Raw genomic sequence first — 144,179 nt, forward strand, 5'->3', positions numbered from 1 at the left:
CTTCAATCTTCAATCTGATATTTGGGATGTGAAAGCTTCAATCTTTGGGCGATTTATGTGGAGAACTCTCATTTGGGTCCAGATCTACTATTTTTAACAATATCCACACATAGAACAATGGGTTTTCTTAATCGCAGGAGCTCAACAAAGCCAGGTTTGACTTTTACCTCTCTTGTCTTTATCCTCAGACAATTCATCCGCTCTAGGAATTTCTTCTTCCTGATGAGATGGTTCCTCGTCTTGTTTAATATCAAATTCTTCTTTTGCATGACCAGGATGCTCCTCTTCTTGTTTAAGATTGGGTGGTTCATCAATGTATTACCTAAAATTGAAAACAACAACAGATTTTCCTCCAAAGAATAAACTTTTTGAGTCTTTAACATTAAGAATGGTGGAAAGTGCATTGATACAGGCAAGCTAATATCATGTTGATTCTAAGTGATCTGTCCATTAATATTTGGAAAATAAAAAGGCAAATGAAAGTGAAAACCTACAATAACTTGCACTAAAAAATTAGTTTGATATATTAGATTCTCATGATAAAAATTAAAGAAACAAAAAGAGAAGAAAGAGTCAAACCTCTTTGTTGTGACTATCCATATTTTGTGAGTTATCTTGAGTGATAGTGTTGTACGGACAGTATAGATGATGAAGCGGACCTATTGTGAAGACAAAATTCTTATATAGATGTTACTGAGGTGGTGCACTGAAAGCTAAGTAGAGTGATAGTGTTGTACGGACAGTATAGATGATGAAGCGGACCTATTGTGAAGACAAAATTCTTATATAGATGTTACTGAGGTGGTGCACTGAAAGCTGAGTGGAGTGATTGTGAGGTACTTTTGTGGGAATGGACAATGAACATTTGGTAGCTACAATTGCTTACTAATCCAACTGTGGATCCCTCTGATTTTACGAAGGTCCAAGAATTTGTATTTTACTGAGTTTGCATTTTACTAAAGCTTCCCTAAATAAATGTGTCGGGTTCTCCAGTTTCTAGAATCTTCCTTCCTTTTCTGAGAGAGAGCATATTAAACTAAATTCTCCTTGATTGATCCATGGATGATCTTCAATGATGGGAGAGAAACTGCTTAATGAGATCAAATATAAGAGTTAGAATTTCACAAATGGTGAACATGTTAGAGAGGGTCACTTCCTCAAGATTTTGAAAGATTCCCAAACCTTGGGTTGGTCTCTGTGCATATATGACTACAAATTGAAAGTTTCTCCACTTGCATGCAATTACTCTATCAATATTTCTTATGTCATCATGAAATCTACCCTTTCCTATTAGAGTATCAGATCTACTAAACTAGTTATCTATCTAAGAAACCAACAATGTATCAACATATAAATAAGAACATAAAGAGAACAAGGAAAAATAATACAACAGATATACGTGGTTCACCAAATTGGGCTATTTCCACGGGAAGGTTGTCTTCTATTATCTCCATAAATCTCCTACAATCTTACAAAGAGAGCACTACAAATAAGGTTGTCTTCTATTATCTCCATAAATCTCCTACAATCTTACAAAGAGAGCACTACAAATAACCGGATACAAATAGCAGTATGATGCGAGCACAGGATAAGATGTGATGGTATCACAAAATGGTATATGTCTAAAGAGGCTCCCTTGACCCTATTATATACCCAAAGATGTGGAGGAATTACTCTCACATATTAAATGTGGGATAATATAATTCTCCAAAATAACACCTCTTTATATAATAAATGGACACAAGAGTATACTATGCCATAATAAATATCAGATATAATGTATTACTCTTTTACATAAGATTATGGACAACTTCCGACATAATACAAAGACATTATTACCTTCCAAGTAATATAATATATTCCAACACTCCCCCTTAATAATGGTTGAGAGAAGGGCCCATCCTAACACTAAAGAAGGAAGGATTCATTACTGCTCCCCCTTGATGACAATTTCCCTCATTTTCTTAGATAGATAGCTAGTTTAGTAGATCTAATATTCTAACATTTCCATCTCTTTTCAAGGATCACGTGCTTTCTTTTGTAGCTCAAGTCCCTTATATTCCATCATATTACTTACACTGGGAACTTGGTTGGGTGGAGGAATGAACTTGGTTGGCTAGAGGAATATACTTTTAAGATTAGCTTGATTCACTTTGAATTGACCAGCGTTTCCTCTAACTCTTCGAGTTTTTATTGGATTTCCCTCCCTTTATTCTTTTCCTCTTTGTACACATTTTTGTACACCGTGGGAAAAACCTGAAATTTGGTTCTCTCATTTCATATAAAAACCTGAAAACCCTATGAATATGTTCGTTATTTCACCAAAAAAAATGTTGAAATAAACCAAAAATAAATAAATATGCACTGCAACGACAACACTTTTAAATTCAAGACAAGAAGGAGATGCCTAGGCACAAAATCCTGCCAATATACGATTTTTACAACCTAAAAATAGAAATTTGAAATTTAGCACATGAAAGGGGATCAGGGACAAAATCTTGCTTGTCAGATGTCTCCTACCACAACTAAACCAAGCACCTAAGCCTTTGCTTTCAGCTCTGGATTCTTTGTTTCGCATTGTTCCGGCTGACATACACCAATGTTCCGATTGAAACTCATGGGCATATCCAGGCGCTGAGCTACACCCTCTTAAACTTAATTAAGAGACATACACCAAGGTTCTGATTGAAACTCATGGGCATATCCAGGCGCTGAGCTACACCCTCTTAAAATTAATTAAAAGAGTAACCTCTCCACTGGATCTTGATATATTTCATTTCTGTAAAACGTACTAGGACAAGACTCCTATTTTTGAATTACCTATGTGTTTGAGACTTCAACGCATAAACCTCCATTTCCATGACCGCTACCAATTATGGCTCTCACTTTTCCAAATGCTAGCAATGCCAATAAGGTAGTTGCCATAAACCGAACGACCTATTTTGTACACAGCGAAGTGATAATTTTTTTTTTTAATTTGTCTCACAGAGCATTGCAAGTTGCGATGCTACGTTGTTAAGCTTGTGAGAGCTATCTCCCCGAGGACAATGCGAGATGGCACGTAGCCTCATGCAGGGCTGCACGTTACTTGAATTGAGATGTGGGTTATCCATATATTAAATTTATATTTATAATTGTTTATAATTGTCACGTACAGACGGTAAGATGCACGATATGTTATGTTTTTTAAATGAGAATGGGGAGGTTAGAATTATTAAAAGAAGAATTGAGGAGGACCATAAGGTAGTTTACACTAATTTATTCAATGCTTAATCAAAAAATAGTTGTGAAAGCAAGAAAAAATCAGAATAAAAAAACAAATATTCAAGTAATACGTTAATTGGAGCATAATGGCACCAAAATTAGCATCAACTGATATTTTTTTTCATATTTTCCCGTGCAACGAACTACCCTCACATTTGAATACAGAGTACGCATTTTCTGCTGGCAAGGCATGAAATGACCTCCATTGAGATTTAGGTTCATGCACATTACACTTCACTATTTTTGATTTTTGCTCATCCAGCCCAACATCCATGGGACATCCAAAATATAGATAATTATAGTATGTAGAGATGAATTTATGGAAAACAAAAATTCAAATGAATACCCAAAAGTGGTGTTGACAGTGACAAACAAGGGGAACCATGCTAGGTACTCTGCTTCCGAACTCCGATAATTGACTAAATCTAGAAAAATACACATGTTCTAGGCCTTTTTTATTGAAATTATTCAACAATTAAGCAAATAATGAACATTCCGGCCTTTTAGTAGTAAGGCAGAGAGATGGAGAAAGTGCTAGCATTAAATAGAGATGAAAATGATGATAAATATGTTCAGTGTTGTGCTGGTTTCAATGAACACTGATACGTATATCCATCGAAATTGATAGTCATGTCCAGCGAAATCAAAAGTCGTTCGATAAAGTATTTGACTAGGTGTTATTAATGATTTATAGCCAGGAAAAAACCATCAATATATTCTGGAATTTTATTTTTTTGAAAATCAAACGTTTTCTCACACCCTACATCTTCTGGAGGGCCATCACTAAAAGTGTTTGTTTATTGATTTTCACATCAGCAATTTTAATGCTTTTGAAATAATGCTTTTCTTGTTGTTAATTTAAGGCTGATAAATTTATCAAGTTGTCCAGGCGCTCTCATGTCTGATTCCAAAAAGTTATAGTTGCATGAGTAAACAATATCTTCTTATTATGTTCTATTTATATTGGCAGATTCTTGGTTCATTTCTTTATGGACGTTAGAACAGTTTTCTTAATGTTGGTGAGTGATCCAAATTTGGTCAAAGGCACTGTTAGGTCTGTAATCACTGTTTCCAGCCTTAGGAAAAAACCCACACAGATTATCGGCGGTTCTTTGCACCTCTTGGTACAAATGCTAGTTTTAAGATTTATTAGGTTTTGGTTTTAGTTATTACTCTGTATATGACTATATCGGCACGTCTCCTTGGTCACCAAGAAGCTTGGGAACATATTTAAGATGTTGTCGGGATCTGGTCACTGTGCCTACCTCCAATGTGTTTACTTATCATCTCTCTCCCGCTTATAAGATATTAATTTTATTTTATTTTTAATTTAAATATTAGTAATATTAAAAAATTATATTTAATTTGAATATTTCTATTTATTTTGAACATATTCTTAAATTTTAAAGTTCAGAAAATAATTTTAAAAGTTTTTGTTTTTTTTTCTATATTGAAAGTACACATGGCTATAAATGGAACAAATTGTGACATCATTTAAGGTAATTTTGTAAGTCTCATTTAAGATAATTTGTAAGTTTAGAGCTGAGAAGATGTGAGAGATGTGTTGATCTAGGCCCATTGTACTACCATTTTTGGCTCACTTAGCTGAAGCAACCAAGATATATGAATCAACGAGAGATTAAGTTGGTAGTTTTAAGTAAATAAAATTTATTTATTTGACTTGAGGGTTGAACCAAATGTAAAATATTTTCAATTCTAAAAATAATTTATTTATTTGACAAGGATTACCCAAAATCTCTTTCTTGAAATTGAGGAGATCATAAATTCAACTTTCTTATCTCTTTAGAGTTCTGAGATTGGAATTAGGTTTTTTAATTGTATATATTTTAGGTTTAGTTTAAGAAAAAAAATATTGTAACAAAATATTGAGAATTGATATGTAATGTAGGTGTATAAAAGACATTTTAATACAATTGTTTTTCATCTTTAACCTTCTTAACGTCATAAAGATGAGATTATTTGGATATTCTAAGTTTAAGGAATTGTTCAATGCCTTATTTCACTCTGGAACTCATTAGAGGTTATTCTCATTTTAACAATATTGATTTTTTGGATAGAAGAAGAACTATCAACCCACAATGTCAAAGTATTTAAAAAACAAATAGAACTACATGCACAAAATTCATTTATACAAAAAAAAAGCAATGACATGCCACCACGTGGCTCTTGTTTAATGTAATTTTCTTTCTTTTTGCTCTATCGTACTTATTTGTGTTATATATTTGTAATATATAGAGTTATGGTTCGATGGATTTGATTGAATATGATTCATTCATTTAATGCTAGAATTTAATAATTTATGTACAAGTGCTATGAACACTAGGACTTTTAGGACTTCTATGTTATGAGCGGATTGAAAAAATGGTGAACGTTTTAATTTATGGAATGGATTTAAAAAATAGTTAATGCTTATAAAGACAAAATCAACCCTCTAAGAGGGCAAAGGTTAGCCACATATAGTCTAATCTGGTGTCCATACACTGCACTTCGTTAAATTATATTTCCTCTCTTCCAATTCAATAGGATTTAACGGTGCTTGTCGATGATTAGCGTTACATTGTGAAAATTGATCAACAATTCGACAACATTAACAAAAAGTGATATTTCCTCTCTTCCAATTCAATAGGATTTAACGGTGCTTGTCGATGATTAGCGTTACATTGTGAAAATTGATCAACAATTCGACAACATTAACAAAAAGTGGTTCAAGCAATGCTCTTTAACCAATAGATGTAATGACTTGGAGCCTAATAGGGTTATATATGTTGAATGGAAGTGATAACTTTGCAAGATTGTAATTATAGTTACACATGTTTAAGGCATTTGTCATGATGTATTGTCAAAGATATTTACAATGCACATTGAGCAAGGCATTGGTTATCGAGTGAGCCCCACGTTATCTATTTTTATCATATTTGTTGTGAATAATGAACTAAATCTGAAATTTAAATTTTTTTGTATACTCTCATTTTTCATATGTTTAGTTGAATAATCATTGTGTTTCTTTACCATGTTTTTGAAAAATAACATAAATCTGATCATGCCAATTCTGTGTTGATATGGTTGATTGTAAAGTAGTTGAAGTGGATGTGTTGATATGGTTGATTGTAAAGTAATTGAAGTGGATGATTTTAAATTAGGGATTTTTTTATTTTTTTTACTATGGTGAATCAGTAATTTGTTAGAGTAATTTGGGCAAGGATCGGGATCAAGCATATCACAAATAACCCACAAGCCAGATATAGTAGAAACTCATAACTCAGCTAGGACAAAGGCGTCTGAAGACCATCGAAAATGCTTGTCCTTCTAGATTTACTATGATGGGTCATAGTGCCTCATAAAGGAATTTGACCAAGTGGTGGGGATAACATTCCAATGAGACAACAACCCCATCATCCCATGAAGAAACTTAAATTGAGGATTTGTTAAGTAGTGTTGACTGAGAAACGGAAAGGACAAAGGCAATTTGAAAGTCCACATATATCTTGTTCTCCACAATGATAACAATTATCGGCAATGATAATAGAGGTGTTTGGAGGATGAATAAGGGTAAGGGAACACATTTTAAGTTTGCATTAGATTGCATTATCGACGGATTCACAAGCTACGATATTGTTTAATTTAAATCAGATTTATTATAATAGGGTATATTTTTTAATTTTAATTTTAATCATTGATGTATTTTTATATGTTATTAGGGTAAATTAAATGCTTTTGAATTTTATATTAATAAGGAAAATGATTATTAAATTTGTTGGTTTGAAAAGTTGAAATTTAATTATATAAAGTAATTTTGTTATGGAAATTTGAAAATCTTATTAACACATAATGGTTTAAGAGAAGAACCACAAAGTAAAGGTATCTAATGAATCAACAACAACAAATCTAAAAGCAATATTCAAAACGATAAGCATAACCTTTTATAAAATGAAATTCATGGAGTTGAAACTACCTAGGTTTATTGAAGTTGAGGAAATAACATCAAAGCATAAAAATAGCCCTAAAGATGAATGGCTCTAGATGGAAACTCAATGTATATGCTTGAAAACCATTTTTCCAATCAAACTAACATGTCTTCCAACCTTGTAAATAAAACTAAAGAAGAGAGAAAATTAGTGACAATTATCAAAGCATGCCACATCACCTTACTTTTAAATGCACTAAAGGGCTTTCAACATTTTTTTAAAATATAGATGGAGATTGATATTGATTTTTATATAAGAGTTTTTATATTTAGTGACTTAGTTTTTCAAGATGATCTTCCTAAATCTTCTATTCCTTCTATTCCTTTGATGTACCTTTGCACCTTTAGGGGCAATTGCTAGTTATATTTATATGAAAATATATAAATGATTGGTTATATATATATATATATATATATATATATATATATATAGATATATCTTAATTTTATGGAAAGGAAGCAAAATTGTAATTTGATTTGAAGTATGTCTTAAAACTGCATTTGTTTATAAGGGTGACATGAGAGGGAGGACCCCTCGAGATCCCGATGAGCAACATGCAGTTAAGTTCGCCTAGGGACTTGGTAAAGGAACCAACAACATGGATGAGATGTATGGGCTCTTGTTAGGTCTTCAATTAGATAAGGAAAGAGTCATTCCCGGGATCATCATCATAAGGGACTCTTTCAAAACGATTCAATTTTTGCTCAATGGATCTAATCAAAAGGCCAACTATTTAAACCTCCTCCTTCTCAAAATCAAGAGTATATTGGATACCTTCTTGAGAAAAAGTTTCTTCCACACCCTAAGGACATAAAATTATGATGCATATAAGTAGGCCAATCATGCCTATCGATTAGAGAAGGGGAAAATGAAATTAATGGAAAACTTGGATGGATATCTATCCATTGACATCAGTTATGAGAAAGACATGCTCTCCCCATATACTAAAGTCTGAGACAACCATAGAGCCAAGTTGGAAAGAATTGAAATAAATACTCATTCCTACGGATTAATTGTATCCCATATCCATGTGAAAGCTCTCAAATCAAATTGGAGGTACGACAGTGGATTCACCACCAAGGTGGCAGGCGACAAGCATGCAAGCCACAAGCCCCCTCGTCCCCTGCCTCAAGTGAATTTGATTGGACATATTTGGATTAATTTTCCCTATTTCGAGCAAGTTCAAACCATGGATCTCGGATTGAGTAATTTAATGTGCATTTTTAAAGAAATGACATATGTATTGTGGGAGGTACCAAGCATAAACTCCTCATTCATGGAGTTTGGTAACATTTTAACTATGGAAACCCTTTTATACTGGGAGCACGGAGGCATTTGGGACAATGTGAACTTTGGTTATTACATTCCCATGGTCCTTTGATTTGCAACAAGCTTGAATACAGGGCTTGTAGTTGTGCTTATTGAAGTTAGGGTTTGAAATTGGCTTCTCATCTTACAAATGACACTTCCTTCTGAAGATTTTAAATCTCGTGTCTCTCTTACCACTTGTAATTGGGAGAGTCACAATATAGGTTGTAGGCTTCAATAACAGACTCTGAACCAAACAGTTCTAGGAATTCACAAACTCTACAAGTACAACTTTGAAACCACTCTCTTCAAATCCTTCTATCTACAAATCATCGAGTTCCCCTCTGTTTCAATTCCACTTGTCTTGCAAGTCATTCTTTGGATTTGGAGTTAGGCTCCATTAGTTCTAGGGGTCTGTATTATCTACTCATAGGACACCAATATCAAATGGATAAGCACAACCCCAACCATAAGGAAGCAAAGGCACCCCAAAAGGATTGGATTCGTGCTCTTTTTTCCCTCATCGCCCTGTCAACACACACCCCATGGACCAATCTCTTCCATAGCATATTCTCCAACTCTCACAAATGTATATAGATTTGTTTGAAGGAATGAAAAGGCTGCAAGATCAAATTAATAGGAAGAATGATGAAATCGACTCTCTCTGCAGTAAATTGAGTGATCTTTCCTCCTTTCGTCATGCAATAAGTCAACAGAGCTCTGGAAGAAACTCAGGTGAAAATTAGTCTAAAGCGGTGTCGATAGACTCCCCTTATTAAATTTCAATGTTTCATAGAATTGTCGTGCTGTGTGGCCAATTTTGTCAGTTATATAGCTGCAAATCTGTTAGTAGCATGTATGTGTTTGGTATCATGCATGTATGAACTAGCTCCTAGAACTCATTGTAAATCTCTTGGGATTTTGGTTGCGTTCCAGGCACAAAATTTATAAAACACTACTCATCATTGATCACAAATATTGATTTTGTTTAGCTAATAACTCGTCTTCTTTGACTGTACGGAAACAAGTCAATGATTTAAGAACCATAGGCATCTCGCAAGAGTGGAAGACTGCCCCCTTACGAACACCTAACGAGTAATTCTAGGTAGCATGGCTTTCCCCTTTATAACATTATGTATCAATTAGTATTATAACGTTCAGAAATGATACATCCTAATTGACCATTATGTTATGTGAGTTTTCCCACTTTGTTTTAAAAAAAATAGGAAGCAAAATTATAATTGATGGTATTTTGTTATGTGTGGGTGTGTGAAGCTAAATGTTAATAAAAACATTTGACTTCATTGGAGTTAGTTTTAGTGATGAGTACAAAGGTCATTAGTTTTTTTAATGTTATTTATGTTAAAATTTCCTTTTGATTTTGGAGTAAGATTTAAAACTATTTTTGATTGGTCAAAAGCTCGTCTTTATTGATTGTAAGGAAATAGGTTAATGGTCCAAAAAAGAATGAAATTCTTCCCCTTTATAAACCACCAGTAAGTCATTTAAAGCAGTGTAGTTTTCCTTAAACAATGGTGATGAGTAAGCTCACACTCACAAATAATATAAATGATGACTATCCTTAATACTACTTTACTAGTTGATAACTGAATTATGGTAAAATTTGTAGCTTTAAGAAAAAACTCTTTCTCTATTAATGAAATCACTTTTAATTTTGTTTATTCTCATCCTAAGATAAATGGAGATATCTCTTATCTCAAAGTTCACAGTTACTTCAAATCACTTGATTAGAAGGAATTGTAAATCAAGAATAGTCATTATCAAGCCTTATATAAATAAGTGTCATTGTGGTGGTAGTGCCCCTACTGAGAAGGTCTTACAATCACTTAATAGAAGTTATTTGCAACGTACAAATACAGAGTTTGGAGGATATTTGATACCTATCTTGAATAGACATCAAGATAGGGTCTCTATAAGTAATATTAAAGTTGATGTGCAATTTCCCTTGCCAAGCATATATGTGCAAGATATGTTGAATATGTTTACCTAGAAAATATAAATATTGAAGATATAGTTGCTCTACTTGGTGAGTTATGGGTCGCTTGAGTTGTTTGTGTCTATTATTGCAAATTTCCACTAAATTATTATTGATGTTAAAATAATTTATGTAAAAATTTTAATAATAATAATAACAACAACAGCATTCTAATTTTAAGGTCATGGCCAAGTTAGACACCAAATTGGTGTATTAGACCCTCTTGTTTGTCAGACAAGGGACCTCCACTCAGTTTCAAATTCCACGGGGGCACATCTTTGGCCCATTGTGATAAGGCTCAAGTAGTAGGCTCCCCCAACATTACAGAGTATCGACTCTTACTAAGTCATGAATTCCTTATATACATAGCTTATAGGTTGTGGATATATTCTTGGTGTTATAGTAGAAAGTGTTAGTTTTGATCTTGTACCTCGCCCAAATTACTGCAACAAATTACTAATTCATCATGGTAAAAAAAAAAAATCTATGGAGATGTACATATTGTACCCCGCTTTGGATTTGAACATGTGACCTCTTGAGAAGAAACACACATTTTTAATCATTATGCCCATAATATACTTGAATCCATATGTTAATATTCATCCAACATTTATGTCTCAAAACCAAATATTTTCATAATCACTAATAAATCACATAGTCTAGTCTCCTTGTGGGATGACTGAGTGGTTTTCAAAATGGGTTTGTATTCCCTCCACCTAATTTAAAATCCCACAAGGGACATCTTTAGCCTATTGTGATAAGGCTCAAGGAGAAGGCTACCCCACCCTTGTGGAGTCTCGACTCTTGCTAAGTCATAAATTCCTATTATGTTGGCTTGTGTTATATTCTTTCCACGACTAACCTATGTAGTTAACTGGGGGGTTAGAGGGGGGGTGAAAGCCCCCCCTATCTAGGAGGTTTGAGGGGGGCATGTAGCCCCCCTCTACAAGGTTCGGGGCAGCGTCCTGGGAAATTTTTTTTTTGGACACTGTATTAGGTTGGGCGGACCTACCTATGGTTTTCGCACATGGTTTTGGATGCGATGGTTTTTGGTCCATGGTTTTGGACGTGATGGTTTTTGGTCCATGGTATTGGATGCTTCAGCATGTATAAATATGTATTGTAACATTTAAAGGAACATAATGAAAAATCAATCTGGTAGTCCCGGTTTCGGGATCCAGGGGAAAATCTCTGTGTATATGTGTTATTCTCTCGCATTTGTTTATTTTCTGTTCTTAGAATTCGTATGCAAGTAATTTTTGTACGGGGTTAAAACCTACATATTATATCTAACTTACGGATTGTTGGATATACTCTTAGTGTTATAGCGACATCCACTAGGTTTCATCTTCGACCTATCCAAGATTACTACAACGAGATACCGCGTCACTATGATAAAAATAAATAAATCGCATAGTCTAACTAATAGATGAAATGACTCTTTTCAAGAGCTTTTATGGTTCATTTTCCCCAAAATCCTGTAGATAGTTTTAAGAATCATAAGTGTAAGTTGTTTATTCTGCAAAGTTCGAGTGCATCAAGGGTTTTTCAAGGTGGCGAGTCCATTTATGCATTCAAAACTGAATTTTAAACAATAAGAAATTACAATTGATCCGAATTTAAACAGGAATGCAAAAAATTATAGATATAACCATAAATACAAAGATGCAGTAGAAATAACACTTCATTTCATTAATATCAAATACTGAAATATGGTTAGTAACATAATGGAAATAAGACTAGCTTGGGCGATGGTATCTTATATCTGAGAAGATATGTGGCGGCTACATCCTCTGAATTGTGTTACAATGAGGCTAAAAAGCCTATTTATTATTGAGAAACAATGTAAAATCCTAAACATCCAAAAACCTAACCCTAGGAGATGAAGCACCAAACTATGGGCTTCATTTAGGTAAATTGGTTCAACTTCCCGAGATTGTAACTTTGGCTTACGATCTCTTTTTGACGTGCACAATACCTCGTTAGAAAGATCTATATGAGGACTACAACTGTCAAGTGGCCAACATACATTTCGCATTGATTTTGGCCCCAAAGTTTCCAAAAAAAAAAAAAAACGTCGTTTAGGGCCTCAAAATGGCTCTGGAAGTTCAGGACCCAAAAAAACTACCAAAAGTAGTAAATTGTGCTACAAATAAGCAAAATGAATAACTGAAAGAGACAGTGGTGGGGGTCCAAGTGGAATAAGCAAGTGGCCACCAACATCCACCTGGATCAGTCCTCCCCCCTTAGGAACCAATGGTCCCCATTGCGTTGAACGCCTCCATGAGATGGGGAAACTTCTACTGAACTTGGTCCCTACTAAGCCACTTGCCTTGGTGCAAGAGTTTGCTAGCTTTGACAACGCGATATAGTTGGATCTTCTACTAGAAATTATTATTGACCTGTGTGTCCATAATTTGATAAGTTGTGGCATGTTCCATGCAGTCTGGGTTTAACTCTATTGGTGTGAGTTGTTCTGCAATGTCTGATGTGTCCAGTAATGGTGGGAATTATGGTCAAAGGCGTTCCACATTGAACATTGGTTGCAGGGAATGGGGGAATGTTGAGCTCAAAAGAATTGTCTCCGACAACCTTGGTAATGTTGGAAAGACCATATTGGAGAAGTGTGAGCTTTTGATCGGGTCCGGTAAGGCATTCTTTCTGCTAATGCAACCAAACTTTGTCACCCACCTGAAACTTGTGTGGCACCCGATGTTGATCATGTCGATTCTTGTACTTGGAATTTGACTTCTCCAGGATGTCATGAACCTATTGGCAGATATGTTGGATGCGTTCAATAAATATGGTCTCTTTATCAACCTCGGACAATACATTTGTGGATTTTGTCTGTGTATTCGCGTGTGGCATGGCAACATCAATCAGGCACAATGGTTGAAAGCCTAGACCCACTTGAAAGGGACTGCGACTAGACAAGCTATGGAGAGCTCTATTATAAGTGTGTTGCACATATGGAAGACTCTCATCCCAGGTTCGATGATGTTTGGAGTTGTGCATGTGGAGTATGTGCACTATCATCATATTTACGACCGCCATCTAGCCATCATTCTAGGGATGGAAGGTAGTCGACTTGGTGAGCTTGGTGTCCAATAGTGTCCAGAGGCTTGACCAGAATGTGCTCAAGAACCTTCTATCCCAATCTGATTTAATGGTCTGTGACATCCCAAAATTTACCCATACTGGTTCAAAGAAGAGTTTGGCAGTGTCCTCTATGGTTATACTCTTCTTGTAGGCTGCCAATATAGCCATCTTAGAAATTGTCCACGACCAAAAATACATAGTCATTACCATGTTTAGTAGAAGGGAGGCTAGACATATAGTCCATGGAGATGGATTCCCATGGTTGGTTAGGAGTAGGAAAAGGAGTGTACAGGCCTTGCTTCTTGATGGATGGCTTGGCGATGGCACAGACAGTGCAGGATCTGATATATTTCCCAACATCTAGTCATAGTTTGGGCCAATAGAATTACTTTTGCAGTACAACCACAGTTTTCTCCACCCCAAAGTGCCATGCGATCCGATTATAGTGCGCCTCCTAAATCAGTTTGACACGCTCACTTGAGGGAACACAAATGTTTCCCATGTATCATAATAATGCATCCTAGAGATGGAAATCAAGAACATGCTTCCCATCTACTAGCATCTAGTATGTGGAGGCGAACTCTTGATCATTTTGTATAGTTGTGGCCATCAATAAGTCTTGTGAACACAAGAGTTGAGAATAGTAGTCAATGCTGCAATTGGGGGTCGGCTAAGGAAATATGCAACATGATTGGTGTTTCCCTTTTAGTATTTAATGTTCAAGTGGAATTGTTGCAGACATGTATACCACTTTTGATGGCGATAATTCTGCAACTTCCTCTACGTCTTTATAAACTAAAGACGTCGGTGATCGGCGTGGATGACTGTCTCCTTCCCTAGAATGTAGTGCGTACACTATCGATAAGCCTGCATGATGGAATACATTTCTTTATCATAGGTGGGGTACTTCTGTATTGTATTGGAAATCGTCTCACTATGATAGGCCACTGGATGCCCGTGTTGGGTGAGGACTGCACCAATATCATAGTATGAGGCATTTGTCTCGATTTAAAATGGTTGTTGTAGGTCTGGCAGTGTGAGTATTGGTGCATAGTAGAGGCGACGCTTCAACTCAACGAACTCCTTCTATTGGGACGCAGACCAAGAAACTTTGCTTTCGCCCCACCCTTAGTAATCTAACTCAAAGGCCAAGTGATATGGGAGAATCCCAACACAAACCTCCGATAAAAATTCGCAAGGCCCAAAAAGCTTCCAAGCTCCATTACAATGGTTAGGGATGGCCAATCCTGAATGACTTGGATCTTGGTCAGGTCCATATGCATGCCACGCTCATCTATGATGTACCCCAAGTATTGGACCTGGCCCATGCCAAAGGTTCATTTCTCTAAGTTGGCACAAAGTTTGTGTTGTCTAAGGGTTTGAAGGACTTGTCGAATGTGTTGCAAGTGTTCTTCCCAATTCTTGCTGAAGATGAGGATGTTGGTGAAGGGCTGCAAGATTTCATCCATTATACTCATAAAAGTAGCAGGGGAGCTTTTCAACCCGAAGGGCATAACCAACAATTCAAAAAGGCCTTCCTTGGATTTAAAGGTAGTCTTCCATACATCTATGGGATCTATTGGAACCTTGTGATAACCAAACTTTAGATCGGTCTTGCTTAAATACTTGCCCCCCTTGAGTTGGTCCAGCAAGTCATCAATCTGTTTGATTGGATACCCTTTCCTAACAGTGATTTTCTTTAATGCCCGACAATCAATGCAGATCCTATAGGTTCCGTCCTTATTCTGCACCAGTACAATCAGGCTCCCACAAGGTGAGGAACTTGGACGGATGTGTTAGAAAATTATATATTACGGAGCAATGGAACACATAAAATATTACAGAAAACACATAAAACAAGAGAGACACAGATATACGTGGTTCACCCAATTTGGGCTACGTCCACCCCGAACAGCCAGTCCTTCCTTTCTATTATCCAGCAAAATGAGGAGACACGACCTACAACAGATCCGCTGTAATATCCTCTATTTTCTTCTCACAGTCTCACCTCTCTACTTCTCGCTCGGAGAATACACATATATTACACAGAATCAATACAATGCCCTCATACAAAGAGAGGGGTTACCTTCTAGGGCAAAAAACCCTAAACTAAACATAAGTTCTACTGTCAGATCATCCGCCTAATGAACGGCCCAGATTGACTAGAAATTACTATACTTTTACAAGGCAATTTTACATTTGTTTTTAGCTTCGAGAGCGCTACCCCTGAAACACCCCCGCTAGGGGGGGCTCCCCATAGGTCGCAGCTGCCCCCCCTGGACCCCCCCTGCAGCGAATATTTTACGGGCGGCGTTGCTACCCCATTTCGAACTAGGGTCTAATGTGGCGATACCTTTGAATACAAAAGATAATCAGGCTCCACACCCAACAATATCCCACTTGGAGACTGATTATAGCAACTCCATTGTTGCTTCATTGGAAAATGACTCCTCTTTGGACCTTGTTGTTTCTCATATTCATCGCCATCCTTGAAGACCAATTGAAACTGATCATATTCTCAGTTTCTCCCTGGTTACAACTTTTGTTAGCATATCTGCAGGATTCTGGCTAGTGTGTGTCTTTTCCAACTTCAACTCTCCATCTTCCAACACTGATCGTATGAAATGGTACTTGAGTTGTATGTGTTTAGTCTTGGAATGAAATGCTAAGTTCTTTGCAAGATGAATGGCACTTTGGCTATCACTATATAACATGCCCATATCATGCTCCTTACCCAATTCACCCATAAACCTTTGTAACCAAATCATTTCTTTACTAGCCTCTGTAGCAGCAACATACTCTGCTTCTGTTGTTCAAAGTGCAACAACACTTTGGATTTTTGAAACCCAACTAACAGTTGTTCCACCAACAGTAAATACATATCTTGCAGTGCTCCTCCTATTATCTTTGTCACCTGCCATATCTGCATCAACATATCCCTGTAGAGAAATGTTTGAACCACCAAAGAATAATGCTTGATTTGTGGTACCTTTCAAATATCTGAGAATCCATTTCACTGCCATCCAATGTTCCTTTCTTGGATTGTTCATGTACCTGCTTACAACTCCCATTGCATGTGCAATATCAGGCCTTGTGCAAACCATTGCATACAGTAAGCTTCCAACTGCTGATGCATATGGAACTTTAAACATATAATCCATGTCTTCTTAGGTCTTTGGGCACATTTCCTTACTAAGTTTGAAATGGCTAGTAAAAGGTGTACTAATTGGTTTTGCATTGTGCATATTAAATCTTTTCAACACCTTTTGTATGTACTCATTCTGAGACAATGTTAATTTACGATTTTTCCTATCTCTAGTTATTCTCATACCAAGGATTTGTTTTGCAGCTCCCAAATCCTCATTGCAAATGAATTTGCCAATTTTCTTTTGAGTACATTTATTTCCTGCATGTTAGACCCTGCAACAAGCATGTCATCTACATACAATAACAATATAATATAGCTACCATCATTTTGCTTTTTTAGATAAACACAATGATCAGAGTGACATCTAGTATAACCTTGTTCAGACATAAACTTGTCAAAATTTAGATACCACTGCCTTGGAGCCTGTTTTAAGACATACAAGCTCTTCTTCAACCTGCACACTAGTTTCTCCTTCCCTTTCACTTCATATCCTTGTGGCTGCTGCATATATATCTCTTCCTCCAAATCCCCATGGAGAAAGGTTGTCTTTACATCTAACTGCTCAATATGAAAATCTTCAACTGCTACTAGACTTAAAATAGTTTTGATTGAAGTCATTTTAACAATAGGAGAAAATATTTCATCAAAATCAATACCTTTCTTCTGTGCAAACCCCTTCACCAAAAGTCTAGCTTTGTACCTCTGTTTTCCTCCATCTTCTTCCTTCAACCTGTAAACCCATTTATTCTTCAATGTAGTTTTTCCTCCAGGCAACCTGACTAAGTCCCAAGTCTAGTTATGCATTAAGGAGTCCATCTCTTCTTCCATGGCTACCTCCCACTTCTTCCAGCTTTCAACCTGCATAGCTTCTTCATAACATTTGGGTTCTCCAGAATCAGTCAACAATAAATAATATAATGAAGGAGAGTATTGTTCAAGGGGTCTACTTATCCTGGTAGATCTTCTAGCACCACTTTCAGGTGTTTGGGGTGCCTGGCTCTGTTGTGGTGGTTGTTGTTGTTGTGGTTGTTGATTATTATTATTTGCAGGCACCTTTACTTTTTTAATGATTTCATCAAGAACTGCATATTTCTTGTTTTCTTTTTTCGTGTTTCTTTTCTTGCAACTGATTCTTATACAAGACATTTTCATTGAATATTACATCTCTTCTCCTAATGATTTTCTGATTTTCGTAATCATATAAGTGATAACCAAAATCATTAACACCATATCCAATAAAGGTACATTTCTTTGACTTTGCCTCAAGCTTTCTTCTGTTTTCTTTATCAATATGGACAAAGGCCTCACAACCAAAAGGCTTTAAAAAAGAGTAGTTTACCTTTTTACCTGCCCATGCTTCCTCTGGAACACCACCATCCAAGGAACTTGAAGGCCCTCTGTTTATTAGATAAACAACAGTATCTACAACATCTGCCCAAAATTGTAAAGGCAATCCTGCATGCAATCTCATGCACCTTGCACGCTCCATGATTGTTCCACTCATCCTTTCTGACACACCATTTTCTTGTGGTGTTCTTGGAACTGTCTTCTCTCTGCGAATTCCATGCTCTGAATAGTACCTATCAAACTCTTTGCTGCAATATTCACCTCCATTGTCTGATCTGAGACACTTTAATTTCTTTCCTGTCTCAATCTCAACCAAAGCTTTCCATTTCTTGAAAGTATCAAATACATCAAATTTATTCTTAATACAATAAATCCAAGTTTTTCTAGTTGCATCATCAATAAAGGTAACATAATAACGAAAGCCACCGAGAGATGATACCTGAGCAGGTCCCCATACATCTGTATGCACAAGCTCTAATTTTTCGCTCTTCTTTTCTTTCCCAACTCTAAGAAATCTGACTTTCTTCTGTTTTTCATAAATGCAATTCTCACAAAAGTCCAAATCAACATTCTTCAAACCCGGCAACAAATTCCTTGAGTGAAGAATCTTCATCCCCTTTTCACTCATGTGTCTGAGCCTATGATGCCATAATGTTGCATCTACTCCTTTGGAAGTTAAAGCATTAACAGAGTTATAAATACCATTACATAAATACAATGTACCAACCTTTTCGCCTTTTGCTATTACCAGGGCTCATTTGGTAACCTTCCAAGCTTTATCTGTGAAAGTTGTCACACAACCTTCACCGCATAACTGCCCTGTTGAAATCCAATTTTTCTTTAGATCTGGAACATGCCTTACCTCCTTTAGTAGCCATTGGTTTCCATTCTACTATTTTACAAGAACCTTACCCATTCCAACATTTTTACAAGGTTTATCATCACCCAAATGAACTTGTCCAAAATCTCCTTGAACATAGTCATGAAAGTATTTCTTATCAGGTGTGGCATGGAATAACTCCCCTGAATCTACCACCGAGGAATCAGTAATACTTTCGAAAGAAATAATCAAAGAATCTTGTAACACCTCACCTGTTACATTTGCTTCATGATTGTTTTCTTGTTGTGCATCTCCTTCTTTTCCCTTCCGAGATCTACAGTCTTTCTTTAGGTGTCCTTTCTTTCCTCATTTCCAGCACACTATCCCCGATCTAGAATTGGATTTGCCTTTCCTTGATTTACTGCGATATCCTGAGCTCTTTCCTCTTTCCATTTTTCTTCCCCTAGACTCTGCACTCAAAGCATTACCCGATGTCTCACCGGAGCTTTTCCGTTGCATTTCCTCGCTAAGGATAGCACCGACAACATCATCAAACTTTAAAGTACTAGATCCAGAAACAGAGTTACTAATGGCAACTACTAAACCATTCCAACTTTCTGGTAATGAGCATAAGAATAACAGAGCTCTAACTTCATCATCAAAGTTTACCCCTACAGAACATAACTGACTTGTAACAGTATTAAAATCATTTAAATGGTCTGCAACAGATCCACCTTCCAACATCTTCATATTAAATAATCGTTTCATAAGAAATACCTTGTTTGAGGCCGAGGGTTTTTCATATAGTTTCTCCAATGCCTTAATCAAACCCTCAGTCATTGTTTCCTTCGAAATGTTGAAGGCAACCGACGTTGCGAGGCACAACCATATTGTTCCGAGTGCCTTTCTATTGAGAAGGTTCCATTCTTCATTTGTCATTCCCGTCGGCATCTTTGTTTTTCTACCCAATGGTAGGTACAGATCTTTCTGATACAGATAATCTTCCATCTGCATCTTCCACAGCGAGAAGTTTTGGCCGTTAAATTTCTTGGCCATAAAATTTCCATCTTTCGCCATTGTTCCCACTCGAACGAGGAACCATTCTTTCCTACGAGTTTATCAACCAAATAGACCTTCGGCTCTGATACCAGTTGTTAGAAAATTATATATTACAGAGCAATGGAACACATAAAATATTATAGAAAACACATAAAACAAGAGAGACATAGATATACGTGGTTCACCCAGTTTGGGCTACGTCCACCCCGAACAGCCAGCCCTTCCTTTCTATTATCCAGCAAAATGAGGAGACACAACCTATAGTAGATCTGATGTAATATCCTCTGTTTTCTTCTCACAATCTCACCTCTCTACTTCTCGCTCGGAGAATACACATATATTACACAGACTCAATACAATGCCCTCATACAAAGAGAGGGGTTGCCTTCTAGGGCAAAAAACCCTCAACTAAACATAAGTTCTACGGTCAGATCATCTGCCTAATGAACGGCCTAGATTGACTAGAAATTACTATACTTTTACAAGGAAATTTTACATATGTTTTTAGCTTCGGGGGTGCTGCCCCCGAAACCCCCCGCAAGCGGGGCTCCCCAAAGGTCACAGCCGCCCCCCGTACCCCCCTCCATTTCGAGCTGGGGTCCAATGTGGCGATACCTTTGAATACAGAAGATAATCAGGCTCCACACCCAATAGGATGTGCCCTTTTTGCAGTAACTCCTGGATTTGCCGCTTGATATCCTCATTCTCCATAATGGAGTGGCGCTATATCAGCCCGTTGGGTAAAGGTGCTCCGAGAGTCAGATAGATTGAATGTTTAACCTGACAATGCAGTGGTACCCCTATGTGGGAGGAGAAGATGTCCCTATATTCTTCCACGACCACATCCACCTACTTCTGCTGCTTGGAGGAACCCTTCCCAAGGGCCATGGACGTGGCTACGACCTTCCCCTTACTTTGAGAGTGAATTAGAAATAAAGCAAACTTCCCAATCTGGGAGATGACCTTACTACATTTCTTAGCAGACATCAAAGAGATGGTGGTAGGTGGGGGCACCTAAGGTATCCTATATAACTTAGCACCCAAAGAAATAATAATAGAGTGAGGTTTAGACTCATATACAACATGTCGCCTCCATAAGTATGGTTTTCCTAAAAATACATCCCAAACTTCAAGAGGAGCATCATCACACAGTACCTCATCTATGAAGGCTTGATGTTGTAGGGAAGGCGACACTACTGGCTAACACGGAGACCTCGTCCTTGGTGAAGCCACCCGATGGTGTACAGTTGTGGACGTGTTGTAGTTAGTAGGCCTAGCTGCTTCACGAACTATGCTGAAATTAGGTTCTTTTGGCTCCCATTGCCAACAATGAACCACAGCGGAGAACCCTTCACCCACATCTGTCAGTGGAATAAGTGCTCCCCCTCTTCTGGATCTTCAGGCTCAATCTTCTGGATGTTAGTGGTGGCCACTGTGGCATTGGGCTCTGTGTCAATGATCTACTTCCATTTTTCATTCCCCTTATTGGGTTCTAACTAAAATTTGGAACATGCATCGGATTCAAAAGCCTTCAACTCGGCCACCAGTGACTGCTTAGCCCAACACTTACTTGTGTTATGAGTGGAGCTCTTATGGAACTCACACCACTTTCCCATGCCCTTCTTTGTCTTCGTGGTTTTGTCCTTTTCTTATGGCTTCGGTGGGTTATCCTAGGTCGCCCTGCCTTGGCTTTTCCCTTTGCTTTGCGGCTTGGGGCGCCTTTTCCTTGCTTCAGATTCGCAGATCTAAAGTCTCACTTTTTTGTTTAATATTATGCTCAATCTTAACAGTGTATCGGTACATCATGCCAATTGAGGAGATGTCCAGGAAATCCATCTCATCCTAGATGTACCTGTGTAGGCAGTCACGGTACTTGAGTAGAAAATGTTTCTCAAAATCCTTGATACATAACTTCGTGTGAAGGATATGAAAAACATTGGTAAAAGCTGGCATGTCTTGGTCCCTTACCTGTTGTAGTGTGGTCCACTTTATGTATTTATCCTCGTAGCTCCCGACATGGTAGTACTTCTCCTTGATAGAATCCAGGAACTAATTCCAAGTGGGTGAGACCAAAAATAGTGAGGACGTACTTTCATCCTTCTGCTCGCAGTAGGTTTCCCATCAGTCCTTGACATGGGGGGCGGCTTTGAGAAGAGCAAAAGTAATCTTTTCCTAACTAGAAAAATCATGAACATAAAAATATCCCTCTAGCAAATTTAACTATTTATCTACGGTGTCTGCATCTATCTGACCTTCAAATATGGGAATGTCAAAGTTAACTTGTACCTTAAAGGGTGTGGCACTTCCAGAGTAGCTGTTGGAAGTAGATGTGTCTCCCCTCGGTAGCCGCTGAACGATCTACGAAAATTTTTCCATCATCGTGTTCCTTTGTCGCTCGAGGGCTTCTTCGAGCAAGATTTTGATAGGATCTCCTGCCCCCTCATCTTTATTTTCTTACATCATGGGAGGTCTTTGGGATTTGTGAGGCTGGTCTTGCAAAGGTTCGACCAGTTCAAGCCCTAACTCCTTATATCCCGACCTCGTTGGGGACATGCAAAGAAAGACAGGGAAAGAGCATACCTCTCTAACACCACTTATCCAAATTTAAACAAGAACACAATAATTTACAGATATAGCCATAAATACAAAGATGCAGCAGAAATAACACTTCATTTCATTATCAAATACTGAAATATGCTTGCAAACATAATGGAAATAAGACTAACTCGGGCAATGGTAGTGTTTCTCTGAGAATAGATGGGGCGTCTACATCCTCTTAATTATGTTACAATAAGGCTCAAAGGCATATTTATTATTAAGAAACAATGTAAAACCCTAAACATCCAAAAATCTAACCTTAGGAGATGAAGCGCAAAACTATGGGCCCCGTTTGGGTAAATTGGTACGTCAACTTCCTGGGGTTGTAACTTTGGCATACGATCTCCATTCAACACGCACAATATCTTGCTAGAAAGATCTACCTGAGGAATACAAATATCGAGCAATAAAAATAATCCATTAGTTGATGTTGGCCTCGGTTTCCAAAAAAACGTCGTTTAGGGCCTCAAAACTGCTTCGGAAGTTCAGGACCTAAAAAACTGTCAAAAATAGTAAATTGTGCTACAAATAAGGAAACTGAAAAACTGAAAGAGACAGTGGTGGGGTTCCAAGTGGAATAGGTAGGTGGCCACCAAAATCCACTTGGATCAGTCCTCCCCCTTTAGGAAGCAATGGTCCCCATAGCATTGAGTGCCTCCATGAGATGGGGAAACTTCTATTGAAATTGTTCCCTGGTGAGCCACTTGCCTTGGTGCAGGACTTGGAAAGCTTTGAAAACCCAATATATTTGGATCATATTCTGGTGAGTTTTCTTGACCTGTGTGTCGATAATCCGATCATTTGTGGCATGTTCCATGCAATCTGGGTTTAACTCTGTTGGTGTGAGTTGTTCTACAATGTCTGATGTGTCCAGTAATGGTGGGAAGTATGGTCGAAGGCAGTCCACATTGAACATTTTGTGCAGGCCAAGGAATGGGGGAATGATGAGCTCAAAATCATTGTCTCACATAGCCTTGGTAATGGTGTAAGGACCATATTGGAGTGGTCTGAGCTTCTGATGGGGTCTGGTAAGGCATTCTTTCTGCAAATGCAACCAAACTTTGTCACCCACCTGAAACTTGTGTGGCACCCGATGTTGATCATGTTGTTGCTTGTACTTGGAATTTGACTTCTCCAAGATGTCGTGAACCTATTGGTGGATGTGTTGGATGCATTCAATAAATCTGGTCACTTTATCAGCCTCGGACAACACATGTGTGGATTTTGTCTGTGTAGTCACATGCAGCATGACAACATCAATAAGACACAATGGTTGAAATCCTAGATCGACTTGAAAGGGATTGTGAGCAGTCGAGCTATGGAGAGTTGTATTATAATTGTACTGCACATATAGAAGACTCTCATCCGAGATTCGAGGATGCTTGGAGTTGTACATGCGGAGTATGTTCATTATCATCCTATTTACGACCTTCGTCTCACCATCAATCTGGGATGGAAGGTAGTTGACTTGGTGAGCTTGGTGTCCAATAGTGTCCAAAGGCTTGACCACAATGTGCTCAAGAACCTACTATCCCAATATGATATAATGGCCTGTGGGATCCCAAAACGTACCCATACTCGTTCAAAGAAGAGTTTGGCAGTGTCCTCTGTGATGATACTCTTCTTGCAGATTGCCAATATAACCATCTTAGAAAATATGTCCATGACCACAAATACATATTCATTACCATGTTTGGTAGAAGGGAGGCTAGACATATATTCCATGGAGATGGATTTTGACAGCTAGATGGGAGTAGGCAGAGGAGTGTACAGGCCTTGGTTCTTGATGGATGGCTTAGCGATGGTGTAGGCAGTGCAGGATCTAATATATTTCCCAACATCCATCGGGAGTCTGGGCCAATAAAATTACTTTTGTAGTACAACCACAGTTTTCTCCACCCCAAAGTGTCCTGCGATCCGACTGTAGTGCGCCTCCCAAATCAGTTTGGCACGCTTGCTTGAAGGAACACAAATATGGCCTAGGTAGCATAATAATGCGTCCTGGAGGTGGAAATCGGGAACTTGTTTCCCATCTACTAGCATCTTGTATGTGGAGGTGAACTCTGGATAATTTTTGTATAGTTGCAGCCATCCAAAGGTCTGGTGACCACAAGATTTGAGGCCAGTAGTTAGTGTTGCAACTAGGGGCCGACTGAGGTAATCTACAACATGATTGGTGTTGCCCTTTTTGTATTTAATGTTCAAGTGGAATTGTTGCAGATATGTAGACCACTTCTGATGGCGATCATTTTGCAACTTCGCATGTGTTTGTATAAACTGAAGAGGTTGGTGATCAGTGTGGATGACCATCTCCTTCCCCGTAATGTAGTGCTTCCACTGTCTTCAAGCCTACACGATGGAATACATTTCTTTATCATAGGTGGGGTACTTTCGAATTGTATTAGAAAGTGTCTCACTATGATATGCCATTGGATGGTCGCGATGGGTGAGGACTGCACCAATAGCATAGTCTGAGGCGTTTGTCTCAATTTCAAATGGTTGTTGCAGGTCTGGCAGTGTGAGTACCAGTGCAGAGTAGAGGTAGTGCTTCAACTCAACGAACGCCTTCTGTTGGGACTCAGACTAGGAAAACTTTGATTTCACCCTGCCCTTAGTAATATAACTCAAAGGCCAAGTGATATGGGAGAATCCCAACATGAACCTCCGATAAAAATTTGCAAGGCCCAAAAAGTTGCAAAGCTCCATTAGAGTAGTTGGGGCTGGCTAACCCCGTATGACTTGGATCTTGGTTGAGTCCACATGCACGCCACATTCATCTATGACGTACCCGAGTATTGGACCCAACTCTTGCCAAAGGTGCATTTCTCCAAGTTGGCACACATTTTGTGCTACCGAAGTGTTTGAAGGACCTGACGAATGTGTTGTAAGTGTTCTTCCCAACTCTTAATGAAGATGAGGATGTCGTCCAGATATACCACCATGAACGAGTTGTTGAAGGGCCACAAGATGTCATCCATTAGCCTAATAAAAGTATGGGGGAATTTGTCAACCCAAAGGGCATAACCAACAATTCAAAGCGGCCTTCCTTGGATTTAAAGGCAATCTTCCATACATTTGTGGGCTCTATTAGAACTTGGTGATAACCAAACTTTAGATCGATCTTGCTGAAATACTTGGACCCTTTGAGTTAGTCTAGAAAGTCATCAATCTGTGGGATTGGATACCTGTTCCTAACAGTGATTTTGTTTAATGCCCGATAATCAATGCAGAGCCTCCAGGTTCCATCTTTCTTCTGTACCAGTACAATCGGGCTCCCACAAGGCGAGGAACTTGGTTGGATGTGCCCTTTCCGCAACAAATCTTGGATTTTCCGCTTGATCTCTTCATTCTCCATAATGGAGCGACGATATATCAGCCTATTGGGCAGAGGTGCTTCGGGAGTCAGATTGATTGTATGCTTGACCTGACAATACAAGGGTACCCCTATGGGTGAGGAGAAGATGTCCCTGTATTTTTCCAAGATCACATCCACTTGCTTCTGCTACTTGGAGGAACCCTTCCCAGGGGAAATAAATGTGGTTATGACCTTCCCCTTAATTTGAGAGTGAATAAAAAAGAAAACAAATTTCCCAGTTTGGGAGATGACCTTACTGCATTGCTTAGCAGAGATCAAAGAGATGGTGGTAGATGGGGCCACCTCCGGTATCCTGTATAAATTTTCACCCAAATAATAACAGAGCAAGGTCTAGACTCATATTCATCATGTCGCTTCCATAAGTATGGTTTTTCTAATAATACATCACAAAATTCAAGAGGAGCAACATCACACAATTCCTCATTCGTGAAGGGCTTGATGTTGTAGGGAAGGAGGAACTACTAGCTGGCGAAGATCTCATCCTTGGTGAAGCCACCTGTTGGTGTACGAATGCGGATGTGATATAGTCGGCAGGACCAGCCGCTTCACAACCTCTTCTGAAATGAGGTTCCTTTTGGCTCCCGTTGTTGATAATGAACTAGAGTGGAGAACCCTTCACCCACATTTGTGAGTGGAATAGACCCCCCCTCTTCTGGATCTTCAGGATGAATCTTTTGGATCTTGGTTGTGTCCACCATGGCACTGGGCTCCACGTCAATCATCTACTTCCCTTTGTCATCCCCCCTGTTGGGTTTTGACTCAGAGTGAGAACATGTGTCGAACTTAGAAGCCTTCAACTCGGCCACTAGTGACTGCTTGGCTTGACACTCACTTGTGTTGTGAGTGGAGCTCTTATGGAACTCACACCATTTTCCCGTGTCCTTCTTCGTATTCGTGGTGTTTTTCTTTTCTTGTGGCTTCGACGAGTTATCCTGACTCACCTCGCCTTGGCTTTGCCCTTTGCTCTGCGGTTTAGGGGTGCCTTTCCCTTTCTTCGGATTCGCGTATCCAAAGTCTCACCATTTTTTTTTAAGCTTCTGCTCAATCTTGACAGTGTAACGGTACACAATTCTGAGTGAGGAAATGTTTAGGAACTCCATCTCATCTTGGATGTACCTATGTAGATAGCTACGATCTTGAGTACCAAACATTTCTCAGAATCTATGATACCCAAATTCGTGCAAAGGGTATGAAAAAAATTGCTAAAATTTGTCACATCTTGGTCCCTTCCCTGTCGCAGTGTGGTCCACTTTATGTATTTATCCTCATAGCTCCTGACAAGATAGTACTGCTCCTTGATGGCATATTGGAACGAATCCCGGCTAGGTGCGGCCTAAAATAATGTGGGCATACTTTCATCCTTCTTCTCGCAATAGGTTTCCCACCAGTCCTTGTCGTGGGGGCAGTTGTGAGAAGAGAAAAAGTAATCTTTTCCCGGCTAGAAAAATCATGAACAAAAAAAATATCCTTCTAGCATATTTAACCATTTATATATGACGTCTGCATCTATCTGACCCTCAAATATGGGAATTTCAAAATTAACTTGTACCTTAAAGGGTGTGGTGATTCTAGAGTAGCTGCTGGAAGTACATGCGTTGTCCCTGGGTAGTCGTTGAAGGATTTGGGAAAATTTGTCCATCACTGCATTCCTTTGTTGCTCAAGGGCTTCTTCGAGCAAGATTTTGATAGGATCTCCTTCCCCCTCGTCTTTCTTTTCTTCCGCCATGAGAGGCCATCGAGATTTGCGAGGCTGGCCTTGCAAAGGTTCGACCAGTTCAAGCCCTAACTCCTTATATCTCGACCTCGTTGGGGACATGCAAATAAAAACATAGAAAGAGCAGGCCGCTCTGATACCACTAACTTGAATTTAAAAAGGAATGCAAAAAATTATAGATATAACCATAAATACAAATATGCAATAGAAATAACACTTCATTTCATTAATATCAAATACTGAAATATGCTTACAAACTAAATGGAAATAAGACTAGCTTGGGCAATAGTAGTTTATCTCTGAGAAAAGATGTGGCGCCCACATCCTTTGAAATATGTTACAATGAGGCTCAAAGGCATATTTATTATTGAGAAATAATATAAAACCATAAACATCCAAAAATGTAACCCTAGGAGATGAAGCACCAAACTATGGGCCCCGTTTGGGTAAATTGGTACATCAACTTCCCAGGGTTGTAACTTTGGCATACAATCTTCGTTTGATGCCTACAATACCTCGTTAGAAAGATTTATGCAAGGAATACAAATTTAGAGTGGTCAATATAGATTACAAATTTATGTTTGCCCCATTTTCCCCAAAAAAAAATGTCGTTTAGGGCCTCAAAACGGCTCTGGAAGTTCACGAACCGAAAAAACTGCCTAAAATAGTAAATTGTGATACGTATAAGGAAACTGAAAATTTGAAAGAGACCGTGGTGGGGTTCCAATTGGAATAAGCAGGTGGACACTAACATCCACCTGGATCAGTCCTCCCCCCTTAGGAAGGAATGTTCCCCATTGTGTTGAGCACCTCCATGAGATGGGGAAACTTCTGTTGAACTTGGTCCCTGGTGAGCCACTTGCCTTGGTGCAGGAGTTGGCTAGCTTTGACAACCCAATATAGTTGGATCTTCTGTTGGTGAGTGTTCTTGACTTGTGTGTCCATAATCTGATCAGTTGTGGCATGTTCCATGCAATCTGGGTTTAACTTTGTTGGTGTGAGTTGTTCTGCAATGTCTAATGTGTCCAGTAATGGTGGGAAGTATGGTAAAAGGCGGTCCACATTAAACATTGGGTGCAGGCCAAGGAATGGGGGAATGTTAAGCTCAAAATAATTGTCTCCCATAGCCTTGGTAATGGTGTAAGGATCATATTAGAGTAGTCTGATATTTCGATGGGGTCCGGTAAGTTGTTCTTTTTGCAAATGCAACCAAACTTTGTCACCCACCTTAAACTTGTGTGGCACCCAATGTTGATCATGTCACTTCTTTTACTTGGCATTTGACTTCTCTAGGATTTCGTGAACCTGCTGGTAGATGTGTTGGATGCATTCAATAAATATGGTCACTTCATCAGCCTCAGACAATACATGTGTGGATCCTGCCTATGTAGTCACGTGTGGCAAGGCAACATCAATTAGACATAATGGTTGAAATCCTGGACTGTTACAGGTCTATTTCGGCACATCACTCTCGACATTCAAATCAGTACAATTAGGGCCCATCAAACCCTAATTCAATTGTTACATGCCCTAGACAAGTCATCATATTGAATGCTTCCTTCTATGAAAGTTTCCTGGCCTGAAGCCTTGCCAAAATGCCTCCTTGGGACACCAGCACAACCTTGGTCAGGGGTAAATGCGCTGCAAAGTAGTCAGGCCCACTATGGCCTGCACTACAATGCACTTAGGCCCTCTTTGACCTGCGTTGGGCGAGATTGAGCGAAATTTGCATAAGGTTCTGGGAATATTCCTTCATTCGAGATGATTCTAGAAGGATCCCATCTCTTATCTCCTATTATGAGCTTGAAATTGGATAGGCTAAGCATCCATTAACCTACTATCCTCTCATCCCTTTCTCCATGGAAACTAACTCCAAGTTTGGAAGGCCATTCAATACCCTCATTTATGACAAAACCACCTCTATTTCCTATAAATTGAGCACTCATCATAGTGATCAGGGGGCTAGAACCTGAAGTTTGTAAGGAAATTATGTTGGTTTGAGAATTGAGTTTATGTCAAGCAATGTTATGCTGCTGGATTGGTGTGCTTTTGATGTGGTGAGGGTTGGACTAAAGCTGGAGGAGTGGCACAAGATCGAACTCTATTTGGTGAAACTCTTCCTTCTACATTAATAAAGAGTTTATTCCTTTTCTCATATTCTTTTTCATATCTATGATGATTATGTGTTTCAATGTCTTCGATTCCATTGGTTTATAGTAGATAGATCATGTATGCTTGATCGTTTGTTGTTTCTGTTTCTGTTGACACAGGTACCTATTGAGTGATTTTAGTTCAAGAGGGAGCGACGAGAGCAATTCAGAAGGGATCAAGGAAGCGAAAGACTTCAAGTAAGTTCCTTCATCTCATCTATCTACTATAGGAAAAGGTTAAACTACTTTCTTTATGTTGTGTTAGGTGTAGCTACCCACCTAGGAAAAATGTGTTTATCCGTAGATGAAAATTCAATATAACAAATTGGCGACCATATTGGGGAACGAATGTCATTCTTGGTGGCTTACCCTTATCATATTACACCCGAGTAGACTTTGCTTGACTTTATTGATCTTATTTCAGTTTTTTTTAAGTGTTTTTAGTCAAAAATTGTGCTTGAATGTCTCTTGATTTGACTCTCTGGCACCAGCGCAATGTTGGTCTTGACACAATGTGTTGCAAAGCAGCCCCTCCCTTAGAGACAATGCATTACAGTGCACTGTCTCCCACTCTGGCTTGTGCTGATTCCTCTTAGGCTAAAAAACCCACCTTTGGTTTGATTTTTCCAAAGTTGCTTCTCATGTGTTTGTTGAAAGATCGATGATTCTTGTGGTTCTAAAATCAAGTTATATTTCTCCTCCTAGCCCTACTTTGGCCTTGAGTGTTTAGTGTTTCTTACATGATTTCTTTATCATTATCAATTCATTGTCAAAGTTAGCTTATATTCAATTAATATTTTATAAAAAGGAAGTGTCGTAAAGTTCTCATTTCTTTCAAAAAGGAGTTGTCGTAAAGTCTTCATTTCTTGTGAAAAGTATTGATTCATTGTATGTGCATTTAGTTTCCTTTTGTCCATCTAAACATTAAGGGAATTGAAAAGAAAAAATTGCATCGTGCATATTGTAATTTGTGAATGCTTGTAGGATTAATAAGGGAAATTGCATTAGGTGTGCTCTTTGCTCTTTGTCAAAGATCTGATTGCTCTATCCCTTACTAGCTATGGTTTTCATTGTTAATTGAATGAAAGAATGTTTCTCATGTTAGTTTCATTCTAGGAATTTCAAACATACATCACGTGGTGAACCTTGAAAGGAAAATTCTTAAGAAGATCAACTTAAAATTTATTTGAATTAACCTAATGGAGCATTGTAACTTAACGAATAACATTTAGAGGTTATAGGCTAAAGATGTGTTCCAACATCATAAAACATAGCAACTGTCGTTAATTGTCTATGATACATTCCGAGTGTGATACCTCATTCCACGTACGTAATTATATCGTAGCTCGTCCACATACCTTTAGGTATATAAGGCGGTGTTATAGTACGAAAAGTATAAAGGAATGCTCTCACTGTGCGATTTCGCATTAGACAGCGCTAACATGGATTGGGCCTCCACATACTTTCGGGTATATATGGGAGGACTACATTAGGCTGCTATCCATCCTTAGGTAACCGAGTCGGTCGCCTTGTATTATGTGATACACTGAAAACAACATTCGGAGAGATTGCCTGCACGTATGTTAAGTCCTTGGTTTATTGAGGCAGTATATTGCAGTTCACAGTTACTTGGTAATCCTTTTGCCTAGATTATCCCTCTTTTGTTTTATTATGTTATTTTGATTAAATAAAATTAATTTACCACATATAACATCCTCCACGTCACTCCTTAGTTGATCTAAGGTTGAGACATATGTCAACAACTCCGGAGTCCACTTATCAAGGAATTCCTTTTGATGGGAATCCTAGTCCTTTTCCTCCTTTCGGAAATATTGGTGCTCCATATATGGCTACATTATCCCTTCTAGGATTTACCATTGGCTTGCCAGTATGGTTTTTTTCAACCTCCTTGGTTCAAAATGTTGTGATTTCTCTGCAATCGAGTATTCCTACAACTGGACAAAATCAACCTCCATTTGATCCTAAAGTTGATCCTTTACCTTCTTCGTTGGTTGTTCCTTCCTCCCCTTCTTCCTCTTCGCCTGGTGAAAGTATTGACACTAGTAACCAGGTGGATAAGAAGAAATATAAAGGGAAGAAGAAGAAGAAGAATAAAATTCAGCAGGGGGCCAACCAAGCAACCATTGCTTCGAATGCAAACTACTAATGAGAATTGTCCCATAAGCCTCACAAACTTTGATATCCCTGCAAACTTTGTACGGGAGACCATCTTCTTCGAAATTGTTCAGGTATTCCTCAGATCTTAGAAGAATGGTCTTCTCATTCACATCATCCTGTGTCACCAACATCTGGAGATCATGCTGGTGACACACCATCAACTAGTGGTAGTAAATTTCATGGAAAGAAGGGTAAAGTTAAGTTTCCCTGTAGGTTATGCGAAGGGAATCACCCCGTTCACCTTTGTCCCTATCTGGCTGAAGCCCAAAAAGTGTTGGATAACCGTCCTGCTTCTCCAAAGCGACTTCCATATGGTTATAGGAGACTCTCCCTTAATCCTTCACTAGTTGATGAAGTGACTAACCCAAATCAACCGTCAGTCAAACCCACTCTCTCTGAATGTGAATCCCATGAATCTATACCTAACCAATCACAGGTCGAGGAAACAGTTGACCCAATTTCACCTTCATTTAATCATACCTTTCCCATAGAGAGTGAGTATGATACCACTTAGGTTCTTTTTGTTTCTTTAGATTCCAATGAGCTTGGAGGCAACCCTCCTGTTCCATCAAAACAAGAGGAAAATCCTCTCGTTCTCGTAACTCAATGAGGTAATTCTCCCATTCTTATGGTACCCCCTCCATGTAGTCTGGTCACTTCCTTTGATTGGAATCGACTGGAAGGACGTCGTCTTCCTTCTTATGTGCCTTTCTAGATCATAGTACAGGTTTATAATATGATTGTATCTGGCACTATTATAAATGAAGGTGCATCTGTGAGTATCCTTTTCCTTTTTATGTGCCTTTCTAGATCATAGTACAGGTTTATAATATGATTGTATCTGGAAAAATTATAGATGAAGGTGCCCGTTACCCAAAATATGTTGGTTTTTAACAAAGGAACCAATCAACCATTAGGGATCCTTCCTCAATTTCCTATTACTTTGGGAGGAAAATTTGTTTATCTTAATATGATGGTAGTCCCAGGCCCTTTAGATTACAATTTAATTCTTGGGTGCGACTATGTTTATGACATGGGAGCTATTGTTTCAACACTCTTTTGAGTGATGTGTTTCCCGCATGAAGGCAGAATTGTCATCGTTGACCAGCTTTCATTTCCTAGTCCAAATATGGCTTCTAGTGTCCCAATGGTATCTTCCTCGCCACGGGTCAATTATGTGGCAACCTGTTCCATGCCTACATCAGCTAACGATCAATTCCGTGATGTTGTGCATTATGTATTAGGGGCATTGGAACCAGATATGTCTAATGGATTCCTTGCTATGTATCCCTTCCAGATCATTGTTCTCCCATCTGATGAGAACCTCTTGGAATTCATGACCTCTTACGGGTCATGAACAAGGAACGTGAGGATATTTCCTGGTCTTGTGTCAACCTCGTTAAAAAATGAAACAAGGAATATGAGGATAGTTCTTTTACTGTGTCAACCTCATTTAAAAAAAAATGAAAAAATGAAACATGTCCCAGAGCATAGTTCCTTGTCTTGTGTCAAGCTCATTAAAAAATGAAACAAGGAATATGAGCATAGTTCCTTGTCTTGTGTCAAGCTCATTAAAAAATGAAACAAGGAATATGAGGATAGTTCTTTTACTGTGTCAACCTCATTAAAAAATGAAACAGGTCCCATGAGCATAGTTCCTTATCTTGTGTCAAGCTCGTTAAAAAATGAAACAAGGAATCTAAGCAGAGTTCCTTGTCTTGTATCAAAGCTCATTAAAAAATGAAACAAGGTCCCCTGGATCAAAGTTCCAACTCGAGTCTTTGATTAGATGTCGTAAAATCCCAGTTGAGTCTTTCACTTGATCTCGTATATGAACCTTCATTCCATCCACGTGATAGCCATGAGTAGTCTACTTAGCTGAATGTAATGAAGCTTGGGGGGCATGCTATATAAAATATGTGATAGGTTAACTTGATAATGCAATATAAATTGAAGTAGAATACTGTAACCTACTTCTACTATCAATTTGTGGAAGCTTAAAGATCGAGCTGAACAATATAACCAGAAGAAGAAGAATCAATGGCACAATACACATGAAAATACTTTGGGGAAAGCCTCAGCTAAAAAACCCACACTATTGCATTATCATACATGGTGGAAAAACATAGGAATTATACAAAGCCTTAACTCTCACAGCTAGCCAACTCTCAGTACAATCCTCACAGACGCTCACAGACAATCTTGGCATCTCTCCAGCCTTCCTCTCTGCCCTCCAAGCTCCTATTTCCTTGCGTTGTTCCTTGTGGATGATTAGCCTATTACCAAGTGGAAAACCAAGCCTTCAAAACTGCGCAATCCTCAAGGATGAATCCTTGACTGCATTCATGAGTTTTCTCCATGATAAAACACATGCCACTGATAGTACACTGTCCTTGAACATTAATATTAACTGGGTCTTTCTCAGAATAGACATGCATGAGTTTCTGATGAGGGAATCTTCAGTTAACTGGAGTAGCACTAGTTGAGTGCATTACTGCATTAACTAACTGTTAACTCACTATTAGTTCCTCAAACAATTTGGAACTAATTTAACTGGACTTAACTCAGTGAATTGAGTTAACTAATTACAACTAACATATAACTCAATCTTATCTCCTTAATTTAAAGGATTACTCTTGTATGACTTCAGAAAGACTTCTAACTTGAATTTCTCCAACTAATTAATTTAGAATAAATTAATTAATTATTTCCAAGTAGCTGTTAAGACTAAATTCGATTTAATTCACAATTTAATTCAAGGACAAATTAAATTGGAATATTCTTGTTTCCATATTTCAACACTCCCTCTCAACAAGAAAGGGATTATTTGCCAGCCCTATCCTGTCTCTATGGAACTCGAATTTACACTTTGACAATGTCTTTGTCAAAATGTCAGCATCTTGATCCTCTGTCGAAATATACCTGAGCAACATGATCCTCCTCGCTACACAGTCTTTGAGATGATGATACCGGATGTCAATGTGCTTGGACCTATTATGAAATACTAGATTCTCAGAGAGTTTGATACAACTCTGATTATCACAATAGATCACAGTTGGATCCATCCTCTAATCAAAAAAACCAACTAGATTTCCCACATCTAGATGGCCTCACATGCTGCTTGACTTGTAGCCATGTATTCTGCCTTTGCCGAGTTGAGTGCAACCGACCTCTGTTTCCTGTTGTACCAAGAAAATTCTGCTAACCCAAGGTTGAAAATCCCTCCTGATGTGCTCTTCCGATCTGATGGAATCCCTTCCCAATCTGCATCAGTGAAGTCCTTTAGCTTCACTCCCTCTATCTGTCTGTACCATAATCCATACTGAGATGTGCCTCTGAGGTATCTCAATACATGTTTTGTCACCTTCCAAAACATCTTGGTAGGCTGAACCATCGCTTGACTCAACTCGTTCACCACATAGCACAAATCTGGTCGTGTGTTCACTAAGCACATCAGTGAACCCACAAGCTGCCTATACACAGTAGCCTCTACCACTTCTCTTGAAGTAGCAACCTCCTTCCTCCAATTGCCTGCTAGAGGATTCTCCATGGGCTTGCACTTCTCCATGTGGAATATCCTGAGTATCATGTTGGCATACTTGCCCTGAGACACAAACAACTCCCCATCCTTCTACCACACTTCCTATCTAGTCAATTTAACGTCTTAAATTGCTCTACATAAATTATCAATCCGGGTCTCGTAAACTGATGAAGTGTGGTGCACCATATGTGCTTAGTTAACCTTTTTCTTACTTCATGGTTTTATAGTTTATGTTGTTTTTGGGGTTTTGTTCTTCTTGGTCTCCTAAAGTGTTTAATGCAAATGGAAATCATATTCTAAAGTATTAAGAATACTTTTAAAGGTCAAGTATGGATGTAGATTTCAAGACAAGGTTTATGTCCCTTATGGTAACTTCCAAAACTTAGCACTTCAAAAGATCTCAAAACATGCTATTGATAAAATTAATACTTGAACAAGAATGTAAATATGCAGCTACTTAAATCAAACAAAATATGAAATACTGATCATGAAATCACTGTCTCTGCTGCCCATCTAATTACAGAAATAAAATCTAAACTATTGCACTCAAACAAACCAAAAATTGCAGACTAACGAAAGCAAGATCAATTTACTTCACTTATAATCCGATAGCTCACCAAGTAGCTTTTCCGGGTTAAGCCATGGCTCTAGAGATAATGTCAATAACATGAAGAATTGATATCTAAATTACCTACTTGCAAATGAAAGTAAAATCAAGTCACTTCACTTATAATCCGATAGCTCGCCAAGTAGCTTTTCGGGGTTAACCCATGGCTCTGGAGATAACGTCAATAACATGAAGAACCTGATATCTAAATTACCTACTTGAAAATGAAAGTAAAATCAAGTCACTTCACTTATAATCTGATAGCTCGCCAAGTAGCTTTTCGAGGTTAAGCCATGGCTTTGGAGATAACGTTAATAACATGAAAAACCTGATATCTAATTGCAGAGATGAAAGTAAAATCAAATCACTTCACTCATAATCTGATAGCTCACCAAGTAGCTTTTCGGGGTTGAGCCATGGCTCTGCAGATAACGTCAAATGACATGAAGAATTTGATATCTAAACTAACTAACAACAAAAAATAAATAAGACTGAAATCAAAGCATAACTGAAATTGAAAAGCTTAAGAAAAAGTTCAGCAGAGAGGCAAATCTCATGTCACTATTTGATACAAAAACATGTAAAGAAAAACTAATTTACAATCAATCGGTTGAACACACTTGCATGAATTAAAATTGCATGAATGGAAAATCTAGACTATCAAACTTGAAAGCAATAAAATGACATACATGAATGAAATCAAAGCAAAATTACAAAATGAAATCCATTCTAATATGCCTCATGACATCTACTTCACATCTCCTTCCATGTTGAGAACATCAAAGCTTTATTCAAATTCTTCAAAATTACAAAGTACAACAAAGCTCTCCAAATCTTTCTAAAGCCATCAAGGAAGAACTACAAACTCCAAGATAAAGAACTAAAAAGCCAAGCTAAGCCAAGACTAACAAACTAACAAATGAATGAGAGAGATCTCCTATTTATACAAAAATATGAGAAGCCATCTCATTAATGAGAGTCCATGAATCTCTCCCTCTACCTCTAGAGTCCTAATCAAAATGGGAACTAATAAGACACATGTCTTCTTAGAGTTTCAATACAATTAGGAGATGTGACACATATCCTCATGATCCCATGATTCCTTCCACTCAAATTCCAATTTGGCCTTAGAGTGCCACATAAGGGTCTTCTAGAAGCCTCCTTTTGACCTACACATGTCAACAATCTCAACCCACTTGTTAGGTATAAGCATATGCACATTATTTTCTAATTTTTAACCACAAATTCACTTAAAAAGGCTAAGAATTAATAAAGTTTGGAAAAACATAAATGTGGCCCAATGATAATGAAAGTGGGATGAATGTGGTGACATAGTAGTGAAATGGAGGTGATATAATGGACATAATAGTGAAAGTGTAATGGAAATGAATGACATTTTCAAAACCCAACATACCCCCCAACTGAAGTTATTGCATGTCCTCATGCAATATATATTACATTAACTCTTTTGATCTTTGAGCTTTGGCTTAACTTTGCATGATATCATTTGATAACTTCATATTTTTGCAAAGTGTTTTACTTGAATTGCAACATGGTTGGTTCTTGTGTTACAACCAATTTTTTGTTGTTGCATTTTGATCTTTGAACTTTACATAATGATATTTTGATTGTTGTTGCAAAGTATATTTTTATTGGATTGCATGATGGTTGGTTCTTGTGGGACAACCATGATTTTGTTTGTATCCAATTTATCCTTTAAGCACTTTTTGAAAAGCCACTGTATGCTCATAATGACAATGTAATAGTTAATATATGTTGGAAGTATGTGGGCTCCTGAATATGAAATGGACATGGCAAGATATGAATATGAATGTCCCCCTCAACTGATGGTATTGGCAATTTTATGAAATGAGGAAGAGAAATGTTTTTCCAACAATTATCATTGTAGCTTTTTATGGAATTCTATGGTCAAAAGTTAGAAAATGATGTACCTTAACTTACCCTTTGTAATTGATGAGTTGTATGTGTGGTGGTTGAAAAATTCTGATCATATTCTTCTTCAAGTGGCTCAACAAGAGGAGTCATGGATAAAGAGTTAAGATGACTTTTTATTGCTTCTACTAAAACTTGTTGAATCTGCTCCAAAATGCTGAAAATAATAGCCTTCATGTCTTCAAAACTCATTGGCACAATTCCTACTATGTGAAAAGATGTTTTGATGTCGAACATAGAAGAAAATTGTTGACTTAGTGGCCATTGATGGATGCCACTAGTCAACACGAGAACTATCACCATTGATGACAATGAGAGTCAAGATGCCCAAACACATCTTGCTAGGTACGAATAGTTTTTCCGATGTCGAGTCACCTAGAAGATCTGATGAACAAGGGACATTAATGTATTCCCATTGTTTTTCAGCATGAGAACTTGCCATTAAGGCATGCAAACCTCAAGGTGTCTTTACAAGGAACTTAGACTCAAAGGACTATGGACTCAATAATTTGCATTGAAGCAGGGCTTATTTGCGAAATGAAAATGACAAGAAATGGAAGATGGCAATGGAGAGCAGAAATAGCAATGGGCAATAAACATGTGAATGAGCCTCTTGCTTTTATTTGTGGGTTATAAATGGACAAAAAGAGATGAAAAGCGTATGTGAATGTAAATGGAAAATATGAAGTGAAATGAGGTGAATGGTTTATTATGAGGTATGGATGTGATGGAGACAATAGAATCTGAAAGTTTTTCAAGTGTTTGGATTTGATTTTCCATCAACATATTTCCTCTTTGTTGTTGATCATCCTCTTATGAAACAAATTGGTCTCTTAGAGAGACACCATTCTCTTGTAGTCATTTGTCCTTCCTCCTGAAACTTGCAAAAAAAACTAATACTTCTTCTACAATGGAATGTAAGATTATCAAAGGAGAGAGGTGATCAATCTTTCTAGTTATGATATTTACACACAAAACTAAGAATTTGTATTAATGAAACAAGTTCTCAAAAGAAAAATAAAAAGAATTTATACCTGCTTTGGAATTGGTGCCCCAAGTTGAATGTTGCTCCTTTTCAGCAATTTATTTCATTGTTTGCCATTTCAAACTCTAATGATGGATTTCTCATTGTGTAGATCTTGTTGAGATATTTCCAACGGTACTTGAATCATCAAAATCTGATTTTGTATGAGAAAGATAGGCTGATTTGAACAATGAGGTTTTTTTGGCTGCGGAATTAGAGAACAGCGACGGAATTGGACTTTAGCTACGGAATGTGCACAGTTTCTATAGATAAAAATCTTGAATAAAAATTTAGCCATTCATCTTTCATCATCAGTCCAAAATTAATCAATACCTTCAGAAAAGTGAGTAAATAACATATTCATTTCATTGATTCAAAATTATTTTTTTCTTAACATGCGGCCACTTAGTGTGGCGACTTAATAATAAAACACACCTTGACTTCCCTTTGACCAGGGTCTTTTTTATCGACTTGGATCAAATGAATAGGACACCATCCATGTACTGACATTTCCCCAACTACCCATGTGGTTTTTTTCATCTCTTGACACCTATAACCTATATAAGTATGAAAATGGTTGTGGAATTGCCAGTTAGCTGTGGAATCAAGCTGCATTCCATAGCTAAGAGACAGTCAACCATCAGTTTTCTGATTTAAGTTATTGGGAAAAATATTTTATGCAGCCAAGTATTAGGGAGATAGATCCTAATATCACAGCTGGTGCACAAGACCAATTATTCATGATCTACTATATTTTTTTTTTTAATATTCTTCACTGTCTACCTGAAAAAATAAAAATTTTGTAAATGGTATATGAAGCAAAACAGTTTTAATGATGAAAATATATCATAGTAATGGAAATATTTGATCTTTTCAACAGCTTTGATGACTCCCTCGTTTCTGTCCTCACAATGAGACCCATTATGCCTTTTTTTACTGCGTAAACACCAATGTAGAAGACATATATATGAAAACAAAGTGGTTATGTGGTAGCAAAACGGTTTCAGATAGTAACAAACAAATGTCTGTATTTGCAATTAAAATTAACACAGCGTACGACAAATGCAGAGCCAACATGCAGATTTGTCTCTAAAGTCAAAAGCCCTTATGGTTAAAGTAAAGGAAAGTTTACAAATTAGGCAAAAGCTCAAATTAGCTCATTTGAATGTGGCACTCTCCTACAGAAAAACAAGAACAGAAATAGCACCAAAAAACTTGCTTAGTTTATTACTGGAAACTCTTCTCATTTCTAACTCATGTAAGGTGATTCCGTCCCAATATTGTGCTCTCTCCTGCAGTGTAAGCATGTGACCACCATGATAATCATAATAAAAGCACGAGCCAACAATCTATTCTCATGAATGTCTGGAGGCATTTAATTACAAGTTAGCAAGTGTGTAAGCAATTCCCTTTCAAGTGACTTAACCACACATAAAAATTTCGCATGATAGAATTCGGATCCAAACCGTGCAGCCAGCAGATGTGAAAAGCTTCGAGGAAGAGTCGTATTCAATTGGGATACGTCTTGTTGTTAAACAGGTGTGTGATGAAGTATGAGTTTATTAAAGATGGGAGTCGTGTAATCAAGTTTTAGATGCCAGCACACTATTGATTCCCAAATTGGAATTCCCTACCCCAGACAGCCGAATTAAATCAAATTATCAGTTCATTAATTGAAATTCCATTTTTTTCACGTGGCAGGCAAAAAGAGGCTTCAAAGAACTGAAAAATTCTCTCAAACCACCATGAATTTCTTAAAACAATTTCTAGGTTATCTAATTGACCCCATTGGCGAAAAATCTATGTTTTATTTTTCCCAAATTCGTCTTTGTTTGGCCAGATCGTGCAGTTGAAGTTTGACGTTTTTTCTTGTTTTGCGTTTTTGTGAATTACTGCATTCGGCTTGTAAAATTGATTTCAGGAAAAAATTGTTTTCAAATGCAATCAACAGTAAATGAATCAGTCAGTTTCAGGGCGGGGACGTCGTAAAAATGTTTCCTATCATATTAAGCAAGTGCTCTAAATAATGAGATCTATTCCAGTTGGAGTAGCGCAGAAGTTTGTTTCAAATGCTTGCCAAAGAAACAGATGGGAATCTTATAGTGGATTCAAATTTGATGCAAACCCGTGTGAGGTTGGAAAAGAGTTCATGTTCTGATCTTCAGAGTAAAAAAACCATCCTATTTTTTTTCGATTGGTCCTTGAGATAAGATCATGTGGCAGGCCAAGACCAAAGTCATAGTCATTTCTGTGCCTCCGTATGAAGCACCAATTCAAGACTGAGAGCAGCATTATAACAAGTAGTGTAGCAGAGAAACCCAACCCAATTTTAGCACTAACAGATAAGCCACACCTTTTCCAAAAGTATGGACAATCTAGTAGAGATGGCACTCCATAAAGGCCCTGATTTTCTCATAAATGTTAGCAGGCATCTCCATATAGGTATGGTCTCAGTTGGGATGTTCTGGCTGAACGAAGGATTTTCACTAACATTGGCCTGCTGCTACTGATTACAAGAGTCAGGCAAACAACTAGAGGAGGCTTTTGCAGATTTTATTTCATATTTTTATTTTTATTTTTTAAATGTTTTTGCAGGTTCGTTTTAAGGCCAAAACTTGAACAGGGATGCAGATTTTATTATTGAGGCCACAGTGAAAGCTAGGATTAGGGATAGCCATTGATTATTTTTCCTTTTTTTTCTCTGAAATTGTAAATTTTCAATTTCAGGCAGCATAGACTTCAAGTAAAATATACTACAAATAGGACTTTGACTAAGGTCTTAAGCTAATTTTTTATCAATCTGGGCTGGATGACTAGGATAGGATCCATGTCGGGACAATTCTAGAGATGCACATGTGGTCGGTTTCTTCATTGGATGCCTGTAACCTGCTAAACCTTGAAATTAGCTACGGAATTCACAATTAGCTGCGGAATCAGGTTGCATTCCGCAGCTAATTTGCATAATCTTATTAAAATAGGACACAGTGTTTTGAGGACCACTACAAACCATAACCAGTCAATCTTGGACAATTGAACCTATCAAAGCAGTTGGGTTTCATTTTATTTTTTTTGAATCAATTGAAATGATGAAGTTTATTTCCCACCCCCCCCCCCTTTTTTTTTTACATGACAATTCTTTTTCTGATCCTCCAGATCACACAAAGTGCAGGAGGAGAGCATACTCAAGAATTATTAAAAAAAAATTTAGATGTAAGAAATAAGGTCTCCTAATTACACTTCCCCAGCAATGGTGCTAAAATGTCTAGTCAATTTAATGTCTTAAATTGCTCTACATAAATTATCAATCTGGGTCTCGTAAACTGATGAAGTGTGGTGCACCATATGTGCTTAGTTAACCTTTTTCTTACTTCATGGTTTTATAGTTTATGTTGTTTTTGGGGTTTTGTTCTTCTTGGTCTCCTAAAGTGTTTAATGCAAATAGAAATCCTATTCTAAAGTCTTAAGAATACTTTTAAAAGTCAAGTATGGATGTAGATTTCAAGACAAGGTTTATGTCCCTTATGGTAACTTCCAAAACTTATCACTTCAAAAGATCTCAAAACATCCTATTGATAAAATTAATACTTGAACAAAAATGTAAATATGCAGCTACTTAAATCAAACAAAAGATGAAATACTGATCATTAAATCACTGTCTCTGCTACCCATCTAATTACAGAAATAAAATCTAAACTATTGCACTCAAACAAACCAAAAATTGAAGACTAACGAAAGCAAGATCAATTTACTTCACTTATAATCCAATAGCTCGCCAAGTAGCTTTTCTGGGTTAAGCCATGGCTCTGGAGATAACGTCAATAACATGAAGAATTGATATCTAAATTACCTACTTGCAAATGAAAGTAAAATCAATTCACTTCACTTATAATCCGATAACTCGCCAAGTAGCTTTTCAAGGTTAAGCCATGGCTCTGGAGATAACGTCAATAACATGAAGAACCTAATATCTAAATTACCTACTTGCAAATGAAAGTAAAATCAAGTCACTTCACTTATAATCTGATAGCTCGCCAAGTAGCTTTTCGGGGTTAAGCCATGGCTTTGGAGATAACGTCAATAACATGAAGAACCTGATATCTAATTGCAGAGATGAAAGTAAAATCAAATCACTTCACTCATAATCTGATATCTCGCCAAGTAGCTTTTCGGTGTTAAGCCATGGCTCTGGAGATAACGTCAAATGACATGAAGAATTTGATATCTAAACTAACTAACAACAACAAATAAATAAGACTGAAATCAAAACATAACTGAAATTGAAAAGCTTAAGAAAAAGTTCAGCAGAGAGGCAAATCTCATGACACTATTTGATACAAAAACATGTAAAGAAAAACTAATCTACAATCAACTGGTTGAACACACTTGCATGAATTAAAATTGCATGAATGGAAAATCTAGACTATCAAACTTGAAAGCAATAAAATGACATACATGAATGTAATCAAAGCAAAATTACAAAATGAAATCCATTCTAATATGCTCCATGAAATCTACTTCACATCTCCTTCCATGTTGAGAACATCAAAGCTTTATTCAAATTCTTCAAAATTACAAAGTACAACAAAGCTCTCCAAAGCTTTCTAAAGCCATCAAGGAAGAACTACAAACTCCAAGCTAAAGAACTAAAAAGCCAAGCTAAGCCAAGACTAAAAAACTAACAAATGAAGGAGAGAGATCTCCTATTTATACAAAAATATGAGAAGCCATCTCATTAACGAGAGTCCATGAATCTCTCCCTCTACCTCTAGAGTCCTAATCAAAATAGGAACTGATAAGACACATGTCTTCTTAGAGTTTCAATACAATTAGGAGATGTTACACATATCCTCATGATCCCATGATTCTTTCCACTCAAATTCGAATTTGGCCTTAGAGTGCCACATAAGGGTCTTCTAGAAGCCTCCTTTTGACCTACACATGTCAACAATCTCAACCCACTTGTTAGGTATAAGCATATACACAATATTTTCTCATTTTTAACCACAAATTCACTTAAAAAGTCTAAGAATTAATAAAGTTTGGAAAAACATAAATATGGTCCAATGATAATGAAAGTGGGATGAATGTGGTGACATAGTAGTGAAATGGAGGTGAAATTGAGGTGATATAATGGACATAATAGTAAAAGTGTAATGGAAATGAATGACATTTTCAAGACCCAACACTTCCATGCCAAGGAAGTAATGCATGAGACCCGTGTCTTTCATCACGAATTCTCTTGCAAGGTCCTCCTTGCAAGACATGATCAACTGATCATCACCAGTCAATATGAGATCATCAACATAAAGTACGATGAAAAGCAACTTACATTTCACCACGATGTGGTACAGGTTCGCATCCGCTTCACTCTTTGTGAAGCCCAACCTAGTGAAGTAGTTGTCTATCCTGGTGTACCAAGCACGAGGTGCTTGCTTCAGCCCGTACAATGCTCTCTTGAGTCAGCACACATGTGACTCCCGATCAAAGGTCTCAAAACCTTCCGGCTACTCTATGTACACCTCTTCCTCAATCTGGCCATTGAAGAATGCAGTCTTCACATCCATCTGATGGATCCTCCAACCCATCTATGTTGATAGTGCCAACATAGATCTGATAAATGAGTACATTGCAACAGGAGCAAAAGTCTCATCATAGTCAATCCCCTCAACCTGTGAAAAGCCACGAGCAATAAATATTGCCTTATGCTTCTCCATCAGTAGCTTGCTTTACCTTGTAAAGCCAACGGGAACTCACAACTGACTTGTTCTCCAGTCTCGGAACCACGTCCCAAACACTGTTACGAACTATGGAGTCATACTCCTCCACCATAGCATCAACCCAAATTGGCTGCTGAACTGCTTCCTCAAAGGAAGATGGCTCAGCCTCAACACATTCCCCAACAAGGGCCATGTATCCAGTGTACCTCTCAGGTGACCTCCTTTGTCTGCACTAAGAAGATGGTGCTCCGACATTCTCTCTCGCATCCTCCAACAATCTGTCAGCTTCTCTTGTGCACTTCCATCCATCTCTGGAAGACTCTGCTTGAGTGGATGTCTCCACTCCTGGAACCTCTGCATGCGGCTGCTCCACATCAGTCTGAGGCTCTTCCTCCTTAGGAACCAACAGTTCCTCCACAGCCTGTAGTTGGAGCTCCCTCTCAAGGGAAACTCACATGGCCTTCTGCTCATCAAACTTGAGATCTCTGTGAACCATTGTCCTCTGACTAGTAGGCAAGTACACTCGATAGTTGTGAGGTGTATCAATGTACCCCACAAATATCCCAAACTCTGATGTCGGCTCAAGCTTCTTCTGTGCATCCTTTGTCACATGGAAATATACCAATGATCCAAAGATCTTGAAGTGACCCACATCTAGTCTCTTACCGAAGAAAGCTTCCTTTGGTGTCTTCATCCCAAGTATGCGATGCGAGCTTCTGTTCTGCAAATAAACCATTGTGTTGCATGCCTCAGACCACAAGTGAAGTGGTAGGCCTTAGTCATGCAACGTTGCCCATGCTGCCCCTACAATAGTTATGTTCTTCCTCTCAGCCACCCCATTCTGTTGTGGGTTATGAGGTGCCGTCAACTGTTTAATTCCTTCCGTTGCACAGAAGTCCTTAAACTCTTGAGAGACATATTCTCCACCGTTGTTGCTTCTCAAGGCCTTGATCTTCTTCCCTGACTCTTTCTCGACCAAAACTTTGAACTCACAAAACTTTGTGAAAGTTTGGTCCTTCTTCTGCATGAAATAAATCCAGCATTTACGAGAATAGTCATCAATGAATATCACATAATACCTTTGTTTTTCTGTGGATGCTGTCGAGAATGGTCCACACAAATCAGTATGAACTCACTCTAAGATAGCCTTTGCTTGACTGTCTTGATCATGAAAGGAAGACTTGGTGTACTTTCCCAAGGTATAGCCTTTGCATGTGTCAACTTGCTGAAGTTTACCTTTGGGAAGTCCTGTAGATATCTATTGCATTATCTTCAAAGCCCCATGATGCAAATGGCCCAACCACCTGTGCAACAACTCGCCAATGTCTTGGGTTTGCATCAATTCTTCTTTCATACTCAATGTTGCACAATCATCTACCTTTAGTTTATAGAGATTCTTCACCCGAATCCCTATCCTCTTGGTCTGACCCGTGTCTATGTGTCTTAGGAACGCCTTTCCTTTACTGAAGACAACATCGTAGCCTTTGTCCTCCAACATCATGACCGATACCAAGTTCTTCTTCAGTCCAGGCACATACATCACATCTGTCAAGGTGAGAGGAGCTCCATGCTCCCTCTGAAAAGCAACTGTGCCCACTCTTGAAACACTATGCCTTCCATCATCACCCATCTCTATGTGCATCTTGAGGTCTTTCTCCTCCAAGGCATTGAATAAATTTTTATCACCAGTCATGTAGAATGAGGCTCCATTGTCAAGATAACAGACACAACCCATCATCGATGACACCATGCATGCGATGAGGGTAAAGTCCATTTCGAACTGAGAGGATAATGCCTCACCTTCCGATCCTTCTAAGGCTACCTTCTTGGACTTCTTCAATGGGAAATTAGTTGCATAATGTCTCATCTTGTGACAATTAAAACATCTTACTTTAGACATGTCACCCTTCTTCCCTCCATGAGAAGAATTCAATTTGAATTAGGAAGCCTTTCCCTTCCCTTTCCTTGCCTTACTTGCTAAGGCCAGATTTTCTTCATCATCATTCTTGGATGAAGAACTTGTTGGAAATAATATTGAGAGGGGGGGTGAATCAGTATTTGTAACTCAATAATATTTCATTTCCATAGGCAGATTTGTCTACACTACTTTAGCTAAGTGAACCAGCTTGTACATGCGATTGTTATTAAAGCAACCAGCATATATGCAAAGAACTTTTGATTTACCCAATTTATCATGCAATGAACTTTAACCAGTATGTCATATATTAATTAGACAATGCAGTAAAAGCAAAATAAAGAATTACACATAAGCATCACACATGAACACCAAGATATAAGGTGGAAACCCAATGTGGGTAAAAACCCCCTGTTGATGTCGTCTCCGTCTTCTTTTAATAATAAGAAAAATCTAATTACAATTTGGTACTGGTGCAGACTTATACCAGTACGTAGGCTTCTACCTGTAGAAAGCTACAACCTTCTCTCGTTTTCCAACTACTACTAGAAGGGAGCTACCACCCCCTAGCTCTTGTACTAGCCGATATGTTTGCTGGTATGTAGGTGCCGATCTACAGAAGGCTACAACCTTCTCTCTTCCTCCAGGGACCACGTTTCATAAATTTTCAGGCTGGATCCATTAACAACATCATAACTGTAATTCAATCATCAAATACATCTGCATCAACCAATCACCTTTTGAACCAATCAAAACCGAATCAATCAATCACTTTGACAACCCATCAATCTGATCATTCAGAATACTGTCACCAAAATATAGTAAACAGAACCTAGAACTCTACAACGGCAAACAAAAGCAACTAAAACATATTTTATAAGGTATACGCTACTTCCATGTGTCGAACCTGTGTGTATACGTTCTTTTCTCAAAGCCAACCAGCGTATACATCTGCAAATATTAATTCAGAATCTGCAGCTATTCCAAACTTCAGTTATACCCAGATCATATCATTTACATAATAATATATGCGTCAATATTCAGATCTAGAATATACATGAGAAAAAACACATAATGATAGTTCATTTTACACCTTAAGATGCCGATCCATTATTAGATCTAATACCTCATCATCCACTAAGTTTCATCCTTGGTTCAGATCTAGCAATGCACCATAACCCAATAACCTGCATACTAGATCTCACACTTCATCAGATATTCGATACTTCACACCTTGGCCTAATGATCTTCTCCTCCTTTTATATTTTTAGGCCTTTCTCAATACCATGGACCAAAACCACTTAGGACCAATACCTTGGACCAAATACCTAGGGTCAATACCTCGGACCAGACACCTTGGACCAATACCATGGACCAAATACTTCGGACTAAAAACTTAGTTTTCCAAGGTATACGCGCTTTTCCTTCTGTGAAAGTGCATTTGTAGGTATACGCAACTTGTATACAGTGAACCTGCTTGTATACGCAGCTTGGTCAATGGTGAACCTGCGTATACCTCTCTTTCTTCATTCTGTGAAGACTGATCTGTAATTCTTTGTTGTTTACCTATTATACTGTGATCTTTTATCTGAGTGAGTTGCCATCAAGGACAATACCTGTATCATAATGCCAACAGAACCATCTCATGTGCTCCTCTTGATCTCCTCCTACATAAGATCCGACCACAGTCATTCCCAATCCGACAGTTTCTCCCTTCCATTCACAGAGTCCTCATAGCTATTCCAACTCTTTGGAAGGCCAAGGAGAGCGAGGCTCACCATATCATCATCAGTAGTAGTTATTCCCACACTGCCAAGCTTATCTCTACAAGTGGTGAGCTTGTTCAGATATGTGGAAATAGTATCGCCCTTCTCCATCTTGATTCTTCGAAGCTTATCCTTGAGCGCCAATTTTCTCTGGTCGCTATTGTTCTGGTAGAGGTCCTTCAATGTCTTCCACATTGAAAATGGAGTATCCTTCCCATGGAAACTTGAGACAATATGGTCTCGAACTCCCTCAAGGATGATCTGTCTCGCCTTCACCACACACTTTTTCCACTCAGCCAACTCTTGTGCATTAGTTGAAGCTGGCTTTGGGATTTCTTGATCAATGAATTCCTTCAAGCCATTGTCTTCTAATACAACCTCCATTCTATCTTTCCATGCTATGTAATTCGAGCTACCGTCCAAGGCATACTCGAGTCTCAAGCCATAGAATGCCATTGGCCAACCTTGAAGTATGATACAAATTTGATTTGCACCTGCAACCCTGAACTTCAAACTTTAAATTCTCTTCTCAGTACACTGTTCACAGCTCCGATACCATGTAGAATATGTGATAGGTTAACCCGATAATGCAAGATAAATCAAAGAAGAATACTATAACCTACTTCTACTATCAATTTGCGGAAGCTTAAAGATCGAGCTGAACAATATAACCAGAAGAAGAAGAATCAATGGCACAATACACATGAAAATACTTTGGGGAAAGCCTCAGCTAAAAACCCCACATTATTGTATTATCATACATTGTGGAAATGCATAGGAATTATATAAAGCCTTAACTCTCACAACTAGCCAACTCTTAGTACAATCCTCACAGACGCTCACAGGCAATCTTGGCTTCTCTCCAGCCTTCCTCTCTGCCCTCCAAGCTCCTATTTCCTTGTTTTGTTCCTTGCAGATGATTAGCCTATTACCAAGTGGAAAACCAAGCCTTCAAAATTACGCAATACTCAAGGATGAATCCTTGACTGCATGCATGAGTTTTTTCCATGAGAAAACACATGTAACTGATAGTACATTATCCTTGAACATTAATCTCAACTAGGTCTTTCTCATAATAGACGTGCATGAGTTTCTGATGAGAGAATCTTCAGTTAACTGGAGTAACACTAGTTGAGTGCATTAATGCATCATCTGACTATTAACTCACTATTAGTTCCTCAAACAATTTGGAACTAATTTAACTGGACTTAACTCAATAAACTGAGTTAACTAAATACAACTCAAATATAACTCAATCTTATCTCCTTAATTAAATTGGAATATTCTTGTTGCCATATTTCAACACATGCACCTAGAATCAAGTCATCATGCTAGGGGCATGTAAACCAATCCCAAGCATAGTTTTTTTCATTTCAAGCTTGTGTAAAAATGAAACTGAATCCAAGCATAGTTTTTCATTTCAAGCTTATGTAAACATGAAACTGAACCAAGCATAGTTCCCTATGGTTCAAGCTTGTTTAAAAATGAACCCATCTCGATCTTAACCCTCATGATTTCCTTTCTATTAGCCTCTTTTGTCAAATGAGCCTTGGTTTTTCTCCTTCCATCATCACTATCTGCTTGGCCGATCATATGCTTTCACTTGGTTGTTTTACCCTTTTTGAGGAACAGTTGCAATAAGTGGTCTTATTAGCCAAACTCTTCACATAAATCAACATGTTTTGAGAAGTTCCATCATCATCAGAACCAGTCACTATCCTAGACACCACTCGTTCCTCTAAGTGGAGTCATCTTTAAGCTCTTTTCAGACTCTCGAAATATGAAAAGATTGTCAATCTCTTGTCCTTTTCAGCTCGTTAACAGATTGGAAACGACATCTACTCAGTATAAGTTTAACCCTTTTCCGGAATGAGATAGATTACTTACGAAAAAGGAATACGTTGATAGAACATGGTCAATAGGTTTCTCTTGTATTATTTTACGTTTTTTCATACTTGAGAGACAAATTTACGAAAAAGAACTTGTGGAGTTTTCTTTTTGTCCCTTTTCAAACTCTTTAAACATGAAAATGACCAAGTTCTCATTGTCGTTAAACTCGTTAAAACATCAAACAATGACAAACTTGTCCATCATGACAAGACCGAATTTCACCTTTGCTAGGCTCGTTAAAACATCACATAGTGATAGATTCACCCGAAGGGTGGAATTATACTACAAGCATATGTTATCCTCCTCAAGCTTGTTAAAAAATAAAGAGGTACTAGTCAGCAATGACTAGGGAAAATGGAAAAAGGGATAAATCACTTTATGGTAGCAAGTTGCTCTTGAAAATGACACTTTCACTTCATCTTTGTGACTATTTGGGTTGGGTTATCTGCTTTATGGTTATCATATCTATGGTCTATCACACCATCCATCACTTTGGTTTTGTTTCAATGCTGCCAATTCATTCAGTGTCGCCGACATGTTCAGAGAAGTCACTCAGTAAACTTCATCCTTTGCAATAATTATAAACCTTCATTTTCATGACCGACATTCCTAAACCTTGTGTCATCAGTCAAATTTTGTCTTCAAAATCATTACACTCGTTTCATGTCATTGATGGGGGATACAACAAGGCCCTCCTTTGATGATTCGCTTCTTGTCAACATCAGCACATTATCCAAGAAGTTGACTTAGAAGCACCCTTACATTACCTCAGGGCTTGCATATATCAATGGAAAGTTTCTTGCTTCCGATGATAGGTTGACATCACTGGCCTTCGACCAAAAGACTTTGTATAGTGTTTGACATCAAAACATTTATTCACACCATGCAGAATGCACTGTAGTACCTTGAGAATCATTATCATTATCGATGATCTCTCTCACATCTGTTAATGGCTTACATCATTAGTTGGTAATCAGATGGTGTCTTCCCATGTTCGACTTCAGATCACATATTAACTTGGTTAGACTCGTACTTGATCGAACGATTGGACGAGATAAAAGACCCCAAATCTAGTTTCATCCATCCGAGCTGCGATTTCACGAGAGTACTAAATCATTTGTACAATGGCTTTACACGGATGGTCATCCTATCATGGGTCTATATCTGTAGATGATTATCTATGTACTGTAATGAAAATTTTATATGCTGAGCATGGTTATGCCTTCCCTCAGCGATTCATGAAAAGTTCAAAATATCATGATGTTATGTATTGTAATCGATGCAAGTCACCGTCCGCTTCAGATCCTCTCCATCACATCGTAAATCATATCACTCAACATTATCATTTTCGACTTCATGCTTTAGAGGGAAACTGTTACAGGTCTATTTAGGCACATCGCTCCTGACATTCAAATCAGTACAATTAGGGCTCATCAAACCCTAATTCAATTGTTACATGTCCTAGACAAGTCATCACATTGAATGCTTCCTTCTATGAAATTTTCCTAGCCTGAAGCCTTGCCAAAATGCCTCCTTGGGACACCAACGCAACCTTAGTCAGGGGTAAATGCGTTGTAGAGCAGGCAGGCCCACTGTGGCCTACACTGCAATGCACTTAGGCCCTCTTTGACCTACGCTAGGCGAGATTGAGCGAAATTTGCATAGGGTTCTGGAAATATTCCTTCATTCTAGATGATTCTAGAAGGATCCCATCTCTTATCTCCTCCTATGAGCTCGAAATTGGATAGGCTAAGCATCCATTAACCTCCTATCCTTTCATCCCTTTCTCCATGGAAACTAACTTCAAGTTTGGAAGGCCATTCAATACCCTCATTTATGGCAAAACCATCTCCATTTCCTATAAATTGAGCACTCATCATAGTGATCAGGGGGCTAGAACATGAAGTTTGTAAGTAAATTCTATTGGTTTGAGAATTGAGTTTATGTCAAGCAATGTTATGCTGCTGGATTGGTTTGCTTTTGATGTGGCAAGGGTTGGACTGAAGCTGGAGGAGTGGCACAGGATCGAACTGTATTGGGTGAAACTCTTCCTTCTACATTAATAAAGAGTTTATTCCTTTTCTCATATTCTTTTTAATATCTATGATGATAATGTGTTTCAATGTATTCGATTCCATTGGTTTATAGTAGATAGATCATGTATGTTTTGATCGTTTTTTGTTTCTCTTTCTGTTGACACAGGTACCTATTAAGTTGTTTTACTTCAAGAGGGAGTGACGAGAGCAATTTAAAGGGGATCAAGGAAGCGAAAGACTTCAAGTAAGTTCCTTCATCTCATCTATCTACTATAGGAAAAGGTTAAACTACTTTTTTTCTGTTGTTCTAGGTGTAGCTACCCAACTAGGGAAAATGTGTCTATTCTTAGATGCAAATTCCACCACTTGAAAGGGACTACAACTAGTCAAGCTATGGAGAGCTCTATTATAATTGTGTTGCACATATGGAAGACTCTCATCCCAGGTTTTAGGATACTTGGAGTTGTACATTCAGATTATGTGTGTTATCATCCTATTGACGACCTCCATCTAGCCATCAGTCTGGGGATCGAAGGCAGTCGACTTGGTGAGCATGGTGTCCAATAGTGTCCAGAGGCTTGACTAGAATGTGCTCAGGAACCTGCTATCCTGATCTGATATAATGGTCTATGGGATCCCAAAATGTACCCATACTCATTCACAGAAGATTTTGGTAGTGTCCTTTGTGGTGATACTCTTCTTTCAGGCCGCCAATATAGCCATCTTAGAAAATCTACCCACGACCACAAATACACAGTCATTACCATGTTTGGTAGAAGGGTGGCCAAGAATATTGTCCATGGAGATGGATTCCCATGGTTGGCTGGGAGTAGGCAGAGGAGTGTACAAGCCTTGCTTCTTAATGTATGGCTTGGCAATGGTGGAGGCAGTGCAAGATATGATATATTTCCCAACATCCAGTCAGATTTTGGGGCAATAGAAATACTTTTTTTGTATAGCCACAATTTTCTCCACCCAAAAGTGTCTTGTGGTCCAACTATAGTGCGCCTCCCAAATCAGTTTGGCATGCTCGCTTGAAGGAACACAAATGTGACCCAGGTAGCATAATAATGTGTCCTAGATGTGGAAATCAAGAACTTGGTTCCCATCTACTAGCATCTTGTATGTGGAGGTGAACTCTGGATCATTTTTGTATAGTTGCAGCCATCCAGGGGTCTAGTGACCACAATATTTGAGAACAGTAGTTAGTGTTGCAACTGGGGGCCGACTAAGGCAGTCTGCAACATGATTGGTGCTGCCCTTTTTGTATTTAATGTTCAAGTGGAATTGTTGTAGATATGTAGACCACTTCTTATGGCAATCATTTTGCAACTTCGCATGTGTTTGTATAAACTAAAGAGGTTGGTGATCAGTGTGGATGACCATCTCCTTCCCCATAAAGTAGGGCTTCCACAGTCGACAAGCCTGCATGATGGAATACATTTCTTTATCATATGTGAGGTACTTCTGAATTGTATTGGAAAGTGTCTCACTATGATAGGCCATTGGATGTCTATGTTGGGTGAGGAATGCACCAATATCATAGTCTGATGCATCTATCTCGATTTCAAATCATTGTTGCAGGTCTGGCAATGTGAGTACCGATGCAGAGCAGATGCAGCGCTTCAACTCAATGAACGCCTATTTTTGGAACTCGGACCAAGAAAACCTTGCTTTCATCTCGCCCTTAGTAATCTAACTCAAAGGCTAAGTGATATGGGAGAATCCCAACATGAACCTCCGTCAAAAATTTGCAAGGCCCAAAAAGCTGTGAAGCTTTGTTAGATTGGTTGGGGTTGGCCAATCTTGAATTACTTAGATCTTGGTCAGGTTCACATGCACACGATGCTCATCTATGATGTACCCCAAGCATTCAACCTTGCTCATGCCAAAGGTGCATTTCGCCAAGTTGGCACACAATTTTTGTTGCTAAAGGGTTTGAAGGACCTGCCGAATGTGTTGCAAGTGTTCTTCCCAACTCTTGCTAAATATGAGGATGTCGTCCAGATAAACCACCACGAACGAGTCGATGAAGGGTCGTAAGATGTCATTCATTAGCCTCATAAAAGTAGCGGGGGGATTTTTCAACCCGAAGGGCATAACAAACCTTTCAAAAAGGACTTCCTTGGATTTAAAGGTAGTCTTCCATACATCTGTGGGCTCTATTGGAACTTGGTGATAACCAGACTTTAAATTGATCTTGCTGAAATACTTTTCCCCCTTGAGTTGGTCCAGCAGGTCATTAATACGTTGGATTGGATACCTGTTCCTAGTAATGATTTTGTTTAATTCCCGATAATCAATGCATAACCTCCAGGTTCCGTCCTTCTTCTATACCGGTACAATCGGACTTCCACAAGGCGAGGGACTTGGTTGGATGTGCCCTTTTTTCAGCAACTCCTGGATTTTCCACTTGATCTATTCATTCTCCATAATGGAGCGTTAATATATCATCCTGTTGGACAGAGGTGCTCAGGGAGTCAGATCAATTGAATGCTTGACCTGAGAATTCAAGGGTACCCCTAAGGGTGAGGAGAAGATGTCCCTGTATTATTCCATGACCACATCCACCTGCTTCTGTTTCTTGGAGCAACCCTTCCCGAGGGCCATGGATGTGGTTATGACCTTCCCCTTACTTTGAGAGAAAATAAAAAAGAAAACAAATTTCCCAGTTTGGGAGATGACCTTACTGCATTGCTTAGTAGAGATCAAAGAGATGGTGGTAGGTGGGGCCACCTCCTGTATCTCATATAACTTAGCACCCAAAGAAATAATAATAGTGAAAGGTCTAGACTCATATACATCATGTCACTTCCATAAGTATGTTTTTCCTAATAATACATCACAAAATTCTAGAGGAGAAACATTACACAGTGCCTCATCCATGAAGGGCTTGATGATGTAGGGAGGGCGACACCTCTAGCTGGTGTGGAGATCTCGTCCTTGGTGAAGCCACTCAATCGTGTACGATTGTGGATGTGTTGTAGTGGTAGGCCCAGCCACTTCATGACCTCTACTAAAATGAGGTTCTTTTGGCTCCCACTACCAACAATTAACTGCAGTGGAGAACCCTTCACCCACATCTCTGAGTGGAATTGGTGCTCCCCCTATTTTGGATCTTCAGGCTCAATCTTTTAGATATTGGTGGTGGCCACCATGGCACTGGGCTCTGCATCAATGATCTGCTTCCCTTTTTCATTCCTCTTGTCAGGTTCTGACTTAGAGTCTGAACATGGGTCGGACTCAAAAGCCTTCAGCTCGACCACCGGTGACTGCTTGGCCCAACACTCACTTGTGTTGTGAGTGGATCTATTATGGAACTCACACCACTTCCCTGTGTCCTTCTTTGTCTTCGTGATGTTGTTCTCTTCTTGCTACTTCAACGGGTTATCCTGGGTCGCCCCGCCTTGGCTTTGCCCTTTGCACTATAGTTTGGAGGTGCCTTTCCCTTGTTTCAGATTCGCAGATCCAAAGTCTCGCCTTTTTTGTTTAAGATTGTGCTCAATCTTGACAACGTATCGGTATGTCATGCCAAGCAAGGAGATGTCTAGGAACTCCATCTCATCCTGGATGTAATTATGTAGGTAGTAGTGGTACTTGATTACCAAATGTTTCTCAGAATCCGTGATACCCAACTTCATGCGAAGGGTATGAAAAGAATTGGTAAACTTCGGCACATCTTGGTTCCTTCCATGTCACAGTGTGGTCCACTTAATGTATTTATCCTCATAGCTCCCGACAAGGTAGTGCTGCTCCTTGATGGCATTCGGGAACGAATCCCAAGTGGGTGCGACGGAAAATAGTGATGGCATACTTTCATCCTTATGCTCGCAGTACGTTTCCCACCAGTCCTTGACGTGGGGGGCGACTTTGCGAAGAGCCAAAATATATTTTCCCGGCTAGAAAAATCATGAACAGAAAAATATCCTTCTAGCATATTTAACCATTTATCTACGTCATACGCATATATCTGACCCTCAAATATTGGAATGTAAAAGTTAGCTGGTACCTTAAAAAGTGTGGTGCTTCCAAAAGTAGATGCATCGCCACTGGGTAGTCACTGAAGGATCTAAGCAAAGTTGTCCATCATCGCATTCCTTTGTCACTCAAGGGCTTCTTCGATCAAGATTCTGATAGGATCTCCTACCCCCTCATCTTTATTTTCTTCCACCATGGGAGGCCATCGATATTTGCAAGGCTGGTCTTGCAAAGGTTCGACTGGTTCAAGCCCTAACTCCTTATATCTTGACCGCGTTGGGGACATGTAAAGAAAAGCAGAGAAAGAGCAGACCGCTCTGATACCACTAATCTAAATTTAAACAAGAACGCAACAAATTAAAGATATAATCGTAATACAAAGATGCAGCAGAAGTAACACTTCAATTCATTAATATCAAATACTGAAATATGCTTACAAACAAAATGGAAATAAGACTATCTCAAGCGATGGTAGCTTATCTCTGAGAAGATATGTGGCAGCTACATCCTCTTAATTGTGTTACAATGAGGCTCAAAGGCCTATTTATTATTGAGAAATAATGGAAAACCCTAAGCATCCAAAAACCTAACCCTAGGAGATGAAATGCCAAATTATGGGCCTCGTTTGGGTAAATTGGTACATCAACATCCCGGGGTTGTAACTTTGGCATACGATCTCTGTTTGACGCACACAATACCTCGTTAGAAATATCTATCCGATGAATACAACTTTTGAGAAACCATCAGAAGACAATAACTGATGTTGGCCTTGGGTTTCCAAAACAACGTCGTTTAGGGCATCAAAACGGCTCCGGAAGTTCAGGACTCAAAAAACTACCAAAAATAGTAAATTGTGCTACAAATAAGGGAACTGAAAAACTAAAAGAGACAGTGGTGGGGGTCCAAGTGGAATAGGAAGGTGGCCACCAACATCCACCTGGATCAACAATCTTGCTCGAAATTATATTATTAGATTCTGGCCAAAAAACCCATTTTGCTATTAGTTAGACTACGCCCTAATAAACATTAAGTGGTACAAAAATGTGGTTTTTCAAAAGAATTGACATTTTAGTTTTGTTGTACTTCATAATTTCATATATTATCTTGCTCGGTAAGAGCCATACACATAGATATGTAAATATTACATCAAACAAATGGTGAAAAAAACAGTTGTTTTCACCCTAGTGTGTTATACTTTCTAATAGACTATTATCTTAGAAAGCAAACTATTAAAAACTATTGAGCTAAAAAATAATGAATTTCTTCTTGGACATTTTGATCTATATAGGGTATCCTTTTGAGGTCCTAGGTAGTCAAAAGGCAAGTTCATTATTTCTTTTCAAATTTTAGTCAAAGAAATTATAACAATTAAAGAATAATATTGTGTGACAAGTAAATAAAGTTCAAAGCCATTACAAGGAATACTTATTAAGAGCTCAACATTTCACATGCAAGACTTGAATGAGTGGGGAGGATAATGACATTTCTCCCAACCACCCAAGTTACTTCGAATTGAATTTTCAGATTGAAGGACATGGGGGTGGGCTTTAATGTGTACAAGAATCACAAGATCATTAATATAATCTTTAGATGCAACTACACGTGGAATTGAACCTTACCTAATGATGAAATGCTCCTTAATTTTCACCATTGTATTAAACTCCTTTGAACAATTACACATGTCATGGTTATTACTGTAAATTTCAACATATATTAATACTATCATAATCTTTAGAAATAAATTTTGTAGATGTTTACCTTGTTTGACGTTTTGTGTGGCCACTCCACCCATCATTAGGGACTGGAAAGCAAATGTATGATAAAAGTGATTGTTGATCAGACCTTAAATAGTGATATTGATCAAGAGATTAAATCATTGGTAAAAAAATAAACAGTTAAAAGGTTAAAAAAATTAATTAATTGAATTAATAAGTGGTCAAAATATTATTAAATTATTAAATGAGTTAATAAGCGGTCAAATATACATAAACAATAAAAATAATGAAGAAAATTAATAAGGAAAAGGGGTTGTTAGATAAATAGAGAAATTGGATATATATATATATATATATATATATATATATATATATATATATATATATAGATATATGAATATATATATATAATGAATTATTATATATATATAATATAATATGTTCGAAGGGGGGTGCTCAAGTACCATGGTTGTCAAAAAACACAAGCTACAAGAGTACTTCTCCTTGGCAAGAGGTTTCGTACCTGGGCAGCCGGCCTAGGGTGCTGCAGACTAGGCTCATAGCAGGTTGACAGAGACTAGGAGGTACGAGTCGAGTCAACAGGTGTGCACAGTGGGGCAGCAAATGGATGACCAGGTAGACGAGGACACCTGGGGTTCAATCGGAAGGGTGGTGTTGGAACGTGGAGGCATAACCTTAACCGAGTAACATATGGTATTAACCCTTGAGAGGAATGCATTGGCAGCATTACCAGAATACCCGATGCTGATCACAGCTTGCGCGGAAGTAAACGGACCGTTAACAGTTGACTGTAACGTTTTACTGCAGATAATTACCATGGTGAAACCGAGAGAGGCCGTTGATCTCAAACCTGCACCAGAAGACATCTTGTCGGTTTGGGGAAAGGAGGTAAATGCCAAAAATATTGACAAGTTTTTTGGGTCAGCTGGCAGTCATGCACCCGAGAAATTCGCTCTGGAAGGTTCATGGAGCAACAGAGCAACAAAAGGGTTACTGGAGGAAAGCTTGGAGCTAGTTGGGATGAATAGCCATGGAGAAAGGGTTTGTCAAGCTTTAGGTCCTCAGGAGAAAGGCTTCCAGTTGACAGAGAATCCATTCCCCGCCTAGGAAAGAAAGGAAAAACCCCTCTTTAATCCTCCCTTTTTATCCGGAGGGCTTGAAGATATCATAAATTACAAAGCGAGCCATGGGATTTGGAGACCAGTTGGAGGAGGCCTTAAAGCCGACATTGCAGTAGCGGAGGGAGGAGGATCGCCAGCAATTACCAGATCAATTCCCACTAAAGGAACATTCAGACCCAACCTGGGAATTGGAGTGGTTGTTGTAGGAACGGGAGAACCCTCAGAGAAAAGGGCTAAACGCGATGATACAGTCTCTGGTTTGCCAAAAGAGGGTTCCGGATATGCTACAGGTATTGGTGATAGAACCCCATCAGAGAACCCAGGTAAGGGGAGTCAAACCCTAGATAATTTTGAGCCCAGGCAGCAAGCAGAAGCAGCCAAGAGTGACCCTAAGCCACAAGATAGGGAGGAGGACTCTGAGCAGGAAAAGACCGGGGGGAAACGGAAAAAATTGAAACCCCTAAAGAAGAAGAAGAATGAAGGGAACTTAGTTCTGGGTATGGATGTACAGGTAGAGGACGCTATAGAGGTGGCAGAATGCACTCTGGTAGCGAGGGCCAGAGGCAAGGTTTACTCAGGGAAATTCTTAAGACATTGGGCAGAACAACAGTGGAAGACGGCACCGATTAAAAATTTCAAGGTAGCAGTCTTGGTGAAAGGGTGGTTTATGGTGAGATTTGAGAGCAAGGAAGAGGCGGATTGGGTTGCTGGGAAGAATTGGGCGTTTGGGAATCGCCCAGTCCTTTTCAAGCGATGGACAGCCTTATTTGATGTGAAAAGGGAGAAGGTAGATGAATTTCCTGTTTGGGTAAGGGCCCCTGGCCTACCCCCTTTTCTCTGGGTTGAATCGGTTTTCAGGTCGATTGGAAACCTTCTTGGTACATTCCTGGAAGCAGACATGTCCTTCTTTCATACTCACAACAGAGCGATGGCCAGGATCCTGGTCAGTCTAAATCCAAAGGAAGGTCTTGCGGAATCCATCAACCTGCAATACAGAGACTATGTCTTTGAGCAACCGCTAGACTACGAACATCTACCCTTTAGATGTCATAGATGCCATGAATACGGGCACCTAGCAAGAGACTGCCCGCTGGGCATCCGCAGAAGAAGGACTCAGAAGAAAGGCGATCAGGGGGAGATGGCAGTGGAGCTGGAAAAGGATCCTGGTACAGAAGATACATTAGAGGAGGGTTTCATGGAAGCAGACGGTAACCTTAAAGAGGCCCGAGTGGAACAAGCCGAAGCAGCCCAGCCGGTGGAAGGTGAAGCAAATGAGGATCAACGCAGACCTGAGAATCCTTCAAAGGAGCCTATCAAGGAATCAACAGTCATCCCAGTCGAAGACACAAAGGGTATGCAAATAGACTCAAGTAACCAATCTTTATATTCAGATTTTAAAGATGCTTGCTTGACTTCTGGCTCTCAAATGAATAATTGTAACAACGATGATCTACTTAATATTGAAAACATTACTGCTGCTATACCCTCTCTTGACCTGAACTGTGAAGATGTCCCTCTTGGAATAAAATATCCTACTCCCTCCACCCCGGCGTGTCATTACAATCTAAGATCCCTTGACAAAAAGCATGTAATCCCTGAACCGGTTGGTGGCCTAGGCCCATCCTCGACTCAGGCCTTCAAAAGAAAGGCTAGAGGCAGGAAATCAAACATGTCCAAAGCACAGGTAAAGGCGAAGTATGATGTGGCAGACGGAAAACAAATGTCTATCCCTGGGGCGCTTAGAGCAGCAATTCCCCATGAGAATGTTATCAAATGATATTTTTATCCTGGAACTGCAGGGGTTTAGCCAGTAAACCCAAAAAACTGGCTTTAAAGGAGATAGTTAAGTGTTATAACCCGGATGTTCTCCTACTTCAAGAGACCCTAGGCAGAAGTATAGACGTGGAGCTGATCCTTAGAGCTATTCTCCTAGGTTGGTTATTCTAGCAATTGACTCTATCGGACACTCGGGTGGATTGGCCATAGGATTCAGGGAAGGAAGAATGCAGCCAATTAACCACTAGGGAATGGCTAATGAGCTAGGGATGGAGTTTCAATGCCCAGAATTCGGACACCCTTTGTTGATTTTAAATATCTACGGGCCCTGCCAGGGAAGGTTATCTTTCTGGACCGATCTTCTGTCAAAATCTCTGTTAAAAAATAATAACCTGATAATAGGAGGATACTTAAACTTCTCGGTGGGGAATGCTGAAGCTTGGGGTCCTTCAGCCAGAGAAGACCCGCTCTCTGATTTTTTCATGACCACCCTAAGCTCCCACAACCTGATTGATGTAAACCTAATCAAACTAAAGCCCACCTGGAGGAATAGAAGAGCAGGGGATGAAAGAATTGCTAAGAGATTGGACCGGTTCCTGTTGTGCGAAGAGTTGGCAGCCAGAATTCCCATGTTCAGGCAATGGGTGGGCGAGGGAGGGAACTCAGATCACTTCCCTATTCTTATGGAGCTCTCCAAGCCCCCCCATAAACCAGCGGCCCCCTTTAAATTTAATGCATCCTGGCTTCAAGAGGAATCCTTCAACAGGCTCTTCAGGGAAACTTGGAGACACCCGGACAGAAACTCTAGGGAAAGAAAAGGTTTTATTTTCATGGAAAACTTAAAGAGACTGAAAAAAGCTACCATGGAATGGGAAAAAGTAAGGAAACAAAAGCAGAATGAGAATATCTCCAAAATTGATGCAGAACTACGGGAGTTGGAAGACCCTGAGATGGATGGATATGCAACACAGGGGTCCAAAGAAAGGATCCTACTGCTTGAAAAGCAAAGGAACCAAATATTGCTAGATAGAGAAGAGGAATAGAGGCTGAAGAGCAGGGCGATCTGGTTAAAAGCTGGGGACTAAAACACAAAATTTTTTTCATAACTATGCAAGAGGGAGGAAGAATGCGAACACGATATGGAAGGTAAAGGACGATGAGGGCAGAGAGGCCAACTCTTTTGAGCCGTTATCCAAATTGGGACGGAATCACTTTCAGAACTTGTTTACTGACCAAGGAGGGATAACACTAGCAAAGTGATCAAAACTACTCAATGCTTCCCCAGGTATGTAGAGGAGGAGGAAGCAGCGGACCTATTTAGAGAAGTCTCTAAGGAGGAGGTGGAAGGCATTATAAAGTCAATGGCTAAAGATACGATCCCTGGTCCGGACGGGTGGACCATAGAACTCTTCCAGCACTTTTTTGAACAGATCGGAGCAAAACTATCGGAGGTTGTGGAAGAGTCGAGGAGGAAAGGTGAAATCTATCCCCCTTTCAATTCCACATTCATAGCACTTATTCCTAAAAAGGAGGATCCGTAATCCTTTGAAGATTTCAGGCCTATATCTTTGTGTGACTGTATATACAAAATTATTGCAAAAGTGATAGCTGTCCGGATAAAACCAATTCTGTCAAAATGCATTTCAAATGAACAGTTTGGGTTCCTAGATGGTCGACAAATTCACGAAGCCATTGGAGTGGCGGAGGAGACAATTCACAGCATCAGACAGACAAACAAGAAAGGAGCTGTGATTAAAATAGATCTGTCAAAAGCCTATGACAGGATTAGCTGGACATATCTAAGGATGTTGTTAACTCACCTGGGATTTAAGTTGGATTTCATCAACTGGGTAATGGGATGTATCACCAGTGTCAGTTTTGCAGTTTTAATAAACGGGGCAGCTTCATCCTTTTTTAAAGGACAAAGGGGCCTTAGACAGGGATGCCCCTTGTCGCCTCTGCTCTTTCTGCTAGTGGCAGAGGGTCTAAGTCAACTGATTCTGGAAGCTAAAAGAGCAGGTTTGGTAAAAGGTTTGGAAGTTGTTGTAAACATGTTCATTTCTCATCTTCTATTTGTAGACGATATCTTATTATTTACAAACGATAGTTTGAATGAAATTAAAGAACTTAAAAACATTCTTGATCTATTCATGAAGGCCACAGGGATGCAGGTAAATCTTAGGAAATCTCAGCTCATTATGGAAGGTTTCAATAGACATGAGGTAAACCTAATCACATCTATCTTTCCGTTTGAAATAAACAACATGGAAAACCCTTTTAAGTATTTGGGCTTCTAGCTGAAGCCAAACACGTACAAATAGCAAGATTGGAACTGGTTGGTGGCAAAAATCGAGGCAAAAATCACACATTGGAGCTACAAGTGGCTATCTAGAGCTGGTAGATTGACTCTAGTAAAATCTGTCCTCCAAGCCATGCCGGTGTTCTGGGCAGCCTTGACCTGGGTTCCTAAAGGGATTCTACACAAGATCAGAAGAATATGCAGCAGATTCCTGTGGTCTGGATCAAAGGAGGACTCAGTCCTTCCCTGGGTTGCATGGGAGAAAGTGGCAAGGCCAAAAGAATGGGGAGGATGGGGAATAAAAAATCTGTATGACTTTAGTCTTTCATTGGCCGCAAAATCTGGGTGGAATCTCATCAACTCAGAAAACTTGTGGACAAGAGTGGTAAAGCGGAAATATGTAGATCCTGTTCCTCTGGAAGAATGGATCAGAAATCCAAATAAGAAAGGAAGGAATGTTTCGGTGGTATGGAAAGCTACTACAGAGGCATTTAAAATTATTGAACAAGGATTGGCTTGGCAGGTTGGAAATGGAGAAAATCTGAGAATAGGGAAAGACCCATGGGTTGGCTGCAATGGACAGTTTTCTCTTTCCCCTGGATTAATCAAACATCTGGAATCAAAGGACATTCTCTATTTGAATCAGGTTGAGAAGATCGGTCAATCCACAATCTAGGGGCAAGCATGGAAGTTTGGTGAAGAATTAGATCTCAGACCCTACTGGTGGAACGAGTGGGAGGTTTTCACTCAGGAACTAAACAGATCAAATGTAAGACTGAAAGACAACCCGGACCGATTGGTTTGGGCTCATGCGGAATCTGGGGCTTACTATCCAAAGTTTGGGTACAAATTCTTAATGACAAAAAAAGGATGGGAAGAACCGGAATGGTGGGTCAAGCAGTTATGGAAACTTAAATGCCCCAAAAAAGCCAGGCTTTTCTTCTGGTGTCCTCTAAAAAGGAAAATCCCAACATGGGATATTCTCCAGTCCAGATTCAAGCAAGGACCGGGGAGATGCCCCTTATGTAAAGCTGACTCGGAGGCGATAAACCACCTGTTCATAAAATGTCCCTTTGCTAAAATAATATGGGGAGAGGTCCAGAACCTCTTACAAAAGCAGCTGAACTGGAATGGTGATAATATATCCATGGCCTGGGGAAAATGGTGGAGGCAGTATACAGATGGAAATCTACGGAATTTTCCCCCCATCATTTGCTGGGGCATCTGGATAGAAAGGAACAGGTGTATCTTTACAGACAAAGAAACCTCGCTGAAATTATTGCTCTCCAATGTACTGCTATCCTATCTAATATCCCAGATTCAGAGGAGGCAAGGAATACTAAAGAGAGCAGAGAAGAACAAATCAAAGCAGGGATCCCATGGGCTTACTTCGATGGGGCCTCTCAGAACAACTCAGCAGGAGCAGGGATAATCATACACCTAAATGAAAATCATTCTTTAAGAGCTTCAGTGGGCCTAGACAGCGGAACAAACAATTTTGCTAAACTTTCCGCCTTATTCTTCTTTGCTAGCTTATTCACAGGAACATCTTCACAGTCAAATCTTTGGGGATTCCTTAAATGTTGTAAAGTGGGTAAATGGACAAAGTAGATGCCAAAATTACAGGCTGGGACCTCTTTTAGAAGAAATCTTGAATTTAAAGCGTTCTTTTAATGTTTTTTCAATTGGCCATATTTACAAGGACCGAAATGAATCTACAGACAGGCTTTCTAAAGATGGTTTACAGCAAACTATGGGCAGTTGGAAAATAGCTGAACAAGATCGTGATCAGATCCGTGTGTCGGATCAACCTCCCTACGTTTAGTCTGTGCTGCTATTTTTATATTTCTGTTTTTATTTTTACTACTTATCTGATGTAACCGGATGTATGTACAGTCGGTCTTTTGACAAACTGTTGGTTCTTTTTTTCTATTCCTCCACGGTATCTATATTCCATATATGGGTTGTTTTCCTCATCGAGGAGACCCAAGAGTAGATACGCGTTCTGGAACTTGGCCTTTTTTTGTACTTATGGATGTGTGTAGAAAGTAACTGGACGGGTGATGAATTTTTTGACTCAGATGTCCAGAGTATTTTCTTTTGTTTTGGTACAGAGAAGGCAGACTTTTCTCTGGATCAGCTGTATGATCTGCTCATACAAGCAAACTGAATGCACTTGCATATACTTGTAACTTTTTATCGATTATATAAAAAGTTCGTTTTTTTTCTTTGGAAAAAAAAAATGTCTGAAGGGGCAGTTCAATTGGTAATCAAAGTAATGTGAGTCTTAAGAAAACTGAGAGATATAAGGTTATAATCCCTCCAGTTGTGACCTGGTTTACGGAGAAGAGGAAAAGTCGTAGACCCCTAGAGGTTTATCCATGTGGGGTGGGTCGCTAAGTTCATTTGGATCATATATGTGTGTGTGTGTGTGTGTGTGTGTGTGTGTGTGTGTGGACTATATAATATTGAATGAATGGATGAGGGAAATCTTGAAAAGGAGGGGGGATAATAGAGAAAAAAGGTATGAGAGTAGAATGACGATAAAAATAAGGATTTTGAAACTGGGAGGGAGCAAAAATATACATATATCAACAAACAAACAAAAATATGAGTTGGAGTGGGAGGGGGGTTAGAATGACATAACTATAGAGTAAGTTGATGGATTGTCAGTTTCCATGTAGGGATAAGATTATTTCCATCTGCCTTGTTGAGTTATTAGGGTGCTTTTCGATCTCCAAGGCTCCCTTATGATTCGAGTATTATGAAATGGGATACAAGCTAGGATCATAAGTTTAAGTTGTTTAAACTACGAAGTTAGAGTGTCTGAGGGGAGGGGTCTGAGGAGTATTTTAGGGTGTTGAATCCATTTATGCATTCAAAAGTGCATTTTAATAATCCAATTTCTCTATTTATCTAACAACCCCCTTCCCTTAACATTTTTCTCCATTTTTACCATTTATTTATACTTGACCGCTTATTAACCAATTTAATAATTTAGTAACCTTTTGACCACTCATTAATTCATTTAATAATTTAATAACCTTTTGATCGTTTATTTTAATAGTTTATTTTTTTTTATCGTTAATCTAATCTCTTGACTAATATCAATGTTTAACGTTTGATCAACAATTACTCTTATCATTTGTTTACTTTCTAATTATGGGTGGAGTGCCCATCTGAAACATCAAACAAGGTAAACACCTACACATTTTATTTCCAAAAGATTCTAACAATATGAATAATTGTGGAAATCTCCACTCTCATATATTAATACTATTTTATTTAATAATTGATATTATTGATTTTGATTTATCTAAAAAACTATTAAATAAGAAGCATTTTTTACAAATTAAGTAAAGGAAGTGTGTAAATAATATAAAATATAAATTCATAATTTAGAAATGGTCGAGTCTAACTAATAGAAGAAATGGTTTTTTGGCTAGAATCTATCAACACAATTTCGAGCAAGATTGGGAATTTTTGTTATTTAAAATATACTTTTGAATGCATAAATGGATTTAACACCCTATAAAACCCCTCAAGCACTCGAAATTTGTAGATTAAACAACTTAAACTTATGATTCTAAAAAATCTCTACTTGATTTTGGGCAAAATTGAGCAGAAAATGTGTCGTGAAAAAGACCATTTGGTCAATTAGTTAGCCCATGCATTTATAAAATATGTATATTAAATTTGACAAACATAAATATAATAATTAAACAAATTCATATTAAATGAAAGTTGTTTAATATATAATATTAAATAATTTCATGGTATAGAATAAGGAGAGTATTATATTTAATTAATTTTGATTCAATTATTAATGAGTTTATTAGTGGTGGTTTATATACTCATCGTGTCGAGAGGCACTCTCAAATGCAATATGGTAGAGATTTTATAATGTATGCAATGTCCTATAAACATTTTAACTAGGTCAAAATAAAATTAGCACAACCATATAAATTAAATGATTGGTAAATGCCAATAGGCATGAATCCATAATAAGCATCAAAACACTTACTTCATCTTAGATCTTAAGTTACTTAAAACAAATAAAAATAAATAAATTATTAAATTATAACTTTAATTAAAATAATAATTGTTATTATCAATGATAAAAAGAGTTAATATATAAATTAAACCTAATATATTAAAAAAAAAATGCAACAGTGTTTTTAAGCATGGAGATTCACCCACACCTTCTCATGGAGATTCTTAATATGTAAATAGGCTTTGTTACAATACCATGGCTAATCTATACCACATGCCCAAAAAAACCATAATGCATTTCATATGACCTTGTTCATACTGCATTTTTTTAAATTAATGAATTTAAAAATAAATAAATAAACATAACTACTTTGAAAATAAAACTTAATTTTTAATTTTTGTATACTACCAAGAATATTCTACGAAAGTTAAATCCCTACCATCCAACTAATAACTTATTGATAATTAATTAAAATTGTGGAAGACCTATTCCAAAATAGACATGCTTATCGGCATAAATAAAATAAAAATGAAAATAAAATATAAAAGTAATAGTTATAATTATGGTTATAATTATAATTAATTGCACTGGCTCTCCAACTCAGTATGGAAGAGATGTTGTAAGTTTATGTTATGTGATGTTATATTATGTAAACATTTTGACTAATTCAAATTACACAACAATAAAAATACAAATACAAATACAAATTAATTAATTAATTAATTATCATTATTAATCAAAACATTTTGGTTAGGTCAAATTACATAAAAATAAAAATAAATAAATAAAGTAAAATAAAATTAATAATTATCCCCCCAATGGGGGTGACCAAACATCAACACAGGTGTCAAATGAGTGACCTTGGGACCTTCTTTGGCTCCATGCGCACATTAATTCTACATCATGTGAAATCTGGGTATTCACTCAGCCGGTACAAGCGAAGATCTTTCTCTCCCCATGGATAAAGAACGCAGTCCAGTGCGAAGCTCGAGCAATGAATTTTGGCAAGCGAGGTATGTGGATCTGCATTCATGGTGACTCCTTGGGATTTCAGCCTTGGTTGAGAGGTGTTGTGTTATGAATCTAGCTCACAAAAGGATAGAAAAGATAGATAAACGCCTCAGAAATAAGCCTCTTCGAGGGGGCAACCTCCTTTACATTACACAAATGAACAATTATTGGATGATACAAATGACAAAACCTCCTTTCTATATATAGGAGTCTAAGAGTTCACAATATAACCAAAGCCGACCTAACAATAATAATATAAGGACATAAAAATAACAATAGTGGGCTTCTATGGGGCACAATAATAACAATATGGGGACAATAGGGGCACAACAATAACAATAAGGGATACAATGGCAATAGTAATGGGGGAATCACTAGTATTATAGGGACCTAACATGCCCCTCTCCTTCAAAAAAGTGTTGTCCTCATTGCTTGAGTAGCTCTGGATGCTTTTGTATAAAATTCTCATCCTCCCATGTTGAATCTTCAACAAGTAAGTTCTTCCCCTTGATGAGATACTCTAAAATTTATCAATTTTGTAGCTGTCAAGTTCTTGTTTCTTTGACTGCTTCAGGTTCCAATATGATTTTTCCTTCCTCATCAAGTTCTGGCAATATTGTTTGAACTGGGAGCTTGTTACCTATAACCTTCTTTAAGCATGACACATGGAAAACTAGGTGCACTCGAGAAGTTGTAGGAAGCTCCAATTTGTATGCCATAGTACCTATCTTTTGCAACACCTTGTACGGACCATAATACCTTGGTGATAATTTATTATCCTTCTTAGCTTGCTTGAGGGACATTTGTTTATATGGTTGTAGTCGTAGGAATACCCAATCACCTACATCAAAACTTATTTCGCTATGATGTTGATATGCCTGTTTTTTCATTCTATTTTGTGCCAAGGTGAGGTTATCCTTTAAGAGTTGGAGAACTTGTTGTTGATGCTCGATGTGATCTTCCACTGCTTGCACCTTACAATTTTCTCTTAAATATGATGTGATGGATGGTGGATGATATCCATAAAGTGCCATAAATGGGGTCATTTTTGTTGCAGTATGGAAGGAAGTGTCATACCACCATTCAGCTAGAGGCAACCATTTGACCCATTATGTATGTTTATCAGATACAATCCAACGAAGATATCCTTCCAAACATTTGTTTACTATCTTCGTTTTCCCATCAGATTGGGGATGATAAGATGAGCTATGATCTAACTGAGTACCAAGACAAGAAAATAATTTTGTCCAAAAATTTCCAATGAAAATGGGATCTCTGTCGCTTACAATAATCTTTGGGTTTCCATGTAGCTTTTGAATTGTTTCCATAAATGCAGTAGAAACTATACTCGCTTTAAATGGATGAGATAATGCACAAAAGTGTGCATACTTGGTAAGTCTGTCAACTACCACCATGATAACACTCTTTCCTTCGGACTTAGGTAAACCTATGATAAAATTCATTGAAACCTCCTCCCAACGTTGGCTTGGAATGGATAAAGGTTGTAATAGACCTGGGGTCTTAATTGTTTCAACTTTATTTTGTTGGCAAACCAAACATTCCACCACAAACTTTTGAATATCCGATTTAAGGCCATCCCAAAAAAATCCTTCTTAACCTTGTGGTAATTTTTTAGAAATCCTGAATGCCCTCCTAAGGGAGAGGTGTGCAATTCCTTAAGAATCTTTTGTTTGAGTTGGGAATTCTTACATAGGTATAACCGATCTTTGTACCATAACAAATCATTTTTCCAGCTAAATCTATCAAATGTACTTGTATCTTGTTGTAACTTTTGAATGAGTGCCCACACATCTTCATCATTCTTCCATTCATCCCTTGCTTCGTTTATCCAATTTGGTTGGATAATAGAAATGGCGCAAAGAAATTCTTCCACATCCTCATCCTTTCTTGAGAGTGCATCTGCCACAACATTTTGCTTCCCATTTTTGTAGATGATTTCAAAGTCATAACCCAACATCTTTGTGACCCATTTTTGCTACTCTTCTGAAGATAATCTTTGTTCTAAAAAGTATTTAAGACTATCATGATTCGTTTTTACCTTGAAGTGTCTTCCCATTAGGTAGGGTTGCCATTTCTTAAGTGCATGTAGTATTGCCAACATTTCCTTCTCATAAATAGCTTTGTGTAAATACTTTCCTTTGATTGGATGACTTTCAAAAGCAATGGGTCTTTCTTCTTGCATTAAAACAGCACCAATTCAATTTCATGAGGCATCACATTCCACAATAAAGGTTTTTGTGAAGTCCAGTGTAGCTAAGACTGGTGCTTGGTACATTGCCACTTTAAGATGTTCAAAGGCCTTTGTTGCTTCTGGAGTCCATGAAAATGCATCTTTATTCAATAATGTTGTTAGAGGTGTTGCTATGCTCCCATAATTCTTAACAAACTTGCGATAATACCCTGTCAACCCGAGAAATCCTCGTAGATGCTTTATTGATGTGGGGATTTTCCATTCCTTAATGGTTTTAATTTTGCTAGGGTCTACCTTAACACCTTCATGAGATACAATATGACCCAGATATTCCACCTCTTGTACTACAAAGAAACATTTGGAGCTTTTTACATATAATTGTTTATCCTCCAATAGTTTGAGCACCCTGTCAACATGTTGAACATGATCCTTCCAAGAGTTGTTGTATATTAGTATATCATCAAAAAATTATACTAACACAAATTTTCTAAGGAAGGGTTTGAAAATGGAATTCATCAAACCTTGAAATGTAGAACGTGCATTGGTAAGGCCAAAAGGCATGACAAAAAATTCATAATGACCCTCATGAGTTCTAAATGTTGTTTTTGGAATGTCTTCAGTCTTCATTCTAATTTGATGATATCCTGAATGAAGATCCAACTTGGTGAAGTAAATTGATCCATGCAATTCATCCAATAATTCATCCATGATAGGAATGGGAAATTTATCTTTAATAGTGAGCTTTTTGAGCTCCCTATAATCTGGACACATGTGCCATGATCCATCCTTCTTGTGAACTAATACTATTGGAGCAGAGAAAGAACTTTGACTAGGTTGAATTATACCAGCCTCTAGCATTTCTGCAACCATATGTTCAATTTCACTCTTTTGGGCATAGGGATATCTGTAAGGCCTGATGTTTGGAGGAAAATTTCCTAGAATCAAATGTATAGCATGATCATGATCACGAATAGGTGGGAGGCCTTTGGGAGTCTCATATACCCTAGAATGATTTTCCAAGACTTTTTGGAGATCTGGAAAAATAGATGATTTCGGTGTGGGAACCTCTAGTGAACATAATTGTGCAATTATGCCTCATTATTCTTTCTTGAGAAGCTTTGTCATTCCGTTAGAGCTAGTTATCCTTCCCAGATTCCCAGTGATACCCCTTAATTCAACTTCCTTTCCTTCTAAATAAAATTTCATGAAAAGTTATTGAAATTAAAAGCTATTGTACCCAAGGATTGTAGCCATTGGACTCCTAGTACAACATCAACACCACCCATTGGAATGGAAAGCATTGGGCTATTCAATACATATTCTCCCATGGATAGCTTGATATTATGGCACTTTCCTGAGCAATTTATGGTTCCACCACTTGCAACCATCGCTTGACACTCTGGTGTTGGATATAGGAAGCAATTCAATTCATTGGCTATCTTACAATGAATAAAATTATGGGCATTTCCCAAATCAATCAACACTATTACCTTTTTTTCTTGATATGCCCTTCTATCTTGATAGTTTGAGGAGTGGTAATTCTAGCCAATGCATTACAAGATATGGTCGGATTCATTTCTTCTTTATCTATGGTTTGTTCCTGGTGTATATCCTTTTCTTTTGACATTTCTTGTTCATTTTCTTCCTCCTCTTCACAATCTATGTAAAATAATTTATTCTCAGCACACTTATGACCTTTATTGTATTTGCTATCACAACTGTAACAAAGCCCTTTTGCTCCTTTTTCTTCCAATTTTTGTGGTGTCAACCTTGTAGGTTGTGGATGGCTACGGGAAAAAACACCTCCATATTTATGATTGTGAGTGGTAGGCTTCCTTGTCACCATAATTTTTCTTTCCATTTTTCTTGCCAACCTAAACGCATTCTCCAATGAATCAGGTTCCCAAAGGTGAACCTCATGTTGGATGTTATCCTTTAAAGTCCCTATGAACACATCAATCCTATGCTCCTCTGGAATATATTTTACCCTTATATTCAATTTTGGAAGTCCTCAATGTGCTCCATTATTGAACCCTTTTGTTTGAGATTTATCAATTGGCTAAAAAAAGTGTTGCTTTTTGTATCCTCGTAATGTGCTATCATTTCATCCGTAAAAATAGCTCAATTGACAATTTGTTTACGAGAGCAAAGCCATCGATACCATACAAAATGATTTGGTTCCAAAAATAAAGTTGCAATGCATACCTTTGTGTGTTTTGGACATTATGGAGATCGAAAAATTGCTCTATCTGTAGTATCCATGTTGCGGGATCTTTGCCATCAAACTTCCTCATATCAATATTTGGAACATGGTGGTTCTTCGATCCAACGTTAGAGTCTATGAAATCATGATTAACATTTATTTTGTTCTCATCATGAGTTTCCTTTACTACCCTTTTTCCATTAGTAAGCATTTCTTGTATAATTTTTTTCAAATCTGTCTTCAAATCTTCCATATTAGCTTCCACGCCATCCATCTTAGCTTCCACGCCATCCATCTTAGCTTCCATGCCATCCATCTTAGCTTCTACGCCTTTCTTTAAACCATCAATCTTACCTTCTACGCCTTTCTTTAAACCATCCATCTTAGCTTCCATGCCATACATCTTAGCTTCTACGTCTTTCTTTAAACCATCCATCTTAGCTTCTGTTACTTTTTGTGTGAGTGAAATTTGTTGCACTTGGTCTCGTAATTTTGATATTTCATGTTACATTTATTCCTCTTCTTCATGAGTCATGATAGAGCTTTCAAGTTGCTTACTAGGTGTTTCCATTTTCTTTCTTCGAGGCATCAATTACTGATAATAACGCTTCACTATGCCCTTTGAATTCCTTCATACTAATTTTTCAAACCAAACTTATGCAAAAATTTAAAAAAAACTAGACACATTTTTTTCACTTTGTAGGAGCTCAATATTGAAACGAATATAACTTTGTAATTTCAGATCTCTAAGGTATGAAATTGCAACCTCCATTATCCCTCTATTCCCTCTTTCCAATTCCACCAGTCTAATCGAAATTGGATTCTCCAAGAAAGAGTTATGCCCCACCTCCCAAGATGACCTACTTATATACTTTTTCAATAAAGTGACCTTGTATGAAGTACCACGTGTTATTGTTTCAACCTTTGGGTCTAAAAAAAATATACAGAAGAGTACAGTCTGTCCTCTTTCTGTAGCTTCTTACGAAATCTCAATCTAATGCTTAGAGAGAAAGTTATGACGATTTTCCCAAGGTCACTTGTTTAGAATGTAATTTGGGAGTCTGCAAAAACCCTTACTTCCTCAGATCATATCTCCAAAACTATAGCGAGAAAAGATCTAAAGTTCAGACCCAAGGTTCAGACCGATTTCTTCTCAAATGGGTTTTTTTTCAGATTCTGAAACTTCGTAGTGAAAAAGTTATAGCGAAAATGCCACGATGATCTGTTTGGAGCAGCAAAACCCTAAAATCCAAAGCTCTGATACCAAATGTTATGAATCTAGCTCACAAAAATATAGAAAAAATAGATAAACGCCTTAGAAATAAGCCTCTTCGAGGGGGAAACCTCCTTACATTACATAAATGAACAATTCTTGGATGATACAAATGACAAAACCTCCTCTCTATATATAGGAGTCTAAGGGGTCACAATATAACCAAAGCCGACCTAATAATAATGATATAAGGACATAAAAATAACAATAATGGGCTTTTATGGTGCACAATAATAACAATATGGGGACAATAGGGACACAACAATAACAATAAGTGATACAATGACAATAGTAATGGGGAATCACTAGAATTATAGGGACCTAACATGTTGTGGAGGTTAGAGGCTCTATGGTGCGGTTTGGAATTTATCATTTGCTCTGTCCTAGGGACTCGAGCATGAAAACAGGCACGAACTGAGTCGACACCAAGCTTTGGCCTGTCATTGGCTCGTGCTCAGAAAAATCCTCTCTTCGGGCATTCAAAACTCTGAGTGGGGTAAGAAATTTGTGTCTCTTGAATTCTTTGATTGTCTATATGTTCCAAAGATTGTTTATCCAGTTCTGGGTGGGTGCAAGGATGCAGGCGCTTCGTGGTCTCTCCTAGGTGTCTCATGGTGTGAGGACAACTTTGGGGTGACTAGGGAGTGGCTCGTGTGTTATTTCTGGTTTAATTGTGGTTGTATTTTCTATGGTGGAGGGAGGTTAGGGTGGTGGAATCATTTTTTACCGCTCCTCCTTCCGGTTTGGGAAGTTGTTTGTTTGTCTTACTTCAGAGAGTGGGTATTGAGTGCCCCAGTGCAGTCTTCTCCTTTGGGGTGGTTTTGTGGTTCTCGTACTTGTGTTGGGTTTTACAGGTGCTCTATTTCTACTCCTTCGAGGGCTTGCCTCTACCATCTAGTTGGCTCAACCCTCTTCTCCATGCCTTGTCAACAGGGTCGCCCTCATCGCGGGGGTGGGTAGCAGTTTCAGGGGAGGTGTCTTGAGCCTGGTCTTAATGCATCCTCGGGCATGTCGGGTAGCCAAGAATCTGAGGATACTGAGACTCCCTCTCCAGCTCATTCGCCTGGTCATGTATTAGCTTCAGTCCAAATGGAATCTATAGATGAACAACTCTTACACAAACAAATTAATATGTATATCCAGGGACCACGGGTATGAAGACAGAAACGAAATTATGGCTTACTTCAATGACATTCAGTATAGCCAAAATGAAATTCTATAGCAGTTAGACAGTCTCTGACGCCATCACCGTCGTACGAATGACCATATTCACAGTCTGGAAGCGAGGGTGGAACATATCGATTTCCATATGCATGATCAAGTCAGTTTCTTTGCAGCTCGCACTGTATCCCCCCCCCCTTGATATGTTGTTGTCAGCTATGGCTTCTTTTTTGTTAACTTCAGATATGCTAAGGCTAGAAAGCCTCCCGAAAATAATGTATGTAAGTTGTCTTTTTTGGTATTTTCCAGACCCCAGTCTCAAAAGTCTGGTCAGAATGAGAGAGAGGGGACTATCGAGATGAACTCTGTAAGCTGCATCTTGTTGAAAATCTAATGAAATCAATTTTGAACGACAAAAAATAATAATTAATAATTATCACTTATTAATAATTAAACCAGCCTAGATCCATCTTAACTTCGGATTTACCAAAGGGGGATCAAATGTCTTGAGGTGCAAACCTATTTTAGAGTGAAAATATATTTGATCCCACTTGGCACTTGGTAGATCCAGAATTAAGATGGATCTAGGCTGGTAATTAAACCAATCTAGATCAAATATCTTGACATACAAACCTCGTTTAAAAAGAAAATAGATTTGATCCATCTTGTGACTTGGTAAATCCAGGGTTAAGATGGATATAAGTTGGTGGTATTGAGTAATCCATGGTATCTATTCATGATATTATTATGTAAATAAGTCTATTTTAAAACTTGAAAAAAATCTTAAAATTGTAAATTTAAATATTACATTATGTCAGAGTTGACTAAAAAAGCTCTAAACTTGTTAGTGAATAGTGTTTGTCATAAAATTAATTCAAATATTTATGAAAATTTATTATTTTGGTCATTCTGTGTACAATATTAGAGGAGTCGTCTAACTCATATACAAAATGAATTTTTGGTTAGATACAAATTTTAGTAATATTATGATTTCTTATTTTTTTAAATGCACTTTTGAATGCAAAAATAGATTCAACGCCCTGAAAAACCCTAAGACACTAGATATTTTCATATTAAACAACTTAAACTTATGTTTTTTTTAAATATCTACATGATTTTGGAGAAAAAGTATTAGAATATTATAAAGTGTTCGGAAAATGATCATTTAATCTATTAGTTAGACTATGCACAACATTGGATATTTAAAGTGAAAGGTTAACTAATCGATGATCGACTATAAATTAGTTGTTATGATCTCTACCTTGGTCATGGAGTAATGAATATAGTATCAATAAATATCCAAGTTAACTAAGAACTCTCGTATATTAAAATTAACATTTAATGTGAGATATTCTTTCATTATTATCATCATTTATAACAATTTTTTTCCTTTTTACAATATTAATAATTGTTTGGTCAATTTAGTGTGTCCTAAATTGCTATTTAAAATGTCAATCCGGGGGTCGTAAACTGCTGAAATGAAGTGCACTGTATATGCAAGATAACTGATTTCTTAGTTCTTTGTCGTTTTTGAGTTTTTAGTTTGTTTTTGGGTTTATCTTCTGTGGATTCCCTAGTGTGAGATGGCGAAATTGAAAGTCAAGTGTGGATGGTAATGGTGATTTCTACAATGATTCAAGTATGGATGGTAATGGTGATTTCTACAATGATTTTCCAAACTTTAAAGTTCTCAAAAAGAAGGTTTCAAACTGACTGTGATGAAATCAATTCTCAAAAGGAAATAAATGTACCAAAACAGTGAACTAGTGACAATGGCCCAATATCCTTACTGTTGTATGAAAAGAAAATAAAAAAACTGAACCCAAAGCAACTCAAAGACTAAAAGAAAAGCAAACTAAATCACACTACTTCAACCCACATTCTGACCCTTCACCTTTCGACTCGCTCCGGCTATAGGAAGTAATCATAAACAAGCTGAGTAATATGATATCTAAATTGCAGGAAATCAAATTGCATAAAAGGAAACTAAGATTTAACTACTCATTCATATTTCAATTCTTGAAAATGACATAAGTAATTTAATCTCTAACTTGCAGGAAAGCAAACTAAATCATACTACATCAAATAATATTCTGATTCCTCACTAATTGAGTCGCTTAGCTATAGGAAGGAAATCATAAACATATGAGTAATATGATATCTAAGTGGCAGAAAAGTAAATAAGCAAAGAAAAATTGAAAGAAATGACAATGCTGGAATTAAAACTCAGTAAATGAATCAGTAGAAAGGACAAGATGATCTCATGTCAGTAGTCACTAAAAATATGTAATTTGTCTGGGCTGCCTACAAGAACCTGAAAGACAAAGACTGATCAGCTAGCAACCATAAGAAAGCATAAAAAGAAAAGATGAACAGCAGTTAGTTATAAACATCAGGAAATATATATACAGGAAACTAATTATAAAATCAGTAACATAATGAAAGAAGGCGAGAAATTATACAGTAGATACAGGGCTTTGGTGTACAGGGGCCCTCTGCAACCTCAGCCAATCAATACTCAGTCACAAATGGAACTCAAGAATGTTGTCTTCTCATATATTAAAGTGCAGTAAAAACATAGAAATAGAGCACGGTACAGTGGCTCGTAAAACACAATCAAGATTACATATAAAAAGCTAACTGTCAAGTGTTTGATAACGCGTTATTTATAAGTGAAAATGCTATAACTAATTCCTAGATTCTACGCTGCCAAACAGACACGTAAATCTCCACGGCCTGAGATCTAGCGGTATGGTAATTATGACAGTTAAATCCATGGAGTGGTGGCTGCTCGATTCAGTTCACGGATTGATCCACAGGTGTTGGCACACCTCCGGAAATTGAGGATCTTGCCACGCAAACCTTCACGTGGGAAAAACAGAGCCGTGCCACCGCAAAACTCTTGGTTTGACCCCTCCTTTGACCGTCTTTGACCATGGCTGTTTGTGAGTGATTCGGCTGAACTGAGGGGACACGCTCCATGTACATGTCATTTGCAGCTTGCCCATGTGGCCGGATTCTCCATTGGACACCTGTAGCATAGTCTTTAACAAAATGGCTGTGGAAACTTAAGCTGGCTGCGGAAAGTGACAATTTTCCACAGCTGCTTGAACAAAAATCTAAATCAAACAGCAGTCATAAACATAGTTAGGAAACCATTTCATAAGCTCTTTTTAGACTAATATTCAATGATTTGATAGCTTGGTGGATCAAATAAATGGAAAAGAAGGCTAAAAAGGTATATAGGGAAGATGCAGGTTTGGGACTCAACATTCCCCCACTGTGAAGGTGTTGCATGTCCTCATGCAACCAAAATTTAGTCATTCCCCTCTAATCCATATGTTCTGAAGCCTCTGCTAGGACATATAGCCCTCTTTTCTTCTTCTTTGGTGCTACCACCATCCTGGGTTTCCTTATTAGACATATGAATTTGAGATTGATCAATTCTCTGCTCAACTTTCTGCACTTTTTCTTTAGTTTCTTGTTTTTCTTTTGCCATAGTCCCAAATGAAGCATAGTGTTATCATGAATAATTTTATCTACTTTGCTCTGCTCCTTGAGTGCTTCATTTTCTTGCTTGATATGCCTGTTTAGAACCTCTAATTCAAATACCTCCTGCTTTAAGGATTGAACTTGTGCCTCTGATGTCATGTGGGGCAGAGTGGTACTCGGACCTGCAGCTGATTTTTCTAAAGATTCCAGGTAGTCATATACCTCCTGTTGACTGGGATCTATTTCAGGTGTCTTTCTTGGACTGAGTTCAAAATCTTGTGGAGGAGGAGGACTGCTCTCTAGCTCTGGCCGAGAAGGGCTTTCATCAATATGTGGAGGACTAGTTTCAATACTTGGCTGAGGACGAGGTGGACTACGGCCAGCTGGAGGTTTCTCGGGTGTTTCCCCACCCAAGTCAATGAAGTGGGGCCGTTTTACTTGTGTTTTACTCCCCTTCCCTCTTAGCCTGGTGCTTCTCCTTAAGTATGGTGGACTAGTACTCCCTTCTTGTATGCTCTGTTTCCCTTTTTCCTTTTTCTTTGCTATAGCAGCCTGTTCTTGAAGATGCACTAATCTCTCCGACAGTGTTTGATAATCTTCCTCTATAGATGGCTCAGGTGATTGGTAGACTTCTTGTATGTTTCTTTTGCCTTTCACTTTTTTCTGTTTCTTGTCCTTAGTTCTGTTCTCTTTTTCTTTTTGACCAACTTCTTGAGTTTCTGTAGTAGGAGAGTCTTGGATTATGGCACTCTTTTCTTTTCTCCTACTCTTTCTTGGTGTCTTTGGTGTACTACTTTCAGATGCCTCAGATGGCTCTTGAAAGTAGTTTCTTATCAAGAATTGTTCCTAGGTATCTTTGTTTTTCTTTAGTTGGTCCTCAATGAGAATCTTTATAAGTCCATGATGATATAGATGAGGTTCTATATTTCCTATGTGTTTTTGGACTGTAATACTCATCTTTTTCAAACTCAACAGTAAGAAATAAGGCAAATTAAGAGTTTGACTCTCTAAGAAATTCATCAACAGTCTAGCATGGTACATATACATTGAACCAAAGCGTCCTTCGCAAGTGATAAATTTTTGGATAACTAACAGTAGACTGGCCCATTCTTCTTTCAATGCATGAACAGGAATTCCTTTCGTAAACACAGTGGTGTCCATACCTGGGTTTCTTAGCATAATTCTCCATCCCTGTTCATCCATGCTTTTGTTTTTGAACCATCACTCACCTTCCTGGGGTAAGCCTATGGCAGCTGCTACTATTGTTTCAGTCACCGTGAGCTTCAAGTCTCCAATCTCCACCATTTGGCCATCGAAAGACCGTGCAAAAGCTTTGGTTACCTCTTTATTATAGCCCTTAAACTTTTGGATGAAGCGTAACCATTTGGCTTTCTTCAGCAAATCTTTTGCTTGAGGGTAACCTTCTAAATATTTCGGTCCTTCTGGTTCTACCCTTAGTAATTTTCCCATTCCTTCCTCTGTTTTGAATTTCAACTGGAAATTCAATTGCGTGTAAGGGTTTAGCAGAGGGAAGGTGGCTCAGTTGCAGGGTTTATGGTAAAATGCAGTGGCTGCAATCGGTAGGTGGATAGCAGGTAACGAGAATGCTTCGGGATTACAGGTGGAACAGAGGATGAGAAGCCGCAAATGAGTTCACAAGATGAAATGCAGATGTATGTGAAGAGGATGGTTGCGTACGAAATATTACACGTTTTAATGGATGGTTGCGGAAAATGCGGTGGAGAGGAGCCATAATGGGATAGGTCACATCTCATGAGTACAAGTGGTAAATGAAAGTGCAGTTGACTATGAGTTCAAACCCGAAAATCAATCATGAGACCGTTAAGAAATGAATGAATGGTGTGCGGAATAATATCGTGGGATGGGAGTGGGTAATGGAGCTATCGTACCAATCATTGCACATAGTAGAGCTTTTATGGTTTGATAACTATGCATAATCATGACTTTAATTGCTATTTGATTAAAAACATTTGCTCATACCTTTGGAAACCTTGTCATTTCTTGCTCATAGCTTTTAACCAACTGCTCTTCCTTGATGTCTTGGAGATGCTCCATGTCTTCATAGCATATGCTCAATTACACTTGCATTTTCATGATTATTGCACTAACATTTTGACTGTGAATTTGAAAAACAGAGTGGTGGCTGCGGAAACTGCTACCCGCTGCAAAAACTGCACAGCACCCTCTTAGCTGAACAAAGATAGTTAGATAATAACTAACTGAGTGAAAATAGTCCTGAAAGGGACTTTTATTGATGAAATGAAGATGAAATGAGTGGAATGGAGTGAAAGTGAAGCGGAGTGAAGTGAAATGAAAATGAGATGGAGATGGAGTGGAATGGCAGATGAGGTGGAGTGAAGATGGAAAAAGAAGGAGAGAAGAGAGATTTTTTTTTTTGGAAAATATAGTGTCAGGTGTCCCTGATTTTCACTCTACATTTTCTGTATAAGACCGCCAATCTATGATTGGTTTTCAGTCTTATACAAATTATTATTATTTTTTATTTTATTATTTTTTAATTGAAAGAGACAAAGGCTAGGCTGGTGGGGAAGAAGAATTCTTCTTCACTAGCCTTATTGCAGAATTATCTTGAAACATTTTGACAAATTCCTCTTTTGAGAGTGGCTTATGATAAATTTTCAATCGGTGTCCATTCACAATGAGAGGAGTTTGAAATTCATCAATGGTCTTGATTCTTACCGCTCCATTGCTAAAGACTTTGTCAATCTCATATGGCCCAAGCCAATGAGTCTGAAATTTACCTTTGAAGTCTTTAAACTTGGAATCAAATAGTAGTGCCCAATCTCCCTCTTGAAACTTTTTCTCTTTGATGTATCTGTCATGCCACTTAGCTCTTTGATGTTGAACTAGATCAGTTCTTAGGATTGCTTCTTGTCTGATCTCATCTAGCTCATTCAGCTGCTCCATTCTGTGCTTTTGGGCTTCTGAAGATTCATCCCCAACTGAACTGCCATCTTGAAAGTCTTGACTTGAAATTCAATGGAGAGCAGGACTTCTTTCCCATAAACAAGTTCATAGGGAGAATGCTTGTTGTGTTCCTCCATGTAGTTCTGTAGGCCCACAAGGCTTCAGGAAGCCTCTCTGCCCAATCTCTTATGTGTAGATGGACAGTTTTGGTGATGATGCTCTCAAGAACTTTGTTTGTAGACTCCACTTGGCCATTTGCTTGTGGATGGTAAGGAGTAGATTTTTTGTGCTTGATTTTGTATTCTTCCATCATCTTCTCCATCAACTTAGATGTAAATTGACTTCCCTGATCTGTCACAATTTCTCTTGGGACACCAAAACGAGTAAAAATATCCTCATAAAGAAAATGAACAACTGAATTTTCAGTGGCAGAAGGCAATGCTTTGGCTTCTACCCATTTAGTGACATAATCAGTGCATACCAATATATACTTCTTCTGTTTAGATGGTGGATTAATGGGTCTAATGAAATATAAATCCCATTTTTCAAAGGGTTCGATGAGTACCTATGGTTTTAATGGCATTTCATTTGAAAGAGTCGGTCTCCCAACTCTTTGGCAGCTGTCACACCTTCTGACATATTGTTTTGTATCTTTGAAGAGGGAAGACTAATAATATCCTAAAGAAAGGATTTTATAGGCCATCCTTTTGTCAGCAAAGTGTCCACCACATGGTTCATCATGACATGCCTTAAGGATGTTAGGCATTTCATCTTCCCGAACACATCTTCTGATCACACAATCTAGCCATGTTTTAAACAATTCATTAGAAATCCACGAATAATTCGAACTCTCCTGAATAATTCTTCTTTTTTCACTAGGAAATAAATGTGGAGGTAGCTTCCCTGTAACCAAATAGTTAGCAATATCTGCATACCAAGGAGTCTTAGTAGTTACTGCAAATAAATATTCATCTGGAAACTTATCCTCTACGGGAGAATCTTCGTTAGTATTTTGGATTCTAGACAAGAAATCAGCTACTGTATTTTGTTTCCCTGGTCTATCCAACACAGTAATATTGAATTCTTGTAAAAGTAAGAGCCATCTTGTAACTCTGCCATTAGTAACAGGTTTGTTCATTAGATATCTAATTGCAGAATGATCAGTATGGACAAAAGTTTCATAGCCTGTTATATAATGTCTAAACTTATTGATTGCATGAACAACAGCTAAGAACTCTTTTTTAGTCACAGTATAGTTTAACTCAGTGGGAGTCAAATTTTTACTGGTGTAGTAAATGGCATAAGGAACTAAATCCTTTTGACCCAACACAGCTCCTAGAGCTGTATCTGAAGCATCTGTAGAAATATGGAAAGGAAGTTTCCAATTTGGCCCTCTCAAAATGGGTGCTTCAGATATTCTTGTTTTCAAAGTTTCAAATGCAGATTGATAATCAGGATCCCATTTGAATTCACAGTCTTTTGTAAGTAATTTGAAGAGTGGAGATGCTATTTTGGTGAAGTTTTCGATAAATCTTCTATAGTATACAGTAAATCCAAGAAAACTTCTAACATCTTTTTGACAATTTGGAATAGGAAACTTGGAGATGACTTCAACTTTTGATCTATCAACTTTAATCCCATCCCCCAAAATATGATGTCCCAAAACAATACCTTCAGTAAACATCATAAAGCATTTTTCATGACTCAATGAAAGGTTTGTTTCTTTACACCTTATAAGGACTTTTTCCAAATTCTCTAATGCCTCTTCAAATGAATTACCATAAACTGTAAAATCATCCATATAAACCTCTACACAATCATGGATTAGATCAGAAAAGATTCCTAGTACTGCCCTTTGAAATGTTGCGGGTGCATTACATAATCCAAAAGGAAGTACTCGGTAAGCAAAAATTCCCCATCGACAGGTAAATGTGGTCTTGTCTTGATCTTCAGGTGCTACCTGAATCTAATTATAGCCACTAAAACCATCCAAAAATGAAAAATACTTTTTGCCTGCTAAAGTATCTAATACCTGATCGATAAAGGATAAAGGAAAGTGATCCTTCAAAGTTGCTTTGTTCAATTCCCTGTAATCAATGCATACCCTCCATTTACCATTCTTTTTAGGTACTATAACCAAAGGAGAAACCCATCGGCTATCTGAAATTGGATAAATGAAGTTTACATTGAGTAGTTTTTGGAGCTCTTCTTTCACTATCTCCCTAAGGTTTGGATTCATCCTTCTCTGAGGTTGTCTGATTGGTCTACTGTTTTCCTCGATATAGATGTGATGAATGCAAGTCTTAGGGTCAATACCTTTCATATCGGTATACTCCCATGCAAATGCAGTAGAATGTTTTTGCAAGATTTTGGTTAGCTCTTCCTGTTGTTATTTTTCCAAGTTTTTGTTGATATTCAATGTTTTACCTAGAAAGATCTCAATGGCGGAGCTACCAAACTCTTCCATAGAGAAAACAGACATTTGTCTAGATGATAGATACTCAATGTCAGAATCTAACTGAAATTGTGTGTGGTCATATTCTGAAGATGTTTCAAAGTTTTCTAATGTGTTCAGAATTTGACTATCTTCACTGATTTCAAAAATGGTAAAGACAGGTTGTATAGTATCCTCATCATCAACCCACTCATTATCTCCTATTTCTGTAATTGCTTTTGCTGGAGGATACAGATTGAATTTTTTTTTCAAATTACCATCAGAAATATACATATCCCCAGACCTACAACTGATAAAAGCATCAGCTGTGGCTAGCCAAGGTCTTCCTAAGATGAGAGGGTGTCCTCCTAAATTACTCTTGGGAGTTAAAATCATAAAATCTACTGGATATTCCCAAGAGTCTAAGGAGACCGAAATGTCTTCTAATACACCATCTGGTTTGATAATTGATCGATCTGCAAGTTGCAGTAAAGTAGGTGTAAAAAGAAGATTAGGAAGTTTCAGCTTTTCCATAGTCTGTCTACTCATAATGTTGATAGCAGCCCCTAAATCAATCAAAGTATTTGGAATTTCTACCCCATTGATATGTGTTTTGACAATTGGACTACTGGGATCTACAAACTTCTGCATAGTAATTTTTCCCATCATGATATCCGCAATTTTTCCTACCAGGTGGATTCTTCTTGTATCTCTCGATTTCCTTCCTGGCCTTATAAGACTCAACTCCTTTATTGTTTTTGCTAGAATAGGAATCTCTCTAATGGCTTGTAACAAGGGAATCTTGATACAGACATTCTTTAATTCATCTAGGAAATCATAGTCAGGCAACAAGATTTGTTTTTCCACCCCTTTGTCAATTTGTAGTCTTTTAGGAAAAGGAGGTGTGGATGAAGATGCAGGTTGCTCAACTATGGGAGTTGTGGGGGTTGACTCTTTTTCTTTTTCTTTTTGAATGCTTGGGTTTTGAAGAGATGCTTCAGAACCTTTATTGGCTTCAAGAGAATATTCCTCAGAAATGCTTTGCTTTTGAGCATCTATAGAAGGCTTATCTAAAACTCTACCAGATCTGAGTTGTACATCATTGAGAGGAACAATCATATAGGTAGGAAATTGTTGTCCTTATACCATGTAAGCATTTTGAGGGTTTTTATTGTTGGGGTTCGGCAATGGCTGGGAAGGTAATTCATTTGTCTTCTGTTGGAATGGAAGCAAGAGTTGAGAATTTGGATTCTGTTGAGAAGGTTGTTGTTGTTGTGGAAATGGCAATGATAGTTTTGGATTTTGATTTGGAAGTTGTGGAGCTTGTTGGTTTTGAAAAGATGGAGGATATTGATAAAATTAAGCAAATCTCCCATAAGGATTTTGCATACCTTGTACCCATGATTGAAAAGGATTTTGAGGTTGGGACCAAGGTTGTTGCCAAGGATTCCAATTTGGTGGGGTTTGAAAGTTCATAGAGTTGTTAAACCCTTGGTTTTGTTGCCCCTGCCAAGGTCTCCTTGCAACAAAACAGAGAGACTCAATTGTATTTGGATCTTCTTTAAAGACAGCTTTGAGCCCAAGAATTGAAGGACAATCCTTGGTCTCATGGTTTTCTGAACAAATCACACATGTTTCTACAACTTTTTCATCCAAGGGACATTCCCTTAGAGCATGTTTCTTTCTACATTTTGGGCAAAAGATGGCCAAAGCTTCAGCTTCTGCTTTCTGTTTGTTTTATTTTTTAAGGGTGTCTAGTTTCTCACTAAGACTCCCTAAGATAGCAGTTTTGAATTCATCAAGCATGTTGCCAATCTCAGCCCTACTTACTGATCCAGTTGCAGATTTGTTTGCTCTAATGAGAGAAGGATCTCTAGGCCCTTTTCCAGTTTTAGATTTTCCCCTTGAGAGATGGACACATAGCTCTGCTATATCATGAAGTGGAAGTTGAGATATATCTCCTTTTCCCATCATGTTCAAAATATCTATCCATTCATCTCTAATGACTTTTAATAGAAGGGCTTTCAAGGTTTCCTCATCTAGGTTATTCATTTTTGCTCTTTTCAGGTTGTATTGAAATCTTTCAAGTAAATCTTCTAAGTTTTCATCTTCTCTTTGCACCATTTTGAATACCTCATCCTTTTGATTGGTGGGCATACAATAGTCCAGGTATCTATCCAAAAATGTTTGTTTCATATCATTCCAAGTCCTAATGGATTGAGTGACTAATCCCATGAACCATTTCAAAGCAGCTCCTTTCAATGTTGAAGGAAACAATTTGAGTTTTTGAGAGTCTTCCGGATAATCATAAGTTCGACATACAACCTCAAACTCAAATAGAAATGTTTCAGGATCCTCATTTCTTAACCCGTGAAAGTTTGGGAGGACAGATGGTGAGATGTTTTTCATTGTTGCTCGAGAATCCTCATCGACTAAAGGAAATCCGAATGAGTTATCTCCATCCCTTTTTCCCCCATTGTTACCTCTACCTCCTCCATTGTTTCCTCCTCCTCCTCCTCTACCTCTACCTCTACCTCTACCGAATCCGTTTACTACTTCCTCTATCATGATAGTTTCCTCAGAGACTTCAGAGTCCTCTGGTTCCTCTACTAATGGTGAACGAGGAGGAATTTCTCCCTCTTCTTCTTCAGGTGATTCTACTTCTTCAACTACAATGTGTCTCCTTGTAGAAGGAAAGAAAGGATCTTTTCCTAATTCAGATTCGATGGATGGTGTGGGAGAGTCTCCTAATTCAACTACTGCCTCTTGAATTCCAGGAATCCTAAGGCTAGGAGTGTGAGTTGGAGATGATGGAGGTGTCTCTTCTCTATTCCTTGAAGTAGATGGAGTTGTAAAAATCGAACTCTTGGCCCTAGCTAAAAACCTTCCCCTAGAATCTCTTGCTCTATGCATGTCATCTTTTATTTTTCTTCAAGTCGGGCTAATAATTCTCTTTATGATCTTCCAGGTCACTCTAGGTGCAAGAAGAGAACATACTCAAGAAATTATTAAACCAATAACTCTCTCTTTTCTGATCCTCCAGTTCACACTAAGTGCAAGAGGAGAGCATATTTTAAGAGGTTATCAATTTTCCTTGAAATTTTCTTGTTTTTTTTTAAGAAATTGGCTACCTATTTTCACTTCCCCGGCAACGGCGCCAAAATGTTTGGTCAATTTAGTGTGTCCTAAATTGCTATTTAAAATGTCAATCCGGGAGTTGTAAACTGCTGAAGTGAAGTGCACTGTATATGCAAGATAACCGATTTCTTAGTTCTTTGTCGTTTTTGAGTTTTTAGTTTGTTTTTGGGTTTATCTTCTGTGGATTCCCTAGTGTGAGATGGTGAAATTGAAAGTCAGGTGTGGATGGTAATGGTGATTTCTACAATGATTCAAGTATGGATGGTAATGGTGATTTCTACAATTATTTTCCAAACTTTAAAGTTCTCAAAAAGAAGGTTTCAAACTGACTGTGATGAAGTCAATTCTCAAAAGGAAATAAATGTACCAAAACAGTGAACTAGTGACAATGGCCCAGTATCCTTACTGTTGTATGAAAAGAAAATAAAAAAACTGAACTCAAAGAACCTCAAAGATTGAAAGCAAAGCAAACTAAATCACATTACTTCAACCCACATTCTGACCCTTCACCTTTCGACTCGCTCTGGCTATAGGAAGTAATCATAAACAAGCTGAGTAATATGATATCTAAATTGCAGGAAATCAAATTGCATAAAAGGAAACTAAGATTTAACTACTCATTCATATTTCAATTCTTGAAAATGACATAAGTAATTTAATCTCTAACTTGCAGGAAAGCAAACTAAATCATACTACGTCAAATAATATTCTGATTCCTCACTAATTGAGTCGCTTAGCTATAGGAAGGAAATCATAAACAGATGAGTAATATGATATCTAAGTGGCAGAAAAGTAAATAAGCAAAGCAAAATTGAAAGAAATGACAATGCTGGAATTAAAACTCAATAAATGAATCAGCAGAAAGGACAAGATGATCTCATGTCAGTAGTCATTAAAACTATGTAATTTGCCTGGGCTGCCTACAAGAACCTAAAAGACAAAAACTGATCAGCTAGCAACCATAAGAAAGCATAAAAAGAAAAGATGAACAGCAGTTAGTTATAAACATCAGGAAATATATATACAGGCAACTAATTATAAAAGCAGTAACATAATGAAAGAAGGCGAGAAATTATACAGTAGATACAGGGCTTTGGTGTACAGGGGCCCTCTGCAACCTTAGCCAATCAATACTCAGTCACAAATGGAACTCAAGAATGTTGTCTTCTCATATATTAAAGTGCAGTAAAAACATAGAAATAGAGCACGGTACAGTGGCTCGTAAAACACAATCAAGATTACATATAAAAAGCTAACTGTCAAGCGTTTGATAACGTGTTATTTATAAGTGAAAATGCTATAACTAATTCCTAGATTCTACGCTGCCAAACAGACACGTAAATCTCCACGGCCTGAGATCTAGCGGTATGGTAAATTTGACAATTAAATCCATGGAGTGGTGGCTGCTCGATTCAGTTCACGGATTGATCCACAGGTGTTGGCACACCTCTAGAAATTGAGGATCTTGCCACGCAAACCTTCACGTGGGCAAAACAGAGCCGTGCCACCGCAAAACTCTTGGTTTGACCCCTCCTTTGACCGTCTTTGACCATGGCTGTTTGTGAGTGATTCGGCTGAACTGAGGGGACACGCTCCATGTACATGTCATTTGCAGCTTGCCCATGTGGCCGGATTCTCCATTGGACACCTGTAACATAGTCTTTAACAAAATGGCTGCGGAAACTTGAGCTGGCTGCGGAAAGTGACAAGTTTCCGCAGCTGCTTGAACAAAAATCTAAATCAAATAGCAGTCATAAACATAGTTAGGAAACCATTTCATAAGCTCTTTTTAGACTAATATGCAATGATTTGACAGCTTGGTGGATCAAATAAATGGAAAAGAAGGCTGAAAAGGTAAATAGGGAAGATGCAGGTTTGGGACTCAACAATAATCTAATTTTTTAGGTATTTAGGGTACTTTAGATTTATTAGTTAATAATTTTTGTTATAAAAGTAATTTAAATATTATCAAACATAACTATTTGGTCCATTCTATATATAATATTGGGGCAGTCTAACTTATACATGAAATAACCTTTTTCAATGGAATTCGTTCAAACATGATTGTGATTTTTTATTGTTTAAAATACATTTTTGAATGTGCCAATGGATTCATCACCCTAAAAAAGCCCATTGGGCACTCGAATTATACAGATTAAATAACTTAAAATCAAGTTATTAAAACTCTCTTTGATATTTTGGTTAAAATTAACCACAAAAAATGTCATGAAAAAATGTCATTTTATCTATTACTTAGACTATATGTATAATATTAAATATTTAAAGTCAATGGTTAACTAATAGATAATCAACTATAAATTCATTGTTATGGTCCCTACCTTGGCTATGGAGTTATGAATATAATATCAATAAATATCCAAGTCAAGTAAGAATGATCGTAGATTAAAATTCTTATTTAATGTGAGATATTTTTTCATTATTATCATTATTTATAATGATTTTTTTCTTTCTATAATAATAGTAATCTAATTATAAAGGTATCTATGGTACTTTAGATGCCACTTATGGAACTATATTTCCCTGGAGTATAACAATTATTTCACCCAATCACCAAGTTGACCAATATTCAAAATTTCTTATGGTTAAACATTTCACTCACATATATAAACCAAATGGATGTAAAAATTTCTTATGATTAAAACATTTCAATGTTGTGTTGCTTAGTGTAAAGTAAATGTCTAATTCCTTACATGTACCTCTCTCCATGTATCAGGCATAGAGAGAAATCAAATTCCTCAATGCACCAATTATTTTTTACATTGAAAAGATACAAAAAAAGATTTGATCCTTCTCAAACCATAGTAAATTAAAAATTAAAATAAATTTAAACTAATTTTATTTTAATGTAAATAAATTTGTAGATTAATAATATTTTATATTATTATAACTTTTTCCCCCAAAACATTAAAAAAAATTATAATAGTAAAAATCATAAATTTAAATTTTATTAACACAATCTTAAAAACTTGATATTATCCGTGCACATAAAATGTGGCCACTTAAAATAATCTATTTACGATATTCACTTTCACTTGCTATGGGTATTGCACACCTAACCTGTGGCTCAAAATCACCAGGGTAGCGCACCCGACTTAGGCCACACCAACTATTAGCATCACTGAATTTTTGGCCATGTAATTATGTTACATTTTCTTAGGGCTTCTTGTTATTTTCTTTAGATAATTTCATTTCTTCATTTACATATAGAATTCACCCCACAATTTCATAACATCATTTATATTTACAACATTATTCAACAGTATATGCAATTATGTAGAAAGAACAACATTATCATCGATGCAGCAAAACATAAAGGAACAATATAAGAAAAGCATTCACACATGGAGACACTAGGATCGGTTGGAGACCAGGGCAAAATCCACTACGGAGAAAACCCTTTCAAATTCTTCTTCTTATTAGATTTTCATTGAATGATTCAACAAAAGAGAGTACAATGATCGATAGCTTCATCCATACAACTATCTAGAAAAAATTAACTAAACAACATCATGAGATGAACCCAATAATGCCATTAATAAAAACCCAGATTCAGAGCCTATGATAATATATCATTGTTTGCAATCAATTGCCAAACTTTACGATCAACTAGCGAAATCTTCAGTCAACTGTAAAATTCAACCCTTAGGTCCCAACTGTAGGGATGGCGTGATGTGCGTGCAACTAAAAGGCTTCAGCCACATAGATGAGCCAGCGTTTGTGCGGTTGCATCCAAAAATTGCCTGTGACAAGCCTGCGGTCAGAAAAAAAGAAAAAAAAAACCCTAGCACAAGTGGGAGCTTCAAACCCTGCAATCTCAGACCTGTGCGAGTGAACTTTCCACGAACCATCTCAAACATGTGCAATTCAAACCAAAGAAAGAAGAAGAATGATTATAATGATGATATCTAAATGAGGTTGAGTTCACTTGCATTTGAAACCTTCCAAGGGTGTCTAATTTGTTGTAGGGCCAACCTGATCAAATATGCACATGTGGGTTTTAATTAAAAATACACTTTCCCTTATCCAAATTGAGCACTTCACTAGCCAAAATTGTCCTCTCGAAAAGAGGAGTCTCATCCCATGGTTGGAATTTTTTACTAAGCTACCAAATTAACACCCTCTCAGCTAGGGAGAAATTTCGACGACATCATGTAATCATTGCAAGAATCATGTCATCAAATCGTATCCAATCCTGAGTATCTCTTCATCAAATGTTGTCACTGCTTATCTCTGTTGACCTCTGCTTATCGTTTGATTATCTTTGCTCATATTTTTAACATTCTAAAATCTAAAAGAATAAGAATTTGAGATCATAGGGTTGCATAATCTACCACCCTCTTTCACGTCGGGATCACATCTCAATCCAAAACAATATCAAGGAGCATATCTCAACCTGAAACTATATCAAGGAGCTCAATCTCAACCTAGAATCACAACAATAATGAGGAAGGTCCTATTGGAAAATCCCATGTCAAGCATTAGGTGATATACCACTTACCAAGCAAGGATTAAACCATCCCATGATGCAATTAATGGGCGAGATCCCACTTGTTATTCGAGGTAAGGATCACAACCATCCTATTGCTTATTGATCCTCCCAACAATGACACTCAATAGTCATGTGGTAGAACACATGCATCATAATAAACTTAGGTGAGATACCTGACTTACATAAGGAAAGGATCACACACCCCCAAGCACTCTCTCAACCCGTTGGCCACAAGAGGAGAAATAATCCCAACAAGACCAGCTTGTGGGTATGATGCCAACTGGGGTATACTCTAGATATACTAATATAGGGGGGTATGTCTGACTTGTAAAAACAAACAAGGATCACACACACCCTATGGGTGACAGATAGGGGAGCAACATCTACAACCCTATTTTCCAGAGATCCCTCAACCCTAGGAGCCTTCCATCTCAATTCCTCACCCTGGGAGCTTAGACAAAAGGGGAGAGTCGGTTCAGTGTTCTCAATCAGTCCTACTCTCCGTAGATCAAAAACATATCATTGTGCTCATATCTGGTATCAGCTTGAACAACTTACTAAAGAGTTCAATCATCATGTCTCAATAGCAACAGTCTTATGTTCATACATGACGTCAAATCAAATATTATATTAGAACAAAATATATACCACAAAAAGGATACCTTATTCATCCTCCCTCTTACGGTGGCAGCAACCACAAGCCTAAGCTTGTATCGTACAAGAACAACGACTGAAGATATCTCGATCCCAGCTATATACGGTATTCTCTTCCAATCAGATCCCACACATTTTTATGACAATGTATCCCTGTTATATCCAGAACCTGCTTAAATGACTTTCCAAAGAGCTTCTTCAACCTACCTCAAAGCTAGTCATTCCAACAATATTGTAATCAACCTTGGTCGTGCTTAAAGCTATGGACTTCTCATCTAAAAATATCATGCTAAGGCAACACACAAATTTTCTCATCTTATCAATAACAGTCTCCAACAACATCAATACATCCATGCACATATATCATCGAAATAATATCTCAGACCAAAAATTGGTCGTCCCATGCAAATATCTCAAAGTGTGCTTGGAGGAAATTGAATGTGTATGAAGCGACTCAATCATGAATTTATTCATGTTCTATGAAAAACACACACACACATATACACACACCAACAGGTGTTCACACATAACATCAATGCTTCAATGAACTATTGGTTGCCAAGATAGGTTCAACAATATCCCTTTATAACTTATTGAAATTCAATCGGAGTGTCCAAGGATTTTCATTTCCACTTTTCAAAAACTCTTCAATAGCATCACAATCTATATTTTCTTTTACAAACTTCGATAAGTAATTCATCATGCCATGATTCATCATTTTGAACCTCAGAGGCCAACTCCCTCTTACTTTGATCATCAAAGGCTCATTACCTATCGAATAGACCATTAATATATTAAACCAAAATCAAAGCCATACCTTGGACCACTTTTGAAGTGGAGGTTTGGATTAGCACATCTTCATGGCTTTACCAAGTAACTGTCAATGCGGACATACCAAGCTTGGGAAACTTGCTTCATATAATGTTTTTGGAAAACATAACACTTGAACAAACCAATACGCTTAGGATCACACAAATCAATATTGTGCAATCAAATCAACTAAGTCAGCTTATCAAGCCTTAAATGCCAAAATAAAGCTAATATCAAAGTCATAAAAAATTATGGCAATAGCACTGTAACAAACTCTTCAGACCAGGTGTCGGGTGGAGCTCTCATCCAAATACCAAGTTACAACAACATTTTATTTACCAAGCACTATCCAATCAAAATTTATCAAGTATGAATCATTTTTTCCACTAAATATGAATGCATACATGAGGGATAAGTCATATAAGTTTCATGCATATACCAATAATAAGTCATATAAGTTCTATCCATTCATTGTGATATTATTGCATACTAAATCACAACTTTTTATACTTCAACCAATGTGTCAAATCCAATTATGCCAATACAGAATCAATATTAGTCACTAAAAGTCATTGTTCCCACATAACATTGTCATCAAGGCAAATCATTAGTTATTAAAAAAAAACCTAATTTGTTATCATTGTGAATTCAAACAATCCATAAGCCAAAACATATATATGAACTATCAAGCATCATGTCAAAGTTCTAAAGCATCACCAATTCCAAGTCAATATTCCAAATCTTGTCAAATCCTTGCAACTATTATCAATTACTAGCATTTACTAGCTTCAATGATTAAATCAAAATAACATATTGATATGCATATTCTGACCCCCTACAAACACAAGTTTAGTCATCGCATTCACATTCTTTATAGTGAATCAAACATTCAAACTTCCCTGCTTATAGAACCTTTTGTTGTATACTCCATATCTGTAGGATTTTCATACTCTTGTGCTGATGTTATATATAAAGCTTCAGTTTTTGTGACCTACAGTCATAACCACACCCATAGGATTTCTCTCATGTGGTTGGAGGCCTATAAATGCACGCTTAGGACTTCTTCCATGTGGTTGGGGCTTAGACTAAGAGGAACCCTCTCTTTCCATGCCATAACTTGTTGCAGACTAACAACATCATATACTAGTATGTTCATCTCCAAAAATCTTACTTCAATAATAAATAATATTTTATACATTTAATGAAAATGAGAACAGGTGTATGGATCTTATGGAAAGTTTCTCCCTATGAATGGAAAGCCACTTCAGTCATCATCATTAAAAACATCAAACTGTCTATCATACTACTGTCATGCATCAACATAATTGTTAGATCATGAAATAAAACTATATCAAGTTCTAAAACATATATTCATCATGTTAGCATCAACTGCTTTATCATAACATACGAACATGACATCAAATTTTCATCAAGAGTTAGAGTCATATAATTAGGGTAGTTGAGAGGTGTATCATCATTCTCCAAGGATCATAATCACTACATCACTTCTTTATTGTATTACCCAATCATCAAGACAGGGCATCCAATTTTACCATATGTCATAATTACTAAGCTAACCAAGGTCAATAAGCACATCATGAACATAAATCTTATTGTTACACTTTCATCATTAAGGTTACCACGCTTATCACAAACATTATCAATAGTATCAAGTCACCATATAAAAATTAATGTATCTAGATTGCTTCATAAAATCTATAAATTCATCGCGTCTAAAATGTGAGATAATTTACCACATATCAATGTTTCTAAGAAGCCTTGCTATGACTTAATAGAATGTAAGATATTTGTTGAATACCAATTGCACCAACTCATCATATGTACCATGAATCAAACTTACTTTCATATGCATGCATGAGCCATTTGTGAAGATGATATTTATACCTTAGGGCTTACCTTACCATCCAATATTGTATTTGAAACAATACACCATACATACCTTGTAGTATGCAAATACCTATGCACTTTATTTTTCGACATTGGTAGCTTGTCAATTCTTCATCAGGTGCCTCCTTTCCAGCACTAGCTTTTCTCTTCTTGCATCAACCATCTTTTCCTTCACCTCAGATGATTCTCAAGAAGAATCCACTTATCGCATCTCATTAACAAGTTAAAAGTATCCAAATACTCACATATACGTGCAGGAAGTATAAGTAATAATCAAATTAATAAATATTAAACAAAAGTAAGACATAAAGAAGTAACACAACTTGAAAGAGTACTTATCTTCAATGAGAGGTGATCATCTCCTTTTTGAACCAACCTTCAAGGGTCATGACTATCCATTGACCATATAACATTGTTGCCTTCCATATTTCAACCAACCTCATCAATAACCAAAGCCTAACTGGGACTATCCCATCTAGGGGTTACATCAAATCTATCATAAGTGCAAGAACATCTTCACACTGATCATGCTAGATTTCTAGATTGCATATCTCAAATATTTGTCATAATCCACGGTTTCTTCCAAACCCTAACCTCATAATATCCATCAAACCATAATATCAAATTTCCTAGGGTTCCCTTCAAACCCTAGTATTATTTTAGGTCTCCTCCATCTTCTCTTGCTTCCATCAAAGGTGTCTTCACAAGGTTGATATTCAATGACTTTTCTTCAACCTAGCTCTGATACCATGTTAAATTTTCTTAGGATTTATTGTTCTTTGCTTTAGATAATTGCATTTCTTCATTTACATATAGAATTCACACCACAACTTCATAACATTATTCATATTTACAACATTATTCAACAATATATGTAATTATGTAGAAAGAACAACATCGTCATCAATGCAACGGAACATAAAGGAACAATAGAAGAATAGCATTCACACATAGAGACACCAAGATTGGTCGGAGACCAGGGCAAAAACCTGCTAGGGGGAAACCCTTTCAAATTATTCTTCTAGTTAAATTGTCACTGAATGATTCAACAAAAGAGATTATAATGATCCATATCTTCATCCATACAACTATCCAATAAAAATAAAGTAAAAAACATCATGAGATGAACTCAATAATGTCATTAATATAAAACCTTGATTCAAAAGCATGTGATCATATGTCATTGTCTGCGGTCAACTATAAAATTCAACCCTTAGGTCCTAACCATAAGGATGGCATGATGTGTGTGTGGATGAAAGGCTTCATCCACATGGATGAGTCGGCCTGCGTGCGGTTGCAGCTGAAAATTGTTTGTGACAAGCCTGCGGTCAGAAACCAAAACCCTAGCACATGTTCGATCTTCAGACCCTACAATCTCGAACCTATGTGAATGAACTATTCACGAACCATCTCAAACCTGTGTGAGCCAAACCAAAGAAAGAAGAAGAATGATCATAATGATGATATCCAAATGAGGTTGAGGTCACTTGTATTTATAACCTTCCAAGGGTGTCAAATTTTCTTTAAGTCAAACCTGATCAAATATGCACATGTGGGCTTTAATTCAAAAATACACTTTCCCTTGTCTAAATTCAGAGCTTCAACAGTCAAAATCGGTCCTCTCGAAAATAGGAATCGCGTCCCATGGTTGGAATTTTTAATTGAGCTGCCAAATTAAATAGTTCAAACTAGTGACCTTTACACCATAGAGTGCCTTAACATAACACTTTTTCAACATCTACTCTATGCCATGTGGACTATTAAATATATAAAATTATTAAAATATTAAAATTAAAATTATTTATTTATTAAAATATTAAACTAGATGTAATAGAGTGATTTCTCTCCATTGTTTGGGACCCTTATTAAAATGATGTTAATTTTATGGAGCTCACCCAATTCATGTGTCTAAATGTATTTTTTACTTGCCTAACAACAAGCATCATTTTTGCCTTTAAAGGTTCACCATTTTTTATTATGGTTATTATTCAACCATTTCTTAGTGATTTTATATTACTCACTACTATTTCAAGGATAGAGAGATTGAAGAGGAATTAAGGTTTGTTTTCCCACTCCATAGTTCACTATCAAGCATTTTCAAGTTTTAAGCATGATTGCTTTGAATTAATTGGTTGTGTTAGTCTTGTTCTTTGTTTCTTTAGAAATAAATCAATATTTCAAGTGGGAAGAACATGCTTCTTCAAATGGATAAAAATATTCATAAATTGCATACACTAGAAAGTCTTTGTGCATATAATGACAAAGTGTTAGGATTTTGATTTTGATTCTTGGTAGAAGTGGATATTCATATGAGACATAATACCATATTTGAAAAATAGATATATTCACACAAGTTGAACATCTTAAGACAAATATTCACACATAGATATCAAAGATCAATATGTGTGATGTTTACATGGTTAAAACCATCAAATAGGGAAACAACGCACAAGCACAATCAAGCAATAATTGTAAGTCATCGATTGATGCAAAGAAAAAATATTTTACAAGAGCACCTCTCACAAATTGATTATCTATAAATGACCCTCCATTACACAAATATCATCTACCAATTGGGTGATAAGCCACATATAAGGTGTTATCGATATTGAGGAGATGTTTGAAGTGTTGGGTCACCCATGTGTAGGACATAACTATGATTATTGGATATTAATTTAGTAAGTACAAAATCACACCAAAGAAACACATTAAAAATAGACTTTAGGCTAACATTGCACCAAAAAACGCTTTTCTTAACCAACTATTAACGTTGAAATATCTTAACAATAATATCACCCCTAAAATCTAAGGATACTCAAGGAGAGCGCACTACGGGGCGTGTGGAACCTAGAGACAAAGCAACAAAGAATGCCAAAATCTAAGGATAATTAAGGAGAGTGCATTACAAGGTGTGTGGGACCTAGAGAAAAAGCAACAAAGAATATGAAAAAAAAACAAACAAACAAACAGAAGGCCAAACCAAAGTGGTAAAAGGAAGCACAAACATGGCAAAATAGAGATGGGAAAAAATAAAGGGAAGAAAGGCGAATAAACATTTTCAACAATATGGTTGATATAGTGGAGTCACCAACAAATGTGTTTTTGGTGTCAATGGTTTTGACAAGGAGTCTAAGAAAGCGATGGCTTCTTAATGTCGATGGATGTGCCATCAATAATGTAGTGGTAGAGTGTACTAGATAGATGGTTATTGATAAGGAAGTATCGAATAGAGGGGTTTCCAACATGGTGTGTGCGAACAAGCGATTCATTGACACTGGAGTGATTAGTAAGGGAGTTGATGATTGTAGGGTGATCAAGAAGAGAGTTGTCAACAAAGTAGCAATTGACAAAAGGGTCATCATCGAAGGGTTTTTGAAAAAGGTAGCGCTTAACATAAAGGTCATCAATAGGAAGACTACTAAAATTGGTGTTCATTGATAGAGAAGTTATCGATGAAGATGGTTGACAAAGATATCATTGAGAAGGTATGCATTGAAAAAATGGTGATTGATAAGAGATCATTAAAAAGATAGTTGTCTACAGTGGTTGTTGATAGAAAGAGTCATAGAAAACATGAGGATCAATAGAGGAGTTATTGATAGAGAGTGACCGTTGATATAGTTTCGTTGATAAAGGAGTCGCTAATAGGGGAGTCAATAAAAGAAGCCCATACAGAGTGTTGACACCTAATCTTTTGGATTAGGAAAATCCATGTAAATATTGTAAATAGCAAAATAAAGGAAATTCGAAGATGAAGAGACAGTGGGAGATGAATCCCAATATTCTCCTTCTCCTTGTATATATACATGTTCTCTATTAATGAAAAAATACAATTGATTCATGGAGTTACCTTCCTAGCTTGACATGGTATCAAAGCCAACTCCCAAAATTAGTTTCTCTTCCCTTGTAACTCCTATTTCCTGCCATTAAACTTTGTCTTGTTGTCCTCTGTCCTTCTGTCGGAACTTGGAGCAATTAATTATCTTTATGTTTTTATGTGTGTCTATACGTCAGTCTTACAAATTTTGAAACAACTTGAATCAAGTGTTGATTCCTATATGTGTTGAGATTGAATGTTTCTCGCCGAGATTGAATGTTGCTCGTTGCGATTGAATGTTTCTCACTGAGATTGAATGTTGCTCGTTGAGATTGAATGTTACTCGTTGAGATTGAGATTGAATGTTGGTTCATTGTTCATTGCAGAAAACATTGTTTGAGATTGATTGCTACTCTTTGCTACCCATGGTTCTTGTGAAAGTCGAGTTGCATTGTCAATTGCGTATACATTCATTGTGTTGATTGTATGTTGGTTATGTTGTTTGTGTGCAACTATAAAACATTGAATGGTGTGAATCCTGCATTGATATATCTCTTGGTGCGGTGAGCGTTGATATATCTCCTAGTGCGTGGTGTTTGGTCGTTTTGTTTCAATGGTATGTTATTTGAGTTGAAGTTCCATGGACGCTGATTTAAAAAAATGAATGTTATGCTTAAATTCTTTGTGAAGGTTGTGCATATATGTTGGGTCATATGGTATGAAGGCCGTGAGTATGGTATATGATATGTGATGATTCATGGCATGTGATATATGTGTTGAATCTTATATGTGTGGAGATTAGTGCATATATGTTCCATTGAGTTTTTTAAAAGAGTGCATATATATATATATATATATATATATATATATATAAGTCATATATTTTTGTTATCGCTGCTACAACACCCTCCAAAATTTTGGCCTACGCTCAATTTCGGATCCTTCCTTGGTCTTGTATATTTTCATCACAAACATTGAAACTCATTCCATGTGTTTTCTTGAAGTATTGTTTTCCCTCTTGAAAGATAAGAAAAATGTCATCTTTTCACATGTTAGTTGTCGCACAATGTGTATAAGATTGTTTTGGTGGTGTCAAGTGGTAATATTTGTGTAAATGACTTGGTCTAACCTCGTAAACATTTGTCGCACTCATTTTTAAAGTTTTAAGCATTGTCGCACAAGTGTTGTCACAGTCATCGCAAAGTATCTCTTCAGTGTCGCACTTGTCATAAGCAGTCGTAAAGTTGTTGCAATCAGGAAAGTTTGTTGTTCATGTGTCTTGGATGATTTATATAATTGTTTCATCAAGTATTCTAAGTGTGTGATCAAAATTGAAGTCTTAACATTGTTCACATCAGCCTCCCTCATCCCGCACTTAGTCAATTTCTGAAAAAAAAATTACCAAGCAACTCAACCTCATTCGACCTTCCTGAATTGTGTATTGCGTAGTCTCAACCCTCTAGCTGTGACCTTGCCTCTCGACGTTGCACAATGCATAGTTCCTACCTCCTAGGATTGCTGCACTACATAGTTCTAGTGATCAAACCTGAACCTTGGCTCCCATAATTGTGCAATCCCTAACCTCAAGCTCAACCTTTGAGCCCCTAAGTTGTGCAATTGTGCAATCCCTAGCCTCTTCCTCCTAGAATTGCGCAATGGGGTGATTCAATACCCATCCCCTCAGCATGTCAAATTGACCTTAAAAAAATGTGTAGTTTCTTCCCTTAGCCCAACCTGGACTGCACATTGCACAGTATCAAGGCTCAAGGCTCACCCCTGACTACTTGAATTACACAATTGCATAGTCATTGAACCCCTCTCCTAGCCTGTCACCTAGTTCCAACTTAGTCAATGGATCAATATGCACTATCTTATACTAGGGGTTTTTGTCAAACTAAATTCGTCTCATCATGAGTGAATTGCAGATGCAGGTACCTTATAATGCCATTGAAAGATGATAAAGAGGGAGATGAAGAAGGGAAACATGTTGAAATACCTATTTGTAGTTGAGTATGCAAGTTGATCAACCGAGAGAAAGAAAATGGGCACCAATTTGCGACCACAACTCAAGACTTGAGATCATTGAAGATTCCTTACTATCAAGTCATATGGAGGTGGATAAAAGAACACTCTCAAGCAGACACATAGAAAGGAGTAGCTAGAGTGACTTGACATTACCATATCATCAAGAACTCCATGTCAGTAGTGTTGTGTCATGAGTTTTCACATGCCGCACCATGTTTTGGATGATGTAAATTATCTATTCAAAATGTATTGTAGAGTGGAAGTCCAAAGGACACATTCAGAATACAAAGAGTTATGTAAGTCATAGGAAGTCAAATACTCATGAGGGTAGATGAAGAGTCATAAGGAATGTGAGACATCGTCTCCTCATTAGTTATATATACACCCTAATTGTATGAGAAAAGGACTTTTCACCTTGGCTCCTCCCACATAGCATTAGAGAGACAAACTAGTTCTTTTGAGGAGCAAGGAGTGGCTCCAATGCTCCACTATTGGAGCTAGTGGTGTTCATTCTATACATGTCTCAGAAATTTTACTTAATATCAAAAGCCTTATGGCCAACACGCTCTTCATGCATGGATTATGGATATTTGTAAGACTATTCTGTGAATGTGTAATTCATGTTTTCTTTCATCTATGCTAAAGTAGTTGAACTATTTCGATTATTTTGGTACTTATCATATTGAGAATGTGTTGTAATTTTTATTATCGATGTTGCATCCTCATGGACTATTCCACTGGATATTAGATAGATCTTCCTTATTACACTGGTTGTAATGACCATCGCATCCTTATGGACTATTACGCTCGATGTTGTACAGATTCTTCGTGTTTATGTGTGTCTCTACTAGGGTGGTACTATTACCTCTCTCTTAGAGGCTCACTTTATTTTATCCCTTTGTAGTAGAAGAACCTTGACACACTTACATTCGAACATCCACCAAGCACACTCCCTTGCTTTTCGAAGGCATATTTTCATTCCTCTCTCTTGCTGACAGTTAGAGCCAAGGAAAATCATTAAGAAATTGAAAGCTGAGCCATATTCCATATGGGGATCCTATCCCAAATGGTGTGAGGTTTAATTGGGACCACATATCAGGGAGACTCGTTGAATGTTGGCAAGTCGAGCACTATCAACATTTATGGTGCTAGGAGGAGGGTAGCTAAATTTTTGTGGTTGATAACCTCACCCACCCAAATATTACTTCCTTAAGTCAAGGAAGTAACATCCCCAGCACTACCCCTGTGCATATTCCTGAAGTTGGAAATCCTTCTCATCCCACGACTGTACAAACTTGTGAGATCTCTTACGACCAAATCTGGTCCATCCGCTCTATCACCCGCAAGTTTGCAAGAGTTATCAGATTGATATCTAGAGTTCATAATCTTCCATACTTTCCTAAGAAGAACCCAACCACCCCCACCTGGATAGTGGTTTCAACAATTCAATATTTGGTTCTCGCCACCCTCGAAGAGTTAGCAGACTCTGAAGAGAATTCAAAAAAACCAAAGCAACCTCCATCCTTCAACAATGGTGACAGTGATAACATGGTACTCTCAGACGATACTTTCTATGGGTTAGGAAGTGAAGAAGAAAAAGAAGATCAATCATATTCTGAAGAAGAAGGGGGAAATAGTGATGAAGACATGGCAGACCAAGACCTGAACTAGATGACTCAGGGCCCACTTTCATTTCCAGGTGCGTTACACAAAATTTTGAGGCACCCGGAGAAGTTGTTAACGAAGTATGATCTTGACAAAGCAGTGAAGTCGAAGGATCAACTGGACAACTTTTACCTGCATCTGCAAATGCTTGAGGTACATTACAGTGATCTTGCATGTAGACTTTTTCCATGTACCTTAGATGGAAGAGAAACGGTATGATATCACAACCTTCCTCCGAACTCGATCCAGAATCAGGGGGGTTTTGAGAAACCGTTTCTTGAGAAATTTGTTGATGATAAAACTTCAATCAGAGGTTTAATTGTATCTTGAAAATATTTTTAGCAGACACAAAACCTCATGAATCCATCACTATTGATTATTTCACATTTTCCTTACCAACAAGCATTACGCAGTTCGTGAAAAGCACTGTGAAGAAAACTTTGGCTGAGAATTTCAAAGAGGCAATTGCATTTGAAAAGGTCTTGTGCACGATAAAAGTCATTGCAGATGACGAATAAACAAAGGACTCCAAAGACATGGAGAAAAGGTCTCAGACTTCCATAAGAAAGGCCAAGGAGAAAGAAGCAACTGATCTTGAGAGATTGACACACACTATCAAGTCTATATCCAATGAGTTGGCAGAATTGAAAGAAAGGTCAAGCGAGATCACCATGAGCATTAAGCCTCCTAGATTCAACATTCTAAGAAGAGTTGCTAACTCTGGCAGCAACAAGAACCAGTCGGCCAAGTCTACGAAAGCTTGAACATTGTGTTGAATGTTGAAAGTATGGGCATGGATCAATATTGTTTGTTTCATCAAGAATATTATTTAGAAAAGACATGTCCGCAATGGAACCACAACATGAACACTCTTGTTGCACACATTATTGATACAATGCTTTCAGATGAGTAGACTGAGCCTGTAGAAGAGAAGGAAGAGAATATTGTAGCTGAAGAAACTACAAGTGTCGAACACGTACTGAACACACTCAGATGTGTTTTCAAAACTGAGAAGAAGAGTGTCAAAGAACAACTGTTGAATGAGGACCCGACCTAACAACAGAATAATCAGTACAACTTGAGAAGCCAAGGATCTACCTCCTCTCAAGAGTTGACAAAGCAAAATTTGAAAGAGCATTTGCTGAGAAAGATCACACTATCTATCAACTCATCTCAGAACACTCAGAGCAAGTCTGGCAATATGGCCACAACTAAATGTACTTCCTCAAACAATAAAAGTAAGCCAATCACTCTGAAAGTAGCGGATAATCCAACTCTACCAGACCTTTTGGGAATGTCTCCAACAATGGATTATAACATAGTTGAATATATGAAGAAAGCTTACGCGAATATCTCACATTTTGAACTAACTAAGATCGTGAGGCAGCAGGAACTACTTTCCCATGCACTCAAATAGTCTGCGTTAGGTAACAGTGCTTCTTCACAGAAGGGATCCGGTACGTCCTTTGGTTCTCTCAAATCTATACTTAATGCTTTAACGTTAGAAGAAAACACACTCTACCCTCCATTTCTGTTAACGTTTGAAATTTTCAATTATAATGTGCATGATTGTTTAGTTGATTCTAGTGCATCTGTAAACATAATGCCTTTATCAGTAGCAAAGAAAATCAATGAAAAATGGGATAAAACAGATGCACATATCATTCAACTAGACAAGACTCTTGTCCATGTGATTGGTGAACTCAAAAATGTGCTAATATTCTTATCATCTGAGCAACGAGTTCACCAATGTATAAACATAGTAATTGTGGACATTCTGGAAGCATGTGGTGTATTGTTGAGCAGAGATTGGTCTAGCAAGTTACAAGGGTATTTTGCAATGAACTGGTCACATATGTGGCATTCGTACAAGGGCAGAAACTATCAAATCTGGGTGAACTCAGAGCAGTACATGAAACACACGATAACTCCCTTAGAAGGTGAAAATGAGCCAATGGACTTCACAGATCTTATCGTTGGGAATTTCTTTCTTGAAATTGATCTAGGGTGTTATCTTTCTTAGCCATCCCCAGTACCACCTGATACATAGTTGGAGCTCCTTCCTAGCCTAACTGGTCCTTGTACATATAATGTTTGGACATTATATTTTGATGGTTCCAAAAAATAGGATGGCTCTGGAGTTGGTTGTGTTTTAGTAGACCCACGACAGAGGAAACATCTTATCTTTAGCCGCTTGGAATTTGAGTGCACAAACAACACCACAGAATACAAAGCACTCATCTTGGGTTTGCAAAGAGCCATTGACCTCAATGTTGTAGTTCTCAAAGTAGTACGTGACTCAAAAATTGACATACAACATGTACGTGATACTATACATTGTGTGTCACATCATCTCAAGAGTTACCAACAAGAGGTATGGTGTTTGATTTCACATTTCCAAGTGTTCAATATTATTTTTGTTCCTAGATTACACAATGCAACTATGAATGCATTGGCAAATGTTGCTACTAGGTTGTCACCACTAAAGGACAATTTTTCTGTAGAGATTCTTTATAAACCATTCATCCCTGACAACATCACTAACTTACACATTTTCAATGATGACCAGTAGATACTGCACTTCATGGAAAATGTTGATGTATTCAAGGACACAATAATCAATGAAGACGAGCACGAGAAAACATTACATGATGCAGCTTGCACAAGCAAGGAGAACCCCATGTTGAAAGGCGTGGTATCAATAGAAAAGTTGCATGACTTGCAGAACTACTTCTGAGGGTCAGTCAACACAAAAAGCCAGAGTTCGACATTATCGCACGAGCAAATAAATCTTGGGACAGAAAAATATCTGAAATTTGTTAATCTTGGTACTTGTTGTGCACCACAAGAGCAAAAATATTTCATCTGCCTATTCAAGCAGTACCGAGATGTATTCATGTGGACATGCAATGAGCTCAAAAATTATGACACTTGAATAATCTAGCATGTGATTCCAATTAAAGAAGGGGTCAAGTCGTTTCAACAAAAGCTACAGAAGGTACATCTGACACTTGAGCCTCTAATTTAAAAGGAGTTGAGGAATTTTTTGGATGCTCATATCATATACAAAGTGCAACATTCTACCTGGGTATCGAAATTGGTCTCGGTGAGAAAAAAGTCTCAGGAAATCCGCTTGTGCGTTGATTTCTGTAACTTGAACCGTGCCCCGAACAATGATAATTACCATGTGTTGTCTATGGAACAGATACTACAAATAGTATCAGGGTCAGGGATGTTTTCTTTATTGGATGGATATTCTGGATACAACTAGGTTCTAGTCTTAGAGCCTAACAAACTAAAGACAAAATTATGCACGAAGTGGAGTATGTTCGCATGTAAAAGAATGTCATTTGGGTTGATCAACATCGGTGCAACATTTCAACATGCCATGGACATCGCATTGTGCAGACTTATAGGACAGAGCATGGTGGTTTATCTCGATGATATCATGATATTTTCCAAGAAGATATTCAACCACATATGCCACCTGAAGAAAATTTCGAGCGATGTCACAAATACAGGATATCACTTAATCCCAAAAAGAGCATTTTCATAGTGTCCAAGAGTAATCTCTTAGGCCATATTATCACAAAGAGTGGGATTAAAGTAGAACCAAAAAGGTTCAAAACCATCATACATGTTTCCTTCCCAGTGAAAAATAAATCCATGCAGTCCTTCCTGGGGAAGTTCAATTTCCTCCACAAGTTTATCTCTGATTATGCTCAGATTGTTAAACCCATACAGGAGATGGTTAAGAAGGACGCGATATACAAATGAGATAAAAGGGAAAAGGACATGTTCTCCCATATTAAGCAAGCCATTGCAAAATCACCCACTTTGTATAGCCCATATTTCAACAAATATTTTCTTCTCTACGCCTTTGCTTATAATACTTATCTTGCCACAATGCTTACTCAGAAGGATGACTAGAATAATGAGTGACCAATATATTTCATGAGTGCCAAACTTTAGGGACCCAAACTCAACTATTCCACCATTGATAAGTAGACATATGTAATTTATAAGGCGGTGAAACATTTCCAGCCCTACCTCTTGAAAAATCATTGTATCTTCTTTGTTATGCACCCAATAGTCAGATCACTATTCGTTCATCAAGAGATGGATGAGAGAAGAGCGAACTTGATGACCGGTTTATAGAAGTAAGATTTGGAGTTCAAACCAGTTCACAAATCAGGGCCACGGTCTTTATCGGTTAGAAATAGAAGCAGTAGATTCAAAAGAAGAAGATTCATCTGGTTGGGAGAATGAAATTGAAGTGTACAATGTCAAGTGAGCTTCCCCCACTACCATTGCAAACTCTTGGTACACATATGCACGTAAATACCTTGATCATGACACCATGCCCTCCCATTTATCTGCATGACAGAAGAGGGCACTCATACTTAAAGCATTATCTTATCAGTTGGTGCATGGGGTTCTTTTCAGGAAGCATCATAATGGAGTGTTGCTTAGGTTCCTAGAAGCGCATGATTCAAAGAAAGTATTGCATGATCTCCACGATGGACCAGTCGGGGGACACTTCACGGGTAACACAACTATACACAAGGTTATGCAGACTAGTTGTAATTGGCCCACATTATTCAAATATGCTCACGCCTATGCCCGCAAGTGTCCGATCCGTTAAAGTTGTATTGACAAAGGAAAAAGGCCAGCTGCCCCATTGCAGTGGAACGACCATTTCAACAGTGGGGCTTAGATGTCATCGAAGAAATATTTCCACATTCATGAAAGCAACACCACTACATCCTCACTACTACAGACTATTTCACATGGTGGACAAAAGAAGTTCTGCTTAAATAGGTGAATGATCAAGAAAACATCAACTTCCTTAAGAAGAATATCATTTCATGGTTCGACATTATGACTTCACTTGTTTTCGATAATGAAACATATTTTTCATCATTAAAATTATATGACTTTGCATTAGAAAATGGAATTATATTGAAACATTCAGTTAACTACTATCTACAGGGAAATGGTCTTGTTGAGTAAAAAAATAAGAACTTTATTTGCATCATCATGAAGACCATCTTCTCTGAATAGAGGAACTGGAAATCTGCTTTGGTAAATTCCTTTTGGGTTGATCGAGTCACACCAAAACCCTCTCTGAAAATGGTCCCTTACTCCCTGGTGTATGGAAAAATATCCATCCTTCCCCCTAACATTTACTTGCCTGCTCTCCAACTTTTAGAAGAATACCAAGGAAAGCCTTGTTTATTGGTTCAACATAGGATGGAAACACTTCACAAGCTACAGGAAGAAAGGTTGAAAGAAAAATAAATTTGTTCCCTTCGTCAAAGTCGTATCAAGAGGTGGTTTGATAAGAAGTCTGTAGGTAAGAATAACTTTAGCATGGGTGACTTAATCTTAAAGTGGGACAAAGCCCATGAGGACAAAGACAAACACACAAAGTTTCAATCCTTGTGGATTGTACCATTCATTATTCATGAAAATCTTGGCCAACACACATATCATCTACAATCATTAGACGAGAAGATTAAATCTCTCCCTATCAATGGAAAAGATTTCAACATTATTTCTAATGATGATTTGGGGCCATGCCCCACACTATGTCCATGGTCTTTCCTTGATTGCTTGATTTGATTTTTGTTTTTGTTATGTAAATAAATGTTGTGCATCCACATGTTTTCCAACTTCTTTATGTGTGTGGCTGAATTAAAAGAGAGTCTTATGACACTTCAACATTTGGCTAACCTTCGACCCATCTTCCTTAGGTTGGTTATATCTTTTGGTCGATGAAGTTCTGACGGAAAATATAATCCATCTGTAAGGAGAGTTTTGGTTAAACCATGAACTTGTCTCTATTCAATAAAACTTATGCCCACACTTGGTTCTTATGCCCGGTGTTTTCACGCTTATCCAATTAGTAAAAGATGAGAAAGGGAAAAAATCTAAACGAGCAAGTCTAATCAGAGGCCTCTATATGCTTCTCTTAAGGAATAACCTCTCCTACTCTCAATAAGTTTGGATCCCTCTTCCGCCCATAAAATGAATAAGTGTCGATGCACAGTCCTATAAAATAAATAAATAAAGTATAAAGAAGAGAAAGGCTTCCTGCGTAGAGGGGTGAAGCAAGCAACTCTGCTGGGGTACTAACTAGGCTCGCTGGCAGCAGAGCAATGTTTCTGTTACTGTAGTGAATCCTCCAGGGTAATGTCCAGCCCTGCTAGAAGCAGAGAAACACCAGAGATGAAAAACCATATTTTGACAATCTTAAGCTTGCGAACTTCACTACCCTTCCCAACTCGAAACATTGTGTTGTTGTTGAATCTTATGTTGTGTTCAACCGATAAAGGTATAAATGGGACCATGTTTATTCACAGGATAAGTGGGGAGACCAAATTAATCTACACGATGAATCAATACTCCCCGAAGAGCCAAGACCCTGCATGAAAGAGTTAACCAAGGCAGAGAAGGTAGAAGCCAACCAGTGTGTTGCCAAGTGTTGTCATTGCTACAACACCCTCAAAACTTTTGGCCTATGCTCAATTTCGAAGCCTTCCTTGGTCTTGTATATTCTCATCGCAAACATTGAAACTTATTCCATGTGTTTTCTTGAAGTACTTTTGTCCCTCTTGCAAGATAGGAAAAATGTCGTATTTTCGCATGTTAGTTGTCGCACAATGTGTATAAGCATGTTTTGGTGGTTTAAAGGGGTCACCTTTGTGTAAAGGAGTTGGTATAACATTGTAAGCATTTGTTTCACTCATTTCTAAAGTTTTAATCATTGTCACACAAGTGTCTTCATGGTCGTTGCAAAGTATCTCTTTGGTGTCACACCTTTCGTAAGCGGTCGTAAAGTCATCGCACTGAGGGAAGTTTGTTGTTCACATGCCTTGGATGATATATGTTGTTGTGTCATCAAGTATTATAAGTGTCTGATCACAACCAAAGTCTTAACATTGTTCACATCATCCTCCTCGATCCCACACTTAGTCAATTTCTGAAAACTTTCTAACCAAGCAACCCAGCCTCATCTGGCCTTTCTGAATTCCGCATTACGTAGTATCAACCCTCTAGCTGTGACCTTGCCTCTTGACACAGCACAATGCATAGTTCTTTCCTCCTAGGACTGTTGCACTGCTTAGTTCCAGTGCTCAAGCCCGAACCTTGGCTGCCAGAATTGCGCAATCCATATTCCCAGCCTAGCCTCAAATGTGCATTGCACAATCCCTAGCCTCAAGCTCAACTCTTGATCCCTTGCGTAATTGCAAAATGACCCATTCTTTTCTACCTCCCGGAACTGCACAATGGGTTGATTTAGTGCCCATCCCCTCAACATGTCACACTAACCTTCAAAAATTGCGCAGTTTCCTCCCTCAACCCAATATGGACTATGCATTGCTCAGTATCAAGGCTCAAGGCTCACCCTTGACTGCTTGAAATTCACAGTTATTGAACCCCTCTCCTAGCCTGTAACCGGGTTCCAGCTCAGTTAATGGATCAATATGCACCATCTTATACTAGGGGTTTTTGTTGGACTCATGTCATCTTGTCATGAGTGAATTGCAAATGCAGGTACCTTATAATGCCATGACAGATGATGAAGAGGGATATGAATATGGGAAACATGTTGAAATACCTCTTTGCAGTTGAATATCCAAGATGATCAACCGAGAGAAAGCAAAGGGGAACCAGTTTGCGACCACAACTCAAGAATTGATGTTGGGCATGGCTCAACTTGGTCCAAGTTTTTGGTAAAAGACCCCGCAAAAGAAGGAGTGGATGGCACAGAGCTGGGGAAGATATATTCATCGCGCATATTTTTAGGGCTTTTGGGATGGAATAAAGCCCCTATTTTATAACGGGTATCGGGTATCAGGTATTAGTCCTTGTTTTGTGGATCCATGGTATGTGGACCATGGTTTTTGTAAAGATGAAATGTATTTAAGGATGTGTAATACCTTAGCAAAACGAAATAACAATGTAATGATAGAAGCATAAGTGAATCTTTGTTTTCGCGTCAACGGTTTGTAGTTTTGGAGAAGGCTCCACAGCTGAGTGCGCGAAGACCTTTAAGATTCTGCAACTAAGTGTGTAAACCACCTGCAGCTAAATGCGCAGGTCAAAGAAGTGAATGTAATTGAAGATTTGTTTAATAAAGAAGAGGTTCTAGAAAAGTATTGTGTCTTTGTATATGTTATTTGTATACTGTTATGTATCTGATTATGTATGTTTTTCACTGAATTATGCAAAGACCTATAAGATATATTGTTATGTGTTAGAGTTTATGTGTTTCTGTTAAATTAATCATCTACATGAAGTTCTTATGCACGTGAAGTTATACGATCAATATAGAGTAGAATTAAACACATTACGCCACTGTGCGGATATCCCTTTGGTTGCAGAAGCCTGGTTCTGTAACCTCCCATAACTGCTTTAGGAGAGATTGCGACCTACTTGTGGGTCATTGCCGAAAGGGCTAGTAGTTGAGGGTTTTGTTGGTCCGCAGCACAATCTGAACTTGGGTCAAGCCCCCTCAAACCAAAAAATGGTTCCATTGTCAGGCTCCCATGATTCCCGCTATGCTCCCAGCATATATGCCACCAAGAAAATCGGGCGCAAAGCTGGTTAAGGAGCCAAAAGAAGGGAAATTTGCTACTTATACGCCGCTATTTCCAAAGGAAGTGCATTTTGAAGGAGAAGTGTTGGGGAGTATTCTCCAACTCAAATTGGAAGACTAGGATTTCAATGACTGAAGCAAATTCCCACAATTTGAGCCCAACAGGTACTCGAATTTACTACCCAGATAACGAAGTTACAAGACTGGAACCGCAAGAATGGGTTATGGGAGTGCAAAGAGCTAGACTTTTGAACATGTTGAACATGCCACACTTCAGTCGAAACCCATTCAATACAATCTATGTGCAGAAACTCCTTGCATTGGTGCATGATGATTGCATTTGGTTAGGGACAAGGATCCCAATTACTGAGATTCTCATTAGAATAATAACAACACTTCCATATCAAGGAAAGGACCCCGCGAATGAATTAGTGGGTAAAAACAAATACAAAGAGATGGCCCAGATGATGAAAGAAAAATTCGAGTTAGTAAAGAAATCTCGCGGGTACGAGATAAACTCCATCAAGGATCAGGGTGTGTGCTTCGCCACACATATCTTAGTTGGGGAAGACCATGAGGAAGTGTAGGGAAAATGAGGTTCCCATAATAGTGGTATCATTGGCGAAGCAGTGTGTGGAAGGAGTCTAGTTCAGCTAGGCTTCTTATTTATGTAAGGAGTTTTTGACAAATTGTAGGGAGGCACAGGAAGAAGGCAAGACCTTCCACTATGCTTGGATGTTAATTCTTATTGCGCTTATTGCATGGAAGGAGTTGGAAGATTGTTAATTTCCAACTATGGAGGCAAATGTGTGCCAAGCAGTGAGGTCTGCTTTGCTATGGTTTATGAAGGAGCCGACCCACGCAACGAAGAATCGCATATTCTTCGTGCTAATGTCGATGGATTTGCATATGGTGGTGAATCAATATACTGTCACCGAGCCTGTACAAATAATATTGTCATATAGTAGAGTTTAAGTAAAACTTTCATAGGGAATATGTGAAAGCGATGAAGGACCCAACAGAGATATGGAATCCATTGCCATACCTGGTAAGAAAAGATGATCTCCTTGCGGTAGTGCAGGATTGGCCGAAGGAATGGATGGCTCCACCTGGTGAAGCGGTTGGAGGAGATGGAACCAAGAAAGGTACCTCGTAGGGTGCATGTACAAGTAAGAAACATGTTGTTCAAGAGACAGAAGAAACAGAAGGAATAGGGCAGGAACACAAAGAACACCGCAACGATGCGGAGGTATCTAAAGATTCGCCCTTTGCGATAAAAATAAGGCCAAGAAAGAAGCAGAAGGTAGATAAGAGTAAGGGCGTAGTGCCTCTTGTCTTCACTAATGAGGACATCGATGAGATAGCACAAAAGATCCAGGAGATCAACACAGAAACCTGGGATAAGATTGATGATCGCTACAAAGCGATCTTGGCTGAGGTGCAGTAAGGCATCGCGGAGCTGAAGACGTTGCCACAAGCAGTGAAGCATCCATGAAAGGTAACCCAGCCATCGTAGCAAGAGCAAAGGTTGGAAACAAGTTTTGGAGTTAGGATGCTACATGTACGAGCTGGGGCATTGAAATTTGAAGAAACAACAAACAAAGAGTGAGCCAAGGCGTGTCACAATGTCCAGATGAATGTTGTTGCACTACCCCTATAGGTGCTACATGAATTTCTTCAAGGAATCACCACAAAGATGTAGGAATGAGAGCAGCGTATGTCGTTGTTAAAAGAAAATGTGGAATGAAAGAAAGAAATGATGCAAAAGGAGCTAAAGTGAGTGGCCAAGGAAAAGGAGGAAGTGAGGCAGCAACAGAACAGTTGGAGAAGACCATTGTTGGACTTGCAACACAGTTCCGAACATGACGGTCCACGATGATGAAGCACCAACAGAGAAGGTCCTAAAGCTTTCCCTCCCGATTAAGGACTCGAAGTATCCTATGGCCAAATTAAAATTTGACTACGAGGTGAAGATATTGGAGCTACAAATAAGGTTGTAGCTAAGTACACCACAAGAGGTTTGGGAGTAAAGACAAAGGGACCTCAGTGCTATATTAAAAGGCATATCTGATACGGTGGCAGATTATGGGAAGTTGCTCGACGACACAATGCAGATTTGGACCTCACTACAGAAGGATCCAAATGTCATGAAGATTGAGGAGGAATTGCAGGCCAAGCGGAAGTGATACGATGAGATCCTCACAGCTGTGAAGACCTTACCAATCTTGTAGTAGTTTGCCAGCATTTATGAAGGGAAGAACCTCCAGGTGAAAATGGATGATTTACGAAGGAAAGCACAAATCTTACAGGAGAGGACTTAGTCGTGGTAGGAGGAAGCTATGCAACTTTTGTAGGCAATAGATGAACGACTGAACAAATTGAAAAAAATGGAAGCGAAGCTAGTGCAAAAGATCATTGGCCCTACTACAAAATCTTTGTTGAAGGAGGCACAACAGGAATAAAAGTTGATGGTGGAAACACTGCAACAGTACAACACAGTATAAAACGACATTGCAACAAAAATTAAGGGCATCGAAGCTGACTGACTCAGGACGGGTTACGGGTGAGTGTTGGGGGCCCGTTGGGCATGGCCCAACTTGGTCCAAGTTTTGGGTAAAAGACCCCGCAAAAGAAGGAGCAGACCGCGCGGAGCTGGCGAAGATATATTCATCGTGCAGATTTTTAGGGATCTTCAGATGGGATAGAGCCCTTATTTTGTAACAGGTATCGAGTGTTATTCCTTGTTTTATGGATCCATGGTATGTGGACCATGGCTTTTGTAAAGATGAAATGTATTTAAGGATGTGTAATACCCTAGCAAAAGGCAATAATAATGTAATGATAGAAGCATAAGTGAATCTCTATTTTCGCATCTGTATTTTGGAGAAGGCTCTATAACTGAGTGTGCGGAGACCTTGAAGAGTATGTAGCTGAGTGGCATACCACTTACAACAGAGTGTGCATGTCAGAGAAGTGAATGTAATTGAATATTTTTTTAATAAAGAATAGGTTCTACCAAAGTGTTGTATCTTTGTATATGTTATTTGTCTATTTTTATGTATCTGATTATGTATTATTTTCACTGAATTATGTGAAGACTTGTAAGATATATTATTATTTGTTAGATTGTATGCGTTTATGTTAAATTAATCATCCGCGCAAAGTTCTTATGCACGCAAATTTATACGATCAATATAAAGTAGAAGTAAACACATGACGCCACTGCGCAGATATCCCTTCAGTTGCAAAAGCTTGGTTCTGTAGCCTCCCATAACTGCTTCGGGTGAGACTGTGACCTGCTTACAGGTCTTTGTCGAAAGGGCCAGTAGTTGAGGGTTTTATTGGTGCACAACACAATTTTAACTTGGGTCAAGCCCCCTCAAACCAACACTTAATACCATTGAAGACTCCTTACTATCAAGTCATACAGAGGTGGATAAAAGAACACTCTCAAGCAGACACATAGAAAGGAGCAGCAAGAGTGGCTTGACATTTCCATATCATCAAGAAGTCCATGTCAGCAGTGTCATGTCATGAGTTGTCACATGCCACACCATGTCATGGATGATGTATATTATCTATTCAAAATGTTTTGTAGAGTGGAAGTCCAAAGGACACATTCAGAATACAAAGAGTCATGTAAAGTTTAAAAGTCATAGTAAGTCAAACAATCATGAGGGTAGATGAAGAGTCACAAGGAAGGTGAAGCATCACCTCCTCATTGGTTATATATACACCCTCATTGTATGAGCAAAGGACTTTTCACCTTGGCTCCTCCCGCATAGTATTAGAGAGACAAACTAGTTCGTTTGAGGAGCAATGAGTGACTCTAATGCTCCACTATTGGAGATAGTGGTGTTCATTATATACATGTGTCTCAGAACTTTTACTTAATATCAAAAGCCTTATGGCTAGCATGTTCTTCATGCATGGATTATGGATATTTGTAAGACTATTCTATGAATGTTTGTAATTCATGTTTGCTTTCATCTGTGCTAAAGTAGTTGAACTATTTTGGTTATTTTGGTACCTATAATATTCATAGTGTGTTGTAATTTCTATTATCGTTGTCACATCCTCGTGGATTATTCCGCTAGATATTAGACAAATTTTCCTTTTTACATTGGTTGCAGTGATTGTCGCATCTCTGTGGACTATTCCGCTTGATGTTGTACAGATTCTTCTCAATGTTTATGTGTGTCTCTATTAGGGTGGTACTATTACCTCTCTCTTATAGGCTCACTTTCTTTTCTCCCTTCGTAGTAGAACAACCTTGACACATTTACATCCGAAAATCCACTAGGCACACTAACTTGCTTTTCGAAGGCACATTTTCATTCCTCTCTCTTGCTGACAATTAGAGCCAAGGAAAATATTTAAGAAACCTACAACCAGGCCATATTCCAAATGGGGCTCCGATCCCAAATGGTGTGAGGTCTAATCGGGACCACATATCGGGGAGACCCCTTGAATGTTGGCGGTTCCAACACCGTCAACAATTTCATATGAATTATGTGAGAAGATTTGAATATGATAGTACATTAATGTATATTATAATGTGAGTGGTATGTAATATATTATGGTATGCCACGTGGTATTAAAGTAGTAAAGAACATAGTGAAGAGTAAAGTGTATGTATGGAGTTATATCGATGATATTTTGAAGACATATTTTAGGCCCAATTCAAAATTATATAATGCATTCACTCATTTCAATAGTAGGAGTAGTTCTCATTGGCAAAGAGAACTATCATGAGTGTTCCAGGAAGATAAAGCACGCCTTAATTTTTAATGAATTGTGGAAAGGAATTTGTGAAGGAGAATGAGACAATATGCCTGAAGAGCCTACTTCAGAAAGGAGTTTTCCATTTGGGAAAAAAATAATAGAAAGGCTTATGCCTTGATTGTAGTATCGATAAATGAAGAGGCAAGTCATCATATTTCGACATTTTCAAATGCTTTTGAAGCTTTAAAGAAGTTGAAGGAATTATATGACTCACACTCTAAGCTTGAATTTGTTCAATTGATGATCAAGTTGTTCAATTTTGAGTTGAAAATTATGACCCTCTTCCTTTGCATTAGAAATAATTTCCATTATGCATGACATAAAAGCCACTGGTGTTGAAATAGATGTTCCTCTCACTGCGTGTGTCAAGGCAATATATCCCACTTATTCACGTTATCTTGAGTCATTACAAGCAAGTGGAAACTTAAGGATATTTTTTTTTACTCCCTTGAGAAGAAGTTTGTTAAAATAGAGAAGGTTGTTGGGAAAAAGAAAACTCCTCAGTCTTCTGAAGAAGTTGTGTGCTTTGCACAAAAAGAGAAGAACCAGGCACAAGATTCTTCTAGAGGAATAGGTGGCTGAAGAGGAAGAGGAAGAGGAAGGAAGAATTTTAGCGGTAGGGGGGCAGACATTTCTAAGGAGAAAGGTCTAATCTTCATTGAATACAGTGTAACGGAAATGGACATGATGCTTCCACATGTAAGCTACCTCGGGACAAAATCAAGCAGGAAAAAAATGAAAAGAAAAGGTAAAACACCTGGCAAAGGGAAAGGAAAAGCACTTGAGTCTGCTAATTATTTTTTGGCACGTTGCAACATTGGAGTAGCTGAAGACTTATTCAATGCTTCACTTGCTTCATGGAAATATGCTTGGTTGCTTGATTTAGGAGAAACTTGCCACATGACTTTCAGAAGAGATTTCTTTGAATAATGTTGATGGAGAAATCTAATTTGCAGATAAGTCTAAACTCAATCCATCAGGGCTTGGTATCATCAGCTTCAAACTGTCTGGTCTTCTAGATTTTCTTCTACATGATGTTTTATACCTCCCGGAGTTGAGGAGAAACTTGTTGCCTTTGGTCCACATTCACCAGCAAGAACACTCCATTCACATATTTTATGGAAGGGTTGAGGTCAAAAAAGCATCAAATCACTCACTTGTCATGATTGGGATAGAAGAAGAAATAATTTTGAAGCTACAAGGAACCTTATCTCATGCACAAAACTTTTCATACATTTCTCACTCTGATGAAGGTACACTTCCATAAAGTCTTTTATGGCATGCTAAATTTGGACACTTGAATGATGACAACCTTTGTTTGTTGAAGAAAAAATGTTGTTACTGGTTTGCCTACAATTCCTAGGAAAGTTAAGCAATGTGATGCTTTTATCTTAGGAAAACACAACAAACAATATTTTCATGATTCTCATTCAAGAGCACATAGAAAACTTGAATTCATTCATTCTTATTTATGTGGCCCAATGCCTATTCCTTATGTAAATGGTAATAAATATATGATGACATTTATTGATGACTACAACAGAATGTGTTGGGTTTATTTATTGAAGAACAAATCTGAAGCTTTTGAAACATTTAAGAACTTTCATGCATGGATTGAAAATTATGCACAATCTCATATTAGCTCTATTTGTATTGATAATGGAAAATAATATACTTCAAATGAATTTGAAAACTATCTTCACCAACATGGGATCAAACATCAAACAATTATGCCTTATAATCCCCAACATAATGGAGTAGCTGAAAGAATGAACAAGACAATATTAAATATGGTATGTTCAATGATGTTTTTCAAAAATGTTAAGCTGATGTTTTGGGCTGATGCAGTTCTATGTGTTGTGTATATAAAGAATAGGTGTCCATCTCATGCTATCAAAAACAAGACTCCCTATGAAATGTGGTATGGCCACATTCCTTCGGTGAGGCATCTCAAGGTTTTTGGTTCCACCTATTATGCCTTGATACCTAAGGAACAAAGAAACAAACTCGGTGCAAGGATTCGAAAATGTATCTTCTTAGGGTACTCAGATACCTCCAAATCATATTGTCTCTATGATGAAGTAAATAAGAAGTTTATAATATCTAGAGATGTCATCTTTCTTGAATCTTCTAAGAATGACAATGTTGTTGAGCAACAATTTGATCGCTTGGATAGGTTCTAACCAGGGAAAATTTTAAGAACCACCCTAAATTTATATGTATAATAAATGGGCGAATCCCCATGATACATAGCAAAAATGGGAGGCAATTTTATCACTAATATATATATATATATATATATATATATATATATATATATATTGGCGAATCTCTCACCAGATTATATTATCTTGTAAAGTCATGGCGAATCTTTCACTGAATTATAAAATCTTGGAAGATCTTGGAAAATCTTTTACTGAATAATAAAACATTGTGAAGTCTTGGTGAATGTTTTGTTAAAGTATGAAACCATATATGATAATAATAAAACATATTCATTAAACTGTAATATACTAACATACATGTTTGGAAGAAAGAAACATAATTTTCACTTCCTACAAACAATGCTGCAAGTTTTAGTGGCCATGTTTGTCATGGTAGGAGAGATTAATGTTTTCTCTACCACTTTTGTCAAGCTACCATCTTTGCCAAGCTATCAAATTTCTTTCTTATTCCATAGACTCCAACTGCGAGATATTAAAAAAAAAAACATCAAGTTGTTTACTCCAACACGCCAACAAATAGCAAGCCCCAAATATATAATATAATGAAGTACTAGGTATCCCAAAGGCCTGAAGGGGATCTAATGGAAAGAAGTGACCATTGTCAGAAGCCTTCCAATCAATATATAAATGTAGATTTATTATTATTTTAATTGGAAATATTCAATTAAATAATAAAATTTAAGTACGTCTCTCCCAATCTAAATTTCTTATTAGCATAATTCACTACCTTCATACCATTTTTAACAGCGTTGTAACATGTGGATTAATTTCCTTTTTGGTGCACAATCTCCACCTTTTAGGACAATATGGTGCAGTGACCCAACCCCTACAAATTATTATGACAAACTAAGAATAGCAAAGAAGATGAAAGGTTGTACAAACCAGCGTATTTTTCAAACAACTAATCCAAGATCAGTACCTTAACTTTTTCATGAAGATATCATATTGAGAATGTTTGAAAAATGGTGGGAAATCTGGGCAGTGACTATCTCTCTTCTGCGAGGGTGATGCGGAAAGAGTTAAGATTTCATTTTTTTGAATTTCATTGTTTTCAATTTTTTTTTGTTAAATCAGAAAAACCAATATTAATAGAGATATCGGTATTTTTTACTAAATTTTGTGAAGTGACTAAATGTAGCTTTAACCATTCACCTTAAGATTTTTTTTACAATATAATTTCCTAAGTCTATTTAATATCTTCATTATTATAAAAACCAACCTATATCCATCTTAACTCCACATCTACCACTCTTAGAGGGATGAAATCTATTTATCCCTCCCAGCACTTGGTAGACCCGGAATTAAGATGGATCTAACCTGATAGAATTTCTCCACTCTTAGAGGGATGAAATCTATTTATCCCTCCCAGCACTTGGTAGACCCGGAATTAAGATGGATCTAAGCTGATAGAATTTCTCATTTAAATAGTCCATGCATGAATAGCATGTTATTACCATGGGTTATCCTGGAGCTTAAAAACTACTATTAGTAATTTATAAAAATTAATAAAATTAATAATTGATTTTTATTTTATTTTTTTATTTTAACCAAGTTAAAATGTTTAAGTGACATTAAATTACAAGATCCATTTTTACTCTTGATCTACCAAGCCCCGAGAGGAATCAAATATTTTTTCACTCTATGTTAGTTTGCATATCACGATATTTGATCCAGAGTAAAGATGGATCTATGCTAGTTTAATTCCCCCTTTAAATAGGCTGCATTCCATGTGAATACCATGGGTCAATACCATGTGCCATCTTTATTTTTATTAATACTAATATTAGGGTTAATAATGTTGTTTTGCATGGTATTAATAATAATTTGGCCCATGGTATTTGACCCATAGGCTTCACCTAAATATAACACATTTTTTGAGTGCTCGTAAATATAAGGTGGCTTATCGAGTAAATATAAAAAATGTTTTATTTATTTACCATACCTCTTGTTTATTTATATTTTTATTAATTTACCATACTTTTTTATAAATATGGTATTTGGCCCATAGGATTCAATTAAATAAAACCTCTTTTTTTGAGCCTTCTTAAATTGGAAAGAGGGTTATGGACTAAATATAGAAAGAGGTTTTATTTATTTACCATACCTATAGTTTATTTTTATTTTTATTTATTTACCATACCTTTTGACGTATAAAAAGAAGTTTTATTTATTTACCATACCTCCACTTTATTTATATTTTTATTTATTTACACTCTTGCATGTTCATAAATATAAGGTGACATATGGAGTAAATATATAAAAAAAAAAATGTTATATTTATTTACCATACCTCTCGTTTATTTATATTTTATTAATTTACCATACCTCTTTTATAAATATGGTATTTGGCCCATAGGATTTACTTAAATGAAATCTCGTTTTTTAGCCTTCTTAAATAGAAAGAGGGTTATGGACTAAATATAAAAAGAGGTTTTATTTATTTACCATACCTCTAGTTTATTTGTATTTTTATTTATTTACCATACTTTTGAAGTATAAAAATAGCTTTTATTTATTTACCATGCCTCCACTGTATTTATATTTTTATTTATAACTATCATAAATACATTTTCTTGAAAATGAGGGCGAATGGAAGATTGTAACTCCTAATTTCAAGGGCTAAATTTACTTTTTTTACCCTCTCCCTTAAAATAAGGTGGGCTAACCTCCATAGCTAATTTTTTTATAAAATAAAATTTAGGCGATTTGTAACAATGTACTATGATACAAAATATTCGCCCAATAAAAATATAAAACCCCTTAATTTAGCCCAAGGGTGAAAATTGGCCCCTAAAATTTTCCATGGTTTTCCATGGTTCTAACTTGCAAAGTATTTGTTTTCCATGGTTCTAACATGCAAAGTATTTTCAATAGTTAGATAATGAGATTTTGCATCATGAATGGGGGATACCTATACTAGATAAATCTATGGAATCTCCTTCTAAAACATTATATCCCCTTCATGAAGTTCCAACCACTAATCAAGATGACACTTTGAGTGATGTGATTAACAGAATTCGGAGGTTAAATCTTGAATCGACCCCATCTTAATCAACTAAGCAACCTGGGCCATCTCAGAAAGGTCCTCCAAAATGGCTCACAAAGACACTTGAAAGTGTTCGTCTGGATGAGGTTGGAAAGACAATAACAAGAAGCTATGTTAGACAAAATGGAAGTGATGTAAACAATCCTGATTCATCTGTTGATATAAATGTTTCTTATGATTGTGAACTAAATTTTTCTATAGATTTCGAACCAAATTCCTTCAAAGAAGTTGCTTCTCATGATGAATGGAAAGAAGTGATGCAAGAAGAATATGATGCTTTGATAAATAATGGCACCTGGAAGCTAGTTGATCCTCCATTGGGAACCAAACCAATACGCTGCAAGTGGGTCTTCAAGAACAAATATAAAGCAAATGGCTCACTAGACAAGCATAAATCCAGGCTTGTGGCAAAAGGTTTTTCACAGAAGGAAGGGATCGATTATGAGGAGACATTTTCCCCCACAACAAAATGGGCTACCATCTGGACACTCTTTTGCTTGGAATATCAGAAAGGTTGGAAAGTCCATCCAATGGATGTAAAAATTGCTTTCTTGAATGGAGATCTGAAAGAAAAAAAAATTATGTCCCAACCAGAAGGATTTGTTGTGAAGGGCCATTAACACAAAGTATGCAAGGTTATCAAATCCTTGTATGGCCTCAAGCAAGCACCGCGAGCTTGGTACGAGAAATTGACTGATCATCTTCTGAAACTCAATTTCAAACACTATGATCTCGATGACACAACCTTTTTTGTCAAGAAAGTTGGCAAAACAATTGTATATCTTTTGGTGTATGTAGATGATTTTCTAATGACAGGGAACAATGAGAACTTCAATGCATCCATAGAGAAAGAACTAAGGAAAGGTTTTGAAATGACAGATTTTGGCTATGCTCACTACTATCTTGGTATTGAAGTAATCCAACATCCGAAGTTTATATTACTCTCTTAGAAAAGGTAAGTTGGAGATCTGTTAAACATGTTTGACATGACTAAGTGCAATCCTTTGACTACTCCAATGGAACAAAACTTAAAGCTCACATCCACTGAGGGAAAATAATTTGAGGATGAAACAAAGTATAGACAACTCATAAGAAGTCTCAACTACTTGACTACTACAAGACTAGACATTTCATTTGTTGTTGAAATCCTCTCCAGGTTTATGCAAAATCCTTGTGAATGTCATTAGTCTGCTGCAAAAAGAGTTCTAAAGTACTTGAAGGGAACTCAAAATTTTGGACTCAAGTATCACACGTGGGTGACTTCAACTTGATTGGATACTCTAATTCAGATTTCGATGGAGATAAAGAAATTGGAGTATCTACATTAGGTTATGTTATGAGTCTTGGATCAGGAGTTATCTCCTGGAGGCCACACAAACAATAAGTTCCAATAGATTCCACAATTGAGGTAGAATGTGTGGCAACAACTGAAGCAATGAAGGAAATTGTGTGGCTTAGGAAAATTATGGAAGATTTGTAGGAGAAACAAGTGCATTCAACGCCTCTTTTGATTGACAACACTTTTGCAATAAAGTTGGCTAAGAACCCAAAATTCCATGATCGAACGAAGCACATCAATACAAAATACCATCTAATTCGACATCATGTTGAGGCCAAGACAATCCACCTACGATATTGTTCCACAAATGAGCAGATTGCAAACATCTTCAACAAAGCGCTTAGAAGGGAAAAGTTTTGAAAAATTCAAATGATGCTTGGACTCACCAACATCCCTTTAGATTTGTGGGGGTGATGTTGACACCTAATCTTTGGAATTAGGAGAATCTAACTAAATATTGTAAATAGCAAAAGAAAGGAAAATGGAAGATGAAGAGACATTAGGAGATGAATCCCAATAGTCTCCCTCTCCTTGTATATATCCATGTTCTCTCTTAATGAGAAAATACAATTGATTCGTTGAATTACCATCCTGGCCTGACACAGAGGATGAGATTGATGAATATGAAAGCGTTGCTTGGAAACCGAAAATAAGAAAAAGGAAAAGACATCAAAAACAAATAAAATATAAAAAATAAATAGAACATTTAAATGCAATAGAGGGAGAATTAAAAAAGCTATTAGAAGCTAAGATGAAGACATACAAATACACATTGTATGGATATATAACAATGACACAATCAATGAAAAAGAAATTACAAAAATTAAACCAACATATCTAAGAGATGAAAAGATTAAGATAAACCAATAAAATAGATTAAAAAAAAATTCTTTCCAAAAAGACAAAAAAATCTAATAAAAATAATTCCAAAACTATTTAAAAAAATAAAAATAAAATAAATTAAATCTAAAAAACTAATAAAATGAGGAAATGGATTGCTCCCTATTACTTAAGTATTATGTTTCTTTCATTATATACTATAATTACAGCTCTTACATGTTAGTACATCATTGCATTTTTCTTATTCTGCACCCGCATCCATCATGATCCAATATCAAATTATTTTAGATCCTCAAATATCTCTATAGAAAATATATGTGATAACAATGCTATTTTCAATGCAATTAAAACAACAAATTATTTTAGATCCTCAAATATCTCTATAGAAAATATATGTGATAACAATGCTATTTTCAATGCAATGAAAACAAAAATCGCGAGTGTATAATTGAGACCCATAATTACACGTTTATCTACCAATTTAATTCATGAAAATTTTTAAAGCATATTTCAACCATATATTCACCGCTTACACCTAAATATCTTTCAAAATTCTTGAATGTGTCATATGGGTCGCTCGTGTCCATTTCACCTTAAAGGACGCCTTTGGCCACAATCGTTGATTTATTTTGATGTGAAAATACATATATATATCACAATATATTCACCGCTTACACCTATATATCTTTCAAAATTATTGAATATGTCACATGGTTAGCTCAAGTCCTTTTCACTTTAAGAAACTTTTTGGCCACGACCTTTTTATTTTTTTTATGAAAATATATAAATGGTTTGTTGCCATTTTTTTAATTTTATATATATATATATATATATATATATCTTAAAAATTTAAATTATATATATATATATATTTTATGAATAAAAGTAAAATTATAATTTTATTTGGAAATTGTTTTTTTTAATTAAGAGTTTGTTTTTTTTGGATATAAGGAAATAGGTTAACAACCCAAGACTTAAAGGTATCTTGCAGGAGTGGAAGCCATCCCTTTTACAAATCCCTAATGAGTAATTCTAGGTGGCATGGTTTTACCCTCCATAATATTATGTATCAATTAATATTAGTGGATAACATTAAAAAATGATACATTTAGTTGACCACTTTGTTAAAAAAAAAAAAAAGGAAAAAAAAAGGCAAAATTATAATTTAGAATAGTACTTTGTTTTATATATATATGATTGAAGGTAAATGTTAATAAAAATATTTGACTTCATTGGAGGTGGTTTTAATGATGAGTATAAGAGTTATTAGTTAGTTGTTGTTTTTGTTTTTGTTTTTTTAATATTATTTAGGTTAAAATTGCCTTTGATTTGGAGTAGGATTTAAAACTATTTTTGAATGGTGAAAAGCTTGTCTTCGTTGGTTGTAAGGAAATAGGCTAATGGTCCAAAACCGAAAGACATATGGTAAGAATGAAAGTCTCCCACTTTATAAACCACCAATAAGTCATTTTAAGCGATGTAGTTTTCCTTGAACAATGGTGATGAGTAAGCTCAAACTCACAAATAATATAAATGATGACTATCCTTATCACCACATTACTAGTTGATAACTAAATTATGGTAATATTTGCAGCTTTAAGAACAAACTCTTTCTCTAATAATGAATTCACTTTTAATTTTATTTATTCTCATCCCAAAACAAATGGAGATCTTTCTGATCTCAAACTTCATGGTTACTTCAATTCGCTTGATTGAAAAGTAACTGTATATCAAGAGTAATCATTAGCAAGCCTTATATAAAGAAGTGTCAATGTGGTGGCAATGTCCTTACCAAGAAGGTCTTGCAGTGAATCGATAGATCCTATTTGCAAAGTGAAAATACATAGAGTTTGGAGGACCTTTGATACCTATCTTGAATAGACGTCAAGATAGGGTCTCTATAAGTAATATCAAAGTCGATGTGCAATTGCCCTTTCCAAGCATATATGTGCGAAATATGTTGAATATGTTTGCCAAAAAAAAATATAAGTATTGAAGATGTAGTTGCTCAGCTTGGTGAATTGTGGGTTGCTTGAGTTGATAACAATTGTGTCTATTATTGACGAATTTCCAATAATTCTTTTTATCGATGTTAAAAAAATTTATTTAAAATTTTCAATAATAACAATAACAACACCGACAACAATTCTAATTTTAAGGTTATGGCCAAGTTAGACACCAAATTGGTGTATCAGACCCCCTTGCTTGTGGGACAAAGGATCTCCACTCGATTTAAAATTCAACGGGGGGATATCTTTCGTCCACTATGATAAAGCTCAAGGAGTAGGCTCCCCCACCCTTGTGGAGTCTCGACTCTTGCTAAGTCATAAATTCCTAGTATATATGGATTATGGGTTGTTGGATATATTCTTAGTGTTATAGTAACAACTGCTAGGTTTGATCTTGGGCCTCACCCTTATTAATCCAACAAGTTACCAATTCACCATGGTAAAAAAATAAATTCTATGGAGATGTGCATTTTGTACACCACTTTGGATTTGAACACTTGACCTCTTAAGAAAAAACACACATTCTTAACCATTAGGCCCACAATATACTTCAATCCTTTTGTTAAAATTCATCTAGCCTTCATGTTTCGAAACCAAATATTTTCATAATCATTAATAAATCGCATAGTCTAGTCTCCTCGTGGGACGACCGAGTGGTTTTCATAATGAGATGTTATCCCCTCCACTCGGTTTCAAATCCTACTGAGGGACATATTTTGCCCATTGTGATAAGGCTCAAGGAGTAGGCTCCCCCACCCTTGTGGAGTCTCGACTCTTTCTACGTCATAAATTCTTGGTATATTTGGTTTATGGGTTGTTGGATATACTCTTGGTGTTATAGTGGTAGGTGCTAGGTTTCATCTTCGACCTCTCCCAGATTTCTCCAATGAGTTATCAATTCACCGTAGTAAAAAAAATAAAAAATAAATCACATATTCTAACTAATAGACGAAATGACTCTTTTCAGACACTTTTATGGTCAATTTTGCCCAAAATCCAGTGGAAGTTTTTATGAATCACAAGTTTAAGTTGTTTAATATGCAAAGTTCGAGTGCCTCAAGGGTTTCTTAAGGTGTCAAGTCCATTTATGCATTCAAAAGTGCATTTTAAACAACACAAAATCACAATCTTGCTCAAAATTATATTTTCGGGTTCCAAAAAAAAACCATTTCGTCTATTGGTTAGATTGTTCCCTATTAAACACTTAAGTCGTATAAAGAAGTGGGTTTTCAAAAGAATTGAAATTTTAGTTTTATTCTACTTCATAATTTCATGTATTATCTTAAACAAAATTAATTAGTTGCATTCGCATTGGTTAAATAGAAAATGGGTCCTTTCTGAGATCCTATGCAACCATTTGACAAAATTAATTGGTTTTAATGAGGCTCATCTAATATAAAATCGGTGGTTTCCAAGTCATAGGTAGTTTATTTTATTTTTTATTGGGAAAAAAGTAATGTTTATTTCATTTGTAAAAATGATTCAAAATAGCATTTTGTATATGCACATCTTATGTGTATTCCATATTGTTCTAGATGTATCTTTGGTATGCTTTTATAGTTGCATATTTTCCAGCATTTGCTTGGTAATAGCCATATACATAGATTTGTTAAATTGCATCAAAAAAATTGGTGAAAAAAATAGTTGTTTTAATCCTATAGTGTTATACTATCTAGTAGACTAGTATCTTAGAAAACAATATATTAAAAGAAAACTATTGAGTTGGAAAATAATGATCTTCTTCTTGGACATTTTGATATGTATAGGGTATCTCTCTAATCTCCTAGGTAGTTAAAAGGCAAGCCAATTATTGATTTTCAAATTTTAGTCAAAGAACTTATAGCAATTAAAGAATAACATTTAGTGACAAGACAATGAGGTTCAAAGCCATTACAAGGATATACTCATTAAGAGCTCAACATGTCATCTGCAATACTTGAATGAGTGGGGAGGACAATGACATTTCTCCCAACCACCCAAGTTACATCCAATTGACTTTACAAATTGAAGGATACAGGATGGGCTTTAATCCACCTATGTGTACACGAATCACGAGACCATTAATATAATATTTAGGTGCAATTGCAGGTGAAATTGAACCTTACCTAATGGTGAAAAACTCCTTACTTTTCACCATCGGATCAAACCCCTTTGAACAATTACATATGTCATCGTTATTATTGTAAATTCAACATATATTAATACATTTTGATTTAATAATTGATATTGTTTAATTTCAAAAAATATTTAATAAGTGCTTTTGAAAAATTAAGTAAATGAAGTATGCAAATAATAAAAAATATATATATAAATTCACAATTTATAAAAGGCGTTGTCTAACTAATTGAAGAAATGGTTTTTTTTGCCACAATCCGTCAATATAATTTTGAGCAAGTTTGAGACTTTTTATTATTTAAAATACACTTTTGAATGCATAAATGGATTCAACGCCCTAAAAATCCCCTAAGGCACTTGAACTTTGCAGAATGAAAAACTTAAACTTATGATTCTAAAAAATATCTACTGGCTTTTGGGAAGAATTAAGCAGAAAAAGTGTCTAGAAAAGAGCCATTTTGTCAATTAGTTAGACTATGCATTTAGAAAATATATATATTAAATTTGAAAAACATAAATATAATAATTAATGAAATTCATATTAAATGATAGTTGTCTAATTATTCAGGAGCTAGATGATGAACTCAAGGCATTAACTGCCCTCATGAATGCCACCCGCAGTAACAAGGACTCGAGTTTTAGCGACACCATTGGCACGCCCTCCACAAGACGCAAGGTTTTAGACAGGGAGGAGGTGGAAAGACCACCCTCCATCAATTTTTATGGTATCAGTTGGACTGGTACACTTGTATTGCAACATGGTGAGATGAACATCACATTAAATGGCTTAGCTCCTGGAGAAATTATTGTTCAAATTCGCAACAACCTGCAAAAAATGTCAGAATTGAGTCAATTAACATTGAGGAAGTGAACGTTGCATACATGGTGTGTGACCATGGGCACCCTCAAAAAGGAGGTAGGGAAGAGGCATGCTTCTCCTCCCACCTTGGCATGGATGGGGCGATGAACATTTTTATAACAACATCCCCCATCGATATTGCAGGATAGTAGTTGATGCAGAAACAATGGAACTTTGTGTCACATGTGATCACCTATGGGCTTTGCGCAATCTCCTCGACTAACACTTCGGAGACTAGGAGGACGTGAATGTTCTACTTGAGGGCAATGTTCTGGATCTAGATTTCCACCTGCACCATGCCAACATTGTAACTTAAAGACTTGTTAGCCTCTTAGGCATGCAACTCTAGGGCTCATATTCTCCTTCAACTTACATGGTGGAGGAATCTCCCTCGCACTCCCCAACTCATATTGTCGTGCACCACCTCAAGCTCTACATTCCATCGCCCAAGCATCAGTAGCCTTTCAGAGACTCAAAGACTGATCCAACTAACTTGCGTCCCTTGAGTAGTAAGGGTGGCCACGTCAGAAACCACGATGCCGTATCGTCCCCTCAACAAACGGTACAACTAGCAACGTCCGTTCAACCTGCTTCCACGGGGCACCTTCTACTTGATGAGTAAGATTATTAGAAGCCTTGCCTAGTGGTCTGGGAAGACCCTCCAAAGCGCTAGATCGACAAAGCATAATTCTCAAGGTAGTTTTTATGTGGCCAACACATAGTGTTTCAAAGTTTTTTAGCTTCCTTTCCCTCTAATTTCGTATGTAATGATGCAAAAGAACTTGCTAGGAAGAAATATAGTTTCTCCTTTTTGGGTAGATGTGTCCTATTTTTTCACTTTCTTGACTCTCAACCTCATGGCCTCTTAATATGATTGGTTTCTGTTGGGACCCAGAGCTCTGATGCATGTAATTTTTGTACAAGTGTAATATAAATGCTTATAACTTAAAAGAAATAGAGTTGTCTAATTATTCTTTAATATATGATCAAATAATTCCATGGTATAAAAAAGGGAAAGTATTATATTGAGATAATATTGACTCAATTAGTAATGATTTTATTACTCGTGGTTTATACACTCATTGCCCCGAGGCTTTCCTAATATGGTAGAGATGTTGTAATGTAATGTATTGTCATGTAAATTGTAACTAGATAAAAATAAAACTAACACAACTACATAAATTAAATGGTTGGTAAATGCAAATAGGCATCAATCTATTATAGATATCAATTCATAATAAACATCAAATCAATTACTTCATCATAGATCTCAAGTTACTTGAAAGAAAAACAAAAAACAAATCATAAGAATTAATTAAATTATAACTTTATTTAAAATTAATATTATTATTATTAATGATATAAAAATTAATATATAAGTTAAACATATATACATTTAAAAAAAAATATGCAACAAGATTTTTAAGCATGGATTCACCCACACTTTCCCATGGAGATTCTTAATCTGTAAATAAGATTTGTTACAATACCATGGGCTAATGCCATGGCTAATCAATACCACATGCCCAAAAAAACCATAACTCATTTCATATGACCTTGTTGGTACGATATTTTTTTTAAATTAATGAACTTAAATAGAAAAATAAAAATAACTTTTAATTTGTGTCTACTACCAAGAATATTCTATGAAGGTTAAATACCTACCATCCACCATATAATTGTTTATAATTAAATTAAAATTGTGGAAGCTCTATTCCACATAAACATGTTTATCCACATTATATATATATATATATATATATATATATATATATGTCGTAAGGCATTCCCTCTGAGAAGAACTCCCCAAGTTGCCAGTTTGCACTCTTATGTATCGTTAGATTTATTGTTAGACAATTGAGAGTTCTTCCATCGTTAGATCTCACTATTTTAACTGTCAACCTAATCTTGATTTGTGCAACCGTTCAATGGCTTCTCAAGAACATAGGATTTATAATCATTTTATGGGTAACCATAAGAAATCCCTTGCCAACAATTGCATCTGTTACACTCCGGTAGCTGCTATATCTCACAATTAAGGCACTTTCATGGCTGGGTTCGTAACTGCGAATTCAAGAACGTTGATGTAGTGTTGTTATCCTTGCTTGTGTGGTTGGATAAGCACTGAGAAAATGGAACTCTATTACCCTATTTCTATTGACCTTTTGATTTACTACTACATCTGTATATGGTGATAATTAATGCAAAACTTAATTCCTTTCGTTATGGATTTACATGCATTATACATTAATTTGTTTTCAATATTTGTTTCAAATCCATGCATTGAAGTATCCTTGGGTAATCGATATTTCTACAATTTGGAATCTCTGATCAATGTTGTTACAGGGACGAGTGGTGTTAGGTCCCTATAATACTAGTGATTACCCCATTACTATTGTATTTGTATCCCTTATTAATATTGTTGTGCCCCTATTGTCCCCATATTGTTATGATTGTGCCCCATAGAATCCCTCTATTGTTATTTTTGTGCCTTTATAGCATTATTGTTAGGTCGGCTGGGTTATATTGTGACTCCTTAGACTCCTATATATAGAAAGGAGGTTTTGTCATTTGAATCATCAAAGAATCATTCATTTGTGTAATGTAAAGGAGGTTGCCCCCTCGAAGAGGCTGAATTCTAAGGCATTGATCTATCTTTTCTATCTTTTTGTGAGCTAGTTTCATAACATTTGGTATCAGAGCTTTGGATTCTAGCGTTTCGCTGCTCCAAATAGGTCATTGTGGCATTTTCGCAATAACTTTTTTTCTACGACGTTTCAAAAGCACAAAAAAAAAAAAAAACCATTTGAGACAAAATTTCACTGAACCTTGGATCCGAATTTCAGAGCTTTTCACGCTATATTTGCGGAGATATGATCTGAGGAAGTTGGTCTTTTTGTAGACTCCTAAATTACATTCCAAACAGGTGACCTGGGGAAAATTGTCATAACTTTCTCTCTGAGCATTGGATTGAAGTTTTGTAAGAAGGTAAAGAAAGAGGACAGACTGTAGTTTCTTGTATATATTTTTCAGAGCCAAAGGTCGAAACAAGGACACATGGCATGTCGTACAAGTTCGCTCTACTGAACTAGTCTATAATCAGGTCACTGTGGGAGATTTGGCATAACTCTTCCTTGGAGAATCCAATTTGGATCAAACTGATGGCATTGGAAAGAGGACACAGAGGGCTACTGCAGGTTGTAAATTCAGAACTGGATGATCCGAAATTACAGAGATACATCACAGGAAATATCAAGCTCCTACAATGTGAAAAAAGGTGTGTAGATTTTTTTAAATTTTTGCTTAAGCTTGGTTTGAAAAATTACTTTGAAGGAATTCAAAGGGCATAGTAGAGCATTATTATCGGTAACTGATGCCCCGAGGAAAGAAAATGCAAACGCCTAGTAAGCAACCTGAAAGCTCTAGCATGACTCATGAAGAAGAGGAAGAAATGCTACGTGATATATCAAAATTACAAGACCAAGTGCAATAAATGTCACTCTCACAAAAGCTAACAGAAGCTAAGATAAATGGCGTGGAATCTAAGATAAATGGCATGGAAGCTAAGATGGACAATTTGAAGAGATACATGGCAGATTTGAAGACAGACATGGCAGATTTGAAGACAGACATGGTAGATTTGAAGACAGATTTGACAAATTTTCTACAAGAAATACTTACTAATGGTGAAAGGGTAGTAAAGGAAACTCATGATGCGAAAAAAAGAAATGTTAATCATGATTTCATAGACTCTAATTTGGGATTGAAGACCCACCATATTCCAAAAATCGATATGAGGAAGTTTGATGGCAAGGATCCCGCAACATGGATATTACAGATGGAGCAATTTTCAATCTCAATAATGTGCAAAACACACAAAAGGTATGTATTGCAATTTTATATTTGGAACCAAATCAGTTTGTATGGTATCAATGGCTTTGCTCTCGTTTTTTTTTTTTTTTTTTTCTGAATTAGGCTATTCTATTAGTAGTACAAAAAGTCAAAAATTACATAAGTGTTACAACAGGGCCATGGCCCTGTAACTTCTGCCGAAAGATTGACAGTTTGCCCAAATTATACATACCCAAAATTGAACAGGTACAAAAATTGGATGCTGAGCATGGACATGCTGTGACAAACTAACATAACGACACATGACATTACTTAATCTAAGACTGATACACATATGAACCCTTGTAGCCGACACATAGACGGAAACCGAACACATACAGATAACAAGGTATGAAGACAGTGCGTAGCTTTCCTTTCCAGGCTGCTGAGGGCGAACTTAATGGCTGAATTAATCCTCATCTGTGGTGTATGGCTCGTCCTCCACCTTGCACTTAAATTTCTGTGAGTCATCCAAGTTCGAGCGAGGGACCACCGGGCTGGTATGGATCCTCTGTGCCGGTTCGCTTGGGCCCGCAATGGCCGCTTGAGTAGCCGGAGAGGAACTTTCCCTGGTAGGGCGTAGCATATCAATTGCGGGCACCTGCATATCAATTATGGGCACCTGCACAGTCCCTTGAGCCGGTGGAGGGTTGCCTTGAGTTGCTTCAGCTTGACCTCTGAGATTGCCACAATGCTCGACAGAAACAGATATAATGAATGTGGAGTTTGCCAGTGTGCAAGGTATTCTATACCTGACTGTGGGATGCTTTGCATGTCCGCATTCTGATATATCTCCTCTCCAAGGCGCGCTGCCACGCCCCGTTGCTCTGCCATGGAAGCCATGCTGGTCAGATGTTACCTCGACAGAGGAAGAAGGAGAAATTGCGGTCCTCCGAGCTGAAGCCCGACCCCGAGAGCCTCCTCGTCGGCTGCTCATTCTGAGACGCTCCCTCTGCATTGCTGAGTTTGCCACCGAACAAGAATGTCCCTGCGCAATCCCCCACCTGACCAGAGAATGTTCCAACGCTGCAGCGGAGTGCCCAGCAGCTTCGAATGAATGCCAGAATGTGACAGAGGCTCCCGGGATATGAAGCGCCATCGCTGAGAGTTGCAGGAGGACAGTAAAGGCAGACAAGACTGGTATTAACTCCCGCTGATGATCAACTGCATGCGCCTTTATGAAGCAGGCTGCAGGGTGCTGCGTGGCACGTCCGGGCTGACACCTGCCCATGTGACGCACCAGCTGTAGGCTGCACGGCCTTTTAAACACCCGCATCCGGGAAATGGCTTTGCTCTCGTTAAACAAATTATCACTTGGGCAATTTTTACGGAATAATTTACAGCACATTATGAGGATACAAAAAGCAACACTTTTTTTAGCCAATTGATAAGTCTCAAACAAAAGGGTTCAATAATGGAGCACATTGAGGAGTTCCAAAAGTTGAACATAAGGGTAAAAAATATTCCAGAGGAGCATAGGATTGATGTATTCATAGGGACTTTAAAGGATAATATCCAACATGATGTTCGCCTTTGGGAACCTAATTCATTAGAGAAGGCATTCAGGTTAGCAAGAAAAATGGAAAGCAAAATTATGGCAACCAGGAAGCATACCACTCACAACTATAAAGATGGAAGTGTTGTTGCCCCTAGTCTTCGACAACCTATAAGGTTGACACCACAACAATTGGAAGAAAAAAGAGAAAAAGGGCTTTATTATAGTTGTGATAGCAAATACACTAAAGGTCAGAAGTGTGCTGAGAAGAAATTATTCTACATAGATTGTGAAGAGGAAGAAGAAAAGGAGCAAGAAAGGTCAAAAGAAGAGGATATACTCCAGGAACAAAGCCTAGATAAAGAAGAAATGAATCTGACCATATCTTGTAATGCATTAGCGGGAATTACCACTCCTCAAACCATCAAGATAGAAGGACAAATCAAGAAGAAAAAGGTAATAGTGTTGATTGATTCAGGAAGTACCACAATTTTATTCATTGTAAGGTAGAAAAATAATTGAATTGCTTCCTATATCCAGCACCATAGTGTCAAGTGATGGTTGCAAATGGAGGAACAATAAATTGCTCTGGAAAGTGCCATAATATCAAGCTATCCATGGGAGAATATGTATTGACTAGCCCAATGCTTTCCATTCCAATGGGAGGTGCTGATGTTGTACTAGGAGTCCAATGGCTACAATCCTTGGGTACAATAGCTTTTAATTTTCAAGAAATTTTCATGAAATTTTCTACGGAAGGAAAGGAAGTTGAATTAAGGGGTATTGCAGGGAAACCAGGAAAGATAATCAGCTCTAACGGTATGACAAAGTTTCTAAAAAATGAACAAAGAGGTGTAATTGCACAATTATGTTCCCTAGATGTTTCCACATAGAAATCATCTATTTCTCCAGATCTCCAAAAAGTCTTGGACAATCATTCCAAGGTATTTGAGACTCCCAAAGGTCTCCCACCTATTCATGATCATGATCATGCTATTCATCTGATTCCAGGAAGTGTTCCTCCAAACATCAGGCCGTACAGATATCCCTATGTCTAAAAGAGTGAAATTGAACGTATGGTTGCAGAAATGCTAGAGGCTGGTATAATTCAACCTAGTCAAAGTTCTTTCTCTGCTCCAGTAGTATTGGTGCACAAGAAGGATGGATCATGGCGCATGTGTCTGGATTATAGGGAGCTCAACAAGCTCACTATTAAAGATAAGTTTCCCATTCCTGTCATTGATGAATTACTGGATGAATTGCATGGATCAATTTACTTCACCAAGTTGGATCTTCATTCAGGATATCATCAAATCAGAATGAAGACTGAAGACATTCCAAAAACAGCATTTAGAACTCATGAGGGTCATTATGAATTTTTGGTCATGCCTTTTGGCCTTACCAATGCACCTTCTACATTTCAAGGTTTGATCAATTCCATTTTCAAACCCTTCCTTAGAAAATTTGTGTTAGTATTTTTTGATGATATACTAATCTACAACAAGTCTTGGAAGGATCATGTTGAACATGTTGACAGGGTGCTACAACTATTGGAGGAGAAACAATTATATGCAAAAAGATCCAAATGTTTCTTTGGAGTATAAGAGGTGGAATATCTGGGTCATATTGTATCTCATGAAGGAGTTAAGGTAGACCCTAGCAAAATTAAAACCATTAAGGAATGGAAAATCCCCACATCCATAAAGCATCTGTGAGGATTTCTCGAGTTGACAAGGTATTATCGCAAGTTTGTTTAGAATTATGGGAGAATAGCAGCACCTCTAACAACATTATTGAAGAAAGATGCATTTTCATGGACTCCAGAAGCAACAAAGGCCTTTGAACATCTTAAAGAGGCAATGTGCCAAGCACCAGTCTTAGCTACACCGGACTTCACAAAAACTTTTATTGTGGAATGTGATGCTTCAGGAAATGGAATTGGTGTTGTTTTAATGCAAGATGAAAGACCCATTGCTTTTGAAAGTTGTCCAATCAAGGGAAAGTTTTTACACAAAGCTATTTATGAGAAGGAAATGTTGGCAATACTACATGCTCTTAAGAAATGGTGACCCTACCTAATGGGAAGACACTTCAAGGCAAAAACGGATCATGATAGCCTTAAATACTTTTTACAACAAAGATTATCCTTTGAAGAGCAACAAAAGTGGGTCACAAAGATGTTGGGTTATGACTTTGAAATCATCTACAAAAAAGGGAAGCAAAATGTGGTGGCAGATGCACTCTCAAGAAAGGATGAGGATGTGGAAGCATTGTTGTGCGCCATTTCTATTATCCAACCAGATTGGATAAACGAAGCAAGGGAGGAATGGAAGAATGATGAAGAAGTGTGGGAACTTATTCAAAAGTTACAAAAAGATTCCAGTACATCTGATACATTTAGCTGGCAAAATGATTCGTTATGGTACAAAAATCGCTTATACCTCTGTAAGAATTCCCAACTCAAACAAAATATTCTTACGGAATTGCACACTTCCCCCATAGGAGGGCACTCAATATTTTTAAAAACTTACACAGGGTTAAGAAGGAATTTTTTTGGGATGTTCTTAAATCGGATATTCAAAAGTTTGTGGCAGAATGTTTGGTTTGCCAACAAAATAAAGTTGAAACAATTAAGACCCCGGGTCTATTACAACGTTTATCCATTCCAAGCCAACGTTGGGAGGAGGTTTCAATGGATTTTATCACAGGTTTACCCAAGTCTGAGGGAAATAATGTCATCATGGTGGTAGTTGACAGACTTACCAAGTATGCACACTTTTGTGCATTATCACATCCATTTAAAGTCAGTTCAGTTTCTACTGCATTTATGGAAACAATTCAAAAGCTACATGGAAACCCAAACATTATTGTAAGTGACAGAGATCCCATTTTCACTGGAAATTTTTGGACAAAATTATTTTCTTGTCTCGATACTTAGTTAGCTCATAGCTCATCTTATCATCCTCAATCCGATGGGCAAATTGAGATAGTAAACAAATGTTTGGAAGGATATCTTCGTTGCTTTATATCTGATAAACAAACACAATGGGTCAAATGGTTGCCTCTGGCTGAATGGTGGTATAACACTTCCTTCCATACAGCAACAAAAATGACCCATTTATGGCACTTTATGGATATCAGCCACCATCTATCACATCATATTTAAGAGAAAATTCTAAGGTTCAAGCAGTGGAACATCACATCGATCATCAACAACAAGTCCTCCAACTCTTAAAGGATAACCTCATGTTGGCGCAGAATAGAATGAAACAACAGGCAGATCAACATCGCAGCGAAAGAAGTTTTGATGCAAGTGATTGGGTATTCCTACGGCTACAACCATATAAACAAATGTCCCTCAAACAAGCTAAGAAGGATAATAAATTATCACCAAAGTACTATGGCATACAAATTGGAGCTTCCTGCAGCTTCTCGAGTGCACCCAGTTTTCCATGTTTCATGTTTAAAGAAGGTTATAGGCGACAAGCTCCCACTTCAAACAATATTTCCAGAACTTGACGAGGACGGAAAAATTATATTGGAACCGGAAGCAGTCACAGAAACAAGAACTCGACAGCTACGAAATCGATCAATTTCGAAGTATCTCATCAAGTGGAAGAAATTATCCGCTGAAGATTCCACATGGGAGGATGAGAATTTCATACAAAAGCATCCAGAACTACTCAAGTGTTGAGGACAACACTTTTTTGCAGGAGGGGGGCATGTTAGGTCCTTATAATACTAGTGATTGCCCAATTACTATTGTATTTGTATCCCTTATTCATTTTGTTGTGCCTCTATTGTCCCCATATTGTTATGATTGTGCCCCATAGAATCCCTCTATTGTTATTTTTGTTCCTTTATATTATTATTGTTAGGTCGGCTGGGTTATATTGTGACTCCTTAGACTCCTATATATAGAAAGGAGGTTTTGTCATTTGAATCATCAAAGAATCATTCATTTGTGTAATGTAAAGGAGGTTGCCCCCTCGAAGAGGCTGAATTCTAAGGCGTTGATCTATCTTTTCTATCTTTTTGTGAGTTGGTTTCATAACAAGTGGTCTCTTAGCACTCTTCTGGTGTGTTGCCATAACAACATGGTCTCAACCAAGGGAAGGGAAGGGATATGTTTTATATTTAAGTCTCTCAATGAACCCGTCAACAATTTCGTGTTTCTTGGAGCATAGATTTGGTCACTCTGTCCACTCCGAAGAGAGATATTTTGTTTATGAATAATACTACACAACAATGTGAACACACTTTTCCATTCAGAAATATTTTTTAAATAATATAATTTTTATATATAAATATTTCAATAAAGGAAAAAAAAATATGTATTCATCTATGTGATGCTTGACATAATTATATATTTATGAGGTGCTTCTGTTGTACTAAACCATATTCATCTTCCGTTGTCCAAACATATCGTCATCCTCTTGAACAATGATTTACGTTGTGTTAATGGTTGGGAAAAACAACTTAGCCAAAAATTGAAACAAGGCGTCTACAACGAATATATATATGTATATATATGAGATGTCTAATATACTATTAGACATATGTAGTATACTGAACAAATGTCATTATTTCTTGTCTAAATATATCAAAGTTATCGTTATGTTGTTGATGAGGATTGTTAATCTTGCTAGATGAAGATTATTTAGGTTATTCTAATGGGTAAGGGAAAAAATTAGTTTAAAATATTTCAATAACCTCAAATAAGCACTTTTTACATAAATTGCTTCCTTGATCTTAAAAAAAATGTTTTTCATTTTTGTAATTTGAGATTTTGTATTTTTTAAATTTCAAACTTTTACCTTTTTAATAAAATTTATTTAAATTTTCATTTTTTTAAGTTAATTTCTAAATTCCAATTAAGTAATTCTCTTATAAATATGTGTTAGAAAATAATTTTGCTTTAAAACAATATGACATGAAAATATGCTCATCTATATTATATTCTTTTGATTATTTCAAACATTACAAAATTAATAAAAAAATATTATTATTACACTTTTTTCACCTTCTCAATTCTATCACATTATTTAAAAATTTCTATTAATTAGGATTAATATAAATTAAATATAGTTAAAGTATTTTCAAGTTTATGATAAATGTTAATTTATAGAAAAAAATAATTAAGAATGATTAACAAAAATGAATGCATTGTAGATATCTATTTAATAATACTATATATAGAATTATTATTAATTCTCACCATTACTTCAAAAATAAGAGATTATTCATAATTTTTTAACCCTTTATTTTGATGATCAAAAAACATTATGAAAGTGTTCAAAATTACCATAATTTTTCCAATTTAAGAGGAATTTTAGTTTAATCATCGTGACTTATTAGATTTAAGTCTCTCAACGAACTTGTCAACAATTTCATGTTTCTTGAAGCGCAACTCAGAAGAGAAAATTTTGTTTTGTGAATAGTAGTATATAAACATTTCAACTTTTGTGTTAATGGTTGGGAAAAGCAACTCAGCCAAAAATTGCAAAAATGTTATTCCATTAAATGAAAATTATTTATGTTATGTTAATGGTTAGGAAAAACAATTCAGTTAAGAAAATTCAATAACCTCAAATAAGCACTCTTTACATAAATTACTCCCGCAATCTTAATATTTATATTAAAAAAGAAGTTATTCTTCATTTTGTAGTTTCAGATATTGTGGTTTCTTTTGCATATTCATCTTTGAAATTACAATTTTAACTTTTTTCATTGTTCTTAAAGTTTATTTAAATTTTCATTTTTTGGAGTATTTTTAAATTTTAGTTAAATAATTCTCTTATAAAATATGTGTGTTAGACCATAATTTTTATTTAAATTAATATGATATAAAAATATTCTCAAATGTATATTATATTCTTTAATTATTTCAAACATTACAAAATTAATAAAAATATATATTATTATTACTTTTTTGCACTTTCTCAATTCTATCACATTATTTAAAAATGTATTCTCCGTCATGCATTGAATTAAAGAATTAAATAAGATTAATATTTTTTTGTTAAGCTTGGTAGATCCTCTTTTTTAATTAATTATAGAGCAAATTTACACCACATAGATTGACTAGGTGACCTCAACTTGCCCAATGGGAAACCAAGTCTGTTGGCCACCTATCCGCATTGTATGTCATCCAGTAACAAAAGATTTTAAGTCTTTCTATCCAAGCTATATAAGTCTCAGATTCTTGTCCATACTCTAGAGATCTACATACATATATATTTGCATAAGGAAATGTAAAAGTTATCCACATATATAAACAAAACCATTAAAAGTAGGCTTGCTAGTCATGTTGTTCAGCAGAAGCTGATTCCACCGGCGCGGGATTTGTGGCATTCATACCTGGCAACTCTATCTGGACCAATATACAAGGCAAGTGCCTCTCAATTCAGCCAAGTCGAACATCCTGTTTGTGCAGTTGAAACTGCACCTTCTGGAATTCCTGTTTTTAATTCAACATGCCTTGGACAGTAATAACCATGCCCACCGAAATCTATTCCATAGCCTTGCCTAATAGGATTTTCATCAACCAGTACAAGTAGAGGGTTTGCTTGAATTGAGTGATTATGCCCCTCATATTTCCAGGATCCGGGACAAGGGTTCTCCAATCCTCTAGTTTTGTGTTTGTCTCACTCTCCTGCTTCACTTCTTCTTCCCAATCCTCTAATAGTTTTTGAATTTCCCTGTTAGTGCCTTCTAGGTAGACAATTGTAGCTTCACTTATTAACCTTTCAACATATTTCCTGCCTCTGGGCCCGGTTCCATGTCCTTTCTAGTTGCTTAGGGCCTCCTTCCACAACCATGAGTTTTTACAAGACATGCCATGGTCTCTTTGACCCAACCTTGTACGTTGCAATAAACCACAATCCAGATACAATTCAATGTAGTACGACAAGGAGCTTGCACATAGGTGGTAGGATTACGGTGCACCAACCCATCTTGTCCATACCCTCCCCTATCAGTTGTAGTGTCTGGCCCTTCGGGGTCGTAGGTCAATTCCCCGGTGATCTGAAATGGAGTAGATTAGTAATGTTGTGCTAATTCCCCATTCAGAATAAAACCCAAGATGTTTATCATTTGCTTATCAAGTACTTAAGGATTCACTATGTTTGCTTAATTAACTGATTCCCATGACAGTGTCTTATGTAAATGTTATAAACAATTTAAAATAAAACATATGTTGAACAGCAGCAAAATAACATAAAAGAACATCAAAATACAACACACAACACAGAGATTTGATGAGGAGTTCACCCCTCCTGGGCTATGTCGCCTTGGTCAAGCTTCCAATGCTTGGGCCTCTCTATTATGATCAAAATTACAACAAAAGTGTGTTTACAATGTTCAAATGCCTCTAAAACCAGTCTTAATGAGTCCAGAATGCTCACAAATGGCTATCTAGCTTCTTTTTGCATCCAATTTGGATAAGAACCGAAGAAGCCATGACTTCTCCTAGTTCTCCCACTATTTGTTCCACAAATTGCTCCAAAACCGACAGAGACCCACAAATTCGCTCCAAAATCCGCTAATTGAATGAAAATTTTGCCACGCCATGGGCCATAACCTGTTGGTCGTATCGCAAATCGCAATCGGAAAGTGTTGTAGGCTCTTATGGTTTGTGAATAGAAATAGGTGATTTGCGATTGCGATATCGCGGACGTGACGGGATATTAAATCCCAACCTATAGTGGCATCACATTTGGGAACTATCACATTTCGCAATCAGTGAAGTTTGGCGGACTTAGGGTCTTTTTAACAGAGGAATTTTCTGCGATGTGATATCGGCGGACCCGACAGGAACTTAAATTGTAACATATAAAATATCGCGTCTGGGGTCTTATCGCTATTGGAACTCATTGCTCATCGCAATCGCTGGGTGCAATATGCGATTCTGATATATCACATCGCAACCCTGACTGTCCTGGGGGTTGATTCTATAACTCCTCCTTTCCTGCAATTATGATATGCGATATCGCAAATCGCAATCAGCACTGCCTGAGGCTTGAGTCTTAACCCGATCCACCTGCAACCTGGGATATGCAAGGTCTAATGGAAACCTGCCACTTGGTGCCTCCTCATTCGCTGGGACCTTTGCCACGTCATCCAATCCTGTCATGTAGTCAAGTCAAACTTGAACTTTGACTTGTTGTAACTTTTGCATATGAGATCGAATTTGAGTGCCATTCACACTATTGGACTCAGAATGACGAGCTCTCCGATTTGAAGCTGAGTTAGACAAAATTCTGACACTTTGATTTTTAGCATCAACTTGAGCACCTGATACTCCTCCCCACTAGAAGCCTTTTGGACCGCAAAAGATTATATTTAGTTCTTGAACAGATGAGGGTATTTTTCCCTCACCTTCCCCTCTTCAATCCATTTGGCCTTTGATGGATTTGTACCTTTGAGACCCACTCAAAGATAATCAAGATTTCCCCTTTTTGATGACCTCGTTCTTCTGTCAAGTATGGTGTCTTGCTGAAGCTCATCAAGAAATTCTGGAGGAAAATCTTCAATCGATGGAATCTGTACACTTTCTCCTTGATCTTGAATCAAAGGAGGCTCATACAATCTCAAATTTTCAACATTAACAACAGAGTAAATTTTCATATATGAAGGCAACTCAAGTTTAAAAGCATTATTACCAATCTTTTCCAGAATTTTAAATGGACCATAACAAATTGGTTTCAGCTTTTTACCTTCACCTTGAAGCCTTTCCTTGGTAATGTGAAGCCAAACTTCATCACCTACTTGAAACTGATGATCCACACGATGCTTATCATGCCTTGTCTTATACTTGCCTTGACTCTTTTCTAGTTTTTCTTAGACTGTGTGGTGAATCAACTGAATTTTCTCAATGAATTTCTTTGCTCTGTCTATGTCGCTATGTCCATATACAACTACATCTTTCTCAAAGATGAAATACAAAGGTGATTTAGGCAAATAACGAAGACATGACTCAAAAGGCGAAGTTAGAGTAGAAGAGTGTTTTGCTCGGTTGTAAGCATGATGAATATAATGCAACTATTCATCCCAAGACTTAGGATGTTTGTTGCAATATCCTCTTGGAAAATGAATAATTGTCATCTTAACCACTTCAGTTTGACCATCTATTTGCATATGGAAGGTTGTACTTTTCTTCAACTGGGTGTCCATTAAGTTCCATAAACTTGACCAAAAATTCCCAACAGGTCGGGAATCACGATCACTTACAATAGAAGTAGGTAATCCAAAATGAACCCATACATTTTGAAACAAAAGTTGAGTTGTTTGTTCAGTTGTAATTTTTTTTACAAGGCATTAATATGCACATCTTGCTAGACCTATCCACAACTACACACAAATAATCATGACCTTTTCTTGATAAAGGAAGACCTCCTACAAAATCCATAGAAACACTCTCCCATGGATGTGAAGGCACTAGAAGTGGTGTGTACAATCCTAGTTTCCTATTACTAGGCTTATTGACTGCACACAATGAACAACCTCTGATAAAGCGTGACACACTTTCAAGCATACGAGGCCAGTAAAAATAAATTTGAATATTTGCCACTATTTTACTTACATCGAAATGTCCAACAATAAAAGAAGTGTGTGCTTCCCTTGTGACATTTACTCTCTCTCCCTGTGGAACACAAAGTTTTCCCAAATGATACAACAGATTATCATGTACATGGTAGTCTAATTCCTCAACTTGGTGGCCTTGACTCAAGTTTGAATATGCCTCTTAAAAGTCGGCATCATGTGTGTATTGTTCAACATATCTTTAAGGCAAAACAGAATTATTATTGAGTAAAATGGCTACATTAACAACCGGTATAGAAAGCATATCAGCAACTCTGTTATAAATACCTTTCTTATACCTAATTACCAAGTTGAATTGCTGTAAAAATCCCATCCAACGCAAGTGCCTTGATTGCTGCAATTTTGTTTGAGATTGCAGATATTGCAAAGGTTGATGATCAGTGTGAATAATGGTTTCTTTATCCATCAAGTAATGTTTTTGTTTCTTCACACTTTGCACCAATGCGTAAAGTTATTTATCATTTGTAGGATAGTTAATAACAACACCATTAAGAATCTCAGAATTAAATGAAATGGGCTTACGATGATGTAAAAGAACTGCACCCATGGCATAGTCACTTGCATCTGTTTGTATTTCAAATGGTTATTTTAAATCTAGCAATGCTAAAACTGGGGCTAAACTGATCTTTTGTTTTAAAGCATCATATTCTTTTTTTTGTTTTCCTCCCCACTGGAAGACAACCTTCACGTTGGTCAAAGCATGTAGTGG

Source organism: Pinus tabuliformis, chromosome 8, assembly GCF_031772625.1.
Source record: "Pinus tabuliformis cultivar Carrire ecotype Pingquan chromosome 8, CPIR1, whole genome shotgun sequence".
Classification (NCBI taxonomy): Eukaryota; Viridiplantae; Streptophyta; class Pinopsida; order Pinales; family Pinaceae; genus Pinus; species Pinus tabuliformis.